We start from the raw sequence: 134,241 nt of genomic DNA on the forward strand, positions 1-134,241 counted from the left end.
GAGCAGGGGAGACGCTGGAGAAAAGTGCGAAACAAGAGGAGATCAATCTAGGGCAAAGCAGGAGGAAAATGAGGAAAATGAGAGGCTGGAGCAGGGGTGAGGAGTGTCTCAGGAGCAGGTACAGCTCTGTGGGGACTGTGGCCCATTGAGGAACATCATCAAAACTTTTGAGTAGGGAAACAAGGAGAAGTGAAAGAAAAGGGAAAACCATACAGTGATCACCTTCTTCTGTGATGTCCACTGTCCCATCAAGGAGCTGAAGTGTGGTGTGTAGAGAGGGGACTCGGAAGAAGAAGCTTTTACAGTTTCCTGGGGCAGGGAAGGAGAGCTTTAACTGAAGGAAATGGTATTTTCCCCCTGTTTAAACCTTATTTATTTCTCAATACCGGAATAAAGACTTAAAAGTTTACATTAATTGCAGTAAAATAAATTCCGTAAAATTGCCCAACACAACTCCTTTTTCCCCTCACAACACTTGGATAACAAAAGAATCAACTGAAACCCTTATTCCACACCTGAAATAACTACCTACAGTTTAGGAAAAATGAGAACCTTTCCCCTCAGCTGTCTTTCTTCATGTTTTCACCATATTTACCCCAGATCCAAATAAGCCTGCATTTTATGAATTGGACAATGCCCAATAACTATGGGAATTAAAAGATAATAATGTGCTAAAACAGTGACTGCCAGATCTAGACAGACACAAGGGACAAGAAGAAATGTTTTTTCCTGACTATCCAGCTGCTTTGAATTCAGCAGAAACACAGACTCTCTCTGAGAAACCCAGAGAAAATGGCTTGCAGTGTGTGAAGCTGACCTGCCTGCTCACTCGGGAGGGACTCAGCCAACCCAGGACATGGAAGAAGTGACATGAGCTTTCTGAGGAGGGGGCCAGACTTCTCCCTGTTCCAAGATATGCTAGGCCCAGGAGAAGGGATGGAACGGGATGGGATGGGATGCTAGTAAGCCTGTGCTGATTCTCGGATGATGCTGGCCCTCGCCCAGCCTCTCTCATCACAGAGTGCTTGAACTTGTGAGCACTGGACAGGGTCCCTGCAGGGCTGGAGCCAGTTAAGTGCCAAGAGAGCGGAGTTTCTCCATCTCCAACTTCATTTCCCTTGGCGTGTTGAGAATTCCCCACTGCCAGACTGGCCAGCCCAAAAGCGACGAGGAGCTTGAGAACGAGTCCTGATTGTTGTTCTGCACTCACAACAGCCAGACAGACCTCAGAGTTTCCCAACTTTTTCATCCTAAATGCAGGAGTACTGCAAAAAAAGAACTGCTGAAGTTGGAGCAAACTCAGATTTTAAGTGCAGCTCCTGCAACTCTTCCCCATTTCTACCAAACAGGTACAAACTTCAGTATTTTGAGGACAGAAGCTGGAAAGAGCCAGAAACTTTGCAGAAAACTTGTATGGATGATTTATGGGCAAACCACTGCTAATTCATCGAGGGTGCTCAATTTTTAAGTATGATTGTCTTTTCAGTCACTCCACAGAGCTTCAGCTAGAACAAGGGTTTGGATTACAACTTTAGGGGATGTATAATCAACCGTCCACAAGGCTGAGGTACTCAGACACTATTTATCTCAATGAAACTCTTTCCACATTATGATGACCTGAATTTAATTACATCAGCTTCATCCATCAGATGACAGGCAGTTGCAGTCTCTCCAGTTAGATTGTCTCCCAGATCATTGAACTTGCAGCATAACCAAGAAGACATCCACCCTTAAATCATCCTCCCTGAAAAATGGAAACACATAAATTCTTTTAGGAAAGAAAATAAATATTTCTTTTTCTTTAGCAGAGCCTCTCTGTTAGGCATGTTGAGTCTGGTATAACCATGTCCTGTAAAACTTTACTGGCTTATTTGTTTTGTGCAAAGTAGCACAACACAGCTGCTCTTTATGGACTGAAACTTTTACCTGGCACTGAAACGATCCTTGGCTTCATTCTATAAAGCTGTGGAAAACCTCAACCTGTGATTATTTTGTTAGCTTTAAAAATGACTTTTGTTTTCACTTGCCTTTAGTACTCTCTAATTGTGTTAGGGAGTTAGCTGCATAATTTCCCCGTGTTGATTCGGAAACTATTCTTTCTGCCATAAGATCCATGTGTGTGTTGCAGCACGGAAAGTTTCAGTTTGTGATTCAAAAGCTGCCATTCAATTAGATATGGACATTTCAACTTCAGTTTGGCAAAAACACTGCACTGATTTCCCAACATCACAGATGCTTTATCTGCACACAAACCCTCCAGATGCTCATGCTGTCACATACATGCTGTTGAAGGCTGTCCAAAAATGCTCCAAGATCCTAAAAGCATTTAGAAAATCAAGCACAACTGCACTCAACAAATCACCAAAATATGAAGAGAGTGCAGGCACTGCAACAAAAGCATTGACCACAATGGGCAGGCACCAGCAGGAGCTGAGCGCCTCTGGAAGATTAACTCAGGATGGAAAGGGATCTCCAGAAGTCCCAGTTGTTTTGTTCTTCATTTTGACAACTGATCTATCATGTTTTTAAAGACAAGCTAGAGCAGGTTCAGACCTTTAGGGCCTGACTCAAAGCTCCCCCTGTAATCAGAAAAAAAATGCCATAGCTATAGGGGTTGGTGGTGTAGGTCTCTGATGTGTCTTTGAGAAAACATCAAATACTAAAACACAATAAATGGCCAAATTTCACGTGGGAAACTCTTTTCTAAAGCTTTGTTTTTCATATTAGTTTTATTTTTGCTTTTAGCCCTCTCTATTTGTTTGAAATTTTGCTGCTTGCATCTGTAACCTTAGAGAATGGAGCATCCAGCACGGACAAGCCCCCAGCCTTGTCCAAATCCATCTCTGTGGTTTTTAGGCCCCTCAGAGAAAGACTGCAGGTTCACCTCATAAGTGAAGAGAGGAAAAGTGCTTGGCATCATGAGAGTTCAGAGAAAGATACTGGGAAGAAAAAAACATCTATGGTCTGAACCCATCAATAGGGAACAGGCAGTTTCTACTGGGACTGCTCTGAAAAGAAAGTCACCATCACCACAGGGATTTCCACTGCAGCAAGAGAAATAACTCTAAACTCTCCCCAATGGCCCTGGATTTCTGATAAAGTCATCTCCCAGAAGAGGACTGGAGCAGCCCATTGCCTCACTCCACAGCAGCTAGAAGGAGAACAGGATTTTCACTCATTACTTTCCAAGTCCTGTTTCTGTCAGGGGAAATGACTCCGGAGCATTTTCTGGCCATCAGTAAAGTTTGCTGTGAAAAGGGAGCGATGAGTAATCAAAGTCAGTCAAATCATGTAAGAACAGTGCTTGGAGGAGTTTTGGGAATTATGAGGGGTTTGTCTCAAAATTCCTTTCAATCTAATGTGTTGTGAGAGAAATATCTGATGGGAACACCAGTTCGGCAAAACATTAAACAGGTACTTAATGTAAAGTTAAATATAAAATAAAAATTAACCCCAGGCAAGTATAATCCACAAAATTCTCAAGAGTCTTTTCGGGTACTTCTTTGCATGAAGTTATTTCTTACTTGATCCAAGAAACCACCATACCAAATCTATTCCCATTTTTCTCTTCTAGGAATGGGCCAAAATAATTTTTTCCCCTCAGAAAATTACATTAGTAAAAAAAAATTTAATAATAATAATAATAATAATAATAATAATAATAATAATAATAATTCCCCCCCTTCCTGCTTCTGAAGAAGATGATGTGGGCTTACACCATGGACTTTAACAGATACTCATAATTATACAAGGGTTTTCCTTCATCAGAGTTTGGAAGAGGAAACAGTATATAGCAGTCAAATCCTAAATACAACCTGCTGAAGTCACTGGAGAAGGCCTGGCACTGCCATGGCTGAATTTGTTTGGGCTTCACATATGTGAAGGGTTTGTTTTAAAAGCACAAGAATGTCAAAAGGACAGAATTAGTATGGTGAGATATATTCTCAGCATCTGAGAATGCTGTGTGCAGGTTCTGCAGTAATGAGTCTGATAAAATCTCTCAGGTTCATCTGTGCCATCCTGTACTCTTTAGCAGCACAGGGAAAATTATCTTCCAGAGCAAGAGTAATAAATTTTGGATGTGAAAAATATTTAGCTCCCAGGACTGTAGCTATGCATGCAGATAGGAAGTAGAAATGAGGAGAATGTTAATCTGATCAGCCTTCTGTCAGCCCAGGAACGGGCTTTTCCTCGCTGAGGGTCAAAGAGACCTTCTAGCCCCATTGCCACTTTCCTTACCTAAAAATGAAAAGAATCCCACAGCACAAAATTTAGTCACAGGTTACAATCAGCCAACAGCAAATTTCTCCCATCCTTGCCCCAGACAAAACTACAAAATGTAAAATTTCCATAGTGGAACACTATAGGTTCCAAAATGCCCCCCACTTAAATAAGCACTGTTCTGTTCATAGCTTTCTTTATGGAATACCGAGTGTAAAGGTTTACTGCAGACACAGAAAATAAAGAAAAAACAGCATTTAAAGACTTAGCACCATATGGATTTCAGAAAGAGGTAAATTTTTTTCCAGTCTTCTCAATGTAATTTATTTGCCTGATTTACAAAATAAAGCACTGCTCCCTCTTCCTTTCTGCTTCACTAGGATGTTATAAAGACCATACATACAGTACACTGGATATGCAAAATAGTATTTAACTGATCTTGCATTCAGCAATCAGAAAAAACATGTTCCTTTAAATTCCATCTAGTTTTATTGGAAAATTATTTGCTTCAGAAAATTTGTTTCTGGCACTTTAAAACTGTACTGTGTGATAACTTGGGTTTATTCTCATCATTTATTGACTTGTTAAGCCATTTCATTTAGTGTTAATGATGCAAACCATCTTGTTTAATGCTTTGATGCTGCCCAACATATTATTGCTTTGGTCTGCAAAATAGGCCACGTTTAATATCTCTCCTTTAAAAAACATTATCATTATTTAATTTTTATTACGTAAGTTTTACAGAAATACCATCTAGAACAAGTAATTTGTAGATTAACTAACACCACAACAGCTTTTAAAAATCGCTCAGTGCTCCAGAGCATTAACCTAAGCCATCATAGCAAGAATTTTATGAGCTCTTGTGCTTGGGACAAGTACTACGATTTATTCACACTACAATGTCCCTTTTCAAGAGCCAGATTCAGCACAGTGCCATGCAGTGTCACTGCAGCATCACTGCACTGGAATGTTGTGTTTATTGACACAAGAATGTTCTGGGCAGAAGCCTTCCAGAGAAAGAGACAGTGTAGTTTTGGGGGCAACCTTTAATTGAACAAAGTTCCTTGTTTCATGTCAAGGGAAAATGATTTTTTCTGATTCTTAGTCAAGGCTGACTGGATGGAGCTAATCTGCTTCAGGGAAATACTGCAAGGGTCTTTTATGACTTAGCATTGCTGATGATATTTCTACCTTATTTCTACTGAATGGAGTTCTTTGGGTTTCATTTATACTTCAAATGGTTTATAAGGAGGTGAATATTTTTAAAGTGCTCCAGGAAAGGATGGTATAGAGATTCAAGAAAAATAAAAAAAAGACACTGAATTCTGCATATGTACAACAGTGTCTCAGATCCAGGATAAGTATACATAAAAATAGGAGAAGGGTCCCCAAAAAAGTTAACTTTCTATCAGCAAGGTTCTTGTTTTCCTAAGTCTTACCGTGGTTTTTGATTTTGTTTGGGTTTACTTGTTTTTTTTTTAAGAAATAGAAAAAGCAAAATTTAATCAGAGCGGTCAATCTATAGCATCTTTTGCCCACTCACAAAGTATGGTTTTTCTGGTTGCTTTCTTTTCTAATCCCTTCCCTCAGTATTCTAGGTTACATTTTCTTTTCCATTCCAATAGTTTCAGAAACCAAATTGTTTACTTCAATGCTCTGTTCCTTCCTGCATGATTCTCAACTTCTGTCATGCCATTATATAAAAGACATTTTTGTTTGACATTTCATAGAGCTTATGAGAACAATACATTTCATGCATCACCTTTGTATTTCATTTCAAGCCACTGAAAGGTAAACTCCATTCAACCCCACTGAGGTTATCTGTCTTATCCCAAGTCCACGCTGGCTTGGAGAGCCCTTTCACACAACTGCTCACACAAAGCCCTGTGTTTTCCATTGCTCAGGCTGCTTCCTCACCCACAGCTCAGAGCCCCTTTGAGCAGTTTCTCTCTTTCACTTTACAAACAGATATTTTTTCTTCTTTTTTTTTTTTTTTAAACACAGGGGACCCTTACAATGGTTGTTTTAAATCTGACAACAGCTCTCCAATAACTCAATGACAGACAGAAAACCTTGAGATGGAAATCAGATGAGCAAGTCTATAATCTGTTTGAGAGACCGCTAAGGAAAGTACCCAAAGGAAGCACCAAAAACATACTTAGAGAAATTGTCAAAAGAGACAAAGAAAAAGCCTTCCTGTAGCTTGCAGTTGAAATGCTGCATCCATCTTTATCTTTCCAAAGGTGTATGCAGCTACAGTGTGGTTTCAAATTCCATAAGGTAAGATGCAATAGGAAAAGGGTCATTTTGTTCTATGGTATATTACCAAAAATATCCTCCTATCTCCCTGAAGTTCCCTTATTGGCCTTTACAGATGTTGACTATTATAATGCCATCCCTTCAGCTCTCAAGCATGCAACGTGCTCCCATAGCAAGTATCAGTAACAAGGGAGACCCAGGAGACAGCACAACTGTGTTTGAGTGGAGCTGGCACTGCCACTAAAGAAAGTGTGATTAACAGGAGAATGGTCAGCATGTTTGTATTTGCCTGTCTCATTTGGAACTCTAATTCAAAGGGCACCGAAAAGAAAATCTGGCTTGAAGCCATGGATACATCATCACTTAATTCAGGTATGAATCTGTACCGGTGCAGAGGTGGGTCCTCCTCCAGCCAGCAGCTCCAGCCTCACTGCTTAGAGCAACATCAAAGTTCCTACAGCCACATCACGACCTGGCTCACAGAGCTGTCATCACTGAGCAGTGACTCTCAACCCGAGTGGTTTTTCAGTAAGCTGAGAGGAGACTCACAGCCCGTGCAACACAGAGGTTTGGGGGACAAACAAAGCTGTGGGAGAATAGGGACACCACCACCACCCCTCTCTCTAAGCTATCAGCTTAGCTCAGCCATCTTCACACTAATGGTTGCAATGATTACCTTCAGAATATAGAACATATCTAAAGCACCTGGACCCTTCAACAGGAGCTTCTATTGAGCTCAGGATGAAGATAACATAAAAGCTTAATGGCAACAAATTATATTTTAAGTCTTAACTACTCCATTGTTAACCGTTTTAGTAGAAACAGCAAGCTAAGGTGTTTATCTGCTGGCAGTGACTTCTCCCCTGGGTGAACTTCAATTAAATCTCTTCAGCCATAGGGGGAAGAATGTAAAATTTAACTCTCTCTCTTTCCCACCACATCCTAAATCTTCTCAAACTGGAAGAAGTGCATTTCCAGAAAGGCTGAGTAGTCACAACAGGATATTAGGTTTGTGGGGCTGCAAAACACAAAAGGTCACAGCAGAGAGGGCTCATTAACCAAAAGTGTAAAAGACCACCTTTGTCCTTCTCAGTTGGAGAAGTGATGAAGGCAAATTTCAGAAGCCAACTCTTAAACCTAATAGCTATGGAGAAAGAGTAAATTAGCTCTACCCTTCACTGAAATGAAGCCAAAAACCCTGCCCTGCTGTCACAGCTGTGTTTTAGTACAGACACAGGTAGTTATTGCTGAGTTTCTGACCTGCTGGAGAGTCACTCCCCCACTTACTGTGTGACAAGTGGCTGACAGGCCTACACCTACAAGCTCAGCCTGGGTTTTGATGTTAATATTAAGCAGTTGTGCCAGAGAAGGGATAATGGTTTTGGTATTGCTCTTGCATCCAGAGAGAAGATAATGCTCTTGCTTTTCTTTTAACTTTTGGATGACTAAGGTACCAGCTTCAGCCTTTAACAAGAATTAGGAACAGAGATACCTCAAGTGTTGTCAGCTAAAGTGTGCTAATCTTCTCACAGTGCAGCTTATGAGGTTTTGCAGATAGTCTGTAAGATTTAGCCTGGCACTACTGAAGGTAAGTTCCCTCATAATAAGCTAATAAATTGCAGTGAATTGCCTTCTTACTGCTTATGAAACCATGTAAGCTCAAACAAGTGGTATAGAATAACTTAAATTCTATGTTGATGTGGAAGGAAACAGCAAATTCCAGTTTCATTCCCAAAAAATTCCTACCAGAAGTTAGCAGTTCCTTATTATGATGTTCCTCCCTTAATGGGAAGGGAGCACCCAAGATTTGTAGATGCTTGGGGTCAAATGGAATGATGTAAGTCAGATTGTACCTACAAAAGCTTACAAAGCTTTTTTAGCAAACTACACACTTGGTATGGAAATCAGTGTGTTGGTCCCAGACCTCCTAGTACAAGCAGTGGGCTTTAGATTAAGGGATAAGGTGAAAGGGAAAAGGGAAAGAGAGAGATGAATCGAAGACGGAGGAAGAAAAGAGAGGACAAGAGATCACCAGTCCTTGCTCCAGCGTTGATCCAGCTGTGGTGTCCAGGGTCCTGGGGTGCAGGTGCAGAGCAAGTGCACTGGGTTTTGTGGGGATATTTGTTTATAGGCAAGTTTTCTCTGCCCTGGAGAGAAGCTTCTAGCTTTCCATGCAAATTAATTATCACTGCCTACTCCTCTAGACCTTTCTGGAAATGAGTCAGAGGTTTAGGGGGTCTTCAGAGGTCTCAATCCCCCCTACAGTCCACACCCGCTTCTCAACATCATTCCTGTGCTTGCACTGTGTTGGGCTTATCTCCAGGAGCCAGAACAAGGGCGTTTGTCCAGAAAAGTGCTGCCCTACCTCCGCAGCCCTTTCTTCAGCCACATCCTACTCTTCCTCACGGAGTTCCTGTCTGTTACTACCAACAACCCTTGGCTGGCTCCACAGCCATTTGGCTGGCTACCAGTGTTTGAGATACACATTACCCCTTCTGACTCAATTTCTGTCAGCCACTCCGCGCACGCTCTTAGCCACTGCTTCCCAGAAAGGGTGGATAGCGGGATAGGACGGGCGGAGGGGACAGCAGATGAAGCGCTCCCAGAATTTGGAGCTTCCTTTAAGTTTCGGTGCGAGGACGCGACACAAAGGCAGCGACGCTGCAGGCGCAGCTTCCACCACGCGATGGTGCCAAAGCGCCCGGGCCTGGGACGCGCGTCCCCGCCTGCCCTCGCTGCCAGCATCACCGGCAGCAGGCGGAGCGAAAGGAACCGCGCGGAACTACCGGGCGTACGCATCGCACACGTGCGGGTTTCTTCCCGCCGTTTCGGGAGTTCTGTCTCGCAGATTTCGTTCCTCGTTAGCGCGACAATGTCAACATAGAGAAGTAGCTTTAATTATATCAATTACGCTTAAAAGCATACTCACACCCAATCTTCAATGACATTAAAATACATTAAAATGCATTTTGATTAAGCAGACTTAACTAAAAAAAAATAGTGTTTAACGTGACTTTGAAACCACTAAAATTAGGTGAATTACAGATTATCACCTTCCTCAAAACTGTTACATCAACGTTTTGGTCTCAGCAGACTGCAGCGCTGTGTTCTAGAACAACATGTAAAACAGATTTCTAAAAATCGGCCGTGATCACTGCAGGCCGAGAGCGGCTGAGAGGGCAGTGCAGACTGAGGTACAGGTCACAGAGAAAGGTTCTCCTTGTCTTCCCACTGACCTGCTGTAGGACCTCAGGTGAATCAGCCACCTCATCAATACTTCTGGTCCAGCCACTGCAAACTCTGCAGGACTGGGACTGCCTGTGCCAACACGTGCACAGGGGCACTCACCTCCAGTGAGCCCAGAGGTGCTGGCAAACTCACAAACAAGGCCATGGAACTGTTAGAAAATACCATAAATCTACTGGAGCTGCATCAGAAGATCACAATTTTGAGGCTGTGACATTTGTACTGATACACAAAAAGAGGCATATAGTTTTCTTTATATGATGTGCAAATAGAACCTAGCAAAAAGAACCCTAAAATGGGCTTCTTGTGCGTATTTGGAGTCTGTAACTGTAGTTCAGCCCTACAGAGGGAAAGCTGGAAATCTTCTTTAAGACAGCTTTTGACTGACAGAAGTAAAAGAGAAAGGTACCCCTCCTTACAAAAAGAAAAAAAAATGGAAGGCAAATGACCTTTTAGAGAGGGCAGAACTCACTTTTTGCTTATTATTTGAGTCCTTAGGAAATCAGCTCTGACACAGTTTGGCTCAGTAACCACAAGTTTGGTATGGGTTTTTATTGGGTTTGTTTTCGGGTTTTTGGGGTTTTTTTTTAGTCCTTTTGAAATTATTTGAGCTGTCTTTGATTTACTTAGCCTTGGTACCCACACTTGCAAAAACAACTATTTCTTACATAGATGTAAGAAATATGCTTACATAGATGGAGTGTGCAAATGGGGATAGGAATGAGATCACAAAGCAATTCAGCAGCAAGGGCCAACAACTTTTCACATGTGACCTGTAAAAATTTCACCCAGTATAAATCACCAAGTTGGGCTAAATTGTCTCATCCCTCACCTCCCAGGATGTCAGCAGTCCCCAAACTAACTGCCCAACACAGCTCCCTTGTCCCACTGTCCCACCACACAAGCACAGAGGTTGCCCAACTAACTGTACTGTTTATTCACATTCAATCAATGTACCAAGGTCAGAAAACATAATAGAAAAAAGAGTTTTGTCTGCTCGGTTTTATTTTAGAATCTTTTGCTTAATCTCTGTGCATAAATTTCCTTTGAGACTGTAAATCCTAGTACCAAAAGGGGCATTGCTCACCCTGTGTGCTTCTGGAGCTGGTAACTCCAAGTGGCACCTGGCACTGGCATTTCATTCTTTCCAGTGGGATACAACTGGCCCAAATTTCATCACAGCAGCCAGAAAAACATTTTCCAGTTAAAGCATCATTTTGGAAATGATTGTTGAGACAATCACTCTGCTAGCAACCGGACTAGATTTAGTGGTAACACGATGAAATCCAGTGATAACACAGCAGTCCAGTTTAGACCAATGGTGGGCTCTTTGACTCAGCCTCTTCCTCTTATTCCCTCTTCTACCACCATTTCACCCATAACGCTGTTGGTACAGACAGCGCTGGAGGCAAAGGCAGCATCCAAGTGCCACGTGAGCAATTCCTACCGAAGATATTTCTGCACAGCACTCTCCTAAAAGAGCCAGGGAGTGCTGGTATTTTGCCTACAGCTGGCACTTTGATTTTGTGACTGCTCCTAGCAGTATATGGCTTTATAAAAATTATTTCTGACCTAATGTGCATGTTGTCTCATTTTTTCACTTGCCCTGAGCAGAAGCTCAAAATGAAATCAGTTTAACAGAATAATTTTACTGCATGTAGATTTTGTCACGAGTATTGCTTACAGGATTACAAAACTCACTCTCTTCAAAGCACAGCTGGGATCTATATTAAGCCCAGAGAAAATAGCTAGGACTCTGCCAGCCTACAAAGTGATGGTATTATTCTCTTATATCTGACATACAGATATACCCAGTGGGCACTAGAAACCAGTACAGAGTTTGTGAGACTTGACTGTTTCATAATAAAATTTATTGCCTCTATTTATTATTTTTCCCAAAGAAGAAACTAAGAAGAGGAAAACATAAGATAGAGAATTCTTCAGAAACCATGTTTGTATTGTGATTTCAAGAAAAACAGCAATTTGAGAAGCAGAGAAATAATATAAGACTCTTCAAATACAGAACTCTGATTTCTCTTCTATTTCTAGAATTACATTATAGTATTCCTAGCACCACAAGTTCAGAAAATGAGAATGAGAATGTTAAAAAACAAAAAATACATTTCCTTCTGCAAATGTGAAAAAAATAACACGATACTCTTTTGTTGTGGTATGACTTTCAGAGTGAATGCTTTATGGAAAACAGTGTCAAGATATTCATAAAAGAATTAAATGGTTGCTTATACAGATAGATATGAAACACAGAGATAGTAACAGTTATAAGGAAATAACTATTTCGAACAGTCTTATTCACTCTGGCACCTTCTTTTCCACATCACATTTGTAAGAAATCCTTATTTTAGATGATGAAACTTCTTCCCTCGTATAGTCCTTTCCCTGTTCTGTGCTTCCCACTACCTCCCCATCTAAGACACAGTCACATCCACCCAATGCCCTCTAGTAGTTTCACAAACTTACTGCTTTGAGTCACTTTCCTTGTCTTATTTCTATGCACATTTTGAGTGTAGACACAATATGAAGGGAAGGGAGGGTAAGGGGAGGACAAATCATACCTGCAGTTCATCTGTACTTCGGACTAAAAGATGCAGGAACCATGTTTTCCTAGATATGCAAAACTTTGTGAAAATATGCTAAGATATACACAGTACATGGCACATTACGCTTGCAAAGTCAAGAGACAGCAAATGCCAAAAATAAGGTAACGCACACAACCTTAATCCAGGACCCATGGGCTTACATGTTGTGGTAGCAATATCAGTTTACAAGACAGAATATTATCTTTTCAAAATCACCATGCCCTGCTCACCACACAAACCAGCTGGGCTCACTGCACAGCAATCATTCAATATCTTTGTTGTTCACTGATCCAGGCCTTCTCTCCCGTGTGTTTTTCTAATCCTGTTCTGAAAGCACAAAAGCCCATCAGGAAACAAGTATTTTGATCATATCTTTTCCGCAGTATTCAAGCAATCTCACCAACATTTATTTGCATTTATTTCACAAAAGCTATTACGCAGTGCAGGTTTTGTGAAGTGCAGTACAGAGTAAGAAATGAGTGGGCATTAATTTGAAGTGCTCATAACTTGCTCAGCTGCTGAGTTTCAGAGTGCCCTATGCATCTGGCACCATTTTCATATTCAAAGTGCACTTTCCACCTGGCAGCAGGAGGAGCAGAAGCTCCTCCTGATTTATGCAAAACAACTCACAGACAAGGGAAGGGTTGTTATTGCCACCTATGAAGAGCTGATTTAAAGTGATTTGCCCATTGTCCCATACTATCATGTGGCAGTGGCAGGGATATATATAGCTTTACTCTCTTAAACACTGTTTGCTGTAAATACACTTTCATTTTGCTACCTGCATTTCCCTGCCCACTCATTCTTCTAGAGAACTTTTTTTTTTTTTTTTTTCAGTGCAGAAATGTTGCTCAGGCATATTTTCAGTGTTTCTATAATTGCCTGGAATTTCTAAATACATAGCAGAATAGCTCTGGCCAAATACTTGTATGGGTAGTAATCCTTGGCATGTTCTGCACATAAATACAGTCTTACCATGTGGATGTGATACAGCTGCTGTCTCCCAACAAAGCAGAGAAAACACTCCCTAGCACTGTTGGATTTCCTGTGAACTCACACACGTTGCTTCCCAAGGAACCCAGAACATAAAAAAAAACAAAACCAGAAAACAACTATTTTGAATCAGATAATCTCCAACATTTCTTTGCATTTATTTTACAAAAGCTATTCTGTGGTGCTGGTTTTGTGATGCACAAAGTGAGGAATGAATGAGTATTGATTGGAAGTGCTTATAGTACACTTACTTAAAATGCACTGGGAGGTCTTAACCTCCCATGCTATATGATAATCCACCCTCAAAACCTGGTTTTCTATGCCTTTACTTGCAGAGAGCTTCATCAAGATCCTGGAGCCTAAAAAAAGTACAAAGACCCCAATAAATGTTTGCAGCTTCACAGAATCACAGAATGGGTCAGGTCAGAATGGAAGAGATCACCATGGGTCATCTTGTCCCTGCTCAAGCAGGGTCATCCCACAGCACATGGCACAGGATTGTGCCCAGATGGGTCTGGAATATCTCCAGTGAGGGAGACTCCACACACTCCCTGGACAATCAGTTCCAGTGCTCGCTCTCTGCACAGGAAACAAATTCTTCCCCAAGTTCAGGTGGAACTTCCTGGCCACCAGCTCCTGCCCGTTCCTCCTGTGCCATTGCTGGGCCCCAGGGAGCAGAGCCTGGTCCATCCCCTGAGCCCTCCCTGCAGACACTGACACACAGGGATGAGATCCCCCTCAGCCTCATCTTTTGGAGGCTGAACAGGCCCAGCTCCCTCAGCCTTTCCTCACTGGGATGTTCCAGTCCCTCCATCATCTTTGTCACCCTCCACTGGATCTGCTCCAGGAGCTCCCTGTCTCTCCTGTCCTGAGGAGCCCCGAACTGGACACAGCACTCCAGCTGATCCTCACCAGGGCTGAGGAGCAGAACCACCTCCCTTGATTGTGATGGTCATGGAACATTACAGGAATATTAAATATACACTGACCAAAGTGCACCACCTGCCTGTTCCTATCGCTGTCAGTGCCAGCTGAAGTGAGATGAGCATGGCTAGGGCAGTCACTGAATCTGTTACTGTGGATGTTCCCAACAAAATTTAAGGAAGAAACCACTGAAGGCGAGGCCATAGACAAGGGGAAGGACGGGGACAACGACAGACACAGACTAACCCCAGACGGCCTCACACCCTCACCACACCGTCGCCCAGAGGGTGGAGCCAGCGCCTCGCTCTCTGAATGGTGCATTTGACTGTCAATCACGGTATTGCTCCGCCCCATGCGGTCAGGCTGACGGGCGTGGGCGGTGCAAACCCCGCCTCCTCGCGTTTCGATTGGCTGAATCAGCTGTCAGTCGGCTCCGCCTCCTCGCCCTGCCTCCTGGTTTACAGTGCGGGGAGGAAAACGGTGCAGAGACCTCTCCAGATCTGATTGGCCAAGCGGGAACGCCACTCAAGCAGAGACTCCGCCCTTAGCGCCACAGCTGACTGCTCAGCCCCGTGACAGCGACGGCACGCCAATTGGTCAGCTCTGCGGAGTCCCGCCCATTCCTCCTGAATTCCGCTCATCGATTGGCTGCGGCTGCTGTCTGTCAGGCGGCGGGCGGGGCGCTCGGTGTGTCTGCCCGCGGCGCGGCCCGGCGGTGGCTCATGGCGGACATGGGGCGGTGCGGCTGGGCCGGCCGGGCCCTGGGGCTGGCGGCGCTGGTGGCAGCGGCCTGTGTCGCCGGTGGGTGAGCGGGGACGGACCGGCTCGGGGGAGCGCCGGGGTAACGGGGAGGGGCGGCCGGCCGCTGCAGGGGGAGACTGCGGGAAAGGCCGCAGTACTGGGGAGGGGGGAAGGTGAGGGGGGCTGGCTGTGGCTGTGGGTGCCGGGTTCAGGACCGAGGGGCAGGAGCGGGGGCTGTCACTGTGCTGCAGCTCCCTGCCCCCATCCCCCATCCACCTCCAGAGACCGTGCTCGAACCCTTTTATCCTGTCCCTTTCAGTCCCAGGGCTGGTTTGTATTCAATTATAAGTTTCTATAATTTCATTGTGTAAATTCGTTATATAAAATTATTTATATAATTTTTATACAAGTATATAACAAAATTATTATATAAATTTAGGTAATGTAACGCATGTGTGTAATTATATGTAGTATGTTACTTTATTAAATTAATTTATATTGTATACAAATTATATTAAAATTCAATTCTATAAACTGAGACAGAGGAATTCAGATCAGATATTAGAAAAAATGTTTTCATTGCCGGGCTGAGGCATTGGAATAGGTTGCCCAGGGAGGTGATGGTGTCACCACCCCTGGAGGTGTTTAGGAGGCGTCAGGATCTGGGTGATCTGCTTTAGGGCTTTAGGGGTTACGGTAGCAGTGCTGGAATGGAGGTTTGGACTTGATGTCTTAGAAGTCTCTTCCAACTCTGATGATTCTGTGACAGACACACATAATTTTGTTATTTTGTACAAATTTTCACGTTTTGCTGAGCTGTTTCTGTGGTCACTGTAGCCTCTCTGTTACCCACTGTGAGTCAGGCTTGTGATGCCACTTCCAGGCCCTGTAAATATTTCTCAGTCAATGTTCCTTAGCTCTCCAAGTTCCCAAAGGCTTCTGAGAACCTGAGGTACAACTTTGGCATTGTAGGAATTCGGTTAACTATTCTGTTGGGAATTAGAGAGAATCTGCTGATGTTCCCAACTTCAAGTTTAGTTTTAATCGCTGTATTCTTCAAGAAGTGAGGGAAATTCAGTTGTGAAGGGTTAATGCTCTGATTTTTAGTCACCTGAGCAATCCTGCCCTAAGTAAGCCCGTTTGTCCTAAATGATGTGACTGTGCAACAGCCTTGTGGAGAGCAGCATCTGAAATCTTATGGATTTGTAGCCATTTTGTAAATTCTTACTTAAAGAAGTTAGTCTGGAAACATTTCTGCCCTTCAAGATATGGGTTGGTCCCCCATTAAAATTGATAGCAGGCCACCCGAGGAACACATCAATTTAAATAAATTATTGAATCTACTCCATGAATATCACTTAGCCTGGCCTCTTTCCTTCCTTTTCCCCCCTCCCAGCCTGCATCTCAGAACTTTGTCCTTTGGTGTGTTTTTCATAACATAGCTCAGATTTACTGTCAACATTTGTATGCGTGATCGTGAGCCAGGCTTTGAACAGCATCTTCAAGGTCACATTAGTTAAATTAACATTAGGGAAGTTTTTAGCTGCACAACACATCACTTTACTATTGCATTGTTTTTGTGAATAGCCTTTAGGTCTGTAGATGCCCTGGAAAACTTGTATATCACTGCTTGGATCGGTAATCAATTTTCAGGGATCATATGAATAAACACTTCTGTTTTCTTTAGACAGACATGTAATTTTGAGGTATGCAATCAGATTCATTGTATAACTAGAACTTGAACATACAGGCCTGCAAATAGTTGTTACTCTATCACTTGACTTTCTTGTATCAAATCAGTTTTCTGGTGGCAACCTATTCACATTGCTCATTGGGGAGCACATGACTGAAGTTTTGCATTGTGCATGTTACTGCTTATATACAGCAAATAAGTTTTTAAAATTATTTAGATAAATTTTGATGTACACAGTATTGCAGCTGTGCCTAAGTGACTTTAAAATATGAAGCCAGGTTAAAACAAGCCCATCTCTTATTTCTGTGGAGTCCTTCCTGACTTTATTATGCAGTAAATTACTGTCATCCTAAAACAGTTTAGAAATATGCCTTTAGTCAACTTTACTGTTCAGGGTACTGGGGAAGAGAGTGAAGGGGGATCCCAGGTGAGTGAAAAGCCAGCGTGGCAGATTGTGGCTCCACACCATCAGCTCAGGTCCAGTGCTGCATCCAAGGAAGACAAACATCTCACGGTGTCATGAGGCAGAGCAGGGACACCAGAGCTGTTCTGCACGAGCCAGGTTGTCCTGGCAGTGCCTGGTTTAAGCCAGCACTGACAATTCCACTGGACTTCCCGGCTCTGGGCTCAGTGGCTCTGGCTGTTGCCTGCATGAACAGAGGTGTTGTGCCAAGCAGTCCCGGAAGCAAACAGAGCTGTGTTGGTGCTTTGTGAGCTTAACAGGATTTTGGAGTCTGCCTGGCTCCATTGAGAGTTCACTTTACCAGCTCTGAACTGTAAGACTGCTTGTAGCTTGTTACACAGAACTGTGCTGTTGTTTGAGTAATAGTCCTGTTTTCATTGATATGGATCTGTTAAATCTTAGTCATTGTTGTATAGAAACCTTATTTTGTATTCCACAGCATTAAAATGATCAGTTCTCATTCCTGGCTTTCCATAAACTGATAGGCATGGGAGGGAGGAAGAAGAAATGAAAGCTCAAATATGGTCTTTTCCCTGTTACATAAAGAAAAAGATTTCAGGAACTCTGACAGCTTTTAATGTCTGTTTTCAGGTGTATGTGGTGGGGAGTTCAGTATCTTACGATCACCTCAGTCGGTTGCTTTCCGAGATGGAAGTTGGCCAATTCCGGGCGAGCGGATCCCAGATGTTGCTGCACTGACCATGGGCTTTTCTGTTGAAGAAGTACGTTCCAGGTCTTGATTGTGCAATGCCTCTAAAGCTACGGACCTGCTCACTCAAGATGCAAATCTTCCTGTCATGTGCTGGAATGTATAAAATATTGCCCTGGTTGTCTTGAGGAATGCGTGACTTGACAGAGGTGGTTTCCAGGACAGAGCTGTGTGGGTCATATGAGCAGCCGGAAGCTGTGCTAGCTGGCTAATTTGAGTCACCAGCTGTAGAGGGAAGCCTGCAGAGGCTTTCCAGTGCTGTTCCTCAGTTCCTCTGAGACCCAGCTGTGTGCTGTATCCCCCCATCCATGGGCACAGACTGAGGATCTGTGGAACCACTGTCACTTCTTGCACACAAGCTCTCTGTCAGGCTCTGCTCCTGGGTAATATGAAGATTGAGAAGTGGCTTGGCAAGGCAGGCATTTTGTCAGGTCAGCAAACCTGTCTGCTGAGCAGAGTTAGAACAAGTATGTTGGTTACTTAGGAAACAATCCAAAACCAACACGATTTGTGGTAGTGCTTCTCCACATTAAGTATTCAAATATAACATTAGCAACATTTAAAGTGGGGCACACGAGCAGGAGCCCTTGGATTGGTTCCATCTTGCCTACTGAATTTTTTTGCTGGGCTTCAGCAGGGATGAGTGGCTGTTGAAGCAGTAGATGGAAGTGTAACAGCCAGATATCTTTGGCAGTGTCTGTGTGCAGCCCGATACTGAAATCTGCAGGCTGAGGCATTCTCCCAGTGCTGGTGAGGTCAGCCAGTTCTCATTTCTTCCATACATCAGCTAGGGAAGAGGTCTGATAAGGCTGGTTTAAATGCGAGGCTGCTTAGCCTCTTTTGGAATTTGAAAATACCTTGTTGTCAATTAATTCTGCTTTTTTTGTCATCAGACTAGTAACAAACTCATATGAGTGGGGAGTAAATTTGGATTATTTTATCAGGAAAAACCAATATATTGAATGGTATTGTGTGTGTTGCACGTTAAGACACCCAGAAAAACAGTGGAGTTTGGCCTATTCTGTCCATTTGGCATCCTGGTCATCCAGAGACATGTCATGGGTATCAAGGGAAAAAGTGTTTCAGTACTCACTCTGTGCCTTTGCCACAGCTTGGGATTCATTTGTTGTGATGGGTCTGTAGCATCCTTTAGAAATAGTTGTTACTAATAATTCAAATCCTCAAATCAGGCAGGGAAGGAAGTATTTGGATGATTATTCAGTTCAGGCCTGGAACCCAGAGTTCCTGAAAGCTGTCCCTAAGGCAGAGATCACTGTGTGGGCAGTGATCCACCTCCCAGCCCTGGGAAGGAGAGTGCTGCAGGGCCCAGGCACTTCTTTTGCAGCTCACATCAAAGCTGTAGTCTAGGAACATAAACTGACAGTGCAGCAAGACCACTGTAGAGAATCTGGAATTCTTAGTGCAATACATTGGGAATTCTCAGAGTCATTCGATGTTCTTCCCTTGTTAAAGGAAAACAGAACCCAGCCCCATTTTTGTCACTGATGATGCTTTAAAGGTTTTTTCCTTTGTTTCTGTGAGGTGATACATATTGTAACGTCAATGACATTTAATTCTAAAATGAATTAAATTGGCTTTCAATTAAAAGGGCAGTTATGTCATTTACACACATGGGAAAATCTGTTTGCCTTTATTCCTGACAAATGAATTTTTATTTTGTGCCTGAATAAACCAGTCAGCCTCCACTGTGCTCTTACTGATCTGTAATTGTAGTAAGCTACTAAGAAATCTTTTTATATTTCTGTGCAAATTTGTACATTTAAGTTTAGTTGCCTGTTGTGATTGACACATCCCTCTCTTTCCCTCCCTTTCCACCCTGTTTCTTTCTTGTGCTGGATATATCAAGATGTTAGTAGGTTTTTTTAAGTTCAACCTTCACTTACTAAATACAGACTAAAGTATTTATAATTTAATTATGGGAAATAACTCCTCATGTATCCATTATATATAATGTTTTCTTAGTGTAGACTTTGCTGTGAAGTTACTGGCAGCTTTTAAACTAACAGTTCCTTCATGGTTGACTGGCATTACTCAGGGTGAAAGCACTGTAGTGTTAACTTACTTCCCCGTGAAATTTCCAATAGGCTGTCCTGCACAGAGGCATTAACAGGATAATAAGTTGTTTTGCTTTAATAGTGGGAAGGACTCTTCTCTTTGCCTGTTAAATACAACTTTTTTTGTTATTTTGTACCAGGACCTCCCCTGGCCTGGGCTGGGTGTGGGTGATCTCTTTCACCGGCCACAAGCCACTGTGCTGGTGACAGTGAAGGGCGTGGACAAGTTGCCTGTCAAAGGGTTTTCTTACCCCATTGAGAATGTGAGTATCCATATTTGGAGCTGTCACGTGATTCCTGGGTCTCTGTGGTCTAATGACAAGTACATGATTCTCTGCTCTAGTCCCTGATGTTCACTTATTTCCTACTTCCCTTGAAGTTTGCATATCCCCTAAACTGATGGCTCAGTAATCTTGTCAGGGTTCTGTACAAGGTAGGAGGCCCTTGGGATCACCCAGGGCTTCCTGTGTTGAGTTCAACATGCTTTGTTTGACCAAAGCATGTTCTTCTTGAAAACCAGTTCATTTTAATCTTTGTACCAATCCACTTCTTCCCACGGTAACTTAATATCTCAAAATCAGCATTGTTAAGTTTTTTGCTTCAGCTGAGTGTGTGATAACATTTTATATGGATTGATTTTTTTGATGTATCACCCTCTAAGTGGTCTTTTGAGTTTTCCACAAGTACTTGACTGTGAAATACAGCACTTAGAGACACCATTCCATTATATTGTATCAAGGAGAAATCAACACACGTTACATTTATCTATCACTGCCTGGTTTTGCTAAGGCTTCTCAGGCTTGTTACAGCAACAGAGAATCCTTTATGTTGGAAGGGAGCTCTGGAAATGGTCTCATCCAATGCCCTGATCAAGCAGGATGAGCCAGAGCAGGCTGACCAGCACTGTGTCCAGTCAGGATATGAGCATCTCCACAAATGGAGACTCCATCACCTCTGGGCAACCTCTGCCAGTATTAGATCAACCTTGGATTAAAAAAATTGGTTGTTGTGTTAAGTTAAAATTTCCTGGATTTAAATCTATGCCGTTGCCTCTTCTGTCATAGGACACTTTAAGTAGTGAATGGAAATGTGCCATTCTACGTCTTTTTTTAATAAAACCCACAAGTAAGTGTTTTAAAAAACAAACAGTTCTATTAGCTTGCCAGTAAAGGCACTATACTGTGCTAGCATTTATTCTATTTTTAGTAGTTTTTTTTTAATATGTCTTTTTTTTGTTTCAGCAGTTGATCTTTCTGTTGGTATATTTTCACCCATCCATTTTTTGTGGTTCATAACTTTCCGTTTGCAGTGAGATTGTTTCCCCTTTTGCATCGCTTCTATATTTATTGGTCTTGTTTTACTGATGAACCAAGGCTATAGTCTAAGCCTAAATAATCCTTTTAATTCACACTCACGGTCCCTTGGAGTTCTTCAAAATATATTGTGTCTGCCACATAAATAAAATGTATGTTCGCAGATCCACAGGTGATGCTTTGTTTTGCACTTAGGTTCCTATTACTTATTATCACTTTGGATGTGTGCATAGCCTTTACTTTTCTATTGTAGTTAAGACCAGTAGCCCCTGTTTAACCCAAAAATCTGACTAGACTTTGTTTTCCAGGCCGTTCCTCTCAGTCTGGACAGAGTTGCAAATGCCATCCATGCTCTGTTTTCTGAGGAGATGCCCGTGGTGTTGCAGCTGGCCCCCAGTGAGGAAGTGAGTATTGCTTCACTCCTGGTTCCACGTATCCCAAATAGGGGAACCTCTTTGCGCTTGTGTGGCTGGAGCAAACCCAGCGGATCACATGAAATTCTGGACTGGAGGTTGCAGACATGATTGGTTTTTGGTGTGTGACTGGAGAAAAGGAGCAGGGGGCTGTGCTGTCAGTAACCAGTGGCTGTTCCTGCAGAGGGTGTACATGGTGGGCAAGGCCAACGCCGTGTTTGAGGATCTCTCGGTCACACTGCGCCAGCTGCGGAACCGCCTGTTCCAGGACAACTCCATCCTCAGCTCCCTCCCTCTCAACTCCCTCAGCAGGAACAACGAGGTAAAAAAACCCATTCATCTGTGGGAAATTCTATGGGTTTTTTTCTAATATTCTTAGTTAGCTTGTGCTTTTCTCCTTTCCTGCTTTTTCTTCCCTCTTTCTTTGCCTAAGAGCCCATTCCTAATTTTTTCTAACTGAGTTAACTAAGTTGAAACATTTTTTCTGAGTAACTTTATTGAAAGACTTATTTCCTCTTAGCATATTCTGATGGTGTAGCAGACAACTGTTATAAAATAATTGCAACAAAACAAGACTTCCCTAACTTGGGTTTCATACCTGTCTCTGCCTCTTCCCTCAGGTTGATTTGCTTTTTCTGTCAGAACTTCAAGTTCTACATGATATTGCAAGCCTGGTAAGGTGTTTTGAAACATTTTCCCCTCCATTGTGTCACAAACTTCAGAGGTCTTTAAAGCTGAGAAGCCATAGCCAGGGTACTTGGCAACCAGTGACAGATATTCTAGTGTGTCATCAGCTGGTTCCATCAGTTTAAATAATGCATTCTATTTGTATCAGCGCCATCACTGCAACTGTGAATGAGAACCTTAATCATCCCTAGTTTTCTTTTGTGTTGTGTTTGGTCAGAACAGGGGGAATTCTGAAATACTCAATGAAGAATTTGCTGGGGCTTTCTTTGGTGTCTAATTTAAGAAGTATAATGGTAGTTAAGAGCATGTTCTTTGCCCTGTCCACCATTTTACTTCAAAATATCACTTTATCTGAAAAGACTGCAGTGGCTTTTGTGTCATGAATAGCGATGGTGGTGGAAATGCTCCAATGGAGGGGTGAGCTTTTAATTCTGAGGATCTTTTTTACTAAGAAGCTGCTGTCTTGTTGCTGTGGTTTAGGGTCTGTTTTAGTGGGGCAGTGGTGTATGGGTCTTTTGTTTCATTTTGCTTTGGTTTTTCCTGTGTGCCCTTTAAGCTGCAGCCTTTAACTACTGAAGTGAAAGACAGAGTTGTGACAACTCAAAAATTCTCATTAGGTGAAGGGCTAGTGGAGAGAAATGGAGCTCTTGAGAAAATGAGGTAGGACAATTTGGTTTTGTTTTGCAGCCTGGAAGTGCTGCAGTTTAAATGGTTGGGAAGATGGGATTAAATTCCTTATTTTCTGAGACTGTTGTCTTGTGCAGGCAAATATCAGTGCTGCATCTTCTCACCTGCAGAAATGCAAGAATATAATTCCTCTCCTTTGAGATAATTTGGATTGTATTGGTTAGATTTTCTGACTGTTGGATGATACATCTCAAACTACTTTTGTATATGGACAGCACAAGGTAGAAGTTGCAACCTACTGAGCTTTGCAAGGGCCAGCTTCAAGCAAGGAGATTATATTATCTAAGTCTTGTAGTTAAGTGTTTTTGTTTTCTCTGAGTTTTATTCTCATGGCAATTACACAACAAAGATTCTGATGTCAATAAGTATTCTATTTCTTTTTAGTACACTCCCTGTTATGTGTATGTAACCTCATGTTAGCAACAGATGCTACATAGTGATCATCTGCTTTATTCAGTAGAATTAAAAAAAGAAACAATTATGGATGTCTTCTAGTTGTTGGCAAGAATTCCATTTCCTAATTATGAAATAGGACTGTAAAAAGTGAGGCTGGATTAGTCGAAGTAAATCGATTTTGTGCAACGTGTTTTTAAAGTAACCGGTGTGTGAATTCATTTCTTTCTGCCCTCAATGTTGTGCCACAGCTGTCTCGACACAAGCACTTAGCCAAAGATCATTCTCCAGACCTTTATTCCCTGGAACTGTCTGGTTTGGAAGAGGTTGGAAAGCGATATGGGGAAGACTCTCAGCAGTTCAAGGATGCTTCTCAAATTCTTGTAGACTCTTTGCAGAAGGTATATTGTCTACCAAATGAACAAAACTTGTGGTAATACTAAGAAAATAACTTTTATTTTAACTACAAAGAAGTGAGATGTAACTTCATTAGTGCTGGCTTGCCTCATGCTTGTTTTTGTTGTTTGGTTTTTAAAATGCTGTTGTTTAGTTATAAAATTGAATGTTACAATTTGCCTCTCTGGAAAGCGTTGGCATGATTCTACAATGTGTTTAGATATTTTGAATAAAGGAGTAGGGGTGTATTGAAACCTTGTATCAACATGACTTGGTGTGTTTGTTTTTCTTAAACACCTTGCATTTGAAAGCAGCAGAATGTCTCACAAAAAGAGGCTCTTGGAAATGTGGAAGTATCTTTATCCCAAGGTGCAGTGGTTAATTTACCCTTGCTCACAAAGCTGTGTAAATGTAAATTGCTAAGACTTTAAAAGAACTGATGTTCATCCATCAGTGTGCTCAAGAAAGTAATTCTTCTGCAGGTCTTACATGATCATTAGTTACATTTTTATTAAGATCAGTCACTTTTGAGAGTTTCCAAAGTGTGGTGAAAAAATGCAAAACCTTCAGTTTGTTAGGCCAAATACTTGTTTTCTCTAAGCATTGCTCTTTGGCCTCTTTGACCTTAAGCAAATATATTTAAATATTAGATATATTAGCATTTGGACCAGATTAAAATATTCAGGTTCATGGTTTCCCAGTGGGAGTTTGAAAACCTAAATATTTTGTTGAAACTGACAGACACACAGTTAGGAAATGATGCGGGGGGTGGGCCTTTTGTAAAAGGGATCCAAGAGTAAGTTTCAGCCCAGAAAGGAGGCATAAGAGAAGAGTGATTGGGGGTTTGAAAGAGGCCTTGTAAACCTCGGGAAGATTGGCACTTAGTGAAATTCTAAAATAGTGTAAACTTTTATGGCTTTCCATAATGGTTCCTGAAGCTGACATCTTTTGTTTTACTACCTCTTGCTAACAAAGCTCTGCTTAATTCCTGGCTGCAGTCTAGACTTTTAATTAAACCGCCTTTTCTTTTCCAGTTTGCAGATGAGATGTTTAATCTGTATGGTGGGAATGCAGTGGTAGAAGTGGTGGCTGTGAAGGAGTTTAACTCTCCCCTCTCAAGGAAGACTCGCTCCATTCTCCAGGCTACACAGGTAGTAGAGCCACATTTTTCTACATCTCATTTATTGAGAGTGATCCAAAGTTTGTCAGTTCACCTGAGTGAACTGATTTTTTTAAGGACTAAAATACTGACTGTGTCCTAGGTGTGGGTGCAGCTTACTTTTGTGTCTTGATCTTCACTTTGTCATTCAGTAACTTCACTTGAGGAAAGCTCTGGAGGTCATCCAGTCCAAAGTACTGCTCAAAGCAGGACTAATTTAGGAGCTAGATCAAGTTGCTCAGGTTCTTGTCCAGCCAAGTTCTTGAGAAGTCCAACCCTGGAAGTCCCACAGCCTCTCTTGCTCCAAAACATTAACCACTTTCATGGTGAAAGCTTTTTCCCTTGTGCCTTGTTAGAATTTGCCTTTGTGTGTTGTCTCCCCAGGCAGCTGTGGGAAGACATGTTTTCCTTGACTGGACTCCAGGCACAGTCCAGGTTCCAGTTGTCCTGTGGTTCCAGAGGCACTGCTGGCTCTTGTTCCCCTTGTCCACCAGGAGCTCCAGTCCCTCTCTGCAGCTGCCCAGCTGCTCAGTCCCCAGCCTTTGCTGTCACCTGGGTTGTTGTGCCCCAGGTTCAGCACTTTGGATTTCATTTTCCTGTCGCCTTCTTCTTTTGGATTCCACTGGTGCCACTCACACAATCACTTTCTTGCATTCTGTGCCCTTGCATCAGGCAAGGCAAAAGTGCATCTCTCTTATTTAGGTTGCTCAGACTTTGGATGTAGTCAAGATGTTTGGTGTGAGAGCTCACTTTAAAGTAATAAATACTTTCTTTATTGCAGAGTGAAAAAGAAAATCCTTATAACCTTGCCTATCCGTATAACTACGACTACTCTGTGATCTTCAACATTGTTCTGTGGATGATGATAGGTCTTGCTTTAGCTGTGATAGTTATCTCCTACAACCTCTGGAACATGGATCCTGGCTATGACAGCATTATTTATAGGATGACAAACCAGAAGATAAGAATGGATTGAACTGCACCGTCTTTCAGCACAGGAAGATGATGAAGAGCAAGGTCTCCTTGAGTCTGTGTGAAAAAGAAATATTCTGACATGGTTAATTGTGGAAATTTTTTCAAGGTGTATTTATTTCTAAGTATTTTTTCCTCCCTTTCAAGACTATTTTAAATGTTAGTAGTAGCACCAGATGGGGTTTAGAAGTTGAAATTTTCTTGTATAAAAAAAGCCAAAACAACACTCCCTGGAGTAATTGTTATTAAAGTGACATCATTCCATTTTTTTTTATCATGTAACATGAGTTTTTGAACTGCCCTGTACTGCCTGTGCAAACTAGATAAATTGAAATTACGATAGCAACATGTTTGAAACTTTTACACTAGAAGGTTAAAAAATATAGCTAAATTGTTGTGTTGTATATTATGAACCAGCTGTAAATGTTTGATGTAAATATTTATGATGATTATATGTAACTTCAGAGAGGAAAGTAAATATTCTTCAGTAAAATACTAAATACGGAAGTATTTCTATCAGCCTAGGACTCTAGTAGCACAAGTGGCATTTTGATCTCATGTTGATGGCTCAGAGGTGAGCTGCACACAGAAGGATCTGCCCAGAACTGTCATGGTTGGGGGTGAGGAACTCTGCTGTGGCTGCTCTATACAGTGCAGTCTGAAAATCCTGAGGCAGCACCAGTCTGGTCATGGTCTAATGGCATGTACAGCTGAAAGTTCCTGTTACGATGCTTCATGTTCCTTCCATTTGTGTTGATGTTATTATTATAAAAAAAATCAGTTCTTTTGGATGATATGTGTGGACCAACACTTGATTTAAGTATACCTGGATTATAGTCCTGTTTCAGCCATTCAATAAAACAAAGAACAGTTGTTCTGGAATGCATTTATTCCTTGTGGCTTTGTAGATGTGGCTACTTCTGTTTAGGATTTGTTCAGCTGACTGGGGCAGGTGTGGCAGCATCTGATGTGTGACAGTGGCCTTAAGCCTGCAGCAGTTTAGTTTTAACTGTCCTTCAGAAGAAAAATTGTCTTGTGGATGTTCCTAAACCATGTAGTGAGTGTAGTTAAAACAAGTGGTTGATCCCTGGCTTGGATTTTTTTTTTTAGAACTACCTCCTTCTTAGAAACTCATTTGCCCTTATGGTAAAAGGAGATCTTCCAGACTTTATAGCAGCATGAATGGAAACTACTTTTTTTATCATCTTGCCCTGGACTCTGACAGTGCTAAACTTTCTCTGCTGTTAGGAGATAATTGTTCCACTTCCAGAAAAGATGTTCTCACTGAATTAGTCTCATTTACTGGGAATGTCTGAATTGGTGGCATTGAAGTTGTTCATGTGTTGGAGATCATGGACAGTGATTCGGGTTGAAATGAGCAAATTTCAGGTTTGCCTGAGTCCAAGAAATGCAGTGTAGTATATGTTACAATCACCTGAAATTACTTTTAATGGCATTTAAAGTAATCTGGATGATTGATACCAGTAGCTGGAAGAGTTGCACTGGCAGTTTCTCTGACAGGAATGTAATTATTGAACATTCTGTAACACACCATGACAGAGTAGACAAGGGAAGGTTCCTGGCCAGGTGTGAGAAGTAGGACACAGTGATTATATCAGTGATTATGAATAGATTTATTGCTAATACAGAATTTAAATATTCCCAGTGCAGTATCTAAATAATAATTCTATCATCTCTAACAGTGGACTCAGAGGTTTGATCAGATCAGATTAGCAGTCCACTTCAGATACTGGTACAGAGTTTTACAGGAGCTGGTTGTTTGAGGGGACTGTGAAATTAATGGTAAGTATTTAATTGTTGTGTTTTAGTCAGGGTGAAGTTGGCAGTGTAGAGTTTGTTTAAATGCAGGACCTGCCATTGAGATGGTCTCTGCCTGTCAGCACTCTCCCAGCTGCTGCTGTAGGCTCTAATTTTACTTTTTAAAGCTGTTCTTAGACTACTTTGAAGGGTGAATTGCAATTCCCACTTCTCCTGTTAGTACCACATTTATTCCTTCTCATGGCTCTAGGCCTCCAGCTGGTACTAAAGGTGCTTTTGAGCACTGTCATGTGCACTGTGTCTTAAATACCAAATGCTTTGTGCAGCACAGGCTGCATTTTGAACACTCCAGAGCGAGCTCCTGCACTTTAGTTTGAGTTAGGAAAGCCAGACACGCTTTATTATACAACAATATTGGTCCATAACTGCTAATCAAGCAGGCAATTACAATTCTGATTGCTGAGCTAGGAATAGCCTTTTCATACTTAGAATTAAGTTAATTAGAATGAACGTGCCATCAACACTACTAGACCTGCTCTTGATTGTTCTCTTTAAATCACCCCAAGAATATAAACTGTAAAAAGATTTATCTGATATGGCAGAAGTCATAGGTTTTATGCACAGAGCTGTGATGAAAGCAGTGAAACTGTCAGGTGAAGCTCTGTGAAGGAAGACAACAGGGAGAAGCCAAGGCAGGAAGGGGATGCAAGGATAATAACAGCTGGTTTTGGGATCCTGTGTGCACAAAGGGAGCAGGGCAGGAGGGTTGTTCTGCAATATTCGGCAGCAGGCAGCTTTCACCGGGCTGGGACAGGCTCCACAGAGTGCTGTCATGGGATTTAGGATGCAATTGCTGCAGCAGTAGTGATGTGATCACCAAAGACTTTATCTTTGGGGAGCTTGGCCTCTGGCACTGTTGAGGGTTAAGTCTCCTGTAGAATTTTTTCCCTCCCCCAAGCTGCTAGGAGACTAAATGCTGAGTACTTAACCTGGACAAAAAGAAGCTGATCACTTAGTTTGGGGGAGGGGAAAAAAGCTCTGGGAGAGAGAGCTGAGGATGGGGGTCGGGTGTCTTTGGTCTTCCGGGGGAGCAGAGATCAGGGGCTGCTGGCTGCTGGAGTCCACAGTTAACGAAGGAGTCTGGTCCTGGGAATTCTATCATCTGTTGGAGTATCCAGGAATTTGGAGTCTCTTCGCTGTCCTGCTGGATTTTGGGTGAGCCCGGGTCCCGCCGCTGCGGCTTCTCCGGCACTGCCCCCTCTGCCTGCCGAGGACACCCCGTGCCTGCGGAGGACAGCCCACCGCGCCCGGCTTCCAGCCATCAGCGCCGGAGCTTCCACCGTTTGTCCTCGGGGTTCTTGGTTCTGTTCTACTATTGTTATAATTGCTGTTGGGTTTTGTCTGTCCTGTTATATTTACTAGTAAAGGACTGTTACTCCTTTTCCCATAGCTCTGACTGAAAAGGGTTTTTTTTTAATCTTCCAAATTATAATAACACGGAGGGAAGGATTCAAATTCCTCATTTCCTAGAGAGGCCTGCCTCTCCATAGCAGACACCTGTCTTTTCAAAACCAAGACAGGCACAAAGGGTGATGTGTATTTGGTTGGGTCTTCTTCAGACGTTGGTCTTATCTTGTCCACTATTTGGCTTGGGATGTACCTAAGCTGTTCTCAAGAAGTGCTGAAATCTCTGAAGAAGGAGAAAATCCAGAGTCAGTATTGAAGACTGTGTTGCTTTTGATACTTAGGTTAAAAAGAGAAAATAAGCCATAAAATAAAGGGTTCTTTGAAGAGAGTCAGTATGCTGCTTTTTCTAGATAATGCCCCAAAGTCTAAACCTGGCAGAGGTAGGTATAATCAGCATTTGTGCCTGCATCAACTTTCCAGACTTCTCTGTGGCAGGCTACTTTCAGAGTTCTTGCAGCTGTAGCAACACATAGACCAAGGAAGCCTAAAGCAGTTTAAAAAGAGGAAGTGAAAATGAAGAAATTACATCGAAATGCAAATGTTGAGCAACCTGGCAAGTGATTGCTGAGATTTATAGGTCACCCTGCATGGATCTAAGAAGCACACTGCCAGAGTCTAGGTAAGGAGATAAGCATCTCTCAAAACAAAACAAAAACCCACCAAAACAATTACATTCTGAATCCTATACTGACATGTTTTTTGGCTATGGTGAAATGGGTGCTTTGAGCTAGAAGTCACAAATGTTCTCTAAAAAAATATATTTTTTTTTTGCTCAAGTGAGGGTTTGGGACTCTCCTGCATTTTTTATCTTCCCCTCTGCAGGTCCTGAACCATATTCTTGGGAGTTTTCATCTTTGTAGAAGTGGGGAGAACATTTCCACACAAGTATTGCAGGACAGAAAAGGAGACAGGTCAAGACACACAGAAGTGAAACGATCAGATTCCAAACCTGCCAGAACAAAAGAAACAAAAGAAAAAAAAGGGGAACCCAGAAGTTTACTTCCTGTCCTGTTGTGCCACTAGTGCAGAGCATTGCTGTGGAGGAACTGAACTGTAAAGGGCTCCTACCACTCGTGGCGTGAAATCACCACCCTGGTGTTTCTGCACAGACTTGTGCAACGTGTCCTTCCTGCCCAGGCTGAGGGACAGGGGACGGAAAGCCCAGGTGGCCACGTTCCTCTCAAATAAACAGAGCAGAAACTGACGGGTGGCACAAAGCCAAACATCCAAGTACTCTGCCCCAGTGCCCTCCCCTGCCTGAACTGCTGGAAAAGCATCTGCTCCAGATGGTATCTGTGTGTGGCAGGCAGGAGATGGGGCTGTCTAAAACCAGGAATGCGCAGGACTTCCAGTGCTCTGTATTCCCCTGGATCCCTGTAACAACTCTCAGGAATTAGTTTCTAGAATAGATCAGAAAGGTATGTACTGCATCTCTGCACTACAGTGGTTGAGGACAGCACCTGGAATATAAATCCCATCCCTAGGTAGGGACTTGCCTTACTAGTGTGCCTTCAGAGCTTGAAGAGATTCCTCTGTTGCTGAAGGATGGATTCACACTAAAGGACACTGGCAATCAAATTTAGTGTTGTTGATGTCACCCAACATCAACAAAAATACATAGCTCAGTTCTTGGCAGGAATATACATCATAAAATATTTAAAATGTTTCATAAGGGGAACAAAACTGATGGTTGCACAAGATTACAAAAGCAGTTGAATTCCACTTAATTATGCTCCAGTGCATGAATTTGTGATGACAGATTTACATGTCCTTAATTTAGTGAACATATGCTTTTCATTAGGCCAGGGATGTAGAAACAGTGGCTAAGATAAATAAATTCAGAGTATTTTAGCTGGTAGCTGATGGCCAGCACTTTAAAGTCACACACTTGAATGACTTCAGCACTGCCAATCTACTCACCTGATCAACCCCTGTATTTTAAATACTTCTTTACAATGGCATGGTCAAAGTACCCAAGCAACTGATGTAAGAAAAAGCCTGCTGCAATACCTAAGTGATCAGGCAGAGCATTTGGAACACTGGAGAGCTAAATGGGAGCTCCAACTGCACCCTACAGCAGGTGAGCAAAACCTTGACTGTGGTACAGCAACAGCTTGGAGAAAAAAAAGCAGCTCTCAACCATTTCTGCCACTTTTAGTCTCTGCTGTAGGAAAGAAAAAAAAAGAAAAAGAAAAAAAAAAGGAAAGAATACATAAAAACAGCCGTACCAATTATTTTACATGGGCCCATCCCAACTTTTCTGCAGGCTGCAGAGCCAAGAGGCAGCCAGATCTGCCAGCTCCAGAGCACCTCTGACTCCTTTGGAGAAAGATGAGTCTGAGCCACCTCCACCCCACCGGTGAATGCTCAGTTCTCCCCTCTGGAAAACTCCAGGGAGCTGTGTCCAAGGCTGTGATGGATTCCTTGGGAGCAGGGAGGCTCTGCTCCATGGCTGAACGGGGTTGTGTTCCCCAGGAAAGCCTGGCAGCAGCTCTGGATAACCTGACAGGAAAACAGGCTAGAAATAGGAAGTGCAATCAGCTGTCAGTCATGCAGAGAAGCAGATGGGGTGAGGAGGCTTAACTGGAAAAAGCACAAACTAAGATAAGCTTTCTCTACATTTGAAATGGTTTTGATCTCCTTCCTGCATGTTTGCGTGCACACACACAGTGTTACATTGGTCTTTACAAATGAAACCTTGGGAGAAGATTCCTCTCCCCATTAAAAACAGTACCCTTAATAAAAAGTGAAAATATTTTTAAGCTCTTTCCATATTTCAAAGGAGATAAAAAAAGGTATGCTCAATATTTTGTAAAAATGAGGATTTATAAACTCAGAAGATGAATAGGAATGCATCCACCTAAAAATAGAAGTCCAGGAAAAACATCTGCAGGAAAACTCTGCCTATACCACTATCATCCCACAGGTGATGCTGACCAGAAGCTGTCTTTGATGTGTGTTACTTCTGGAGAAAAACAAAATAACCAATCAAAAGAAAGCACAAGTGAATTAGGAAAATAAGCAGGACACAAAGGGTACTGTTGGAGTGTACTAGCCTCAGTGCCGACCTGCAGCACAAGGGTCACTTCAATTTCACCTTTGTCCTTTAACTACCGTGTTTTATCCAAGGGAATGGAAAAGTCAGCACTAAAGGGGAGACAGAAGGAGTCAGAGGGGCTGACTCCTCACACCTCCCCAGGACCCAAACAGCAGGGAAAAGCCTGAAATTTTAGAAAGTGATTTCAGGGCGGTGCTCCCTCTAAGTCTGCCTCCCTGGCCATCCCAGGGCAGAGCTGGAGTCTCCTGTGCTCCTGGTGAGGGGATAATGGCCAGAAAAGCCACTCCATCCCGGGAATATCGCTCTGGAAAGCAGTCTCTGACATGTCACAATTGGAATCACGATCTTGTCATGGGACCAGCTTCCTGTCTGGGACAGACTGTCCAGGCTGGGACAGCACAACAACCAGTCTGCAGTTTACTTCCTCTTCTGATCCCTTTTTTTTTTTTTCTTTTTTTTCCCCCCTTCTTCTTCTGGTTTTGTTTTGCTTTGTTTTGTTTGCTTTTATTTTTTATTCTTTTTGGTTTTGTTTTGTTTCTTTGTTTGATTTTTTTTCTGTTAACCCAGAGGTCCCCAGGAATCCATCAGCACAGGAATCACCTTTATTTCTTCTTTCCACTCTGTGTCTGGCCACTTTCACGCCACAGACCTGATTCGTTAAAAATTCCGCAGCTGCTGAAATATTCAGATTGTTGGAAGTGGTGAAACAAGTCCTACTTGCCATCGTTTCCCGCACTGTGTAGGAGTAATTGGTTAGTGTAGCCTAAATTAAATATTTGGCAGAGGGGAAACAATCTAAAAAGCGGAAGTCTTTAAATACTGACAAATTCCCTTACGAATTTCCCTGTAACGTGCAGCTTAATCTTAACTGGAAAATAAACACATTTGCATTCTCAACTCCATTTTTTTTTTTTTTTTCTCCTCAAGCTCTTCCTCTCTGGTCTCTGTTAAAATTTGGCTTTGGTCACGTCCCTGTTTTTCAAAGCATTGTAGTCTCTGCACTCCAATCCTTCAAAAAGTTGTTTATAATCTGCATCTCTTGCAAGCACTGGAGCAGCACAAATGGACAAGACTGTTCTGATGGAATTAAGTATTCCTACATGGGACATTATCCCTCAGGACATCCCACACTCAGGAGGACATGTGAATGAATTCTCCAGGGCTGGCCTGTTCCTGCACAGCTCAGGTGATCTTCATTTCATCAGCCTTAAGCTTCCCTCTGCCACTGAACTAGGCTGAGCCTGCACTGACAACGTGGAACACCCTGGCAAAGATTTGGGATGGGATGGGATGGGATGGGATGGGATGGGATGGGATGGGATGGGATGGGATGGGATGGGATGGGATGGGATGGGGGAGGTTATTTTTATTTATTTATTTATTTGAATGCCTGTGCAATTCAGATGGGGAGGAAAATTTGGGAAAGCAAAGAGAACCAGAGTAAGACTTGGATCTCTTTCCTTAAAAATGAAGATATGGAAAGCACTGAAGGAAAACAATGATGCAGGAAGGATATTCTGGCTCCCTCTCAGTTGCAGGGAGGATGTCCCAGCACCAGGGCTGGGAGAGAGGCCACAAGGAAGGAGGGAAGAAGCAGCCAGGGGCTGTCCCTCTCTCCAGCCCTCTGCAGGACACTGGGCACCTCTGGGCCAGTCCCTGCTGCACTCCTCCCTCTGCTCCCTCCACTCCTCGTTAAGATCAGTCCTTGAAAGAGCTGTGGCTGTGCGGATTTTGCTGTTCTTTGTGCCAAATAAAGAAGCAAGATGCTTCTAAAAATCACAGCTTAAGAGCAGCTGCCAGACTCTGGTCCTGACTTCGCCCTAAGGGACTGAAACAAGATGGGAAAAGGGCAGTTTTTTGCTTGGATTCTTACAAATATCACCTCATGCTCACAGCTTTCTCTGGCTGACTTAATCTCTGTAGTGCACCACAAAGCTCAGAGCTGTGAGGATCTCGATGAGCCACCCACCCTGGGGATATGGGGAAAACTTGGGAGTTTAGGCAAAAGCCTGTAATTAAGACAGAGCCTACCAAGTTTATAAACAGCATGTTACAGCACATTTGTCATGGATCTGAGTTTGGAGACAGAGGAGGGCACTGCCAGTCCTACATTTCTTATGCAATGCAAAGCAGAACCCCTCGTTGTATTTTCCTTTTTACAGCTATTCGAGCAGGGGCACCCTCTGCACCACACACGTCTCCATCCCAAATCCCTCTGGCCATGAGGAAGAAGAAACTCTCATTTCTGAGGAACACTGCAGTTCACTGCTGCCTCCAATCCCCAAGGGAGAAGGGAAGAGCTGCAGCAGTGTCCCTGCAGGGCCATGGCTGCGCTGAGCTCAGCTCTGTCCCTGCTGCCCACAAACAGCCTGCAGGGTGTGGGGCTGTACGGAGCTGTGTGCTGTGAAAGGAAAGAGGGCTCTTGGGAAATACTCTGGTCAGGGTCACCTCTGTGACTTTCTGCTGATGTCTGTAGCCCTAAATTTAAAAGGATGGAGGAGAGCTGCTGTGCTCCACCAAACTGGCCTAAAAACTTTCATCAGCCCACAAGGCAGGTAAATCTGCACAACAAAACCCACACAGCTGATGGGTCACCTCAGCAAACTGTCTGCAGTCATTACCCCACCATGAATGCCACTGGGGTTTGAAATAAATGAAACAACCTGGAATAATCCTCTTCCAGGATGCCCAGGATGTGCTATTTGCATGCTGCAAACAACAGTGTGTTTGAATGAAAGGTTGATTCCTTCAGCATTATCCCTGAAAATCTTCAGAAATCTTTCCCTGTTGGAGCAGCTGACTCTCGGGTGAGAGTTGGACACGGATGGTACCACGCTGTGCCAAGCTGTGCAGCGAGCAAGAGGCAGGAGGTGTGTAGGCAAACTCTGGGTTTTTTAAAGGCACCCATCTGCAACAAAGCAAAGCAGAAAAACAAATGCAAAAGTGTGTCAAGAAAAGCAACTTACAAACCTGATTCCACAGCTACCAAGTGGGTTTTCAAATCTAAAATGAATTCAAGTTGACTATGACCAAGTTGACTATGACCAACTCTGGATGGATCTGGGCACCTAGAGCATAGAAAATAATTTATTTCTAAAGATCACCCTGGTCCCTGTCTGGGAGATACCATGAAAGGAAAGGCAATACCCAGCTTAACTGTTGCCCCTAAGGTAAGTTCCAGCCCACAGAAGTCATAAAGAATTTATTGTTTCCAAGCACCCAGAGCTACGCTGAATGTGCACATTACACCTGGACATTCATTGTGGAGCTTTGTGAAAGGGAGGGACTGTGCCTACCCCACAAAATGAGAGGGACAGGACCCAGTGTGGGACAATCATCCCTGACTGACTCACACCCAAACTCTTCCACACCCACCCTGAGCAGATTCAGCTTGCAGAGATCTCACTGGAGCAGTCCCACACGGAGCCAGGGATCTTGGAGTCCTGCAGCTTCTGCACAGCAAGCCCGAGTCCCCCTGCCTGGCCCACTTTATCTATCAGAGGAAAACACACTCGAACACAGAGCATCCTTTGGAAACTACTGCTGAGCAGAAAACAACAGTGGGATCATTGTGGGTACCAGGAGTTGCCTGGCAGAAGCCAAGGCCTGAGTTTGGGTTCCCATCTGACTCCTCCCTGGCTGCTGGAGCTCTGTGATGGTGGAGAACACAAGACACACAAGAAACAAGGGATTTTTCTCCTCAGCAGCAGCTGCTGGGATGGTGCTGCTGGGAGAGCCACTCAGCAGCTTCTGGGGTGGTGTCCTGACACTTTAACCGAGAGCTGAACTGGAAAACTTGAACTCTGAGAGCAGAGCAGGTGGAAAGGGTAGAGCTGGGTTCAAACACAGGTTAGGTCTCAGCTTGGAGCTGACAGCTCTCCTCTGGGCACTGAGGTGACAGCCAAGCAGGACTGAGCTAGCCTGAACCAGCTGCTTCAGTGTGGGGGGAGGATGTCTCAGTAGTATTTGAAGTTACACTTCACTTCTCACACAGTACTGTTACCAAAATAGCTATTTTCACATAGCTAAATCCCTAGGTATCACTCAGGCTGTTCAAGTATTAAAGCATACACCTATTTTTCCTTTCTGTTTCTTCGTCATTGATGGCACATGTACACAAACACCTCTTTTCTTTGCCTTGTCCTTGTCCCGCTCCTGATGGGAGGACAGAGCACAGATGTAAATAAACAAGATGTATCTGTCCTGCTAGCTGATGTTTACACAGATCAGCAAGTCAGAGTGTTGGCTGTTACTCCACAGCACCAGTGTGTGATAATCCCAGTGTCAAGTTGTGGAGTAGCTTCTGTGGGGGCACATGCACGGTGAACAATGTGGTTTCCCAGCTGGGTGTGGAAACCGTGACAAGCTCCTACAACATCTCAGCACTTCACAAGCAGAGGCCTCGTAAGTACAAGGAGGAGAGGAGTGGCTGGAGGCAGCCCTGCAGAGAGGGATCAGGGCAGGAGTCGGTGTTGCTCCAGCAGCCAGGAGTGCAGAGCCCATCCCGGGGTGCACCAGACACGGCAGAGTGGGGTGCCAGCAGTGATTTTCCCACTGTACTGTGAGCTGGGCCTGTCTGTTTAACAAGGATGTTGAAATCCTTGGATGTGTCCAGAGGAGGGCAACAAAGCTGGTGAAAAGGCTGGGAGGAATGTCCCGGGAGGAGTGGTTGAGGACTCTGGGCGTTTCTGCTTTGGAGAAGAGGAGGCTGAGAGGCGACCTCATTGCTCCCTGCAGCTTCCTGAGGAGGGGAAATGGAGAGGGAGGTGTTGAGCTCTTCTCCCTGGATCCAGGGACAGGGTACGTGGGATTGGTTCAAACCTGCACTGTCAGGAGACATTTAGACTGGGTATCAGGAAGCATTTCTTTACTGAGAGGATGGTCAAACACTGGAACAGGCTTCCTGAAGAGGTGGTCGATGCCCCAAACCTGCCAGTGTTCGAAGAGGCATTTGGATCATGTCCTTAACAATGTGATTAAAATTTTGGTCAGCCCTGAATAGGTCAGGCAGTTGGACTAAAAGATCCTTGTAGGTCTTCTCCAAGTGAAATAGTCCAGTCCTCTCCTCTCCTCGAGCTCCCCAGCAGAGGCACCAGCACAGCTCCCAGCCCTGTGCCCTGCTGCTGGCTCTGTCCCTGCTTTTTGGGATCGACATTGCAGAGATCTATGCCGAAGCACAGCAAGGCCCAGCCTGGCCTGCAGCCCCTCAGCCGCCCCCCCCTCCTTCTGCTGCAAAATCAGCTCCAAAGGACAGGAGTGCTTTTCTCTGTCGCTTTTAAACGCTGCTTTGCCAGCTTTGCCAGCTGCTTTTGACAGCGTACTCGTCATGGAGGAAGCCTCACAAAGACGCAGACAGGAGCGTTGTGCTGCTGGGGGAGCGGGCAGCAGGCAGGGCCCGCAGCGCCAGGCAGGGCCCGCAGCGCCAGGCAGGGCCCGCAGCGCCAGGCAGGACCGCAGCGCCAGGCAGGGCCCGCAGCGCCAGGCAGGGCCCGCAGCACCGGCAGGGCCCGCAGTGCCAGGCAGGGCCCGCAGCGCCGGCAGAGCCCGCAGTGCCAGGCAGGGCCCGCAGTGCCAGGCAGGACCGCAGCGCCAGGCAGGGCCCGCAGCACCGGCAGAGCCCGCAGTGCCAGGCAGGACCGCAGCGCCAGGCAGGGCCCGCAGCGCCAGGCAGGGCCCGCAGTGCCAGGCAGGACCGCAGCGCCAGGCAGGGCCCGCAGCACCGGCAGGGCCCGCAGTGCCAGGCAGGACCGCAGCGCCAGGCAGGGCCCGCAGCGCCAGGCAGGACCGCAGCGCCAGGCAGGCCCGCAGCACCGGCAGGGCCCGCAGCGCCAGGCAGGGACCGCAGCGCCAGGCAGGGCCCGCAGCGCCAGGCAGGACCGCAGCGCCAGGCAGGGCCCGCAGCGCCAGGCAGGGCCCGCAGTGCCAGGCAGGACCGCAGCGCCAGGCAGGGCCCGCAGCACCGGCAGGGCCCGCAGCGCCAGGCAGGGCCCGCAGCGCCAGGCAGGGCCCGCAGCACCGGCAGGGCCCGCAGTGCCAGGCAGGGCCCGCAGCGCCGGCAGAGCCCGCAGCACCAGGCAGGGCCCGCAGTGCCAGGCAGGGCCCGCAGTGCCAGGCAGGGCCCGCAGCGCCGGCAGAGCCCGCAGCGCCAGGCAGGGCCCGCAGTGCCAGGCAGGACCGCAGCGCCAGGCAGGGCCCGCAGCACCGGCAGGGCCCGCAGTGCCAGGCAGGACCGCAGCGCCGGCAGAGCCCGCAGTGCCAGGCAGGGCCCGCAGTGCCAGGCAGGACCGCAGCGCCAGGCAGGGCCCGCAGCGCCAGGCAGGGCCCGCAGCGCCAGGCAGGGCCCGCAGTGCCAGGCAGGACCGCAGCGCCAGGCAGGGCCCGCAGCGCCAGGCAGGGCCCGCAGCACCGGCAGGGCCCGCAGTGCCAGGCAGGGCCCGCAGCGCCGGCAGAGCCCGCAGTGCCAGGCAGGGCCCGCAGTGCCAGGCAGGACCGCAGCGCCAGGCAGGGCCCGCAGCGCCGGCAGGGCCCGCAGTGCCAGGCAGGACCGCAGCGCCAGGCAGGGCCCGCAGCGCCAGGCAGGACCGCAGCGCCAGGCAGGCCCGCAGCACCGGCAGGGCCCGCAGCGCCAGGCAGGGCCCGCAGCACCAGGCAGGACCGCAGCGCCAGGCAGGGCCCGCAGCACCGGCAGGGCCCGCAGTGCCAGGCAGGACCGCAGCGCCGGCAGAGCCCGCAGTGCCAGGCAGGGCCCGCAGTGCCAGGCAGGACCGCAGCGCCAGGCAGGGCCCGCAGCGCCAGGCAGGGCCCGCAGCACCGGCAGGGCCCGCAGTGCCAGGCAGGGCCCGCAGCGCCGGCAGAGCCCGCAGTGCCAGGCAGGGCCCGCAGTGCCAGGCAGGACCGCAGCGCCAGGCAGGGCCCGCAGCACCGGCAGGGCCCGCAGTGCCAGGCAGGACCGCAGCGCCAGGCAGGGCCCGCAGCGCCAGGCAGGACCGCAGCGCCAGGCAGGCCCGCAGCACCGGCAGGGCCCGCAGCGCCAGGCAGGGCCCGCAGCGCCAGGCAGGACCGCAGCGCCAGGCAGGGCCCGCAGCGCCAGGCAGGGCCCGCAGTGCCAGGCAGGACCGCAGCGCCAGGCAGGGCCCGCAGCGCCAGGCAGGGCCCGCAGTGCCAGGCAGGACCGCAGCGCCAGGCAGAGCCCGCAGCACCGGCAGGGCCCGCAGCGCCAGGCAGGGCCCGCAGCGCCAGGCAGGGCCCGCAGCGCCAGGCAGGACCGCAGCGCCAGGCAGGGCCCGCAGCGCCAGGCAGGGTCCGCAGCGCCAGGCAGGGTCCGCAGCGCCAGGCAGGGCCCGCAGCGCCAGGCAGGGCCCGCAGTGCCAGGCAGGGCCCGCAGCACCGGCAGGGCCCGCAGTGCCAGGCAGGGCCCACAGTGCCAGGCAGGGCCCACAGCACCGGCAGGGCCCGCAGTGCCAGGCAGGACCGCAGCGCCAGGCAGGGCCCGCAGCGCCAGGCAGGACCGCAGCGCCAGGCAGGCCCGCAGCACTGGCAGGGCCCGCAGCGCCAGGCAGGGCCCGCAGCACCGGCAGGGCCCGCAGTGCCAGGCAGGACCGCACCGCCGGCAGAGCCCGCAGTGCCAGGCAGGGCCCGCAGTGCCAGGCAGGACCGCAGCGCCAGGCAGGGCCCGCAGCGCCAGGCAGGGCCCGCAGTGCCAGGCAGGACCGCAGCGCCAGGCAGGGCCCGCAGCGCCAGGCAGGGCCCGCAGCACCGGCAGGGCCCGCAGTGCCAGGCAGGGCCCGCAGCGCCGGCAGAGCCCGCAGTGCCAGGCCGGGCCCGCAGTGCCAGGCAGGACCGCAGCGCCAGGCAGGGCCCGCAGCACCGGCAGGGCCCGCAGTGCCAGGCAGGACCGCAGCGCCAGGCAGGGCCCGCAGCGCCAGGCAGGACCGCAGCGCCAGGCAGGCCCGCAGCACCGGCAGGGCCCGCAGCGCCAGGCAGGGCCCGCAGCGCCAGGCAGGACCGCAGCGCCAGGCAGGGCCCGCAGCGCCAGGCAGGGCCCGCAGTGCCAGGCAGGACCGCAGCGCCAGGCAGGGCCCGCAGCGCCAGGCAGGGCCCGCAGTGCCAGGCAGGACCGCAGCGCCAGGCAGGGCCCGCAGCACCGGCAGGGCCCGCAGCGCCAGGCAGGGCCCGCAGCGCCAGGCAGGGCCCGCAGTGCCAGGCAGGACCGCAGCGCCAGGCAGGGCCCGCAGCGCCAGGCAGGACCGCAGCGCCAGGCAGGGTCCGCAGCGCCAGGCAGGGTCCGCAGCGCCAGGCAGGGCCCGCAGCGCCAGGCAGGGTCCGCAGCGCCAGGCAGGGTCCGCAGCGCCAGGCAGGGCCCGCAGCGCCAGGCAGGGCCCGCAGTGCCAGGCAGGGCCCGCAGTGCCAGGCAGGGCCCGCAGCACCGGCAGGGCCCGCAGTGCCAGGCAGGGCCCACAGTGCCAGGCAGGGCCCACAGCACCGGCAGGGCCCGCAGTGCCAGGCAGGACCGCAGCGCCAGGCAGGGCCCGCAGCGCCAGGCAGGACCGCAGCGCCAGGCAGGCCCGCAGCACCGGCAGGGCCCGCAGCGCCAGGCAGGGCCCGCAGCGCCAGGCAGGGCCCACAGCACCGGCAGGGCCCGCAGCGCCAGGCAGGGCCCGCAGCGCCAGGCAGGGCCCGCAGTGCCAGGCAGGGCCCGCAGCGCCAGGCAGGGCCCACAGCACCGGCAGGGCCCGCAGCGCCGGCAGGGCCCGCAGCGCCAGGCAGGGCCGCAGCGCCAGGCAGGGCCCGCAGTGCCAGGCAGGGCCCGCAGCACCGGCAGGGCCCGCAGCGCCAGGCAGGGCCCGCAGCGCCAGGCAGGGCCCACAGCACCGGCAGGGCCCGCAGTGCCAGGCAGGGCCCGCAGCGCCAGGCAGGACCGCAGCGCCAGGCAGGGCCCGCAGCGCCAGGCAGGGCCCGCAGCGCCAGGCAGGGCCCACAGCACCGGCAGGGCCCGCAGTGCCAGGCAGGGCCCGCAGTGCCAGGCAGGGCCCGCAGCGCCAGGCAGGACCGCAGCGCCAGGCAGGGCCCGCAGCGCCAGGCAGGGCCCGCAGCGCCAGGCAGGGCCCGCAGCGCCAGGCAGGACCGCAGCGCCAGGCAGGGCCCGCAGCGCCAGGCAGGGCCCGCAGCGCCAGGCAGGACCGCAGCGCCAGGCAGGGCCCGCAGCGCCAGGCAGGTCCCGCAGCACCGGCAGGGCCCGCAGTGCCAGGCAGGGCCCGCAGCGCCGGCAGAGCCCGCAGCACCAGGCAGGGCCCACAGTGCCAGGCAGGGCCCGCAGCGCCAGGCAGGGCCCGCAGTGCCAGGCAGGGCCCGCAGCACCGGCAGGGCCCGCAGTGCCAGGCAGGGCCCGCAGCGCCAGGCAGGGCCCGCAGTGCCAGGCAGGGCCCACAGCACCGGCAGGGCCCGCAGTGCCAGGCAGGGCCCGCAGCGCCAGCAGGGCCCGCAGCGCCGGCAGGGCCCGCAGCGCCAGGCAGGACCGCAGCGCCAGGCAGGGCCCGCAGCGCCAGGCAGGGCCCGCAGCGCCAGGCAGGACCGCAGCGCCAGGCAGGGCCCGCAGCGCTAGGCAGGGCCCGCAGCGCCAGGCAGGACCGCAGCGCCAGGCAGGGCCCGCAGCACCAGGCAGGGCCCGCAGCGCCAGGCAGGGCCCGCAGCGCCAGGCAGGGCCCGCAGTGCCAGGCAGGACCGCAGCGCCAGGCAGGGCCCGCAGCGCCAGGCAGGGCCCGCAGCGCCGGGCAGGGCCCGCAGCGCCAGGCAGGGCCCGCAGCACCAGCAGGGCCCGCAGCGCCAGGCAGGGCCCGCAGCGCCAGGCAGGGCCCGAAGCTCCAGCAGGGCCCCGGGCAGGCGGGGCTGCTCCCGGCCCGGGGGTCCCAGGGAGAGATGCGGTTCCCTGCCCACACACACCACGTCACGACAATGTGGAGATTCGATTGCTTCACGGCCAAGGGCAGGTTTCCCGAGGGTGGGTAGGACTCCTCGTCTGTTTTTGATCAGCTGCAGTGACCCTGAGAGGGGTTAGACATCCGTGAGGGAGGCACATCCCCAGGTGTGGCAGAGGAGAGGGAGGGGACCCCTTCCTGCCTGACCCCGCTGAGCGCGGGGAGCTGCCTGCCCTAACACAGGGCAAGGAAATCAGCGAACCCCCTCCCAGCCTGGAGCATTCACATCCCCTTTTCTGTAATTTCTGACAAGCTCCTCCTCCAGCCGCTGCTCTCCAAGGGTCCAGGTGCAGGTGAAACTCCCGGTGCTCGGATAGTTGGAGCCTTCCAAAGAGGAGCACGTGTGGAGCTGGGGCACGGCAGGAGGAGTAAAACCAGCCCATGAGCGGCTGAACGCTGCTTTCCCAGCTGTGGGAGCCCTTCCCCGCGCAGTAGGGACACGTTTTCCCGCAGCCCTAGCTGTGAGCAGGAGCTCTCCAGCCAAGTGCGAGGGAGCAGCCCTGCTCCAGGGGCTCTGCCCTTCCAGGGCGGGGATTGAAGCTGCGCGGGCCGAAGCTGCCGGAGCCTCCGTGCTGCTGTGCACAGCCTTTCCTCGCTCAGCATCCCTTATCTCCCGGAGCAGCGGCAGCACGCTTCCTGCCGGACCCTCCACGCGGGGTCATTTCCTAGAAGAATTAATTACTGCTCTGCAGGAACGTGAGGAGCTGGGAGTACGCGGGGAGAGCGGCACGCAGCGAGGGGGCAGCTCAGCACCTGCTTCCCGGGCGTGCGATGCTCCCGGAGCCAAAGTTCAGCCTTAAAAACACTCCCCAAAATGATGATCCACCCGCTGAGCAGCGAACCCCCGGCGGCTGCTGAAGCACCTCCGGAAAAGCGTCGCGTATTTGGAGTCAGCATGATTTAATCTAAATGTGAAAGTCTCAATTACATCGCTATTATGGGGTTACGCGGAGTCACGGCTCGGTAATTACCACCTCGATGTTACATCTGGTTAATACATTTCAATTACAAGTTTAATTTATTGAAATACATTCTTACCTTTAAAACATCTGAAATTCTGTGGTAGATGGAAAATTTGGGCCAGGGGAATGGCTATAACCACTTGAGCTGAAATGGCTGGTGTAGCACAACTTGAGAAGTGACACCTTCGACAGATTAATCATAGATCTGATTAAAATGACCCAAATATTCTCCTAGCAGTCTATTTTTCATACAGAAGATTTTGCTTTAAAATGCTTGCGAACCAGAGTAACTTTCAACTGACATGAAACTGAGCACAAGCCTAAAGACAAACTGCAGATCGTAAAGAAAAACAGCTTCTGGTTTTATGGAGCTTTGTTTTGTCTCAGCAGTTTATCATCAGAGCTTGTTTCCCTGCAGCCTTTGTAAACTCAGTTAAAAAAAACATCTGCAGACTCAAAGGCGACCTGCAGAACACTCAAACCTAGAGAGATAAAAAATTAAAACTTAGTTTCAAATCAAAACCCCCCAGAACCTCACCTTGATTCTGCTCCTTGTCTGAATATCCACAGGGCTCAAAAAAGCTCCTTCCCTATTTTCTGTCTTGAGGAAACCTTTAACAGGATCAGTATCTGTTATCTGGAAAGCCACAAAATCTATGGCTGCCATTGGGAATGGCTTTTTGGACACCTAAAACATCTTTCCATCTGACACTGGCTAACATTTCTAAGCCGGAGCTGTGGATCAGCTCAGAACAGCTATCTTTCCTCTCTATAATTCAATGCCCTTGTCCTTGTCCCACAAGTGGGTTGATCAGAAACTTAGACACCTCAAGAAATACTGAAGGATGTGGAGTCACTGCGGCACTTTCAGTGAAATAAATGGACAAAGAAATCCACCATAAGGAAGAAATCTACAAATAGTCCCAAAGCAGCAGGTGGTCACATCGTCTGGCTGCCAGGAAAAGGGACCGAACACATGGAAAATGAAACTTAAAACTGAAGTTGTAAATACACATGAAAAACAAAACTTAAAACTGCAGTTGTAAATACACAGTCATTGCTTTGAAAGGAACAAATGTCTCTGGTGAGTGGGAAATGCTTCCTTTTACTATATAGTGTTTTCCTTAAGAATTTAATTATTTAGGAGAAATGTTTAAAATGCAGCATATGTTATGAGTGCTGTGCATAACCAAAAACAAAATCCAACCTTACAATCATGTGGGATTTGGAGTGTCAGTCCATAACCATCTGGCCGTAGTTACATGTTTTGTTTTCTCTGCCCTGTGCATAGGCTTCTCCCCTCCCTTTTATTTCCAAGTGCTGAAGTTCTGTCACCACCATTCTTGACATCCCCTGCCCCTTCCCACAACAGGTGCTCCCACCTCAAAACCAGACCAGTGAGCAGAACAACAGCCAGTCTTTTTCAGACACCCTTTTGTCAGCTCTCAATTTTAAAACATCAGTTTAGCTGTAAAAAGGCAGAAATATGGGCTCTTTCCAACTGAGCAGCAGCAGCAGCATTTAAAAACTGCAGGTTTTCACTGCAGGGGATGGGTTTTGTTTTTCAGAAGCAGAAGCTGTATAACCATCTGTTAGATACACACAGGTGAGAGCAGCAGTGACACAGAACCCTCAAACCACAGGTCCAAGGCTGAAATCTGAGGTGAGCACCAACCAAAAAGTGATTTCCAGTGGCAAGAGATTCAAAGGAAGAAGCGCTGTGACAGGCGTAGGGACAATGGGCAGTCTTGAAGACAGCAAGGCAGGCTGGAATATATTCACTAAAAGATACTTAAAATTAGTTGAAAGCATCCTTCAGTTGAGCAGGAAGCTCCCAGAGCTCTACAAAGGCAGGGAGTCAGCACAGCTGAAAGTCACTTATACAAAGTTAGGAAACCAACTTCAACTCCATAAAATTTTGAGAATGCTGATCCAGGAGAACAAATGGTTAAATGACAGAGTAACTCCTCAGGATGGACATTTTATTCAATTACAAGAGCCTTCAGTCATTTCCCACAAAGTTACCTACAAACATCCAATCCAGGAATTTAAGTTTCTTTTTTGTATCAGCCTCTTCAATTTTGTGGTATGGAGGTCCAGCTTCTATCTTACCTGCCTCTGCAATAAGACAAGAATCTGCTATTACAGACTCTATGACAGATGACAAAAGGTTCTTTCTTCCACTAAGCTTTGCTTTTGGGACAGAAAAGATGTAGTTCCTGGTATAAGAAATGAAGCACCATTTTAAGTAGGTACCGGTTATTTTTACAACCAGGAAAATGAACAAACTCTGTCCTACTCTGATTTGGAAAAAACTGAACCCAGAGGGTGAATAAATAAACAAAGATTTATTTGGGTTTTTAAGTTAGCAGCATGTGTGTGTGTGTATAACCACGATCACATACAGAGACAGTGCAGGAAGTGTGAACATAAGAGACCTGAGCAGTGGCTACAGGGGAGAGGAATAAACTTTAAGATGATACAACATCCAGTTTAAGATTTTTTAATCCAGTTTATTAAATATTGCTTTTTGGGGACATGTTTACAACAAGCCCAAATAAATTGTTTAAGGATTCAAAGCAGTCATATTAAAATACAGCTTCAATATAAAGTTTGTCACAGTTTTACAGTATTCAAAAATGACAGACCTGCCTTAAAAAAAGACTATTACACCAAAACATAAGAAAAAACAGAAAAACAAACAAGTTTGGCATTTTCATAATCTTTATAGTATAAAACAGAATATTAAATCTATTACCAGCAAGCTGATACTTCAATCTATTACCTAGTCTGAAGTGTCTCCCATTAAAACACACTATACAACAGCACTATACAAAAGTCGTGGTGATAATCATGTGGTGAAAGTGCATCCCTGAAAGTTTGCCAGTTTATATTTAGCTCTTAGAAAAAAAGGTAAAATTAAAACGTCCTCTTTTAACCGAAGGCTTTATTTTAATTTTTTTTTTAATTTTTTTTTTTTTTTTCTGTTTTGTCTCACTTTCAGCCTTCTTTTAAAAGTGTCTAGGGACGCCCCCCAGGGGGCAGCGTAAGATTAACCATCAAATCACGAACGGCTGCAAATATTGTGCATTCACCTGGAACAGGGAAAAAAGACAGGTTAGCACCGCGCCCCGGACAGCCCTTCCTCACTCTGGAGCAGGGAAAAGAGACAGGTTAGCCCCACACCCCACAGCCCTTCCTCACCGAGCCCCCTGAGCCCCCAGGGCACAGCCCAGGGTGCAGACACACGACTCCCAAAACCCCGGCGACCTCCAGGGATGTTGGGATTTTCCCAGCAGGACTGCTCTTGTTGGTGATGGAATTGCAAGTAGCTCTTAACTTTTAATTGCTTTTGAATGTCAGATTGAAACGATGCTAGAATTGATTGCACATGGACTGTGGTCCGATTTTTTCTGTATGTTATTAATTAAGAGCACCACATCTTACAAAGAAAATAACCCAACTTTTTCAAGTTATATTTCTATTGATTACAAGCAGAAACGAAACATTTTGAAAGACTCAAGTCTGAAACAGCTGGAAGATGTTTTCTTGTCCAAAGCTTAGTTTTGGAAACATTTCCAATTCCAAGACTGAGCAACAGTCAGGATTCTGTTTCTTTCAACCAAATTGCTCTGGCTCTACCCTTGACATCTAAACTGCAAAATAAAATACAGAGCAGGTGGACTTCTGTTTCGACCAGCTGAGATTTAATGCTGAGAGGAAAAAACAGCCACAGCTACCTCAAGTTTTAAATACCAGCACTTGTTGACAAAAATACATACTGAATAGCTTAAAGAAGTTAAAACCAACAGAAGTGAAAGGGTTAAATAAGAACAACAAAAGATGAAGTAACAGGCAGCTGTGATTTTAATCTACTGTTTCCTGCTAAGAGAATGCAATTAATAGCCACTGTTGTACCCTGGTCACTGTGGGCTGAATTTTTCCTGCATATTTCAAGAAATATCAATTAGAAGACATTGAATTTTGCTGCTGAAGGAGCAACAGTGTGAGCGAAGAGATAAGAGCAGAGCCTGCTGGGATGCATTAATCTTAACTGCCAGACTAGGGATTCCCAAGATTATTTTGGGCAAGTCATTATCATATCAAAGCTACAAATCTGGGCTAAATACCATTCACTGCATCACTGAAAATCAGACACTGGAAAATGTTTAGTCGTGAAGTGCTTTAAGAATCATCACGAGTCCCTTGAGCTCCTCTCTGAGGGTCACCTCCAGCATCCACAGGGACTTTAATTTCCTTACCAGATTAGTGTCCACTACATAATGGAGGTTTTGGACTTACAGCTCAAATTTTAACTTATTATTCCAGGGCATTGATTTCCTCTCAGTTCATACAAGTATTTCCCCAAAGTAAATTATTTTCTCCCATGGAGGCATAGGTAAAGTGATATTAGACAACGTGTACTCACAACGAGTCAACATTTTACTGTTAAACACAGCAGAATGTGTTTGCCCACAGATCTGAAAAGAAAACTCTTTCAAAAGAACTTACTTTTCAGGCACTACCATTTTATTAAGAGGAAAATTAAGCCGAATACAAAATACTTTCTCACAAAGAGAGAAAGGTAAAAAAGGTACAGCCAGAACAAGGCAACACTGATTCCAGGTTACAACGACAGTGCCAGTAACATCATCTGTGCACGATGGGAGGCCCTGGTCCTTCCTGACTCAAACAGTGAAAAATTCCCTTAACCAAGCAGATTGCAATTAGTGCAGCAGAGAGCTAACAGGTAGGAAAGTCAGGAAAATCCTGGGTACAGCACAGGAGCAGCAGAAGAGAAAGGAGCATCAGACGAGGAAGGACACACATCTGGGATCTCCCATGTACTGCTGTTTTAAGAGAAGTCTCCCAGCTATCTACTTTCATCTTTTGGCTCTCCTATCACCTTTCAATGGTGAAGAAAAGAAGGTATTCTTTTTCTTTTTGATCAGATATAATAATGTATGTTTTGACAATAAGAACAGAGGAGATTGCATTTCAAGTGTCCTCAGGGAAGATCCTACTTTTGCTGGGTGATGGTGGAAATAAAATCATACAGACACATTCTTTCTTTTGAAAGTCAGAGGAAAGACTACTACAAATTTCCTCTGCTCAGCCGGCTACATTCTCCTTTACCTGGACAAGGTTCTGCTTGTGGCTTCAATGCTTTTCCCTTGCTTTTTTTGCCCCTGTACTGGATTCTGAAACTGCTTCAAAACTTGCATGACAAACAAAAATTGTCCATTCTGATCTACCTAGTGACCACCATAAAACATCTCACCTTGCATCTCCAGAGCAGCTTTGATAGCTACTTGCTCTGCCTGTGCTATTTTGTGGAGGGTTTACTTTAAAATACAACCCAGGACAATAACAAACAGCAAAGCAAGAACCTACCCTTTCCCACACCAGGGGAACTCTGTGGGGAAGCACCTTCCAAAAGCAACACCTGAAGTTTAGTTAATGTATTTTGAAATTAAAGTGCTATACAAACAACAGCTGTTTTCCACATACAGAACTCCTACAGGGAACTCCACATGCCCTCAAGGCTATTTTCTCTTCTATCTACCTACACTATTACTACATGTTAAACAGAAAGTGCATATTCATTTAAATCTCATCACAAGTTTCAGAAATGTATGCATATCCACACCAGTTTATGGTAAACATTGCTCATGTTCTACCAATTGAAATAATCCATCAAGCATAGTTAAAATTACTGCATAACAACGAGATGAATAATTATACAAAAGAGAAGTAAGAGTCAACCTCTGGATTCACAACTTCAATCTATTCACTGGGTTATTGGAAAAAAATTTGTTCTTCATCAGAACTGAAAGTTTTTGTTCTTATTGTGTATTAGGACCTCAAACCACTGCTTACAGACAACATGCTGCCCCAAAGAACCTGCTATTGTTCTTCCACGTTTTAGATACTAAAAAAATCTAAAAGGCATGACAAACAAGAGGGAAAGCAAAGCACAACGCTGCTCACGGTGCACTACCTACAGGCCAATGAACACTCAGAACAACCTAGCTCAAACACTTCACAGCACGTCTGGTGGACAGAACTGTACGCACCTCTGCTAGTGGACACACTGACAAAGGAGTATACAACCACTGCAATTACTTTGAAATCATTCACAGCATGTGGACAAGTTCTGATAACTATTTTAACATCCCTTTATATTCTACTGTTAAGCTGAGTAACTTCATAATTAACCATGAAAACTGACATTCGGCTACAGCGTATTTCTTGTGACTCATTCTAGGCCCATTTGTCAAAAAGGGTGACTCTTACTGAGCAGCAAGAGTTGGGCCAACAAGAGGTGGGTGCATTCTGTCACTTGGGCAGAACAGCAAAACCCAGCCTGAATCATCAGTGCAACCTTCTGCTGTGTTGCCAGTACTTCCTATTAAGTTATGTACTGCCTGTCACATCAGGAATTTTTAAGATAGAAACCAAGAAGAAGTCAGACTTAAGAGAGTTTAGTTTTACACTGGAGATTTGTCACAGATGTCTGGGTGAAGAGAATATATCTACTGGACATGTACAGTACCTGGTCGTGGTGAATTCAGTTCAGCAAACCTCTTTAGAATATTGCTAACCATCATTGGAGCAGCAACAGAAGAGTTCTGCTGCCTGGGAATGTCAGCCTGTTGCGTGGTACCCGAAGCCATATCATAAATAATTGGGACAATAATGCTAACAGCTTCCTGTGGGACTGTTGTTTTCTGTGTTAGCTGAAGCTGTGGGAAAACAACCCAAAAAGTGTGTTAAATTGAATGACCATGTACTTCAGTGCAACTTCTGATATAGTTAAACACTCCAGGCCTACAGACAAGCAGGTACTTCGGCCCCCCTGTTTTCAGACATCAATTCTGTAACAGGGAAATTATCAATCAGGTGGAGACTATTGTCTTCTCAAAAACACCCCACAGTGAGCATTGCCTCTGGCACAACACTAATGTAGATTTGTTCTGAACATCTCATCCCTGCTCTCCTCTCCCAGCACCACTAATGTGCACATCACCCCATCTAGGTGGTTAGTGCCTCAAAGAAGAACTAAACACCCACAAGCTGAGCACTTGAAGATGCAGCCCCAGAGGGAGCTAATCTTTATATATTGTCAACATCTCTCCAAGAACACAAAACACGAGGAGCTGCTGTGCTTTAGTAGGAAGGAGAGCAGGAATACGAACCGAACTCATTACAAAAAGAGATCCAAGCAAATCCAGGATTCCAAAGAGCACAACACTTTTAGCTATTACAGCTGTCAGATACAGTGGGCTTATGTTTTGTTACGAACTCATGATGATCTCAGAGACATGCAGGGTTAGAATTTTAAAACATATAGCTCTACTTACGAAAAACAACATTTTGGATTTCAGCACAACAGCAGGTGTTCCTGGAGGCGCAATTGGTGGAGCGCTGGGAGGGATTGTTAAACAAAACTGCACATTCCATTTCAGCTGACTTGCCTGGTCAGGGAACTGTTCAGACAGAGCAGCACAGAGAAAGAGCAGCAAAGGTCTCATGTCAGTGACATACACAGCTAAGAAACAGGGAAGCACCACAAAGTACAATGTGCCTCTTAAGCTAAACCTGCAGATGTTGCCCGGTTTAGAGAAATCAGAGTAATTCTGAAAGAATTGAGCAGAGTCACACAATCAGAAAGATTCTGGCCAGGCTATGCATGTGCCTTTTGTGCAGTAATGTGTCTGCAGATCCTTAAAATCATAAGTTTAAAGGAGAAATTTTGAGCATTTCCAGGAAAGCTAGCGGTAAAATGAAAACTTGTCCAGTAACACTAAATAACTTACATATAAATTTAGAGTAATTTGTGTGTTTGAAGATAAAGATACAACAGCTTTTTTTTCAAAAATATAACAACCAAAGTTAGGTGAACTAAATAAATAGAAGAGTGGACTTACCAGCTCCAGTTTCATGATGTGTACGCAGTCCCTGAGGATGTGCGTGGGAGCCCCTAGTAACTTTGTGAAGGCTATCAGGGTGTTTGCTTTAAAAGGTGGTCCTGCAACCTAAAGAAAGACACTATTTACTAGTGCCTATCTAGATAATAAATATATCATTTAATATGCAACCAGCATGCACAGACATAAATTTTCTATTTTGCAGCTCTTACACATGCCAGTCAAAGTCAGCAAGACCACTCAAAACAGCATAAGAGATTAAAAGTAATGCACAAAAATGTCAACATTCTTGATTTCACTACATACCCTTGTTTCAAAGAACTTCTCCAAAACCTGTAACTCCTCTGATTTCCACTGTCCTGTATTTTCAGGTGTTACTTTCAGCTGCAAGGTCTGGTTGGTTTTGGGATTGAGAGCAACCCTGCACTTCAGTGCCTCTGTCTTGAACATAATGACACCTGGTTCATTGGAGTTTATTAACTGTAGCTGCATAAAAAGGAGATTCACAGTCAATTTAATTAAATGGCATGAACTCTCACACACACACACACACACACACACACACACACTCTCCCTCCCTTCCCAAAGTGAAGTGATCAACCTTTCTTTCCAGAAAGAAACATGATATTTTAATACTGGTAAAATTGCCTTGAATAAGCTTATGCCAGATTTGGCTTCTTTCTCTGTCACTGAATCCATGGCACAGAAGTGAAGAGGCACATTTGCCTGTCCCAAGCCCTAAAATAACATTCCCGACTGAGTAGTTAACACTAACTAGTAACTCACTTCTCTGGCAACCCTGAGTGGTATCCACAGTAACTCCATGGCTGTTCTAGTAAACTCCCAATGGACATGCTAAACCCAAAGAACCCACAGCATCTGAAACTCTGGTCATAGACTTGCTGTCTTAACAGTTACCAAATTTCACCTGACCAAACAGGTTTTCCACATCTAATATGTGTGGAAAAGAAGCGGAACTAAATGATTTCTCTAAATTTTGACACTTTAGATGGCAAAAATCAGAAGTACAGCACAAGTCTAACAGCAAGCAGTTACTTTATTTGAAGCACTTCAGTTTGTGCCTGATTTGAAAGACACAGGGCAGTCACATACCCACAGGTCCACTCAAACTGAAACCGTACCGTTTCCTGTTGTATGATCCTCTGGAGATGCCTCCTCATAATCACTGATCCAAGGAATCGCTCAAGAGGGGAGCATAGATAGCTGCCAGCTAGTCCTGGCACAAGCCCAGGGGTAGGAGAGGGCAAGAGCAGAATATTCAAGGCACTGTGGGTGAGGATTGTAGGAATGGATGCAGCCCAAGAGCGCTGAGGTAGTTTCCGAGGTGGAGGCATGCTTGTCGGCATGACTTGGGAACCTGTGGGACACAAGGACTTGCAGTAAGGGAGGATTTAAGCTGAAACATAAGATATGTGTTCACTTTAATTGTCACTATTCATCAATAAGTCCTCTAGGCTGAAGCTCAATCCTTCTTATTTAAGAATTTGCCTGCCTTGTGACAGGCATCAGACAGACGAGGAATTAGTTTTGACCCTGAACCCATGCAAAGAGTCTCATTAAAATCCTCCTCCCTTTTCCTCTTTCTGCAGCATGCCAGCAGACAGCAGGTTTGCACAACAAACTCGATGGGATGTAAAGATGGCTAAATCAGTCGTGCAAGAGCAGCATTACAAATCTATTATGTGAAAAGTTAGTATTTGGGTTGGCAAATGTGCCTATCATTGCTTTCACTCTGAAGACTTTTCTCTTAGTCACGGAGTTCAATAGTTTCAGACTGATTTCTGCACTGCAACAAGAGCTATCATCAATCCTGCTGACATTTATGCTGTATGCTTTAGCTCACTTTTCCAATTTGTTATTGAAGATTTGAACTAGGACAGAATAAAGGCTTAATTTCCTTAGACATTTTACTGCACAAGGACAGCAAGGACTATTACTGACACAAGAACTACCAAAAGCAACACAACTAGAAATGTTAAACATGAGTGTTTCACAGTTATAACACTGATAAAGAAGCCTACTTGTTCCAGCTCGTGGGGAATGAGAGGCATCAGGGACAGGTGAATGAAGGGAAGGGTTGGCTGGTGACATTCCAGGCATCCGTGCTGCTGGTGATGGACCAGAGACCTGGGGAGATCCCGGCCAATTCCCTGCACGCTGACTGGGTGACATCATGGTGTATGGTGAGCTTGGGTCTATGGTACCTACAGATGTTACAAGACCATTATTATTTCTTTAAAAAGTAAAAGGCTTTCTAATAGAGAAATCTAGAAGAGGCTTACCAAAATCTGTAAAGCATGAAAGTGCCTGCAAGCTTTTAGACTACTTTTTATAGCCATACAAAACACACGAGTGGGGTAAAAATCAAGATACAGATTTCAAGGGTTTCCAGGTTGCATTTTTAAAACAGCAGAACTGAATGTTAAGGAAAATTTTGATGTTCAACAAGTAATAGGTTCTAAACCAAAAGGTGCTCTTGCCTACAGACTTGGACTTCTACTGCTCCTTAGCAAATGGAAGCCTCAGTCAGACAATTCCTTATTTATCCTATATACTGTTATATATTACTACTGTATCTTACAGTTATTGCTGCAAAGGTAACTCTGCTATACAGACTGATCAGAACCTTAAACCTACTCTGTGGTACATCTCTCTCACTCTGTTCATCTCAACAGTCAAACTGATGCGTGAAAATTACCTGAACTGTTCATTTGCTGTGATCTATAGAACAGTCTCCAATGCACTGTGATTACACAAAGGATTGTTTTGGCAGCTTTCAAAAAAAACCCAACCGAATTAATAAAGGAAACAACCAAAAGGCATGTTGTTCACATACAGATATGTCAAACCAGCCAGACTTTGACAACATCTAACCTGTTCCAGTTATTTTTCCAGGAAATGTAAGCAGTGAAAATCCACTAACTAACCTAACAAAAGAAAAAGCTCATTAAAAGCTGCAGCCACTGCTCTGCTACAAGACAACATTGAATTTCCCCACATTAGTAAGCAGAAAGGAGTAACTGAGAGTCGATTTTTAACATGTTAGGAATGCCTCAACATGCCATGCAGCTACTTTTAAATACTGTTAACAGTTAACACTCACATATATGAAAACAGCTACTTGAACCAATTACAAACCATGCGTTTTTCTCAATTAACTTAGGTCTGCTCTGGAAGACTTAATTTCAAGAAGCAAATCTGCCCTCTCTGTCACCACATATACACCTGCCAGTAAAAAACTCACCATGTGGGCTGGCAAAGTTAGCTGTTTGTCCCATTGTGATTCCAAGAGAGGAAGGTGAAGGAGTTGGACCAAAGGATGCTGGTGATGGTGCTCGTAAAGCCCCGCTAGGTGAGCTTGCAGCATGCAAATTTCCTGATCAAAGACATCACATCACTTGACACACATATTTCCCATCTTTCTGTTCTAATTTTTTCTAGCAACTGCTCCCTCCTTTTTAGGGAGACAGCACACAAGATTCAAGATTTGGTTTTGCACTCAATGGCTTTATTTTGTACATGCATGACTGTTACATTTTTCAGGTTGATTTACCACACAAAGGAAACTTCCCATGATATCTGGCTTGCAGAATAGCATTTCCCCCCCTGCCCAGCCCTTCCCCAAATTTAAGTATTTTCAGCTGTTGTTCTACAACAGCTGGGAGCAGAAAGCAGAGCTTTGGTGATGAAAAGCTTCTCTGAGGAATCAGGCATTGAAAATTAATAGGTTTTTGTCTTAGCAAGTTATAAATTGTAATAATGAAACAGTTCCAAATATTACACAGCTAGAGACGGCAGTTTTACTTAATGGGGTTTTTTTAGCTTCAAAATGTACTTTCCAAAACATGCAAGGCAAGGTCCTGCTTTTTTTCCCCGAAGTGTGAGGTGCATTCTCTTGGCTAATCTGGGGCTAAACACAGCACAAATAATAGAAAAAAAAACATGCATGCACAAAGACCTATTTTTCTAGTACAGGATCAGCTCCCAGCCATCCTACCTGGTGACTGAGTGTGCATCATGGACGGGGAGGGTGTCACTGTGTTGTGGTAGGAGGTGGGTGGTGAGGTGAGAGGATACGCTCCCGAGGCTCCTGCCTGCTTTGCAAACGGCTGAAATTGTCAACACGGCACAATGAAAACTTTGGATCATTTTGTACCAAAACAAAAGTTAAGTATATGCAGGAGAATACTAAAGAGGCTTCGGTCTTACAGGTTCATCCACACAGTTGTTTGATTTTTTAATGCTATCCTGTTCAGCGTTCACTGTTTTTTTCAGTTTCTTCTAAAGACATAATACCTCTGCACCTCTCTCATTTTATCTGCCACCCTGTAACAGCAAAGCCTCCTGACTCTCCCTCCCATCTTTTATCTTAAACAGTTGTTTTCCCTCCCTCAGTCCTTTGCTTCTAGGCAGCAAATCTCATGTGACCTTCCAAAGCTGCTTTTCATATGCTATGGGCTGTTTACACTGGAATGAGAAATGGCAAAATAAATGAATACATTTTGCCCGAAGGGGAATTCTGCAGCAGAGTGGGTTTATAGTCTCCCTTTCCATTTTGTTACTGCTAATCCCTTTAGAACATGAAGTTCTTAGAAATCTGCTGTTGTGGAAGACAATAAACATTAATTTTGCCTGAAGGGTACCTGTTGTTGTGGCTGCTGTGGTGGCTGCTGGGGTTGGAGCTGGGATATCAAAGAATCCATCATGTCCCCTCCGATAGGGGAAGGTGGGTTGTCATCTTCATTTACAGATCGTCTCCGTGCATCCTGATTGCTGTCAACAAACATGTTCAGGAATGTCTGTGGAAAAAGCAGTTTTGTTACCAATTTGCCCATTTAAATTTTACTATACAAATGAAGGCAGTATTTGGTAAGCTTTAAAACTACGTTTGTTAGCTACAGCACATAGGAGACAGGCAGGCCTCTGGAACTAAAATACTAGTGGTCATTCATTCATTGCAGTATAATTAATCTGCAAAATATCTCAATTCATAAACAGAGACGCCTGGCTCTACAACAAGAAATATCTCCAGTATATTGAAATAACGACATTTTTCTTCTCCCCTTAAAGATAAGGAAAAGCCTAAACCTGGAAATACCTGTTCCAGAACAACTCATCAGTATCCAGAACCTACAGGGCTGCTGTGTCACACCTACAACTGACCTGCTTGGTTAAGTACATCTAGGTCACCTGCTCCACAGCATTCTCTTGTACACAGAAGAACCTGCCAACTTGAATTAATTCCTCCTCTACCTTTCCATTTCCATTCTCTTCTACCACTTTACACCGGTGTCTACAATCTCCTATCCATTAGCCTTTCATTTAGCATTTGTTAAAGAAGCAGATGTTCAAGATCAGTTAAATGAAATACCAGAGAATCAATATTCAGTTACAAGTGTCAGAAAAAAAAATTAGCAAATTAACCTGTTTCTCAAGGGGTGCTATTTTCCAATACTTCAGTATAACTAGCAGTGGTACAAACTGCCCTCAGGTATTCTGTCAGTGTGCACACATTCATTCTTCAGGAAGAGTGAACCAGCACTGTATTTAGAAGCAAAACCAAAGGCTCCTGCCACACACTGATGGAAACTGTTTTAAAAGAGAAGTTTCTGTCTAGAATCCTCTGACATGGGAGTACTGTCCCACCTGTAACTTATGAGCACCGTACTGCCACACAACACAGTTTGTGAGGAGCAGCTGCTGCTAATCCTGGAGCACACACCTAGACTAGCCACAAAGCTTCAGCAAGTTTCAACAAAAGGATGCCTGAATACACAGATAAGAAAAATAAAAACCCCAGCACTTGATGTTATTTTCTTAAAAAGGAAACGTGTTAATTCAAACTAATCAACAGATCGACCAACAAATCAAAAACTTCCTCCCACACTCAGAATTTTGGAAGGACCGCAGCTCTCCACCAAGAAAACCTTCGCCAAGCTCTTCGCCTCAGATTCACACTTGCAAGTGAGCAGCTCATTCCTTTACCACCTGGCAGCAAACACAGGGGTGCTCACCTTTAACCCTGGCGCTGGGTAAAAGCCCTCCACGATCTTGCTGTTGTCGAAGAGGCTGTAGGCGCCGTCGCGGATGGCCACCACGCCACGGCTGCGGCAGTAGATGTCGATGCAGTACATGTTCCTGAAGGCCAGCCTGATGTGCGTGGGCGACTGGGGCAGGATGGAGAAGCACTGGTAGGCAGTGTTGGTGCGTTGGGTCAGTCCCAGCATGGGCACGGTGGGGAGTTTGTTGATGGCGTTTAATGGAGCCTGAGTGTCAAACAAAACCTGGGAGAGAGCGGAGACTGAGAGGTCAGGTAGTGTATCCAAAAGGAAAGGTCAGGGAAAACGGGGCAGAGCAGGGAAAATGAGATCCGTAAACAATCCTAACACCCTTGAAGAGTTTCACCCTAGTTCAGCTCCCTAGTGTCTTGCAATTTTCTTGAGAGAAGTTTTTTAGAACATTACCTGTAACAGCTGCACCACGTTTGGCGTTTTATTAAACATCTCCTGGAGCTGGTGCAGAATTGTGTTGTGACAGTTACTGCAACCTGAGTTTGGGCCAACTGTTCCCAGTGAAATGTGGAACTTCTGGAGGATGGAGTTCCACTGAATGCTGATCTGCAATGTCACAAACATAAAATGATCTTAGAAGCTAGAGCAAGTAGGCTGTAATAACGAGGTTATAATAAAAGATTAAAACAAGAAAGTTGGTCAGATTTAATTTTTTTTCCCCCATTTTTCATCAAACCTCAACAGATTCCTAATTCACCTTCCTCAAAAGCTGCTGAGGTTGTGAAGGAAAAAAAAAGCACTTTCAGCTTTAACACCCATTTAGCTGCCTGGATTGTTGGAAACCAAAGAACTGGGCACTCACATCAGCAACTCAACCGAAAACCAAAAGAATCTTTTCTGCCAAAGGTGAGAGAGATAAAATTAAACTCAAAGAGATTCATGGTGTGGAAAACTAATTAGTGAGTTGCTGGAGGTGGACTCGTTTTCTAAAGTTACATTACACAAAAATGAGCACTGGATAATATGTAAAGAAGTTAAATGCAAAGTCCATTCTGCTGCTCTGGCTACTTACACATATATAACACACATACATATACATATATTTATTTTGTATGTAAATATATATTGTATGTAAACGTATATTTACATCTATGTTTACATACAATTCCCAATAAAATGCACACAAAAATACTCTTAAAAGTTCAGCTTAGAAAATGAACACAAAAAAAGTCACAGGAAGCAAATTTCAAGTGTATCAAGCGACTTTGCATCCGATGCACACAAAACTATATTCTTAATCGGAAATAAACATGCCCTTACTTCCTCCTGTACTATGCACTTAACACAAAGGTGTGAGCAAGTACTCAGTTATGTAAATGATTAATAAATTGTAAATTCAAATACTGCAGAGGAAGCTAAGAGCTCTGAACAAGGGAACAGCAGGGCTACAAAATAACCAAGAACACCTCATTGAAAGCACAGCACTACATTTAAAACTTTGTTACACTCCTCTCTTTTAAGGCAGAACTAAGCATTCAGCTTACACATACCCATCCATATATCCCAGTACAGCAGTGACCAGTAACAACACTTACACGAAGTTTTTCAGAAAAAGGCTGCCACACCACTTTCATCATTCAGAAGCGCACAACTGTCCTTCCCACAATATAAAGCATCTAACAGAAATTCTCAAAAATCCTGAACTTCTAGCAACCCAGCAAATCAGCAATGCAGCACCCTCTGTCTTTTCTACATCCATCTATATTCCACTACAAAGAAAAATCCTGCAGCAAAATCCTGAGCAGTCTAAGCCTACCCATTCTGTCTTCAATCATACATTTAAAGTGCATTTAGGAGTTACTCACTGAGCTCCCCTTGGTAGTTCCGTAACAAAGGATGAGTTTTCGGTAGTTGTAGATCCGAACTTCTGAAAAAATGTTTAAGTGGTTGGGGATGTCTGTGAAGAGAGGAGGGAACAGAGTTAGAGAGAGAAAATCACAGCCATCTGTAAGCCCCCCATGTTGCCAAAAAGGAGGTGATTTCTGCACCTGGTAAGGATCGTGCAAACTCCAGGACACACTCGTACAGCCGAGCAATACTGTTCCAGTCATTAAGGAACATCTCGACCACCTTGCGACCTCCAACTGGTTCAGACAACTGGTTTTCATACGTCAGGTAAACGTGACGGGTTGGTCCTGCAGCGTGAGGAGATGGGAAATACTGATCACCCCAGTGGTTCCTGAGCTGTGGCTTACAGACTGTGAGTGAACTGTGGCAAGTGACCAGGAAGCACATTGAAAGAACAAGAATGCATCAACTCAGCAGTCAGAATTTTGATTAAGGCACACTGCGGTTTATTAGAAACCTGAGGAGCAGACAGCTGTCCAGTTACACCAAGACATTAAAACTACTGGAACAGGTAATGTAAACTACAAAGAAACAAAATTTACCAGCATTCCTCAACGAAACTTGCCTTGCTCCCTGGATGAAGTGCTGTTCAGCGGGCAGTTTGCAAACACCAGCTCCGCCACCCACGTGCGATTATTTCTACCTTGTAGTCGGAAAGTGCAATCAAGAAGAGATCGGTCCAGAGCCTTCTGCGTTTCCTCATTTACACCTTTACAGGGAGGAATTCTATACATGACAAAAACAAAATCTCCATTAGACACAGCACAGTTCCACAAGTAACAACGGTGCCTTCTAATATTTCCTGAAGGACTCCCAAGTCTGGACGTGAAAGAATGAACAAATCCACATCAGAGGCAGCTGGACTGCTCAGCGAGATAACCTGCTCCTCTTCAAGGACTGTGTGACAAAGGCACTCTGAGCTAAGACCACTTTTAATATGGAATCAACACCTGCAAATTACAGACTCTTAAATGATCTGCTGAATTGTCCTTACCTCCTGGTGAACTAAGAGCTCACCAATATAAAGTTCTTATACAGAGAAATAAGCCAAAAAAGATGAAAATAACTAAGCTCTGTGGCAATCTGAATTAATTTGCCTTCTAGAACAAGCTTGCTCTATACGCAATGAACAACCTGACAGTTCCCTTAGTACTGACTAATTTATTCTTTTCCCAATGTGTGAATTGAGCTCAGGGGACAGACTAAATAAAGCCTAAGTAAAAACATGCCAAACTCTTTTTCAAATTCCTTGAGGATCTAGCCAGAAATCTCATGTTCCACCCTCAACTTCAGCTCACAAGTTCTCTGCTCATATGCAAAGTTAAAAAGATGCATTGAGAGACTGGTGTCTTTATGTCACTGTACATTTCTGCAGCAGAAAAGGAGTTATGAAGGTTTTACACTAGGAAGTGTCTTGGGGTTTTTGTTTTTTTGCTTTAAACTTCGTTTGTTGCAGGTCCAGTTAGTGGCTGGTTGTGGCTGGCATTCCTCAGGGTTAACAAAAAGGCGGATACTATTGGCCTCCTATTAAGAATTTCAATATAACTACTTCAGTAGTCTATATGACACAGAAGAATAGTAAATTTGCAGATGATGACAAACTGAAGGGAGCACTTAATATGCTGGAGGGTCAGGGCTGCCCTTCAGAGGGATCTCAGATGTCTGGAGGAACAAGTTAACAGGAACCTTATGAAGTTCCATGAACACAAATTCAAAGTCCTGCACTTGGGCCTAAATAACCCATTAAATTATTGTAAGATTCTCAGATATTTCCTCCACAATCTCTTTACCATGCAATTGTCTTTTCTGGGATTCCTGGCATTTTCCTCTGCAGTTTCATGTAATTGTCAAATAACATATGGAGTATGTAGGCCTCTGATCTATCTGGAATTGCATGTTCATGAATCATCACCACATCTTCCTTAGCACTGCCTGGATTTAAGGATTGAGGATTGTCAAACTGTTTTCAGAGCCCCTCAGTTGAGGCCAATGAAGGAAAAAAATTGCAGCTGGCTTTTAGTCAACTCTTATTTTCCCCTTTCTCTAGCACTGCTTCACGTGCAAGTGCAAGACACACCATATTAACACCCTTCCAAAAAAAAGAGGAAAAATAACCCCAAAACAAAATCCTGCCCCTGTCCTGATATTGTTACTCTCCAAACAAGCTTTTTTTCTTCCTCTGAAGTGCATGTATAGTAATAAAATGAAACACAGAGTATCCTCTTACTTTAATAAACGTATTGCATGGCTGAAGCCATCTCCTTCTACTTGTACTCCCTGGTGAGGAATGTCCATATTGGATAACTAGGAGTGAACAAGAAAAATGTTATTCCAAGCAAAAAGTCAAAGCAAAAAACTTGTAACATTTTCAAGGATTTTTTTATTTCCCCCTGAGGATGACAGATGTTTCACATCCTCAAGCACTGCAAAGCCAAAAAACGATCTGTGCAAGTCTGGTATAAAGATGTCTCCCAACCCTTCACACAAGTGCATCTTTCATCCTCGTTTTCCCTTTTCCCTCAACTTTTAAAGCTTTTTGCAGTGCTTTGTACTCAGAGAAGCAGCTCCAACAAGACTAGAGCAACACAGTGCAGAAGACTGAGTCACCCGGGCTCAGCTGGCAGGGGAACTCCAGAGTGAGCACATGACCACAAATTTGCCAAACAGACACATCTAGACACCAGAAGCAGGAGCAGGGGAGGGGAAGAAGGAAACAAAATAGTTTTTAATACCTACCTCTATCCGAAGCCCTATAAAGGGCATATTTGTATCACACATGGCTACAATATGAGCTAGCACTTTATTGAAGGCACACATTTCTCCCGACCGTTTTGGTTTCTTGGGTTCTATGGAACACGGATCTCCAGATAACTAGAATTAAAATAAAGACAAACGTACTTGAATATTTGGAGTAAACACTTTGTCAGAGAGTAACCTCATTCATCTAAGTGTTAAATGAATGACACCCTGAGCACAAACTCCTCAAAGGATTCACTTCAGGCCTGAAGCAATTAAATTAAAGTCTGTCCTTAAAACAGTACTTGTAGATCACTAAGCCATGTCAGCCTGGGCCCAAGAAGTAACTCTTATCAGCCCCTTCAAGTCCTTCAAAATCTACACATGGCCCAAAGTGTATGACCAGATACCAGCCCTCTGCATACACAATACATACACACTCCTCTGCACAGAGCCCTGGCTCGGAGAGCAGCGGAGCAGGCCTGGCATGAATTGAAGAACAACTGTGACAAAACAGTTTCCCAGCATCTCCACAGGGAAGCAGTCCAGAGAACCACTCCAAGTAAGATGTCAGCCATACAAACACTGGAAACATGGCTACTAAAGCTGGAATGGATGCTCAGAACCTGTGTTGAGCTTTCATGCACTGTAACCACCCCAACGGCTTTTGGAACACGTACCTTGCGCTTGACACCACTTTTCATTTGTTTGCCACCTTTTGTGTCCAGCACCAACTCTTCAATGTTTGGTTTGAACTGCTGCAGTAAAAGTGCAGTGGCAGGGCTGTCATCTCCTTCAGCATAGCTCACAGACAGAAAATGGTACTTGTACTCTAGTTCTGTGGGGTTGCCAGGAACATCAAACATTTCTACAACCTATATTTAAACAAAACAAATTGAGAAGATTCTCAAGCTAAGAGTAAGTCTAATTCAGTTCTTATACTTCCCTTTTCAAAGGATGGACATTAATTTTTTTCAATATATTAACCCCGTGGCTAGGAAAGGCATCCAAAAAGAGAAGAAAGACCAAACCTCTCAGGAAACACAGAGAATGGGAAAGTTGCAGAGTAATAAATCTGCTTGTGCCTTCTTCTGTGTGAGCCTGAGTGCTTAACAAACCCACAGGAGAAGGGAGGGACAGGAGTGAATCAGGCATTACATCAATCACTTGGTTGCTAATGTTATTAAGAGTTAACAGTACAACACACTGCCTGGGATACCCATGACAGGGAGCAAAAGGCAGAGGCATTTTTCAGTTACTTACAATGTAGTACTGAGGCAGGCGAGTGAGTTTGATGAACAGTTTGTGTTTGGAAAGGTTTCCCACTGGATGGCTGGCATAATTAGCTAGCTGAAGAGTTTCACTGCTGACTGTAGGCAGATGTTTTATGGACTGTTTGCAGCGCTGCTGTCCAAGCCAGAACCTTACATGGAAATAAAGGTATTAGTACCCTGAGACTGGTTTCATGATTCTAATACACTGCTGTGCAGAGCATTAGGGTCAAATTAAGAGTCAGTCATATTCTAAGCCAACATCTATCACTGCAGCACAAGTTAAATAGAGAAAAATCACATAGGAAATTTCATTGCTTTATTTTTTCTTATCACTATCTTTACATCTTGTCTTCAGCTTAACAGGCAGCTGTTAGTTCAAGAAGAAAAGCCGTGAAATTATTTGCTGAATAAATTTTTATATACTACAATATGAAATTACAATATAAAACATAGAAGGAAAACATTAAGAAAAACATGCAGATTGCAGTTATTTGACAATCTGGAATCTTCAATTACGTTTTGGTACAGAAAGGAAAATCTTTGCTCCTATATGCTCTTAAGCAATACAGTAAAAAAAAAAAGTCACTGAAGCTGGATGTCATTCTGAGTTATAAATAAACTCATTCACCTGACTAAGTTTGGAGATGAAAAGCTACATGCAAGACACCAAATTTATTCTCATGTTTTGAATTAAACTTTGTCCTACTCCAATGGCTTTTGGCTATGGTGGCAAGGCCAAGGAGACTAGCTAAGCTTGAAAGGGGCTCAGAAATGCATGGCTTAGGTATTCAGTCAAACTTCCACTGACAACAGCAGTGGAAAGTGTGGGTGCTCAGCACCTCTCCATCACAACACACATTTATTCTCACAGACACATCTCAGATACAGCTGTCCTAAAAGTCATTCTGTGGACTGCTGAGCTTCCTCAGAAACTGCAGCACTACCCAAGCCATTATCTCAAGTACATTATTCATAACAAAGGGAGGTTGATTAATTTCTCCAGGGTGCCAGGGCTTCATGCATCATCAAGCTTCTTTTAGAAGCAGAATTCCTCAAATAAAGATTTCACCCTGCAATTAACTCAGAGCACTGGGAATTTCCAAAATGACAAAGCAGGTGGAACTCAGTTCTCATGGAGATGAAAACTGTGTTTGTATTATTTGCTACAACCTCTTATGGGAGCCAAATGTATCTCGTGTTTAAATCTCAGGGCTTTATGGAAGGAAGATTAGAGGCTTAAACCAGCAAGGGCTGAAGTGCTAGAAGATAAACAGGTATTATTCAAATCATCCTAGGCCACTTCCTGGTTTTTCCTCTGTATTGTGAGAAGTGAGATCATTCTGGTTGAGAAACAAGCAGAGTGGAATAAAGGACATAGAAGATGAACATGAACAGAAAAACAGACTCTCAGGAAGTAAGTAGTCTGCTACTTAAAAGTGAAAAGACTTCATGCAAAGTATGTATATAGCAATGCATGAGGCTACATGTAAAGGGGAAAATTAAAGCAGGACTAGGGGATCAATTCCAAATAAAACCAGACTTTCCTTCACTGCTTAGAGGAGATGGCAAATACTCAAGGTTGTTTACAACAGTGAGAAAATATAACCCCTACTGTGGTAAAGCACAAAGCCATGCAAGTGCCTTATCCAGAATACAAATATGGTGATTCAATCCATGCAAACTAAGAGAATTGTTCAAGTCACTTACTTGAGCTGCTGAAGCCAAGGAATGATTCGCTTCATATCATCATTAACAGACTTCTCTATGTCATCAAGTGTCAGTTGATCTGCAAGAACATCATGTGGGTGAGTAGTCTTAGCACCAGTCCTTCAAACAAAACTTCAAACTTTCATTGACAGTGTCTCATCTAATTAATCTCATAATCAATATAACAGCCCAGGTTCAGGCTTCAAAGGGGATCTGAAAGATCACCTGGTCTAGCCTTTTGTAGGAAAGGGAACACAGACAACACCATCTAACTGCATCTTGAATATCTCCCAGTGATGCAGACTCTACCAAAACTCTCAGGGGATTGTTCTAAGGACTGTTTGATTTCTCTGTAAAGAACTGCATTCTCATATTGAGATGAAACTTCTGGTGCAACTTGTAATTGCTGTCCCTTGTACCATAATGCATGGAAGACCACAGCAGGATGTTATGAACCAAATAAACTAAAAGAACTTCTTTTCTATTCTAAGCAATGTGAAACCTGAAGTTAAGACTTCACTAGAAGTAACTCAAGATGTATAAGGTCCCATGAAACAATTCTCCCTCAGGTCCATGTGAAATGACCCCGTCCATTAACAGCACAAGCCAGGAATCATTAAGAATATGCACTGCATTGACCCCTCTGTTGTCCTCTTAAAATAATCTTAACTGAACTGTGACACTTAAGCACTAAGATCCTCTTTTCTATTCCTCAAACTCCAGTTCCTAGATGATGACCCAAGTGTGGGGTTCACTTGCTCACAAAACTTTGCAGATCTGACAGAATTCCCACGAAATTACCTCATAGTGCAGATATGAAATACCTCCTGGTTTTGTGCTTACTTACCAACACCATACAGCATCAGCTGGAACATTCCAGAGTGGAGATCAACAAATACATGCAAGCACTCTGATCGACCACATGGTTCCAAAATTGGAATTACAAGAGTTGGGAGAGCCGTCTCAATGAATGCTAAACAAAAAATAGTGTTAATAATTTCACCCAAAATTCAAGCTTATACTAAAACTTAGCCAATTATAATTTAAAAACCCATATGTTTTTAGAGAAACAAACTTCACTTGCACATTATTATGGTGTTGATATAGAGAGAAATCTGAGTGCAAGAATTTATCTGTGAAATCTGTGACAAACCAATGAGAAAAGGCAGACCAAATCTGAAGATTATTAGTCCTTGACTATCTTTTAACTCACTGCTTCACCATCATCAATCTAAATCCCAAAAGTTTCAACAGAAGTTTAAGGAAAGTCTCATCCAAAACTAGCTCAAAACAGTGAAAGATGTGCTTTCAATCCTGAACACAAACAAGTTTTAGAGTAGGTAAATTTTAACCCTTCAAGCCAGACTGCAACGTTCTACCAGCTTCAGTTATTACACTGCATTTAGATGTATGAATATTTTACAATTATCAATGCAGAATAGCTCAAAGCTAAGTTTTGTTAATTTTGAACACATTTCCTTTTTTTTTTCTAATTTAAATTAATGAAAACAAGAAACATCAAGAGAAAAGGAAAGCATCCCTAGACACAAATGGAAATTAACTAGAAAAACTTCAGCAGAAAGCACATACAATTGTCATTAACATTGTAGCTCTTAAGAATGGCTTTCAGCTCCTGGAGTTTTTGATGAGATCTTGCATGGACACTGTCTATTAGGAGTTTTTCTATTGATAGGTGGTCAATCTGTAAAAAAGAAAAACACCTGAGTAAGCTTATATTTGATGTGTAGACTTTCTGCATTAGCACACTGGAACAAAAATACTTAATGAAACAATCACTTCAGAAATAATTCGCTTAGAAATGTGGTGAGCCACATTGACTACTAACTTGAGTATTTGGAGCACTATAAAATATAACAAGCTACCATGAGATTCTGTCTGTGCAGCAGGCAGTGGGAGGACTTTTGAGCTAAGATTAGAACAAGGTGTAAAAGACATTTCACAAATTATGTTGCTACCACTCCCTGTGCAGACCTACTTGTCCTGGATCAAGGTTGGTCCATTTTCAGATGAGCTTTCTTTTCTCAGCCATTCTTTAGCTTAAGCTAAAGAGAAAAGACACCACACACAAAAAACACCCCAAAGCAACACTTCGTTAGGATATGGTTGCCTCTACACAAACACACATGCAGCTGTAACATGAAATCCAACAAGTTTAAATCCTGCTAACAGGGTAACAATGCAGTGACAGACACTGAGAAATGGCCAACCCTACTGAAGACAGAAGTACCATGGGGCTTGCATCTACTTCTGTTGCACTGCCAGTGCTGAAGCTCATGCCACCACTTATATTCAGTGTAACTTACTTGTACAATCTAAATTAAAGCATTTGCATTCACATTCATTCACATTCCAGTCACATTATTTACATATTTCACATAAGCAAAGCTCCAGATTACAGCAAAACCTTTTTTCTACATAACCTCATGTTGCTTTGAAAACTGCTCAAGCTGAATTAAATTCAAATTTTATTCTAGCATAAGAGCTAAATGCAGAAGAGGTTCGTGCACCACAGAATTATATCATATCCTGTGCAAGCTTTTGCATACCAGAATGACCTTCCCCTAAAGAAAAGCTTTCCAAGAGAAGGCCTTAAAAATCAAGTCTTTATCCATCCACTACAGCATTTCACCTCAGCAGCTGCAATGGGTTAAATCTTCCTCTCTAAGAAGTGACTACACATTCTACAGCTCCATCCAATTTTCAGTAGGTTAATGCAGAACAACCTGCTCAGACAAACATGTTTGTTTGTGCCATTGTTTTATACAGTATCTTAAACAAACAGAAACCCAGCGTGCCACCCACGTCATTACAGCTGAGATCATTACTCAAACACGACAACAGCACTGCATTTTACCACCGCTGATAATTTTTTTAAGCTCAGAGCAAATCCTCATAGAGGGGGGCAGCATTAACTTAGATACATCTCAAATTTACAGTGGCCTCATAGCTTAATCTACAGGCTGCACACTTGATTCAGTGAGCTCAGACTGTCAACTCCAGTGGATCTTCAGCAGATGCTGGAGATAAAGAGCATTTTCTTGGATTTACACAAAAATACAGCACCTTTGCTAAATCAACTCTAGTAGCCTAAATATGCTAATTTAGGCTTTTAAATAAGTAAATGTAGTATATATTTACTGTACTAACAGTGGAATTCCTACTCTAGAAGTAAAGTAGAAGGCTCCCATGCTTTACTATGTTTCCCACATCCCTCTGTAGCTGAAACCTTGGTAGTTCACCATACAGACTTGTCTGTCAGCACTGGTAACGTGATGGACCCAGAGGCTGAAATAAAAAGTGTGTACAGGAGGTGGAGGTTACCATCAGCAGCTGTGAGACAGGTGAAGATCTGAGCTAGGGAGCTTTTCCCTGTGGAAAAACCGCACTGGAAGTGTGCAGACTACACCATTCACTCCAGTCCACTAACTCTCCTAAACCCAAACGCTGAAAGAAACAATGACAGACATCCTGATGTATCACAGCCACATTTGCTGAGGGATTTATTACAATACCAAGAATGCAGTTTTTCTTAAATATCTTTAACCAAGTTATAGAATTATCCCTGGTGAAGCACGATCCAGGTAGGTAATTGACTGCAGTTACTTGTTTTGGATCATTGCAACAATCCCACCTTTAAAATACAGGAATTTGAACATTCAAATAAGCCACATGATAAAACCTGGTTAGTGACAATGTAAAACTAAGTTTCACCTAACACTTGTAACAAACAAACCACATGAGCTCTTCAGCACAAGATTTCCAAATCATAATGTAAGATTTTCTAAAGTGGATAGCACTGCTGGGTAGCCAACTCCAGTGACAAGGGAAAGCTGATTTTCAGAGGAGCTCCAAGGAAAGGGAAGCACTGTCTCTCTATAAAGCATTTCAAGCCAAACCCTAATAATAACTGCTGTGTTGCTGTTGTTTCCCCCCAGCCTCAGCATTCTGTCCCACAAGCGGTATAATGCACTGCGAAGCAGGTGCAATTTTTAAGATTAAGTCAAGGCCACTAATTTATAACAATTTGAGGTCCTCACATAAACACTACACAACCTACAGTAACTACTTACTAGAAATCTTAGAAACAGCTCTTTAAACAGAATCAAAGTGGAACAAACTGGCAATGTAAAGCATTTGAGTTTTCAATTCACAAAATTAGATGCCTCCTGCAAAGCAAACCTTTACCTTCATGGCTCTTTCCATCAGCTTGGAATCACAGGCTGGCAGTGGAGGCTCATGAGATATTTGTAAGGGTTTTGAGACATCAGTTTCATCAATTTTTATAGTGACCTTATGGACAGATGCAGTCCCTGTTTTCCTGCCAAGTACCTGTTGACTTAAAATAAACAGAATAATTAAACCATGCAACTGGAAGAACAGAAAATATGTTTTTCAATAGCTAAGCCTTGATTCTGTGTGTTCAGGTTACAAATAACACTGTGTCAGCTGAAGTGAAAAAGGCATTTGTTTTAGATGACATTTTAAAGCAGAACCATTGGTAAACTGTAACTGCATGAAGAATTTTAGATGACTGCAAATTTAACACAAGCAGAAGTGTACCTGGATTTTTAAAATTTTGTCTAATGCAAGTCAAGCAATAAATACAGTAGCAACCGGACAGGGATCAAATCAATTTTTAGATATCTGTGTAAAAGCAAACCCATTTATAACTGCATCCACGGCTCTTTTGTACATTAATGTGCAACCCTTACTTGGCAAAACACACAACACATTTAGGTACTTAATTACAAGAATTTAGGAGTCTCACATCAAGGAGAAAGTACAATTCTGAAAATTACGACCCAAGCTTGGTAAATACAATCCCTCCTGTTATTTGATTTCTTGTTTGTTAACAGTTCTTTTCAAAATGAACTTACTTCCAAACAGAGAGTGAGAGACATTTCCCTGCATGGTACCGCTCCACTTGCACAAGGTCACCCCAGCGCTCTCGGATCAGCATTAGTGTTTGTGAATGCAGGACTTCCAGCTGAAGGGCCAGGCAGAAGGAGTCTAATGCATGCAGCTAAGAAAATACAACACGTCCAGGAAATCTGTACACTACATAAATCTGTTTCTGTATACTACATCAATCCTTTTGTCATTTAAGTCACACAAGTTGCTGTCTGAAAATACACTACTGTACTAATCCAGAGATAAAGACATATCAACAGCACCAAATATTTCTCAAAGGTTTTTTCTTTTTTTTTTTGTAGTTTTCTAAACTCTAAACTAGGACAGGTTGTTAGACAAGAGTCCTGTTTTACAGATTTTTAGTTGTCATCACATTTTACTGAAAAGATGATTACTAACAAAGAAATTCCACTCACCCTATAGTTACCACTAACCTCCATCTCCCTTGGCCACCCTAAAAAAACATGACTCTTTTTGCAGAAAGAGTTCCACTGAAATCCATTTCACATTGTCAAGCAATCTGCCCTTTGCAAATGGAAAATCACTGCACACCCTGTATCTCCTCTCATTATTCACACAGATACAACAGAGTTAACACACCCTCATCAACTGCACTTTACTGCAGTTCTTGGTAGCAAGAACTGCCAGCTCCCACAACTTCCAAGTCAGCTCTGTATTTCATCTCCAAAATTAGCTGCTGCTGCTGCTCCTGCACCGACTTACCACACAACCTGCTGCCTTGAATGCCTCACCTTCACCTTTGCTGATTTAGTGTGTAGTATTAAATTTGACATGCAGACACCTGAGAATTACTGCTTCCAAGGCCATCATTTACTTCAAGGCCACCATAACTTCACGTCCAGACACTTCCCCCAGGCTTAGCAGGGAATCCATCTTTCCTGACTCCCAGCTACCAAGAGCAAGGCTACATTAAACACCTAATTCAGAAGCCCCTTTCGGAAGGATACGCAAGCAGTTGTACATGTCCTGAAGGGGCTTTTCATCAGCAAACAGCCGGGACTGGACCAACTGATGGATGAAGTTGATCTGCATGCTGTGAACCAAGGCTCGACCATCTTCAGCAAACGAAAAAGAAGTCACATTAGCCATCAGGAAAGTAGGCATTTAAAATAATTCAGTAAATTGATAAATTTAAAATAAAAAAGATACAGCTGTACCGAGCAATATCCATACCAGGTTTTATAACAAAACAACAAAATTTTTGGTTTACTCTGGAAATGTCAGTCATTTTACTACACTGTCACCGTATAGCTTTGTTGAGGTATTAAAAGCCTATAAAGCAAGGTCAAAACAGGACAAGTACATACAACTTCATTCTCTTAAGTGGTGATATGCAGAAAACCCAGCACAAACAAGACTTATACAGTATCAGAGACAAATATCATGTTAAAAACAAAGTGTAAAGGTTTGATTTTTTTTCTTTACCACCAGTTTCCTTGTCTTCAACCAAAATTTCCAGCTTGAGAAGGCGCCAGGGGATGTCAGGGTCATCACCCATCACTGTCAAGGTGGCCTCAAACTCACCCTCAACTCGGAACTTCACACGGCCATTGGCTAGGGAAGACAAGAATGTTTTATTTCACTCAGTCTCCTAAGATGCCTAAAAAATAAGTGTGGTAGCTCCTGGCACTCATAATGGATTACTTCCCTATCATTTCTGCTCTATTGCTTATGTTTCTGTGCAATTGTGAACATTTTACAGTCTGCAACAGACCCAGTGTCAAAAGGCAGCACAGAAAGATGTACAAATTGTCCTCAAGTTAACTTGTGAAATCTGATAACTTGTTAACACTTGTGCTTCTGTAATACAGAGTAACACTGAGCTGACTACCAGCTTGACAAACAAAACATCTGGCTGAAATATTCCTATTCTTTGCTACTATCAACAATGAATGCTTTCAGCAATATTCAAATGACATTCAGAACATGGAGCTCAGCCCAGGCTGAAATCTAACCCTGAAAACACATCTCACTGCAAAGCATTTATTTAATATTAGAATATTATAAATCCATTTGCATGTGAGGAATATAATCTTTTGCAGAATTTATATACACACAACAAGCAAAGTTTATGCATGTTATTTAGCTAATTGACATGTACATCCTCACACCTCTGTGAACTATCTGTTTCAAGAATTGGGAGCAAGGACTTTAAAACTATGCAAGCAAGGTCATAAAAAGAATGAGAGGCAGAGCAAACAAGTAAGTACAAGTCCTTACTCTGACGTGCAGGTCAACCTTCTCAATCATTTAACAAACTATGTCATACACCTTTACAATTCAATACATTTAGAAATATTCCCGCAAAAATTTTAACCACTTAACTCAGGAAGTTTCATTTTCAAGAGCACACCAGACACGCTCTTAAAACAAATCACACTCCAAAACAGAAAATAATAGTCATTGAAATGTTTAGCAAACTGAAAACTCTTAAAGAGTTTGGACATATTATTCATATATCATTCATCTATACTTCTGTTAGACAAAAGTACCTCTAATACTAATACTGCAAGCACTCACACAGGGACTAGAGAAAATCAGCACTAAGATTCTTCAGAAACACCTCTGACCTAGGTCTGTGGGGAATGGTTTACAAATGGCTAACCTTGGCTTGGTTAAAGGCATGGACTAGGTCCCTTCCCACCCTATTCTCTGTGAATCTACAATAACCTAGTCCCGTATAAAAGGTTGTCTTAATGTTTACCTCCACTAGGGCTAAATGAAAACGGAGATCTCAAAACAGTTTAAGAGATCTGGCACTGTGGTGAGCCACTGAACAAAAGGCATGCATAAATTCTGTGCCTGAACATGATTATCAAAACAGCTTAAAAAGGCAACATTGAGTGACTTGTTTAAACTCAAGTTCACTAATTTTAAAATAAAATTAAGATGAAGTAGCCCAAAGACTGTTTCACAAAACATTTGCTGAAAGAGCAAGACAATGTCTAAAACTTTTTGGCATTGCCTGCACAGGATTTTTTCTTGAAAATAAATAATATTTCAGAAATTTTATCAGTGCTCTCATTTTGCAATCAGGGAAAAACCCACATATTTTGATGTCATACAGAGACAGGATCCCAGTCTTAACAGATAAAGCATCCTTAATGGTCTCAATTAAGCTATCATTTACCTTTGCTTTAGCATTAAAACAACAATTTTATATCAAAAGGTACCCTTCAAAAAGTAATTCCAGTTCTTACCGACTGTAAGATTTGCCAGCTGTGGAGGGAGATCTGTAGTCACGAGTCGATGGCGAAGGATCTGGTTTAGCTGATGAAGTGTGGTTTGCTTCTCGCTCTTTGTTATTGGGTCAGGAGGGATTATTTTATCCTGTTACAATAAACACAAGCAAGTCTACGTATCTCAAACACGTATAACAGATTGGTAGCAGCAATTGTGAAAACCAACCAGACCAGAAGTCTGAAAATACAAATACTACAGGCCATTGCCCAGTGAAGTTTTTCGTCTTACTCAGATTTGCTTTCTAGCTGATTACGTTTTACCCGAGACTGACCGCTGAATAAAATCACTAAATTTGGCGGAACGAAATAAACGGAGGGAATGCTTTACTGGGAAAGCGTAACTTCAAACAGGAAGTGTTCTGCATGAGAAACTGACACTGCAGAGACTTGGCGCTAGGCCCGTACTGAGCTGCAGTTCCATCTGCACACAGACAATTAACAATTAGTCTGATTACCCGTACAGGGGATTCCCACACGCCCCAGAGACGGCAGAGTTATTTACCCTAATGCAGGTGGGCAGCCGAGGGTAGGATCCAGTTGTCAGAACGTCAATTGCGTACGGGATGGCAAAGCTGGGCAGCCGAGCATGAACCAAAGCATCTCGAGCCAGCGATGCCAGACGATCAGCAGTGTCCACAAACAGGATGGCTTGCTGATCTAAGAAACTTGATATCATCTGTAGAGGACAAGGAGTTAAAAAACAAACAAAAAAAAAGGCAAATTGAAAAAAATGCACAAATCAATGGCCCTTTATATTCAGTTGATCTGTCACTTCCAATTGAAGTAACTGCATTTACAAAACAAAGAAATAATGAATATTCTGGCCACTTCTTACATTCACATGCAAGGCCACTTAAAATCCACATGCCATTCCTGCTGCAGTGGGGGATCTGTACAGCCTCACAGCTCTTTATCTGCTGATTGCTACTGGAATGCAACCATACTTGTTTGTAATCAGCAGGGGCTTGTTTTTCTGCAACATTCTGGACTTTATTCTTATTTTTCCAAGACCAGGATGAAAGTGATAATAAGAACTAACACACTTAGATCGATCGCCATCTTCCCTGTCCTGTTATCTTAACCCAAATCCGTTCCTGAAACCATGTGCAGACGAGCCCTTCATTCTATGCCACTGATGAGTTTTTGGGGCAACACAAACTGTTCAAAACCAAGACAAAACAGTTTCTTAACGAGAATTGGGTTTTTTAAAAATTTCTGTAGTAAAAAGAAGTCAGGGTGCAGCGATATCCCATATCCCTCAGAGCCTCTTTCATGTCAGACTCTGTCTCTAACTTACCGCACACTTTTCCACCTTCCCAGCATTATTAGCCCACTTGACCAAGGCTAACAAACGAACAAACAGCTGACGAGTGCGACTTGCAAACTGCACTATCTCTATTTTTCTGGAAAAGAATAAATGTACATTAACTCAGTGCTCAGATATATAATAAAGCTGTAATTTAACTGTGTGTCAATTAAAAAAGAAAAAAGAGCTGCAATGAAAACTTCTAATGGTGTTAATGCAGGCATCAGTAATATGTGGCTTGCTTGATTAAGAGCATGAGGGGAAAAAAGTCTGCTGTGAATGCCTAACAACATACATGGATTCTAACAAATCATGACTGTCTGGGGAAACAAAAAGCATATTCATAGGAATTAATCACTGAGTGTAAGAGAAACAATTCCATAGTGAGCTTAACTAATTTATCTTTATACCTTTTATAGGATTTCCCCAAGGCTTAAGATTAAGTTTAAAGTAGGCAACATACCCAAGGATTACAGGACCTGACAGTAACATTTACACTTATATTCACAATAAACAAACAAACAAATAAACAAATAAGATATGAAACAAAATATCATTTTAGCATTTTTACAGTATTTTACAATATCTTTACATTGTATGCTACAATATAGAAATAGGATGGTGGTGTGGAAGACCACAAAACCCCCATCCTTTAACTTTGCTTTCCTGCCTTGCAAAGAAATTGAGGTAAGAACTTACTGACTCTCAATATTCATCCCACCATTTTTGTACAAGATTGTCAAAATGATGGAGTGTATGTCTGCATGTCTTCAGAACTAGTCTTTGTAAAAGAGAATGCAATAGGGGCACAGGCAGATTTTCATGCTTTATTACAGATCTACACTGCAGATGCATCAGACGAGACACAAAGATCTATGGTGTAGATCTGTAATACCATACACTGTGAAATACCACTTCATCAACAGTTTATAGAGGTTTTCCTCCCTGTCTATGTGGTTAATTTACTAATTTTACCATGGTTTTCTACTTAGTTTGGAAAAAACCCCAAACCTAAGCTGTTCTCCTGATATGGTTTTCTAAAGTAACAGAAGCGTTTGGACAAAAAGAACATTAATTAGTGCATAAGATATTGGCCTCCACCAAGGAGAAGCTGCATCTCCTTCTGATCCCAATCTGTAAAACACAAACTCATAACACAAAAAGAGCCTGATTCTGCTGAGAGTGCTGGTGTAATGAGGTTAACTCTTTTGTGCAAGTAGAGCATAATCTGCTTGTAGCAGATGAACACGTAAGGCCAGGAGCACAACTAATACCATCTGGTCCTGTTTCTTCCATTACATACCATGAACCTCATCCAAGAACTTGGGCACTAAGCCAGTAATTCCTCTGTGTTCTAGAGCATGTGTTTTGGAATGGCATTCAGCCTGATATTAAGATTTCAAGTGGTAGACAAGCTGCTATACGTACACACTGCTCTAACAGTAACCACACTATGGAAACAAGATGTTGAGAATTTTAAAAGATTCAGGAAAACTTTATGAGATTTGAAAGATGACTACAGTGAGACTTTATAAAGCCAGCAATCTCTCACACAAACTCCATGCAGAAGTTGCTAAAATCCAGTAGTTATGTCAAACATCTATGGTGAAAGCAACATGACAGCAAGAAAAATTCAAATTGATGTTCTGTGACTGAAAATAAATTTAAAAAAACCAGCCCCCCCAAGCACAATTTAATAATGAAAATGATTGACAAATCTAGACAGAGTATTCCGGTAACTGTTCCATTAATACCACTTAAATGAAGTTAGAGAAGACGTGTTACTTCGATTTGACAGAATCCTGCTTCAAGAACTACCACAATCATCCCAGAATTAAAACTGCACTGGGAATCAACTTCCATAATAAAACATAAAGACCTTCAAATTTGCTGCATTGTCTTTCATTATAGGTACATGACCTCATGCTAGGCTACACAAAAATAAATATTCAAGGAAGATGAAACTTCAGGAAAGAGTTTATTTATACAAAACAAGAAACAAAAATTAAAAATATTTCTAATAACCATGTTGCCCAGTGCTTTTTTTACCCTTGGTCTTTACTGCTAAAGGCTCTCAGGTCTAAGATCCTTCAGACTAATGGCTGAGTCTGGGGAGTAAAGCACTAGCAACAGTAGAATTAAATCAAGTTAAGGACCACTTAAGCAAGCTTGACATACAAAAGTCCATTGGAGTAGATGGGTTGTATCCAAGGGTTCTGAGGGAGCTGATCCATGCCACTGTAAAGTTGCTCTCTATCATTTTTAAAACCCACAGTGACCAAAGGTCTTGATGACAGAAGAAAGGCAAATGCCCTGTCCTTCTTCAGTAGTAGGCAAAGGACATCTCGGGACCTATAGGTCACTTGGTCTAAGTTCAGTTAAGAAAAAATTTCAAAGCACAAATCTTTCTCTAAGCTATGTCCTGATAAATACCAAGCATGAAATTAACCTGGAAACAACCATCAGAAATTTGCTAAGGGCAAACCACCCCTGATCAACAAGTTGTCTTCTACAGGATGAACTGCTCTGTGACCAAGGGGAGATTAGAAGATGGATTTACATTCACAGGAAACTTGGAATACAAGGATGAGCTAAGGAAGTTGAATTTGCTCCTGCTTAAGAAGAAAAGGTTGTGGCAAGATCCCACTGACATCTTCAAGTATCTAAAGGGGTATTGCAGGGAAGATGGAAGCAGACACCATTCGGAAGTGCAGGAGGCCAAGGTGAAAACAGCTACAAACTAAACCAGTGAAAAACTAGTTTGACATGAGGGAAACAAAGAAACACAGCGATGGGGTCAAAGACTGAAGCAGGTCACCCAGAAAAAGATAATGACACTGTGCAAAACCCAGTCTCCATTACCAAGAAGAAAGCCTCTGGATTTCCCCTGCAACTCAGCACTATCAATCTTCCACCACAGTACTAACATTTTTTTTAATCCAACCACTTTATTGTAAGAGTTATTTATTCCTACAATTGATAACTAATAAATTACCCTGAAAAAAAGCACTATATTATACTATGATGCAAAATTTCTCATCAGTTGTTCTTATCCCAGCATCTTTTAAACAGGCATTGTAGTACAGAACTTATATTTTATGTGAACTTTATTAGAGGACAACACCATCACATCTTCACCAAAGTATATGTGCCATTTCACCATGCTCTTGCTCCAAGAAACAGAGCTTGAAGCTCAACTGCTGGATCCATTTAGAGTCTCAAAGCTAGAGAAAATACACATAATTAAGCCACATTCCTACTGATGAGCCCCTCCAAGAGCTGGAAATCCATTTCACCAAGAGGAATTGTAAGTCAAAGCTAACAAGGATGTGAACATTTAATTTCATGACAATTTCAGTCGTAGGACATTCCTTGTACATTGAAGGCTTATTTTAATTTCTCTAATCCATTAGGATTTAAGTCGTTGCCTCACACCCATGTGCCCAACAAAGTAGAATCCAACTTTACCTAGAAATGCTTAATATCTAGATGGGAAAAGCCTGTCCATGAGTACAAGCAAGCTCTGGACCAAAGCTGGAAGTAATTTCTTCAGTAAATACTGTGATAATTAAAAACCCAAAGTAAAACAAATCAAAACCCACTCTGTTCCTCTTAATAAAATATTATGCAGAAGGAAAAGGGGTACAAGTAATCATTCCAGGTTATGATTCCATGAAATGGGATTAATTCCACATTTTATGAGTGTTTTGGAAGGTTTGAGACAACAACTAATGATCACCCTGGTACAATATTAAGATTCTTAGAAATATCACAGCTCCTATATCTCTCTAAAGAAATTTAGGTCAATTAATATGTAAATACAAAGGGAACAATATTCTGACAAGTTTCATAACATTTATTAAGAGAGTCAGAAAAGTAAATGGATTTTTTTCATCTCAGCAGGGTGCTGTTCGGGTCCCTTATATTTGCTCTCTAATAATTTTCACACTTCAAAACCACATAGAATAGGAGCAGAAAACAGTGTTCATGATAAGAAAGACCGGGTAACATGGAAAAATGCAGAAATGAAGTTTTTACCTTGTTGTCACTGTTGAACTGTTTCTTCTGAACAAAGCCTTTATCACACTAACTAGAATCTATTTAAATTTTCCAGTACCCTTTCACATCAGATTTACTGTCAATTTATTGCTTCAAGATTCATGAAGAGAAAAACCCTTAATGGAGTTCACCTACTGTAAGAGCATCCAAAAAAAAGCCCAAAAAACTATAAACCCAAAGACCAACAAAACCCAATACTGTCACTGATGCTGAGAAAAATCTTGAAACTATGCGGGGACAGCAAGACAGACAAAGCTTATTTTTTTTTGCATAAAATCTAAAATTACATGAAATTTAACAACAGTATATTAACATCCTAAACAAGTTCTATATTTTAACATGTATTACAGATTCTCTTATCATAACTCACCTTTCCATATCAGTCTTTCTTGGTAATCTATATAAAAGAAGAGAGGGGGGAAAAAAAAGATGCATTATGTCTCATTCCATTACATTCCAGACAACTAGAAATTTTGTTAGCCACCTTCAGTTACAGGAACTTCTGCACAACTACAAAGTATATAAAAAATAATACCATGGGTCACCTGTCACTGCTCTGTACCAGGCAAACTGGAACTGGTCAAATTAACTGAAAAGTTTGATGAAGGCTACTAAGATCAATTACTCCATACATACCATAAACATACAGAAAGGACTTATTGACTGGTATTTTGGGAGTTTTTTCAAAGTAAACTAAAACTCTAAAAGTCCTTGTCCTTTCCAGAGTTTGAGCATTCTTCAACTCACGTCAGGCAAACTTCTGTTTGCACCCTTAGCAGACGTGGTACTGCACAAGAGCTATACCTATCTCTTCCCATTTGTTCTGTATGCCACCTCTTGAAACACACAGCTTCCCCACAAGAACCCCTATGGTTAAACAGAGTAAGAGGGAAATAGGTTTATTCAGAGTCCAAATGCTTCCAGGAAAGTTTTTCTTGGCCCAAAAACCATCCCTTTGTTTTGCCACTTCAAACGCAAGAACATCAGCACACCAGATCATTAAGTAAATGTAAATAACTTATTTACCTAAAGTAATCAAATAGTATTTTAAAAACTACAGAAGTAAGTCAAGGAGTTGCAGCATCTGAGAATATCTCAGTTTCAGACATTCGAATTTCACATATTTTGATCAGTACTAGCATTACAGTTGGGTTTTTTGGCAGCAACTTGGGGGCAAACTTCAGCATTTAAGCAGCCAATCTGCAGCTGCTCCCAAGTTCTCACCGTCATTTTCTCTGTTTATGACAGATCAGTCAGCAGCTTTCGCTGTGCCCCTGGACACAGCCTGATGCAGAGACCAACCTGCCTGCACAGGCATCTCCCCGGGTGGGAGAATGGACAAGGGTATTTACAAGAGCAGGACAACGGGGAATGGGCTCAAATGGGAAAAGTGTAAGTTTAGGTTAGGTATCAACCAAAAAAATTCTTCCCTGTGGGGCTGGTGAGGCGCTGGCACAGGCTGCCCAGAGAAGCTGTGGATGCCCCATCCATGCGAGTATTTAAGGCCAGGTTGGACGGGACTCTCAGCAGGGGGTTAGAAATGGGTGATCTTTATGGTCCCTTCCAACCCAAACCACTTTATGAATGGGAAAGCGCGACCACCTCCCCCCACTCCAGCCCCAGATGAGCGCCGGGACGGATCCCCGGCGAGGCCTCCGCATCCTCCGGGGATGCTGCGAGGCGGCACGGCCAGCCGGGCACGGAGAGATCTGCGGCACTCACAGGTCGGCCAGCACGGTGAGCTCGGCGTAGGTGCGGTGCAGGAGGAACTCGATGAGGGTGCTGAGGCGGTAGCCGGGGCTGGCGGCGGCTGTCACGGCGCCGGGGGCCGGCGGGGCCGGGGCTGACGCGGGGCCGGCCGGCACCAGCTGGGCGCTCTCCAGCTGCACCGGCGCCATGGCGGCGGCGGCGCCTCCGCCCCGGGCAGGAGCGGCGCGGCAGCCCGGGAACGGCTCCCGGCGGCGCCGGCACCGCGCCCGGCTCGCCCCGCACGGACGGAGCGGGGAAGGGGCGGCGGGAGCGGGGCGGCTCCGCAGCGCTCAGAGCCCGCCGGGCGCAGGGGCCGCCGCCATGATGGGGCACGGAACCGGAAGCGAACGGGGAACCTTTCCGGGAAACGCGGGCGGGGCCGGGGCGGCGGGACTGGGGGATGCAGAGAGGGACACCGGGAGGGACACCGGGACACAGGGAGGGACACGGGGAGGGACACAGGGACACAGGGAGGGACACCGGGAGGGACACAGGGACACAGGGAGGGACACAGGGAGGGACACCGGGAGGGACACAGGGACACAGGGAGGGACACGGGGAGGGACACAGGGACACAGGGAGGGACACCGGGACACAGGGAGGGACACGGGGAGGGGTGCAGGGACACAGGGAGGGACACGGGGAGCGACACCGGGAGGGACACCGGGACACAGGGAGGGACACGGGGAGGGATGCAGGGACACAGGGAGGGACACCGGGACACAGGGAGGGACACGGGGAGGGATGCAGGGACACAGGGAGGGACACCGGGAGCGACACAGGGACACAGGGAGGGACACAGGGACACGGGGAGGGACACAGGGACACAGGGAGGGACACGGGGAGGGACACAGGGACGGACACCGGGAGGGACACGGGGAGGGATACAGGGACACAGGGAGGGATGCAGGGACACAGGGAGGGACACCGGGAGGGATGCAGGGACACAGGGAGGGACACCGGGACACAGGGAGGGATACAGGCGGGACAGTAGGACACAGGGACACACACAGGGCACAGAGACACAGGTGGGACACAGGGACACGCGAGGCACAGGGAAACAAGCGGGACACAGGGACACACGGGACGCAGGGACACACACGAGGCACAGGGACACACACGGGACGTGGGGATGGCGCTGCCATTGTCCCTCGCGACCGCCGGATCCCGGGATGGGTCAGGCTGGAAGGGATCACCGTGTGCCATGTGGTCCCATCTCCCTGCTCAAGCAGGGTCATCCCTAGGCACAGGATTGTGTCCAGATGGGTCTGGAATATCTCCAGTGAGGGAGACTCCACGCTCTTTCTGGGCAGTCCGTCCTAATGCTCAATCTCTGCACAGGAAAGAAATTCTCCCTCGCGTTGAGATGGAATTTCTGTGCATCAATCTGCCTTTTTGCCCCTTGTCCCCTCGCCCCGTGGAGCAGAGCCTGGTCCATCCCCTGAGCCCTCCCTGCAGACACTGACACACAGGGATGAGATCCCCCTCAGCCTCATCTTCTGGAGGCTGAACAGGCCCAGCTCCCTCAGCCTTTCCTCATGGGATGTTCCAGTCCCTCTATCATCTTTGTCACCCTCCACTGCATCTGCTCCAGGAGCTCCCTGTCTCTCCTGTCCTGAGGAGCCCCGAACTGGACACAGCACTCCAGGTGATCCTCACCAGGGCTGAGCAGAGGGGCAGGATCCCCTCCCTGTCCCCGTGTCTGCTCACGTCACTGAAATCCAGGGCGAAGGAGAACCAGATTATAGACTTGGAGCCTCAGATGTACCTTTGATGTGGCTCTTGGGGCTGTCAAGGAACAGTGGGCTCTGTTGGACACCAGGCTGGCCAGTCCCTTCCTAATGACTCAGGAAATGCAGGAATTCATGAGGGGTGTCCAGATGAGAAGCACTAGGGGAACATCATCTTTTGAGGTCATTGATAAAGAGAGAAAAGGCAGCCATGAGCAGCCGAGGATCCAGCGGGATTCGGGGATAAACACAAAGCATTGGGAACTTTTTCATATTTGCCTTACAGATCAACTGACACCTCTGAAGGGAAGGAGAGGGGAGGTCTGTAAACAGCTGAAGATTGATGTGTTGTGTACTGGTTACCAAAGAGGACTGTGTAAGGCAGCTATAAATCTTGGGTGTTTTGTGTCACGATTCAGTCAACTGTTAAATCATAAATTCCTGCCTTATGATTACAAAGAAATCCCTGAAATAAACACAATAAATACCCAGACTCCCCCAAGTTTAATAAAAAGGAGAGGTCCTATTCATTTTTTATGAAGTGCAGGCCTTAAAAAAACTCTCCTCTTGCACCTATCTTTCCAGGAAAGTTAAATATTAAAGGAAACATTTTTCAACCTGAGAAGTGTGTAATCAGTTTAATAATAATAACAATAGCAATAACCCATCCAGGTAGGAAGGGCAGTATTGCTGCAGCTGTGAGCCATGCCAGGTTTGTTGCTTGCTTCAGTCACAGTAAGATGAACCTTTGAGCTGGGGGTGGATGATGATTGTTGGCTGGGAATTTTTTACTCCTAAAATCACTAAAATGTGTTTGCACCTTTTTTTTTTTTTTTTTTTTTTTTTTTTTTTTTTTAATTATTATTATTAGTTGAGTGGGTTTATCTTTTTTTTAATACAGATGGAAGAAATACTTGTTCTGTTTATATAAATTAATCTATAAAGGATCTAAAAAGGATAGAATGATAAATACCTCTGGATCATACTGTGATATAAGTTATTGGCTTAATGTATTTTAAATTCTTGCCTGCCCATTTCAAAGATTTTTTTTCCCTCAAATGTATTCATTTATTTTTTTTTCACTCTAGATGCATGTATAAATGCAATATACTCATTTTATGGCCAAGTAAATGCACTAATGAAAAAAGTACTGACTTACATGCACAGGAATCTGCTTAGGCTCTTTGTAAGAACTATACGTTAGGAATACAAGATCTTTGATTGTTTTTCCCCTTTCTTCCCATCTCTTCTGATTTAGTCTGTAGTAAGGTTCCCATTGATTTCAGTGACACAAGCTCAGACTTTGTGGATGAAAAAGTAGGTGGGAAATTCTGATGCAGTTTAACTTTGCTGCTGTTAGAATTCTTCCTCAGAAAACTCTGGTCTAGGTGAATTTTTCAGCACTGGTTGGGGGGTGATATCCTCAGCCTTGTCTGCCTCGCTCCTCTCCTCTCGGAGAGAAGTGAATCAGTGCTGTGGCACAGATTGTGCTGAGCTCTCCTCTCACATGGCTGAATAGGGAAGAAGTTTTTAGGGATACTGTTTTCAAAGAAAAGAGGAGCAGCTACGGAGAAATTTCAGAAGCTCAAGGCTTATGGTTTTGCACCCAGAGTAATTGTGCTGTTGGGAGACTTGGCAAGATCAGTTGTTTTAACCAATGGAGATGAACGTTAGGAGTTCAAAACAATTTGACTGGCCTACATAATAGTCGTGAAAAAGAAATATATAAGTTTCCTGGTTCTTGTTGCCTTTCTGAGGCTGGCATTCTTTGACACAAGTCCTTCTAAGGAAGGATAGGCATTGTGCCTAAATTCAAAACCTCAGCTTGAAGGAACTGGAAGTAGGTTCCAGCAATCTGTTGGGGTGGCAAAAGCAAAACTACATGAGGGAGAAAGCTGGGCCAGGGGCTTGCTGGAAAGAGTAACAAGACTTCTGAGGTAGAGAGGGCTCCTTGCAGAAGCTGCTGTATTTTCATTTGTGTTTATTCTCTTCATTCAACAGGTTTCAACTCCTGCCATTTAAACCTGGTGACAAATGTTCTCATAGCAATGGGAAGAGAACAGGCCTGGTAAGTCTCACTCAAGCACTGGCGGTGATCTCAGGCTTTCCTGCAGACACACAATCCCTCACACAGACACTCAGGGTGACACTGGGGCCCCGTGCAGCCGAGGGACCTGATGTGCAGGCTTGGCTGGCTGTACACACAATCACAGGATGGTTTGGGTTGGAAGGGACCTTAAAGATCTCTTGTTCCAATCCCCCTACCACAGGCAGAGACACCTTCTGCTAGAGCAGGTTGCTCAGAACTCCATCCAGCCTGGTTTTGAACGCTGCCAGGGATGGGGCATCCACACCTTCTCTGGTCACCCTGTGCCAGGGCCTCACACCCTCACGGTGAAGCATCCCTCTTGATGACCAGCTCTACCCGGCTCATCTTGTCATGGAGCATGAACAGGGCCTTAGAGCCATGGGGGAAGCAGGGGATTCCCTGGAAGAGGATGTGGTAGGCACACAGAGGATTGCAGCCAGCGTTTGGATCAGCCTGGCCAGCTCCTGCTGTGTGCAGTGTGCCCCACTGTGTGACATGAGGGTGGAGAAGGGTCTGGAGGTGCAGCCGTGTGAGGAGGGGCTGAGGGCCCTTGGTCTGTCCAGACTGAGGGGAGCCCTCAGTGCAGTTACAGCTTCCTCCTGAGGGGAAGAGCAGGGGCAGGCACCCATCTCCGCTCTTTCATGACCAATGACGGGACCTGGGGAAATGGCCTGAAGTTGTGTCAGGGGAGGTTTAGGTTGAATATTAGGAAAAGGTTCTTCCCTCAGAAGGTGGTTGGACACTGAACATGCTCCTCAAGGCAGTGGTCACAGCACCAAACCTGACAGAGCTCAAGGACTGCTTGGACAATGCTCTCAGGCACACTGTGTGACTCTTGGGGTGTCCTGTGCTGGGCCAGGAGTTGGACTTGATGGTCTTGATGGGTCTCTTCCAACTGAGCTTATTCTATGGTTCCATGATTCTAGTCACTGTACCCTCTGTATGTAAGAAGTCCTACTGGGGAGCCCAGAGGCCTGGCTTCAGGTAGGGATTTGTTGGTTGATCAAAACCTGCTGCTATTAACTGTGGAGCTGACAGCGTTATAGAGCTAATGGGAAGGACAGCAGGTGATTTCTGTTTCCAGGGAAGTTAAACATTTACTGTTCTTGGAACCCTGGGATGAATGTTCAGTGGGAGGGGTCATGTCATGCTCTACGAGGCAGGCTCTGAGCTGTCCTGTGTTTGTGTGGCTCAGAGCTCGGTCATTCCATGTCTCTGTCAGGCTTTTAAATCATAGAAATGTTTAATCACACAAGCACCTCCTGGACTTGACATTTAGGGGTTGTTTTGTTTTGTTTTAATAAAAAAAAAATAATAACACACAAATATAGTTCAAAGATTTATCATTAATCATTTAATTCATAGTGTTGCAACCTTTAGTGATGTTATTTCCAAATGCCTACATAAATTACGAGTAATAAGAGTTTGATATCTTTCATTCTTTTCAGGAGACATGAGACAATCTGATATAGTGTGGGAGAGTTCCCACATATAGTATCAGTAATTGCAGTGCTACATATTATACATTTACAGAGCTTACAATTCAATAAAAGTTAAGGTGTATATATATTTGAATTGTAATGAGATTTCATGTGTCACTATTATATCAAACACATACCAATACTGAAAAAAAAATTAGACTTTCCCATTATAACACTTGCATGAAGGTAAGACTTTTCCTATAATGTTATGCTGAAAGTCTGGTGGAAAAATATCAATGACCTTTTAATCACAAATGATTTTATGTCCTGTATCTTAATTAGCTATTATTTTTTTTAATTAAAAGTACTTTTAAATTAATTCATTTGTTGACAGTCCGGTACTTCAAGCCACAAATCACTGGTTTGTGAATTGTACAGGGCACCTAAATGAATTGCACCTAAAATAAAACATTATTTGCAAAAGTGTGTGTGTGTGTGTGTGTGTGTGTGTGTGTGTGTGTGTGTGTTAAAGGAAGAGGGTTTGTAGCTGGTTACTGCAGGTGCTCTGCTTTTTTTTTCCTGTTTATTAAAAGGGTCACAAAGAGAACCAATTAGAAAAGAAAAAGCCTCCAAATTTATATATATATTTATATATTTATTATAATTTTAAGTCTCCTTTTTGATCTGCTTTGTCTGTGGGATTAAGTTTGACAACTATTTTTTCGAATGATAAGAGACCTATAGTAACAGATTGAGAGCTCTCCATCAGTCACTCTGGTTAGTGGGACAGAGAATCTCTTGTGTGGTGCGTAGTAAAGTACACCCCAGTTCTAATTATATGTTGTGAACAACCTAAGAAAAGCAACATTCTCCAAGTCATAAAATAGAATCTTTGATTTTACTTGAATTTACAAAAGTCCCCTTTCTTATTATAAGGCAAAATGGATTATTTTTTAAATACTGAATATAGCTGTATTACTCTGAGCTTCTTTGGGGGCTTCTTGACTAACAATGTTGATATCCAGTGTAAATTTTAAATTGATTTATCTCTGTCAGACTGGAACTAAAGCCAGCTAAAGGCCTTGCTATCCTCAAAGGACTGTGTTTTCATTATTACTGTGATTAAGTTAATTACCACTCAATTTACTATTTTAACCATAGAAGCTGCATTTTTTTCCCTGTGCATTAAAAAATGCTTTGTTCACAAGTAATTCTGAAATGGGAGCAAAACAGTGACATCCTTTCTGGACCCCACATCTTTGAAAAGCTAACAAAGGAGAAAGAGCCCCTGATCTGGCAATCTGGCACATGGGGGTAAAGTGATGAATTGCGCTGTTCAGTCATGGACTTGAACAATTTGACAATACCTTCCAAACCCTGTGATTTCTCCCTGTCTAACCATCCCTAGGCGTTACTCGGAATTTGAAAAAAACACATGTGTGCTGAAAAATTACAAAGTGAGCCCTTATTTCAACATGAAAGTACTTTTGGGCAAAAAGAATTTATCTGTGCAAACAGCTAAAAGAGATGGAGAGAATATCAGGGAAGTAGATGTGATTAGTCATACCCAGTGGGAGAAGGACTGCAGCTGTGAAGTATTCTGCCCTGACCTTAGAAGTAGACAGCTCGATTGTGTTTAACTGCTGCTGGCTAATACATTCAGACAGTGCAAACTCACATGCTCCTCTAAAGACAAAGGTGGGTACCAGAACATGCTTAATTGCAAATTCTTTGTAGATCTCAGCTGTGGTCAGATGAGGTTTAAGTGCTGGCCCTCTCTCTCAGAAGTGAGGACATGAGGAATTGTGGCTGAACTGACATTTCCTCTCAGACTTTGGATGTGAAGGAAGTTTCTGGGCTAAGATGCTATCCAAAAAACTTCCTTGCACAGCTTCTAGATTGGGATTTTTTTTTTTTTCCCCAGAAGGGATAAACCAGCATTTTTTGTAGTAGTTAGAATTTTATCCAAGCACTGCCTGTGTCACAAAGCTCCCAGATGCCAGCTCTGACAACGGGGAATGCCAGAACAGGTTTGGCTCCAGGCTGAAGAGCTGATCCACGTGTTTAACAGTGTGACTGCAAACTTGGTTGACTTAGTGAACTCCAGCAACTCTTCACTGTTCCTTAAAATGTGAGAGCATGGTAAAAAGGCAAACTCATATCTGTAGCAGTGCAGGAATACTGGTCCTCTAGTACATTATAAGGAATTTTGCTAATGGGCAAGAGGTGCAGGTTGATCTCAGATGCTATAAGGTCTTCCATGCAGGCAGCAATTTTAGCCAGTGCCAGTTTTGGAAGATTAGAAATTGTAGGTTGAGGGTGGAATCGCCTCTCTTCAAGGGTTGTAGTTCACCTGGAAGCACCAACTTCTTACACCTAACTAAATCCAGCCTGTTGTGCCAGAGGGACATGAAATCGTTTACATAGGGCTGGGCAGCACCTGGCTGAGAGTTGTTTAGAGATTTCCACAATTCGTGCAGCTTACAGTTAAGTGTAGAAGATTCCTTGCCCTGCTGGTGGCAGAAGTAATTAATAGCCTGTGGCTAGTTGCAGCACTATGCAAAATGCTAAAAATTGTTACCTTTCTGCACAGCTGTAGAATGCAGAAGACACAGCAGAATCTCAGTAAATCCTAGCAACATTTTATTTTCTGCTGGGGTTCAGCTGTAGCCCCTTCTGTCTTTTGGTTGGTTGGTTTATAGGAAATGACTTGATCATGAACATGGCACTTTTTGTGAAAATGTGCTTTCACCAGGAAGCACAGCACTGCCCAATGGTGCCACAGTGCAAACAAAACGAATTGTGTGGGGAAATGGCTGCGCTTCACCTCAGAACATCACTTATTGGAGCTGATTCCTTCAGGCTTGAGAGCAAGATGGAAAGAAGGGCATCAACAGAGCGATTTCTCTCCCTCTAGTGCCTACAGACCCAGACTTCTCAGAGCATGACAGCTCAAAGGAAGACTGAGAGAGAAGAAAAAAAATATTCGGTCTTTCTACAATGCATTTAGGACAAGCAAAAGCACATTCGCAGCTAATTTTAAGCAGCCTTCAGAATGCAGTACAACACCTTATTAACTCACTTGTACCTAATCCTTGCATTCTGGTATTTTTAGAAGGCATCATGCAATTCAGCAGTAGTTTCACCCCATGGCTCCTTTGTAATGGATGATACCACTGTATTTCTCATTTTAATTAAGAATTAGCTTTCTGACAATAGGCCTTGCTCACATAACACATACTGATTTAACTAAATTAATTTAGAAATTATATTAGACACATGGTCACTCTTCTTCCCCGCCCCCCCCCCATGGTGGCCTTAATTTGGCTGAAGCGAGCCCTAAGACTAGTCTAGTTGGAACTGTTAAAGACCTGCCTCCACCACTTGCCTGTCTCATCCTCTGCAGCAGGAGAACAGTTTGGTCTAATTTCCTATCTGAAACTATAGGAAGGTAAAGTCAACCTTCCATAGACTAAGGGTGCTTTTTTTGTCCAGCATTATAGCACAAGAGCCCCCACAAGTACTGGGCTGCAGCAGTTTGCATGCATGGGTTTTGAGGCTTTTAAAGACAGCACCTCTTCCTTTGGTGGCTTATTATTTTTTGATGGTGTGGGAACTCAGGGTACAGCTGTATCCAGTGTAAACTGTGCTATTTTGTGTGTGCCTGGTTTTATCCTGATCCAGTATCTCCCAGCCAGGAGGCTTAGGTTAGCTCTGGGCTGCCGCTAATGAGCTGCAAATGAAAACAAAGTCCTCCAGCCCATGGTTTCTCTCTGTTATGTGTTATCTAATCAGGACTCTCTGGAACAGGCCTTTGGAAACCTGTTCCCTGAACTAGACTTTCTGTAGCTTGTGTTAAGGCTGCTCTGGAGCAGAGAGAAATATGGAGTGGCTTTTTTGATGATTTTTTTTTTTTTTTTTCATAAAGGTATAATATGTTTTCTTGCAAAGACATACACACACACACAAAAAAAATCCTCCTTCTCTTTATCATCTTGTACAGTGCTAATCAGAGGTACAGTACTTAAAATACCAGTACATCAAGAGATAAGAACTGAACATTTTCTGGAATAAAACAAGGAATGAAAGCTCAAACCAATTCCTAAGTTCCTTTGACTTGCTAGAATGGAGCTAAAAACCCTAACATTTCTAGGAATGGGTTTGTGTACAGGGGAAAGCTGTTGAAAATCAGTGAAATATGTACTTAAAAATACATATAGAAAAAGAAATATGCACTGATTATTCTGCAACTTTCTCTGGATAGATCCTTTCATACTGTACAGTGTCCTTCTGCAGTGTAGCCTAATCTGTTTCTAAAAGGTAAAAAGAGAGCACGTAGTCCAGTAGTGCAAAATGTCTGCTGCCAGAATAACTGGTCAGACCCTTTTCTCCACCCAAAGAAGTTCTATCTTAATTGCAGTTAATCCAGTCAGAAAAGAGAAACAAATCTCTATGCACAAGATCTATTTATCAGTCTAAATTGTGACAGGAAAACAACGACGACTTCCCCAGAGAGTGCTGAGTCTGAGCTCTTATCTGGAGCCATCTCTTCATTTCACCCCAAAGTTTCTCTGTTGAGGACGTTCCCAACTTGAGTTTGTATCGTATCACTTCCTTATTTGCAACATTACATTGCATGAGGAAATTGTGTTGAGGGCTTCACTGTGCTGGCAAATTGCATCCCCACATCTTGGTGAGGGGTGAGAAAGGATGAATGAATGACATGGCAGGCGTTTATCACCTGTATTTTACACGGGAGCACCCGGACTCCTCCCGTGCTCTGAGCTGCATCCAGCCCGGGTGCCCAGAGGGGCAGATGTGACTGGAGCCCCCGTGCACATGCACACACACATCTGTGTTCGCAGCACAGAGCAGCAGGCAGGGATCAGCCTGGCCAGGGCATTAATCTCTCCTGTGATGAGAGCCGTAAATCACAATACTCAGAACACGCAGGAGAAGTGGCAAAGAGCGCTGAAGGTGGGGGATGTCATCCTCCCTGCCCACCCTGAAGCAGAAAATCCTGTCTTATAGCCCACAACAATTTCACCCATTAGTCTGTTTAGTCCTTTCCTTCAGAGCACTGTTTCATTTTCAAACACAAAAACTTTCAAATTGTCTTGAAATAATAATCAATTTAATTTCCTCAAGCAGAGCAACCTGCAAATGTTATTTCTCCACTATCTCAGTATGACAGAAGGCTTTCCCTGGTCTCCTAATTTTTTTAAGGACTCACCTGAGCCCTTTGTCTCAACAACAGATAATCTTCTACTGCCTAAAAATAACTGTTCTTAAAGTGGGTCCATCTCTGAACAGATGCGGTTTCCTTAGTGTGGGTGATGTTGCAACAGGAAACCAACTTGCTGCAGAACCAGAGTCACTATTTACACTAGTCCTGGACCATGGGTAGAAACCTGTCACAAATTTTAATTTGGAAACAAAAAGTTAGTCATAGAGAAAAGAGAGAAAGTTAGAGAAATGAAGGAACTGTCAGAAGCTAGGCTAGTTTCAAACTGAGGCAGGAGAAATGCAATCCATAACTTCTCATGACTGATGGGGATGAAAGCTAACTAGGATGCTGGTTGGACCACTGGAGGGCTCTGATTCAAGGAGTCTCGCAAAAAGACTCCTTAAAAAGAGACTTACAGACTATTGACAGGGCAGGCACACGCCACTTTAATATCCATAGCTCAGACTGGATTTGTCTGCATGTGTTCTGAATGTAAAAAGTGATAATGAAGATAGAGAAATGAAAATATTTCTCCTTAACCCATGAAGAGAGGCTGAGAGCCTTGTTGAAATAAAATATCTTCTGCAGATTTTGCAATCAGAATAAAGATTACATTTTAAGGGCCCTGAAGGTCTCCATGTGGCACATAGCCCTTTGATGCACATTCTGCCTGTGCTTCCATCACAGCCTGAGCAGGAAAGTCTGGGGCATAGCACATTATTTCTTACACCATGGGAGAAGCAGAAGTGGCAAAAGCATTTCCAGAACATTGCTAGGAGAGTGCTGAGATGCCACATGTGCATTCAAAAATTACTTTTCTAAAAACAGAGAGGACACCTGCAATTGCTGTAATTGCTGGTTTGGTGCTCATGTCCACAGATCAAAAGAAAAGGAGCTCTCCTCCTGTTAGATAAGGATTACTAATCCAAAGTGAAGGATGTAGGGAGAATTCCTCTTTGTTTTGGAAGAACAATGGGAATAGGTAGTGCTCATTAACTAAAAAGTCTTGCTTTGGTATGTTTGCCTTTTTTTTTTTTTTTTTTTTTTTTTTTTTTTTTTTTTTAATTTTCCCTTTGCATAATCAGGGCTTTGCAGGTTTATGGAATATGAGATTATTTTCTTTGACCTCCACTGTATCACAGAACCTTCAGTTTCACTGAACTAACAGTGTTGCTGTGCCTAACATGTTATGTCACAGCGTGTCATGAGGAAAGTGCCCAGTCTTGGTCTGAAGGTATCAAAAAAAATGGAGCAGCCAAGGTTTCATTTCACTGTCACAGTTTGGCTTTCACAGTCTGACAACTGTGCTGCTTTTAGCTCCCCTCGTGTGCTTCTCCACTAGACTCCATAACAGGGCAGGGCATAGTTGATACCTGACTGTTTTCAGTGCCTCTTGTATTTGTGAAACATCTGAGAGACAGATTTTCTTAGCAGTGTAGAGATGCTGTGCTTGAAGGGGGTCTCTATAACACTCTCTGGCTATGAATTGTGGTAGAACATGCCAGCTGAGCATAGAAAGGAAAGAAAATGAAATATAAATTCATTACTGCAGAGCCAGAACAGCAAGGATAAATTCTATCTGTTTCCAGGCATCTACTTTATATTCCCACCTAAGGATACCATTAGTGGAGACAAACTGAGCTCTTTTGATCACTTTCTACTGTGAAAAGGGTCAATCTTCCTTGCTCTTCACACTCCCTCCTACATGGTCCTGACTCACCCTTGGGCTGACTTTCATATTCATTGAGCTGATGCAGCTCATTAACCCGTCAGAAAACTGTCCTATTTTTTATTATTTTTTAAAAACTTCTCTGGATTTATTTTCTGTCAGTTCAATGAGCTGAATCTGCTCAGCGAGGGGTCAGGTTAGTGTCAAAAGTAGAGGAAGCATGGGTGGGAAGAAGGTAGAATTAGGGAAGGGAAGAGGAAGAAGACAGGAAAAAGCACACTAGGTGAAGGAACAAGACTGCTTCTTTCAGTGACAGAAAGCCTTAAGATCAGTTTACCATGTCTGATTATATCCTTAGGAAGGTGATTTCCCTGGAGTTCCTATGAGTTCAGTGGAGAAAAGGGAGTTTCTTTAGGGTGGATAAAAAGGAAATAAAGGGAAGCAACCTAATTTAGACACACAGGTTAGGCAATATAAATAAGCCTGTTCTTTACTGCAAAGACCCCTGTGACCAAAGCTTTAAAACACAGTTAATGACTAAATGCCTGGTAAAAGGACACAGTTGTCTCTAAATGCAGAAGCAGCATGCAGAGAGCTCCGAAAGGCCCCAGGTGCAATCAGAAAGACCATGCAAGCCCAGGGAGCAGGGCATGAGCACGGGGGGATTGGTTGTGTGAAGTCAGTGTCGAGCAAAGGCTGGTGAGGCTGATGTCACTTGGAATTTGCTCAGGCTCTGCCTGAGGAGAAAATCGGGAAGAGTCCTCTAGAGTACGTCTTGTTTTCAGCAGAGTAGATTTCCCCCCTGCCGTGCCCTGCGTGCCACCAGCTCGCTCCTTAACTTTGTTTCTGCCTCGCCCTTTTTTCACTTCTGCCGTTATTTGTAAAACTACTGCTGAAAATGACCTACATAAATAAATAAATTGAATGAATAAATCATGAGGGAGAGAATGAACGTGTGAGTGTAGGTGGATGACACAGAGCGGCAGGCTGGTGGGAGCAGCAGGAGCCATCAGCTCATTTGCTATCAGCAGCAGAGCCCCGGGGAGGGTAAGGACATTAAGTACCTGATTGTGCAAGGTGCCCAGTGCCTTCATCTCCTGTCATTTTCGGAGACAATCAAAAGCATTTCCAGACCTTGCCAGTAGAGGCTTCAAGGAAGGATGAAGAAGGCAGAAGACTAAACCTGGGACTTTTATCCTTTGTTTTTTTCCAGTTTTCAGAACCCTAAGGATTTTTTCCCCCCCAATAATGAATCTTTTGATAATTACCTTTCATGGATCCTTCTTAAAACAATCAATTGGACCCTCAAGGGCCTGTGCAACTGAGTTTCTGGCCTTCAGATAATATGAGGCAGGAGAAAATTCCCTTTTGCAAGAGCAAGTCAGGAAGTGTAATTTCACAGTTTGTATTGGTTGTATCCTCTCAGCTATGAGTTCTTCTCCATGGAAGACACTTGCTGAGCCACTGGTCCCATGCCACACCACTGAACCTTGGGACTTTTCTGTATGGGAGCATGAGGTGAACTCTGCAGTTCAGGAAGGACCTTGATGCTCCTTTGAGATTTGCCACATCTCACCCCAGAGATGAAATGTGCCCATTATGCTGACAGATTTGCTCTTCAGAATGAGGCATATACAGCTGGAATCCAACTGATTACAGAAAGGCATATGTATTATTAATTGGACAAATTCTGACAAACCAAAACAAACAAACAAACAAACCCAAAACCCCCCCAACCAAACAAAAAAAGGTTTAATTATCAGTGGTGCTTGCAGTAAGTACTTTGTGCTCCTGACCTTGCAGCAACACTCCCTTTTTGTTTCTGAGGTAGCTCAAACCTTTGTGTGATATGTCCAGAGGATAAGGTTATATTATGGTATGAGTTAGACAGAGCAGCTTTTTAAAAAATGCTTGGAAATATGTATCCATACCTGTGTGTTTTGTGTATGTGCAGTTTCCGCTCACCTTTTAAAAATATGTGGCTCTTTAGCTCTCATCGCAGGACTCCAGGTATCCCTCACAAATGATAAATAGCTGGATTAGAACTAGAGAAATTACCTTGAATTTCCCTTCAAATCAAGTGTGGCTTGTTCCTGTTCTCTTCTAAAAGTTTGCTCTGGCACACTTTATAGTTGACCATTGGAGGTGTTGAGGGAGATCCAAATGACATGCAGTGCAGCCAGCCCTTGGGTGCATTATGCACTCCCCTGAAGAGCACTGGGAAGGAAAAGAGGATTTTTCAATGTCTTTTTCAGCATTCAGGGTAGCAGCAGAGTTGAGAATAGGATCTAGAGGATGAGGTATTGTTGGTTGCAGGCTGTGCTTTTGAGAAGATGTGATGTTCTAAATCCATTCTCTCTTTAAACTTGGCAATTGTATATGCAGGAATAGGGAATTACAATAACAAAGTTTGGAATTCATAAATACACTTACAACTCTGGTCAAGTGCAAATCCCTCAGGTGGTGAGGAAGGGCCTATCAGTCACAGGTAGAACAGTCTCCACAGATTGCTCATAATCAACCATTTATTCAGCTGCAAGATGCTGCTCACATATAAAGTAGGCCAGGATGTCACCTGACTGTGGTTGACAGCTAGTCCACTGACTGAGTCTAGAGCTCATTGCGTATGTGTAAGGCCAAGGTTACTTAAGTTAACTCAAGAAGAAGGAGAAGAATGAAAGGAAAATTTGGGCAGTGTCACCAGAAACCTCATTATTGTGAATCTCCAGATGACTTGTGAACATCTGTAATCATAGAAATGGCCACAACGCTCAGAGTACTTTGGCAGAACTTCAGAAGGCTTCAAGCATCAGTACCTTGTTATCTAAAAGTGTTTCATACCTTTTCTGTGTAGCCTCCAATGAGCTGCTCCACAGAGCTCTGGCTCTTTCTCTCCTTCTTCTACCACCTTGCCTCTGCTTTTCCAGCTCACTGCTTCCTGTCCCTCACACAACCTCCTATCCCTTCCTCCTCAGAGCAGCTCCAGCAGTCTCCAACTAACTCCTCTCCCAGCTAATTCACTCTTTTATCACACCCATAGCTGTAGGGGCAAGGCTGTTCCCACTCTTTGATAATTAACACAGCTGCAATATATGAAAGGCAAGATTGCCTTTAGTACTATTTCTGTCTTCCCACAAACATCCCTGTCAGGTCAAACATTATTGCCCCCCATTCCTCCAAATAATATTGCTTTCTGTAGGACCTGATGAGTCAACATCACTGGCAAACTGCATGAGCTTGCTTTGTGCCAGGGCTCTGCAGGACTTGTGCAGCCCTTCCAAGAGGTTTCGAGCCTGTGACAGCAGGCCATGGCCAGGACTGATGCAGGAGCTGTGCTCCTTGTCACCCTGGAAATGCCACCACCTTTCTGTGTCCTTCCTTGCCTCGGACATCTTCTGTCCATGCTCACAGTGTAAAGTCTTGAAGCAATGGGTGTGGAAGGGAGTTGTGGCCATGGGCTGATATGGGCAGGCAGACAAGTGCTGCCCTGTTAGAGATTCTGTGCCTTATCTTCTATCTGATCTCTTTTTCAGGTGGCTGAAAACAATAGAAATGAAAAGGTATTTACCTGATGCACAAGCCTCCATTCCATCTTCAGAGGGGACTGAGCCATACAAGTACATAGAGCCTCAGTGACAGTCAGTGGGCTGGATCCTGCAGAATGGAAAGTGGAAGACAAAACACCACATTTGGTGGGATTTTCAGGAGGATTTCGTTACTTGAGGTTCACACTGATTTAAGAGCAGGTGCCTAACTACATAAGCACATTTATAAACCTATCAAGTGTGCATAGTTGTCTAAATATTTACTTTTGTACAGCACTTAGTAACTCTGAAATAAGTTTTCCTGTCCAGCTCCAGTGCAACAGCCTGAACAGTCATGCAAACATGGCCCTGCCTCTCAGCAGGGGATATTAAGTCTGGCACTACATCGATTTAATTTAGACATTTGGCTTCTCAAGCAGAACTGCACTTGAATTCTTTTTAAAATGCTCTCTTACTTAGCTAGAATAAAAGAATTGGTATTAGCACCACCCTGTCAGTGCCCTCCACTCCTTTAGGTAAGGATTGTCCCTGTGTTGAAGACAGCATCCATGGAAACTACAGAGGTGGCTGTTTTCCACTCTTTTCCAGACATACCACTGTCAGCTTCCTCATATGTTTTTCAACATTTGAATCTAAAAAAGCTATTAAAAAATCTTAAAAGGATCAGAGATAACATTTACTTGCTATTTACACACCTATTCCAAGTCAAATAACACACAGCGCCTCAGCCACCTTGCCTGATAATCAGGACTGTGTATGGAATAGTATGTGCTTCTCTCTTTCACCTCCACTCTCTCCATCACTGCTGCAATCCAGTACCCAGAGCACTGTCCTGAATACAGATTTCCTTCTTCCTGCTCTGCTTATTTCCTTTAAGGCATTTTCCTCCCTCTTGTGGATTGACAGACTTATCAACACCAGCTAAGATTCATTTAATATGCCCAACATAAGCCAAACAGGATCCTGGCCTGCTGCTCCATATTCTTTTCTCACACAGAAATGCTTTTATCTGCAATTATTTGCATTGTCTGCTTAAATATTTAGCAAATGCAATAGTTTGGTAGTCAGGTGTTGCTGTAACCTATCCGGAATGTTAAGCCTATAAGCCAATTCTGCAGATGCCTGCACGGATTTTTGTTTTGTTTTTCTTCCTGGCTGTGATGAGACAATATCCCCAGGAAGCAGGGACACAGCAGCACCTTGGGCTGGAGGCTGCCCTCCTGATCTCTCTGTTGGAGGTGTGGAGGGGCACCCACAAACAGCAAGCCTGCAGAATAAATCCCAGATGCCAAACGTGGAGATCACCATCACGCGGCAAAGCTTTGAATTTCTCATTTTTCATTCATTAAAAGGCAGTCAAAAAGAAAAAAGCTTCATTCTCATCCTCCTGGGTGCTGTCACACTCATATGCACACATACTCTGCTGCCTTTCCAGTGAATACCAAGGGATGTAATGCCACAGTAAGCAGAGAACTGTACTAGATTTCCATGGATTATGAAGTATATTTTTATGAATCCAGTTGCAAAAGGATCATTGTTACTTTTTGGAGGTTTTAGCATTTTGCAAAAATATTTCTTTGTTTTCTCCTCTCTGTCCAATTTAAAATCTCCTCTGGCATTGGGCAAAATGTTTATCTTATTTATCCCCATCAGTACAGTCCTCCTGACTTTCCCCCCCAAATCATCATGTTCTCTTATTCCAAATGTACTTATTTACCTGTAGGAATTCTCTCCTCAGCTACCACAACCTTCCTGCAGGCACAGAGCATCTATCCATGGGCAGCAGTGTGCACAGGCACTCAGAGTCATCCATTTAATCTGAGGTTACAGGCCACTGTCAAGTGCTGGTGGACAGAGTGCAGGCCAGACTGTCAGAGGTGGCAGCTGAATGCAGAGCAGTCACATGGATATCACCTCTTGGTGATAACAGCAGAAAAAAAATAAAGCCTTTATTCACTGTAAAGAGCGTGGCAATGCGTGCCCAACTCACCCACAGTCCTGGAATTGGATGGAGAAAAGAAAAGACTTGCATCTCTCTCTCCTTGTTTGTAAACCTGTCTGTAACACACTCCAGGGCTCCACGTCCCATTTCTGATAGATGTGCAAAAGCCTGCAGATGGTAACTTTGTCCAGCTTCCAAGCTAACACAGGGCCATATCTGGGACATCCTGGGTGTTGTGCTCTTGATGCTGGCACATCAGAGTATGTGACATCAGAGGATTTCCTGCCTGCAGCTTCCCAAAATTACTGGAAAGGCTTTTACGGAAGAATTTACCTTTTTACAGAGTGTGTCATTGATGGACAGCGGTGATGTTGTCACTCTTAGGGAAGTGGCAGTGTTCCTGCCTCAACTGCACATTCACCTTGGTGTGTGTGGTCTGATTTAAGAGTTTAAAAAGACATCTTAAAAAAATTCTCTCAGTGTGTAACTGATATTGCCACATCAAGGACACAATTATCACTCTGCTCACATGGAAGGGAAATGTTAAAAGATAACCCTTCAGCATCTATCATTCACCAAATGTACAGTTTTTAAATTGTAATACTCCCCTAAGATTTTTCTAAAGCATTGAGTTTCGGGTTTTTTCTCCATTATCCCTCTCTCTGTCATCAGGCAAATGGCTTGGGAAAATCCCCACAAATCACTTGGGTGCACTTGTTGAACATTTGGAGTTACAGAGCAGCATTCACCTTTGGCAAGAGCTGTCTCTGATCTTCAGGACAGCATGGGAAAGTGAATACAGGGCATTCTAGTGCTTGCAGGCAGATATTTACCCCTGCAGAAAAAAGTATCTTTATGGCACAGGAAATCTGTCCCAGGAATCTTAGAACAGGCAAGCCCTTGAGCTATAGACTTGGAGAAAAAGTGACATGAGGGAAAATACTTGTCCTCTACTCCCAAACTCTTCTAGGCATCTGGGTTTGGCCATTATTGGGAAAAGAGTTGTTGAACTAGATAGATTACAGGTCTAACCAAGTGGGATATTTGTTATTAGAAGTGGTGATATTTGTTATTTTGGGATATTTTTTATTAGAAGTGGTTAATACCTGGAAGAACCAGCTGACCAGGAAACCATTTTTTCATGCAGTTTTTGCACCTCTATTGGCTTCAGCCACAGTGATGGGTCCCTGATGAGTATCATGCCAGTGGCTGAGAAGTGTTTTTTCAGTACGAGCAAGAAAATTTTCTGTTCTGTTCAATTTGGTTGGGTCCACTGAACAGCCTCTGTAATCTATTTCAGCACTAAGAAGCAAGTGTGAGCCACATCTTGGGGATGACATGTTCTGTCATGGTCAAAGGGCAGCAGATGGAAATGAAAGCTGGTGAAGTAAACAGTTAGGAGAAGGTGCCTGTCATATAACAAACAAAAGTGACTCATGCAATGTCCCCTTCCCCCTCCAGTTGTTACATGAATCACATCACCTGTGTCCAAGGAAAGGTCAAACCAATTTCTCAGTTCCTGGAAGAGTTTTCAATATAAAGTACTGCAGGATCATAACATTATTTAGTGTGAAGAGTTGTATGAGCTGTGATTCAGTTTAACATGGGATTACAGTGCAGTTCTATTAGAACTGTCTTGATTACACAGTGTGATAGAAGTACATCTTGACTAGCTCTAACTGCCAATGCAGATTGTCCTTTTCCAAACTCCTTCGGAGCTCTCTCTTGCACTTCCTTGTTACTTTTAATTGTTTGGCTTAGAAATAAAAAGTGAGGAGATGGAGGAAACGACACTTTTGCTGGAGGTAGAAGCCTATACTCATTTTAAGAGGGTGAGGAATTGGGATTAAAAAATAATTACTCTTCATGGTTTCAACTGCAAACCCATCCCAGTTAGGCTAAGGGGGACATTCACTCTTTTTTGCTTCTCCATCACGTTTGGGCTCTACTGGCCGCTTCTCTGTGTTATTCAGAACCTAAAGGGAGAATTAGTGCTGCTCTGGAAAATTTCAGCTTGTCAGAAGTGTTGGTAGCAGGAAGGGCTCTTTCATACCATCGCCTGGCTTTTCCATGACTCCCCTCCTGCTCCCAGCCCCATTTTTTTCCATATTACATGCTTGTTACCAGGAAGAATACAGGAAGAAATTAATCCTACTATGGATTTCCTTCAAGGCACATTTCTCTCATTTCCATTTTGGCTTGATCTTCTGTTAACTGTCGTAAGATAAAATCAGGCAGATTGACATTTTTATTTTGTTCTCCACACAACAGGTTGGGTTAACCTATGTGGGATTCCCATATGTAATTTACCCAGCTAATTTATGTGGAAAATACCAGCTCTGTTGCCCTAACTTGGATTTGAGCTTGACTGAGTTTCCTCAGCATAAAAGCAAGCCTCATTTCCGAATGAAGACGTGTTTTTTCCCCTTCTGAAGTGGTTTGTCTTCCTGCATAGATGTGATATAAAGGAGCATATATATCCTTCCACTGTTTCATTTTCCTCTTTTCAATAGTACACTCAAAAAGCAGGGGGGGAATGGAAAGGATATGTCCTGGAAAATCTGGTCACTGCCATTACCATACATGTCAAATTAATTAGGGGGCAATGAACCTTTTAAAATAAGACATTTAGATTCTGTACATGGGATCATGCTTGATTTTTTTAACAAAATCCACCTATATCTATCTGCATCTCAAGCAAGACTGCGCCCATCCTGGAAATATCAATTGAAGAGTTTCTGTGTTATGAAATGTAGGCACTTATTTTTTTAATTATTGCACTCAGCTTAAGGCTATGCTTCTCTCTGACTGGCTAACCTGGATCTGTTATAACTCCATTATGACTCAAAATTCAACACCATAAGCAGTTTTCATCACACAAAATTGTTATTGGAAACGCTCGTGCTGAGTCTGACTCCAAATATAACTAAAGCAACTAAAATGTTAGTTCTTCCTATGGATTATTTAGCCTGAATACAAATTAATAAGGATGCAATCCTCCATCTTTATGATTTGAAATAATTTATTTGCTTGTTTGTAGGAGCCAGAAAGTAAGTTGAGGTGAATGAAACGGAAAGAGCATTTTTGCTCAGTGAACTATAGGTTTGAGATTGAACAAAATCATTGACAGTTTTACCAGAGAGGGTTTGCAGATGCCCATCAAAATGTCTGCACACAGACTGGCCCTGCAGCATGGGAGCAGCAGAATGCACTGCCACGGGGGAGATCTGTCTGGGTATTTATACCATGCTCATTGCCATGGTAACAGAAACTCTTATGAAATGCAGACATTACGTACAGAGGTGTTTGTGCTTTCCTGCCTCTCTCACACTCACTCTTTCCTTCCCTCCAACCCTGAGGCTTTTATGGATGGTTTAATAGCGAGGAGGCCCAGTGTCAGCCAACAGCTTGAACGGACTCCCAAAACCTTGGGATCCCTGGGCCAGACTGGTCCAGTGCCCGCTGGAGCGTGCCTTCAGCACTGGATCCTCCAGTCCTGCAGTCACAGGTGCTCCCGAGCCCCTCAGAGTGCCTGGCCACGGCAGGGAGCGGTGGGAAGTCCTTCAGCAACATCTGAAGGTCACAGCTGTGGAGAAGGATCACCAAGATTTAACTCAGAGCGTGCCTCCTGCCTCCCCAGGGATGCAGAGAGTTACAGCCGTGGGGTGGGAGGTCCTGAGCTCAGTTTTGGGGGTGGGCTGTCTGCCAGGAGCTGAGAGGGGTTTCCAGGCTCTGGACCAGCACACACCGTGGATCCCCTGCTTCTTTACATAAAACATTTCCTCTTTAAGCAGCCACATGCCAGGATCATTCAAGATGGGAACTCTTCCTCCCGTGGTCACATCTGGCACTGACTGTGAGAGCTTTAGGTAGGTATTAATCATGCTTTTGCACCTCCATCCCTCACTGGCTTGTTGAGCCACTTTTTTTCATTAATATCACTGTAATGTACCTGGGAGCTTATCAAATGAAGCCAATAGCAATAAAAGTATCCTAGCTGACTTAAAAAATAAATCAGTATTTTTCTGCTTCTGTCTACAAAAGAGATCTACTCTAAGAGCTGGGTAATTGGTAAGCTCTGGCCCTCTTAGCCCACATCTATATAATTTGCAAAGCTAGGTTAACCTGATGCTTCAAGTTCATATGCTGACACAATCCAATTTTCTAAAGAAAAAGGCTGACTACAGATCTTCAGAAACTCTTTAAAATGTTCTGCTTAGTCTTATGGCAGTATGTTGTACTAGCCAAGAAAAATGCTAGACCAGGTTTTGGGTGTTTTGGAGCAGTTAAGAGTCAGGAGTGCTGTGGAAGGAAAGGGAAGTTACCTCTTGGTTCCTGTGAACATCTTCTCCATGCTATAAGATATTGCTCACTCTCCTTGGCCAGATAAGGAATTTATAAAGCAGGAAAATCAAGATTCCAGGAGACTCTGGAACTGGGAATTTTGATGTCTAAAGCAAATGAAATGGTGCATTTCAATTACAGTATATTGTTGTTTTTATGCATTTGTTAGTCTTTTGATTTAGAAAAGGTTGTATTGTTAACGTAGTACTTCTTTTGCTGTAGCTATGCACTTAAGTAGGCATGGTACAATGCCCAAAATTTCTACCTAGAGATACAGTATTTTGTACACAGTATGATTTCTAATTGCTTGAATAATACTACACAATGGAATAATTTCTTATGCAGTGAGAGCTGTTTCTCACTGTTTGAGATATAATAACCTCTTGGGAAGTCACGGAGCTGCAAACTGTAATGATCTATGTAGAGCATTTTTGCTCAGTCTCTACTCTTAAAATGCTCAGCATTCACTAAAAAAATGAATCAGGGGAAACTGGTAAAATAAGTTGCAGAAACAGAATGAGATGGCTCTTCAGACTTATATATAGAAGGCTTTTTAGACACCCACATCCCCTATATTAAAAACAGTGATTCAGAAAATCAGCCAGCAGCTTCCTGAACCAAAGTATTGTGTGTGATGTTTGCAGCCCACATTTAAAGAGATGCATTGTTTACAAGAATTAAATGGGTATTACAAGGCGCTTTTGCAGTACAGCTGTCTTGTAGCATAATCTCTTTACTTGGATGATATGATGCTAGTTTTAATTTACCAGTTTAATTTGCTGTATGCATCAATGCATTTATAAAAACAAATTTTCTTCTCAGAAATATATACGAAACAATTAACCCAGAAATGTACATGGTAATATGAAATAACCAAAACAGAGTGAGCCTGAAAAGAGTAGCAAAGTCACACATCTGACGCCTACAGCAAAGAACTGGAGTTGGGAAGATACTGTGGCTAAACCTACCTGCAAGTTAAGTATTTGCCATCCAAATCCAGAATCTGTTTTCAAAGGAGCTGACTGCAGACCAAACCCCCTACATCACTCTTCCAATCCTCCTTAAAGGTGAGGGGCCACTGGAAACCTTTTGGTTTGTCGGTCAAACCACAGTGGCAGATGTTAGTTAAACTCCCTGTCACAACCTGTGGAACTGAGATAAGGGGGAGGTTCCCAAAATGATGCATGGGATGTCCCAGAGAGGTGCCTTGGGACCTCGGTGCCGAGGACTCAGCTGGCATCAGGACCGGGTACAGGGGCATCAGCTGCCCTGGACCCACCTCCCAGCAAGGTTTAGGATGCAGTCCAGAGTAGGAGGTGCAGCATTATTTAGAAACCTGCAGCTTTCCTTATGAAGGCATTCTCAGTTCTTGCCAAGCAGTGAGACAGATCAGTGCAAGTCTCCTGCTGCAATACACAGAAAACCATAATGGACAGGAGCCTCATCAGGGGAGACTCACAGAGACGGTGCAGGGGCTGAACTGCCACTGCTTTTTGCATAAGGAACCCAGGGAATCATGTGCTCTTTCCCTTCCTTCTTCCTCATTCACAGCAGGGTAAGAGCTGCTGGTCCAGTACAAGTAACACTGATGGTGTTTTAAAAGCACTTCCATAGACTGGAAATTCCAATTGCAAGCTGATACACAGTGAACGATCACGTGTCCTCAAACAATTTTATAGTGGTGGGTATTGATGAACCTAGGTCTAATTTTTAATAAAGTTCTCAGTGTTATTGACCCAACTATGCGGGAGTGTGAGCCCAAACTGCAAAACTCCAAGCAGATTGACACTTGGCACCAAGGGTAGGGATGCTGCTTTCCCAGATGGAGAAGCTGCTGCGCAAGAGCTGCCACCCCTGACAGCAGCTGCCCAGGGGGAGGTGAGAATGCCCCAGATGGACGGCTCCTTACTCAAACCCTGCTCAGAAGACATGGAAGAAAGGAACCACATACTGCAGAAAGCCTCCTTCCCCACCAGAGAAAATAGCACATGACCTTCTTGAATGCCCTTGTCCAGCTGAGTGTTGGATTTTTGTCCTGAATTAGATTCTAGACTCGGTATGGAACAGGACTGATGGTGACCATGCATGTTATATAGGCATGTGAGCAGACTGAAAAGCTGAGTAGTAATTCTGAAAAAGATAAGCCCTAAGGACTTTTTAGGCATTATAGGTACCTAGTGGGACTGAAGAACTTTTCCTATATATTCCCTTCCTGGCTCCTCTGCTAGAAGAACAGCAGAGGAACTTTCTAAAATATCAGCCACTGCCATCTATGATCTTTTCCTGGACAGAATAAATACTGGGAAGGGCTTTTCTGGATGGAAATTAAGAACAGGTCTAGTAGTTCAGAGAAACAACGAGCCTTTATTTCCCTTCCAGTGTTAGCAAGGAAGAGAGGTTTGCTGTATAGGGCATGACATAACTAAAAGTAGCTGTCATATAGGATGAAAGTTAAGAATAAGGTACATATTCACAGTACATTTGTGTGCTTTTTCAGACTAGAAATCAGTGCTGGGCCATCTTCTGTGCTGATGTGGATACCAGGCTTTTCTGGATGCTAATACAAAGGGAGATACTGTAGGACAAGGGCAATTACTGGCAGAGTTCCCATGGATGTTAAGGAAAGGCAGGACTCACACCAAAGGAATTTGAAGCAGTCGGTTTCATTTTGAGTGTGGCCTCTTGTGTGTTGTTTCTCCACCACTTTTCAAAACTAAGCTGGTGATCGCTGAAAGGATTGTCCTGCATGCCTTCATTCCAGAGGAATTTATTCCAGAATAAAGTCACCCCCCCTTGCATTTGCAAGACAAGGCTTCCTGCTCAGTCCCCTTTAGCCTGTCAGGCCTGTGCTGGAGCAGCCTGACTTTAAAGGAAGTGTGAGACCCAGCCAGGGACCGAGCTCTGCAAGGAACTGCCAGCAAATGGAAGAGCAGCTCAGCCAACGTGGCCCCGTGGAAACAGCTCAGGCAGGATCTGAGATGCTTGTTTGTATATGAGCAGTCCAGGGCGACTTCAGGGAGCAAGGGGCTAAGTCCACACTGGTGACAAAGATGGTGAGTTTTGTTCTATTGCTGTCCCTTGGGGAATTGGAGCCCTCGGAGGTGGCACCAGGAAGAAATGAAGCGTCAGCCCTCAAAGAAAGCTGTGTTTGAGGCAAAGGAGATTCCCCTAATAAATCCCTCACTCTCTCTCTCAGATTGTGACAGCCTGTCGCAAGTCTGCGATGCTTTTCTCTGAAACTCCACGTAACCGAGAGCTAGAAAAACAGCACTTGCACAAAATGCAGGAGACCCTGCAAGTGCTGGTTGCCTGATGCATCCTGCAGGGAATACACCAGGGGGATCCTGCTGTGTGGGATGTGTGGGAAGGGGTGCCTTTAACACTGGGCTCTGGCTGTGGGAGCTGCCTGCTGTGGGGCATTGTGCAGGGTTGTACAATCCGGATGAAAGGTCTTATTGTGATGGGTGCTGCTTATGGCATAGGAAATTGTTGTGAGATTTTCAGGCTGAAGTCTCCTGTTAACTATCCCAGCACTGTGCTATTTGTGCAGAGATTGTGCTGTGCTCTCATAAAGAGCTTTGGGAAGACAATCCAAGTGAAAGATGAGTATGCTGGAAAGGAAAAAAGAGAAGAAAACCAGTGTATGGGTTGCAGAAGCAGAAGTATTCTGGAAACCCCTCCATCTTCTACTCCAGCCTTTCTACAGTGAAACATTACATCCATTGAGCATTGCATTTTTTTTTCTTACCCTGCAGTTTTAATGCATATTTAAATTAGGATAAAACCACAAAGTTGATAAAGCCCAATGTGGGCAGACTCTAGCATTAGAGAAGAATCCAGGAGACTAAACATAAAAGATCAAAACATGAGTAGGACTAAAAATTGTTTAAACCTATGTCTGGACTACCAAAATATCAACTGTCATGTTAGATCACTTTTCAGATATTTGGAAGCCATACAAAGTTTCCTCTGTTAGTTAATTACTCCCTTAACTGTCCACTACAGAGTTTCTTTCATTTCCTCTCCCAAACATCTGGCAGTAGATACTGCAGAAGCCCACAGTCAGCAGGATACGCAAGCAGGGGGCTAACTTTAGTTCATGAGTCATCTCCGTGGCTCCAGCGGGACAGTTCAGGTGGTTAAAGTTAAGCATGTACTTAAGCACTTTGCAGAAATGAAATGGATCTGTGCCAGAGGGAGGTTGCTGCCTAGGTAGGAACCGGTCGTTCGCCTGCCCTTAACCATTTATAAAAGGGATTCGTATAAAATATAATTAAAAGACACCCCTCTGCCGTGAGAGCAATGATTCTTGATTTTTAAAAGTGGGCCCCTGTCAGCCTTTCCAGCCTCTCTCAGCCCCCCTGTTATGATCAAGCCATTAGTTGGAAATACTTTGGTCAGGTTCAGCAGAGCAGGGAGTGATCGCTCACCCTCACCTTAGCCAGCTCAGTGAGCCTGCAGGGCAGGGAGACACCCCCTGCTCCAGGGTACCTGCTCTGTTACACAGGTTCTGCTTTCCTGGTAGCCACAGTTCAGCTGCTGCCCTGGAGCTGTGTTTGCAGGCAAAACTCTCACTCTGTGGAGTCACCCTCTGTGAGCAGCCCTTCCCACCGCAGAGGCACGGAACCAGAGCGCTTCCTCTCCTTCATCCAAATATTCACAGAGCTTAAAAAAAAATCCTTATTTTTTAAAATTCCATTTGGAGCTCTCTTACTCACCCTGTGGTTAGCACATTCTCTGGAGCCTTGATCACCACAGGGCCTGCAATTAGTTCTGCTGGGGCTGTGGTCCTGTCTCCACCACGCCCCGAGTGTTTGCCTTGCCCTGGCTCCAGCGCCACAACCCCGACCACAGGTAACCAGCTGGTGGATCAGCTGACCTTTGGGCTTCATGGCAGTAGAGCTGCAAGGCTTGTATTATTGTACCTATACCTATATATGTTGAGTCCGAATAATCCTTTTAATAAAATCAGATAGTGATTTGTAGCTGTGAAAGAATGGGTTCAAAACTCTCTAAGACTACCTGTGTCACCAGTAATTCCTGTCTTTTTCTGAACATAAAAGATGAAAATCAACTTTTGCCAAATAGAGAGCAATTTTTCCTAAGCCCTAATATCTGCAAAGTATTTCTCCTTGCACATTTTCCCCAACTTGTCAGAATCATAAGACTGAAAATTATAAAGCCAGCAGCTTTGCTAGAAAATGTCAGGGAGCCACACATTTTTCAGAAGAACAGAGTCTACTTTATGCTGTGTAGCATTGTTTGAAATTGAGTTTTCAAAGTGCACAATTTTTCATTTCCAAGTCAAGGCTAATGGAAAAATTTCACTTCCAAAGGTAAGATATGGGGAAAACTGAAAACAGGGATTTAGAAAAGAACTGCCATCTCAGCAATCATTTTGAGCATTAGGATCATTTGACATTTTAAAACTGGTGGCAGTGATTCACTTCTCTGAGGGACTTAACTAGGATTTGTTTATTTGTCTTTCAAATATTAAGTGTAAATCATCAGTCTTCCCTGCCTCTGTTTTCTCCTCTGCAGGGTTCCTCTAAGCTCCCAGAGTTTCCCTCACCCATTGAATCATCATGTGAAATGGAGTTTAATATTTACTCCCCATCCAGCATTAAGCAAACTTTTCCTTCCTTCAGTAGTTTTAGTCTGTGGCTGTGGAGCATGGGGGCAGCTTCCTGGGATGGAGGAGCCAAGCTCATGCCCCATGAAGGAGTCTCTATTCCTGCTTTCCTCAGCCTCAGAGACCAAGATGGTTCACATCAGAGGCAGATTGTTGCAAATTAATTAAGAAAGTGACTATGAAAGTGAGTAACAGCATTATAGGAAACTACAGAGGAAAGGTTTGGGTTGACATGTTTAAGAGGAGTCAACTCAGGGGACTTTTCTTTCATACCGTGCATGGGAAGGTTGCTTTGGACAGATCTCAGGGAATGGATGCAGGGCAGAATTGTCACACACTAATGCCCTCCTGCTGCTAAGCAAATATCACGGCCTTTATTTAAATACATATGCATAATAAATCTTTGGCAAACAACCCGTGAAAACTACCAGCAGTTTCCTTGAAATGAAGAATATTCAAGTGTTTCTCCATTGCAAGAAATTATTGGTGCAATGCCTCTGTTCTAGATGAAAAGTCCTGCCACACAATTAATTCCCACCTTCCACTGAAATTCCTGTTAGAAAAAAATGAGTGGCAGACGGCTGTCCTGAACCAGGGTTCTGTCTGATTTAATTTCAAGGCAGGCAGAGGAAAAAATGTGGGAGAGGAGCAGCACTGAAAGGGCACATGGGAATGACCTACCATGGCAAAGGAGAGTGGTGGAGTCAAGAAACGAGGCCATCTTCTCCACAGGATCATCATCTGCACCATTTAAATGCACATGTAGTCCTTGCACATGTTTCCTGCTTGTTTTCACTAGAGGAAATAAGGTAGCAGGGAATACAAAAGCGTCAGGCAAAAGGATTTATGTCAAATTTCAGCTTGTACAGCTGTCCCTGGAGCTAGGTTAAGCTGCCCAAAGTAGACTACAGAGGAGAAACAGTTAATATAGTAGAAGAAACCCTTTTTCTGCTCCTCACATCCCTTTTCCCTTCCCACACCTTTCCCCAGACTCTTCTGCCCTGCTTTTATTCCTTATAGTAACCTAAAAAAAGTTCTGGTAGCTTGACATTAATCTTGTCACCATTTCTTGTGCAACCGAGTAGAGAGTACAGCCTGAGCAAGAAGGAGGAGCATGGTACAGCAGAGTTTGGAATTAGCCTTGTACACCCTGGGCCTTCCCTTCTTCCCACCTTGTCCCCATTTAGGTGCTTCATACTGAATTTATCTACAGCCTGGTCTCACATGCTGCTGTCAATGAGCTTTTCTTTTAGCAGTCATTTTTCTGTGATGCAACAGGCTCGTAGATTTCATACAACTTCTTTAAATAAGCATTTTACTTTGCATTATCAGTGATTGTTTGATAGCAGCCAAGATATATTCTCTTGAAATGCATACGGGACCTTGCACATCTATTGTGTCTGCCACTTACAGAATCACAAGAGTCTGCTGGATTACTGGGCTCTAAACATGGAGTTTATCACTCCAAACACTTGAAAATGCTTCTAGAGGGCAAAGGCTTTTATCCAGGCCAATTACTTAGCTAGTGCAAAATTTTCCGAGGAGCACTTTCATTTAGAGAAGAGGTCAAGAAAAGAAAACCTGCTCAAAAAATTCATTTTAAATTGCTTTATGTGAAAGGAATGCAAGTGTTTGATGCAGCAGTCATGTGCTTGGTAACTCTGTCTGGAACAGGAAAGGAATACAAACAAATTATTTCATACAGTGTAGTTCTCTCTGTCTGAGAGGAAGTGAAACTGCAGTGACACCATTTAACCCTTACAGGATCAGATATTTGCAGCCTGGTTTAAATGACAGTATTGTTTTTCATGTTTTCTCATCCCAAGCAGAAGCAGAGGCAAAGGGATATGCATTCTTCTTAAAGAGAAAGGACCTGCCTCCTTTCAAAGACGTTACAGGAAGGCAGGGTTTTCACAAAAACAAGTAAATGTTGTTATTCAGTGGCCACTTGTGACCCCTCATTTAAATAAAACAGCAAACGAAGCCAAAATTTAAGGAGGGAGAAGAACTTGTTAAACATCTATTTTACACTTTCATGAGCATCTCAGGCATATTATGAATAGCTGTAATTTGAATACATGCACATTATTTAGTAAGATAACGCAAGGGAAGTTTAGCAATCTGTGATGAAGAGTGACTCGATGAGGAACGTTTATTCCCATTAATATGCTAAACAGCCCATCACCAGCAGCCCCACAATCAGTGAGTGGAAATCAGCAGTCAAAACCTTTTGCTGAAAGATATAAAACGCACAGACATCAAGGTCAAGCACGACAGGTACCTCTTCTGCTGCACAGAAGTCCAGCTGTGCACTCCACCGACAAAACCTCCCTGCTGCAGGTGAATGGACCAACCTTTGTTCCTCGCTGCCACGGCGGAGATGCAGCCCCTGGAGGGAAGGAGTGCTGCCAGGGTTGGCAGCGTGACTGTGTCTGCACAAGGGGTTTCTTCTGGCAGCAGAAAGGCAGCTCTGCCTCTTTATACCCCCAGGACATGGAGGTGTGTTGGCAGCTCCTCACAGCTGGCAAAACTCTGTAAGAGTTTGTACTGAAGAGTTCAGTCTATTTCTGAGCAATCATTGCCTTGAGGGTCTACACAGCCCTAAAGGTAGATTGATGTCGAGGAAAAAATTCTAGTAGCATCTACCTTTGGCTTTAGAGGGAGCCAAATAATGTTTTGCCAGACAAAAGAATGCATCTGAGGATGCTAGTGGCAAAAGAAACCAAAACAGATTTTGTTACAGGTGTCAAGGCATAGCTTCAAAGGGGCAGCTGTGTGGTCTGCATCACACTGCATAGAAATATCTGCCCCAGTCCAGAAGGAAGCTGAATTTGTGGCACATTTCTTCTTCTTCTTTCAAAAGCTTTTTGGTTTTCAGAGAATGGAATACAGTTCCTACTTTCATCGCTACCTTTCCCTTGGAGTCTGATGCAATTTTTAGTTATTGCTTTGCAAGGAAAATTGCTTATGATTCTGCAAACATGGAGAAATATGTTACTCACATTTCCTCATCCTTCAGGTCCGGGGAGAGGAACGGTGGGATTCCTCTGGCCAAGTGTGCACTCCTGCAAGCCACCAGAGGATCTCTGCTGCGTCATGTGGAACAAACCAGGCCCTCACAGGGCATGACTCTCTCATTTCAAAATACTTGTCTGTGGGGAACTTAGCCTTTTTCAAATATCAGAGACATATTTATCACCTTTAGCTGTGTGTATCTACACCAGGATGGGATGAACTGCATCCTGCAAGGGCTTGCTCCCCCTCAGTTGACTCCAAAGGGAGCCCTGCCAGCCATGCCAGTGCAGGTGTCTATACTGCAGAGGCCTAAAGTTCATAGAGACCAGTTTTGTCCCAGAATGTCCTTCCACATCAGCCTTTTCAGTCACAGCACTGCACAGGTATTACCCTCAGTGTGTGCTTCGTATTTCATTACGCTCGGTGTGCGCCTCACGTTTCTGTAATTCTCATCTGACATCCCAGGCTGTGTTTGACGAGAACCCGCGTGCTGTCTGTCCAGCACACGGAGGTCTCAGCTCTTCAGGGCCACCCCTGCAGCTAATGGGGCTCACCTGGTAAGTGAACACTTCCTTTAAGGCTGCAGGGAATGCCGGCCTTGGATGGGAAGGCCATTGGTCTCACAGTGTGACAATAAAGTGGAGCAATGGCAGAAGGCCGTGTCACCCGTCCCACGCGCGCACAGCGCCCGGCTCTGAGCTGGTGTAACCCCAGGTGTGGTTTGACATTACAGCAAAAAGCCTGTCTAACCACTCTAGCAGCTGAAAACTCCCCCTCTGCTGTGCCCAGCACCTGTTCCCACCCTTCCTCCTCCTCTTCCTCCTCCTCACTGGCACGGGGATTTCTCCTGGGAGCTAGTTAAACTCACCGTTCAGAAAAAAGGATTTTCTTTCCCTCCTTTTGTCTCCCTGGTCTGGCTCCCATCAGTACCTAAGGAGTGCTGATGGGGAGGGCAGGAGAGCAAAGATGAGGCCACAAGGATGGGAAAGGGCAGGGACTGCCCTGGTGGAACCTTCAGGGAGAAGTTTTCTGTCAAGGCTCAATACCTTTCAGTTGAAGTTTGCTCAGAACAAGTTACCTTACCTTGGGTGATGAGAAGTAACACATTCAACTCCAGGAACTTTATATTTACCTTGAACTTGTGCTTCCCAGCTCCTAAAACATGAGAGCATTTCATTTGAAATGCTGCTTGCCAATGAGCTAGGTGTGCTTCCATCAAGCGTGGGTAGCCTTCTCCTCTAAGGCAGAGATAACTGGCAGAGTTCAAAACCTTGAGACTGTTACCTGCTCATCTACTGCCTCTTCTGCTTCAGAGCCTGCACTGACAGAAGACAGATGCCTTCAAACCTTGCCTAGGCTGTCACTTCAAAGTCCACCTGCCTCAAAAAAGGCAACAGAGTAGAGCCAGCAGGTGAGCAATGAAGCAGCAGTGATCACCAGAACTTTCTTCAACCAAAATGGATTGTGGTTTTCTTAGTGTCCTTAACAATAATTTATGATTAATCCATAATCTTTTCAAGTAACTGTGTCTTTACCACCATCTTCTAATTCTTGGCATTACAAAAAGAGATTAATTTGATTTTTTCCTGTAATTTGAAGTTGTCACCAGTCTGCGGCCTCTCTTCATCTGTTTCTTGTTTCTTGAACAATGGACCAGCACAGCAGCTCATGAGAAAACTACCTTCAAGAGCCAGAGCTTAGTTAAGTCAAGCCTAAGTCATATCCAGGAGTTCTCAAATAAGGCTTCAACAAAAAGGCAAGTGTGGGAACAAAGACCATGCTGGGTTAGAAAAGCTTCTTTTGTCATGATCATTTTCATGACCACCACGACTTCTCTTCCCTGATCCAGAGAGACCAACACAAGGCCAGGGCTGGGTCCTTCATCTTGCTAAATTAGATGTTCCAATTTATTTCACATCTGTGATAAAGACAGCTTGAAAGAGCTTTAACCAAAGTCATTTGCCAGCGCTCGGTTCTCCGGTAGCCCTGAGGAAAAGAGCACTTCTCCCTGCTCTGCCTTCCTGGGGCTGCTCTCTGCAGTGGTGGGAGGCCTCACAAGTCTCACCTCCCTCTGGAAGATGAGGTGATCTAGGTCCTGCTCCTCATCCCAGGAGGTTCCTCTCAGGTCCCTCGTTGCCTGGCAGTAGCTTCTGATCACTCCTGAGCAACACATCCACATCCTTCTCAGGAGCAGTTGCCATCCTCAAATCCTCCAAGCTGTCCTGATTTTCCTATACCACTTGTTAATGTTCATAATTGCAAAATAATTGGGCCTGCTGAGTTTGTAATGAAGGCACAATTTTAAATGCTGTAATCAAAGAACTTTCAATTGGATTAAGACTTGAGTGTCCTAGTGGTTTAATTACACGCCCAGGTAAGCACAAATAATCTTTGGGTTTACCCCTGTCTTTCAGACAGGCCACAGCAAAGCCTTTGTGCCCACTTGGTATCACTGAATATCTGACAGTACTTGAAGGTCGAACCCCAGTACTCAGGACTCCTCCGTGGCATCCCAGGCAGTGAGAGACAGCCCCAGACACTCACAGCTCCTAGGGTGAGACACCACTGGATTTACTTAGTCAACATGACAAATATCACTGAGGAATTCCTTAGGAGGAGGCATCCTGTGAAATGAAAGGCTGAACTGAAGGGTGTGCAGCTTGACAAATGCTCCAAATCAGCACAGCCACTGAAAGGAAGGTGTCCTTCTCTCCCCTTGCTCCCAGCCATCTTTCTCAGCTATGCTGCCTCCTCCTCTCCCTGGCAAAATTGGTTCTATATTCACATGGAAAAGCTGATATGCTTAAAGCCAGTTCTTTCTTTCTTTCTTTCTTTCTTTCTTTCTTTCTTTCTTTCTTTCTTCTTTCTTTCTTGTTCTTCTTTCTTCTTTCTTTCTTTATTTCTTTCTTTCTTTCTTTCTTTCTTTCTTTCTTTCTTCTTTCTTTCTTTCTTTCTTTCTTTCTTTCTTTCTTTGCATTCTTTCCTTCTTTCCTTCTTCCTTCTGACGCTCTTCCTTCTTTCCTTCTTCCTTCGTACGCTCTTCCTTCTTTCCTTCTTCTTTCTTTCTTTCTTTCTTCTTCTTTCTTTCTTCTTCTTTCTTCTTTCTTTCCTTTCTTCTTTCTTTCTTTCTTTCTTCCTTCTTTCCTTCTTTCCTTCTTTCCTTCTTTCTTTCCTTCTATCCTTCTATCCTACTTTCCTTCTTTCCTACTTTCTTTCCTTCTTTCTTTACTTCTTACTTTCCTTTCTTCTTTCCTTCTTTCATTCCTTCCTTCTTTCCTTCTTTCATTTTTTTGCCTTGAGGAACTGCACAAATATTTACAATAGCATGGTGAAACAGGAAGCCCAGGGACAGGGACAAGATGCTGGTGGTGAGAGGAACCCCTTAAGAGTGATGGGAGCATCAGAACCTGTACGCATAAATGTTGGTCAAATTGAATCCTAAGGAGAAAGGTAAGAATGACAAAGCATGAAGGGGGTTATTAAGCTTGAGTCCTTTAAGGACAAATAATCATTTCTGCCCTGCACCTCTGGAAAGGGCAATGTATTTCAACAGCATTAGAAAATGTGCTCTATCAAACAGGTTTCAGACAGTTCCCGGTGACAAACCTCCTAATGTGGGGCACGGGGAGATGTCGCACTGCAGGGGAGGTCTGAGCAACAAGGAAAACACGTTGGGACTTCAGTTTCAGTTCTGCTTTGGCTCGTTTGCAGCCCGGTCCTTTTCTACTTGCAGTCTTTGAACTCCTCCCAAGCACACTCAGGGACTGGTTGGTAGGCAGTGTGTCCTGCAGCTGCCAGAGAAGTTAATTGGAAGAGAAATGTAGATCAACACATCAGCAGCACACACACACACACACACACACACACACACACACACACACACACACACGCTCAGGTATCAATTTAACTACTCTAATTTAGAAAAGATTGAGATAAATTGGTACAATCTTCTTTCTGGACAAGGTTAGAATGTAGATGTTTTCAGCTTGTCAGGTGCAAAAGCAGACGAGCTACAGCACCACCAGGAAAGGGAGAATACATCTGTGGGTCTATACCAGTTATAAAAGTGCTATAACCAAATAAGCATGAAAATAGGTAGGGGCTGCCCATATTTTTGCAAAAACTACATCTACATACATCATACTAAGTTTAATTGTAGTTGATGGCATTTTTCTAGTAGCACAGTGGTTGTTTTATTTTACTGTGAGGTGTTTTTTCTTCGTCTCTCTGGGATGTGTCTGCTTTGATGCTCTATTGAAGCCACTAAAAAGCTGTGAATTATTTTGGGATCACCAGGAGTTCACATTAAATGATAAACCTCAACGCAAAAAGAATTTAACAAATGCAAATCTGTAGTAATTGAATTTTGACTGTTATGTAATTCCTGAAGTTTTGTGGACATCCATATTATATTTACTCAGTTTAGAAGTCAGAGGTACAAGCAGAAATTTATTATTTCAAAGAGAAAAAAACCCAACAAATTGCCTTGACTAGGCTGAAGCATCCATGAAAGTATCTAAATACATTTTCCTTCATTATAAAGATTCAGCATTTAGCTGCTGATCATACTTAGAAATTATTCCAGCTCCATTGTCACATATTAATAATAATGATACTAAATTATATTTTATAAGTATAACCATTATATTGTATTTGTGCAAATTTTATTTAACAGATTAAAATTATAATCTGATTTTATAAGCAAATCATCATCTTTGATCTATCTTTGAAGGGGGCAAATGGAATAAAAGCTACAAGGTGTGAGATTCACCTGTCCAAAGGTAAATGCATTTCCTTTTCAGAGAGAGGCCCTTTGGCTGCCTTTAGGCAGCACAGATGTGGATGCTACGGGAATGAAGTCTCTCAGTCTACAGCAGCCCAAACCAAACAATTTTGCCACTTCTTACACTCCTAAATGTACACAGGACACCACCTGATGTTTTATTCACTCAGTAAATTTGAGCAGACATCAGACATTGGCCTTTCCGAGGGGAGAGAAAAGCCACAGTTTTGTCAAATGTGACAGCAAATGGGAAATGATGGGGGAAACAGCTGCTCTGCCTGACGTCTGTAAGGGCTGCACAGGATCCATGAACACATTTAGGGAGAAAGGGAAAAGCAGTGTTTGCTAAATTGATTTATTTGTGTCAGCTGTAATATAAACACCCCAGCAGCTATTCCCAGATTATTTCTCTTAACAGGGTGATGAGAGTTGAACCTCCCCTGTGGTCCTGAACCAAACCCATCACCTTCATCCAGGAGCCCCTGAGGGGACTTGGGGATGTTTCAAACCCCTCTACAGCAGCTGAAGGGGAAGTTTCAATAAACTGTGTGCTTCCTCAGCACTAAATCCTCCTGCTCCTGAGTTGCTTGCCGACAAAGTGAAGTGGATTTTTCTTGAAGTTAATGTCACTTTAAGGATTCATGCAAATCCTTCATGGGTTTTGCTTTCATTTTCAGTATGACTGAATTTTGTGGTCTAATCATATCATCTCTTCCACTTTGAATTCAGTATGGCACCAAGGGATGGTTTCTATCGTTACGTCTATAGTCAGTAAAAACAAGGCTTTGGCCTCTGAGCTGCACAAAGACCAGCTAAAACACTTTACAGACTGTTTTCCTTTTCACGGTATTTAGTTCCTCAGACAATAAGCAAATACTTCACTCTTCTAGAGACGAATTTCATTTCCTTCTTATGTACATTACCTCAGGAGTGATTAAACTTTGGACTTAGCTTGCAGCATGCAATTTCTGCTTCATCCAGCAGCACTTGGCAGGTGGTTTTTGGGATTATGTGGTAGGCAGTCAGTGCTGGCAGCACTGCCCATCCATGAGGATACCCCTGACACATCCCAAAGGGTGTGAGGAAGAAATGCCCCTTTTTGCCTTTCTCAGAAGGTTGTGGCGGCAAAGAGGGAGCTCAGAGCCACGCTCTTTGGAAGAGCAAAAAAGACATCAGCTGCTCCCTGAAGTCTCCCTGGGAAACGCACAGCTCATAGGAGCTCTGGATCTTGTGGTTCCTCTCCATGAATGTTGCCTAAAAATAGAGCTGAAATGTGACTGTTCAAGATATAGCCTTGTGGTAAACAAGGAAATTGAGCACATAGCCACAAAAGTTTTGCTTATTTTTCTATCGTGGTCTGTAAACTGTTAAAATCTATTGACTGTAGCTTTTCATTTTAGGATCAGTTGCCAATAAGCTTAAGAAAACCTTCTGTTGTTCCACTAGTCCAGCTTGGTGCAGATCTCATGGGCTTCTTGCTTGTTTCCGAGCTTTTTTTCCAGTAGGCTCTTTGATTCGGTTGGCTTACAATGGCAATGTTATTTGTAGATGCATGCCAAGTAGTAGACATTTACATTATGATTGCCTGAAACTGGCCATTATAACTTAATTTTCAGTTGCCTATTGCTTGGGTAGACATTTTCCAGAATTTACATTCGCTTGAAAGTAGCAGCCATTTGCGTGGGCATGCTGGACTCGTTCAGAGCCACAGGGAACATCACACCCTGCCCTTGCCACGGTGGACTGAACCTCTCAAGGAAGACATAGACAAAGCTGATGGTACCTTTCCAGGCTTGCTTTGTCAAGGACAGTCACAGTGCTGAAATTGCCAAATTCTCGAGCATCCTGAAGGACCCTTTAGCGCAGGTGGCATCACCTGGTGTGTTTCCATGCATGCCCATAGCTTTTCTTCCATATCTCAAGCCTTCCCAAGACATCTTGGAGAAAGGCTGCTCGGGAGGTGCCGCTGCTCAAGGCAGATTCTGGAGGGTCTGGCAATAGGGAATCTAATGATCAACCTCCCTCCTTTCCCAGGTCCCTCTGGAGGAGCTCAGCTCTGTCTTTCTCAGGATGCAGGAGTGGGAGGAGGGGTGAGACAAGGATGTGTGAGACAGCTGAAATCAGCTACCAAAAAAGCTGCTGCCCTCCCTTGTTCAGGGATGTGCACGAGCTGAACTTGCAAGCCTTGCTTTAGTGATGACCCCATATCCACTCTAAGCTGCCTTCCCACTTATCCATTGTGTACTGTGGGGGTGGAATAGGCTCAAATGGAGCTGAAGCCTCTTCAGAACTCTTTACATCTGTTGTACAATCCTCCTTAGGCTCTGCTTCTTGGGAGGTGGGATGTTTTATTTTATTCTATGTGGTCTTTAACGCCACAACTCACCTGGGCTCTGCCAAGCTCTTGCAGGCAGATGGTCAGGAGGCCATGCAGAGATTCTCAAGAGTGCATGGAACAAAGGCTCCAGAAAACTCATTTTTCGTCACACCACTATGGTTGTTCACCATTATTGTGCCAGAAATGGCATCTCTGACTATTGACAGGACAACCTGTCAGCACTGGTAGAGGAGTAAGGATGTTGGGCAGCAATACTGCAAGGTAGAACCCATAAACTGGGCTGCTTTCCTCCTCTAACACCAAAGCATCAAAGACAGCCCAGAAAAGACAGAAAGAATGCAAAAGCAAGAGCATGGATACTTGAACAATGAGGATTCAGCAAGGTCTATGTTAAAGGCCTGTAAAAGGTCATGTAAGCCTTTAGAGACCAACTTACACAAGATTTTTAGGGGGCCTGCATCCCATGTTTTGCTGTCCTGTCTCCTCTCAGCATGCCTGACACGCTTCCCATCTTTTGGTTCCCTCACCACCACGCCCTTTATGGGTATCTACCACTAGCCTAGTTCCTTTCCTAAAGGAGGAGTTAATTTCCTAAATCCTTCCATTGTGAACTTGGCTTCATCTGGTTTCTCCCACTTTTTTTTTTGTATCTCCTTCCAGCTTGGGAGGATGATGCCTGCATATTTGTCATGCAGCAGGAATGTCATCCAGTCCATGAATGTAGCCAGGAGGGCAAACTTCATGGCTCTTTTTTTCCCTCTGCAGCTGACTGACTCTTCCTGTCAGCAGTTTATCATGCTTTCATCTAGCTCTGAAAAATCCTGTTAGAGTGTTACAATAGGGCACCACGCCAGTCTGAGATGCCACTTCTCTTCCTTTCAGAAATTTCATGGGCATTTTCCTTCGGTGTCTCACCTGGAAAAGGATCAAGAAGCATAACCCTGAAATAAAGCCCTGCTAGCTACCCCCTGAAACTTGATACGGACAACCAGCTTTACATTACATTTTATAAAAACCGTGGCGCTGGATGCTGTAATGCTTACAGATGTATTTTTATTAAATTTACACCTACAGTTTTTGTGCAGTCAATCTCACAAGTGACAAAAACAGGCCTACTAATAAGTCAGCTGAGAACTGCACAGAGGAACCAGGCTGGGATGGAAAGGATTTTGTTGTTGTTAAGGATGGCACGAACAAGGGGAAGCAATGAATGCATCATCTTTCATTGCCTTGGCAGGATAAGAGCTCTGAAGGAGCCCAGGCATGCCCAGTCCATCAGAAGAGAGAGAAAAAAAAAGAGGGCTGCAGATAACATTCTCTTTAGCATGCAAAAGAGGAACAGAAACTATAAGAAGACGTTACAAGGAAGGCAGAAGTAAACACAAAGACAGCTGGAGAGTTTCTGGAACAGAGGAGGAGCGGGAAGGCGTGAGGCTGAGAATTGACTGAATGCTCTGTGCAGGCATTCTGGTCACAGTTTCTCCTCTCCTCATCCTGGGGTGGACAAGCAGGAAACTGGGTTATGCTCCCTCAACTTCTGGCTGTATGTGCATATGCCCAGGGAGAGACTGCAGCTAGGCCAGCAGAAAACATATGGGATGACACAATGTGGATAAATGGAAATTTTGCCGAGTTCAAACTGTCAGGACAGAAGACAAGGTAGGAGCATGCAATGGGGTTAGAGGTACTCCTGACTCTATACAATACACATGCTTCAAATACCTCAGTCCTGAAAACACAGCCTTCTGAAAGCAAACTGTCCCTTGTCCTCTCAAACAGGCAACATCTTTCCAGTACTGTCCCTCTCTTGGCACAGGGGGACAGAAGAACATCAGAAACTAAAGGTCCAGGGCAGCTGGAGGGAAGAAAGGGAATCCAAAGAGAGAAAAGGCACCTCCCAGGGAACCACATGGAGTAGAGGCAGTAGGATGCAAGGTCAGGGGCAAGGGGAAGAACGGGAGATAAAGTTATGATGAATGGTATGGGAGAGGTAATTGTGTCATTGAAGGTCAGAGAAGAAAAGGGCAAGTGCAAAGAGAAGCCAGCAGGACTGGAGGAAGAGGAGAATATGCAGGAAGGATTGGACAATGAGTTCTCCTTGGAAAGACGAGTGGTGCTGGGGTAACGGGAGAGATTCACAGCTCCATGACCTGCACTCACATCCAGTGGCTGATGCTGCCTTGGAAGTACAAACCTACGTGTCCCAAGCAGTGACTATTTCTTCTGGGCAACAAAGAAGCTCAGAAGCTGTTGCTGCTCCTGCTGAGGGGTTTGGCACTGGCAGGAGCTGTTGTCATGTCCATTTATACAAAGGTCTCACCTCCAGCAGTCACCGAGCACCCCAGGAACTCGACCGAGCCGAGGCAGCCAGGTGCACACCTGCCTAGAGCGTGTGATGTTCACTGCTAACAATTTTGTAGCTCATTTGAGCCAGCCCCTGCCTGCTGTGCTGTACACTCTGTGCTGAGGGGAAAGCTCCCAGCACACCCATTTAATTCACATTAGTAACGGGAGATTATAATTTTCAAATATTTGTCAAGAATTATCAAGAGCCACGCCAGAGATTATTTGTACGTCAGAGGCACTTACAAAGTGCAGGAGAATGCCTGGAGAAGCTGAGGTTTATGTTGCAAACACTGTGGCATCATGACAGCTTTTCACTGAGAGTTGCAGCACGTGCGTTTGCACTTCTATTATAAAACCTTATTCAGCTGCTGAAGGGGCTAAAGCCATTCTTAGGCTCCCTAAAAGATCTTTTTAATTCTCAGCTCTCCCTGTGGGAGGCTGGAGGCCAGCTATTCTTTCCACTTGAAGAGTAGGTACCTACAATTCTTGACAGGCAAAGTTCTTAGTAGGCAGACAAAAGTAGGCTAAAAGCAAAGATGCCTGTTAGGAGTTTTTCACCACATACAGAAACTGAGAATTGGTGGTTCTCATCCTAGCTTGTCACCCCATTTCTAACATATACTAAAGATGGATATTCTTGAAGAAAAGACCTTTATCATAAACAAAAAAAAAATCATATTTATATTGCTCATAACAGGGCATATAAAATGTCACTAATAAAACTATTCAGCAAAGGCCAATAATGTGTTTAAATGTTCACCTATGACAGTTTTAAATATCCACACGTTTATGTGTCAGTAACCCCTCTAGAACACGTTTGCAACAATCTTCTCCCAGTTTTGTGTCAATGCTGATCTCAGGTATGTCCTGGATGTGGCTGGTAGATTTGATGGGGAGCATGGTCCTGATGCAGACCCCAAACCTTTGTCCTCCAGATCGTCACATCTGACAGAACAAAGCAGCTGAACTCCTGAAGAGCCAGGGACTTAGCTCAGCCATCACTGCAGTGCTAAGCTTCCTACAAAAACAACTGAAATGTCCAGCCTCCGAACGGAATAAAAATATTCAATAAAGCATCAAAACTACCATTCTATGCCTTCAATACAAACACTATGATGCTTTTAAATACAACTGATTTTGTTTTTGTAGGCAGAATTTTTTCCTCAGTGCTTAATTTTATCTTGGGAGACTCAGTTGTCTAAATCAATATTTACTGCAGTGATTCAGTAAAACCATCTTGTTATAGAATCACAGCATCTTAATATTGTATTTCAAAAGACATCGGTTCTAAGAACTGGGATGTATGAAATGTAACCCTGGAATTATCCACCCCAATTTTTGTGCACTAAGTAAAGTTTATTTCCACAGATGATTGCCTGTAAAGCAAGACACTCTTTTTATCGTCCCTTTAAATCATGTTAGATTAACAGATTAGGAATCATTCACCAGGTGCCAACTAATAATATGGTGTTTATGTTACAATTAAAAGAGGATTAATAGCACCGACATTATCCACATGATATATTCCTTATTCCACCAGCTCTCTACTACCTAGGACAGCCTGAGCCTGACACCACAGACAGGAAAACCCAGTGGCAGAACTATTGCAGACTCAAGAGTCACTCTGGCATCCCTGTAGCACATTCCAGTTTTTGCAAATGCTCATGAGTCGAGCTGGCTCCTCACAGATAAGATATGAAAACACTGACACAGTCTACTCATGGCTGAATAATCTTCCCATGGGCTTTGGGACTGAATGATCTTAGCAGTCAGACTTTCAGAAACTCTGTTTTCTAGGTCTTAAGCAATGTCTTTATACCATATCCTCCTTGTCAACAGAAAAGAAAGAAACGAACCCTTTCTTTTCTAGTACTTTTTCTTTATTTAGCAGCTTTTTCCAGTGTGACATCTTAAACTGGGCTTTATGAATGAGAAAAACCTTCATGTTTAAAACAGCCTTCCTAGAGGCAATTCATGAATCCAGAGATTGATTTTTTTAAAAAATGGTAGCTATTATTTGAGTTTGATTTCACCATCTGTTTGTTACATGTTTGTTGAAGACCATTTGGATTTTTGTTTAAACTGGAATGCACCCCTAACACGGCATAAAATATTAAATGTTTATATTTTCATAATACTATTCCCCTTTCCAAGCCAGTTCCCATCTGTTGAGACAGCTTCTTAGATCTTTCAAATGTTCATCCACTTTCAAATATTCTCAGTCCTGCTCCAGCATGTAGAGGCATGCTCTGTTTTGTTTTTTTGTTTGTTTGTTCTTCAGTTCCTTCCTAGTATGCAACATTTTGAGTTTTTACGTTTTAAGAGAGGCCATTTTGTCATCTGCAAGTCCATCACATTCTGCTTTTTTGATGCTTTTGGTAATAAAAAGGCAAAACCTGGTGCATTTCCTTTTATGATCTTGGAATGAATTTTCCAGGATAAAGAAAAATGAAACAAACCTTCTTGCTGGTGGCATTAGAGATGTTTACCCTTGGCATTTGTTACTTATTATGAGCTTTTCTCCTGCATTATCTCATTTCTTATTGGGAAGGTGAAATCTTCATGATACATACTGTTCTCATAAGTTTCACCACTGACAAAAATACAGCAGGAGTGAAGGTGGTGGTTTTAAGCAAACTGCTTTGTTTTACTTTCACTCCCTTTAAAGTAGTAAGTTTTATTTTAAAGAGACACTCAGTGTGAGGAGTTCCTGTTGGTGATACACTTTCGACTGTTGCATACCTTGCCTGCTAATCTATGCAGAAAATCATTAAGTTCTAGCATTCCACAGAGGAGGAGCTTTTACTTGGAAAGATGGACAGAACTCTCCATCCTTGCCTTCAAACTATTCTTGAGTCCCACCAAGTGTGTGAGCAGAAAATTCTGAGTCTAAAGTAAACCAGTCACATCCAGACTGCATCCAGTCAAACAATGTGAAACTCAGCCCCTCCTGCCCATCACTGCTGCAGAGGAAATACCAGCCACAGCAGAATAATCTTGGATCCCATCCCTGAGTGTCCAAGAATGTGATATGTTTCCTGGAGTGCATGACTGCAAGAAGGTCAAGTAAATAACCATTGTGACTCAGGAAGAATTCACACCAAATGCCCATAGGGGAAGAAACACCTACTTGGCAGTCAGTGTTTCTGAAGAGTCATTTCATCCTAATCCTTCAGTCTGGACCCTCAGGGGAAACCTCCTGAAGATGAGCCTGGTAACTATGGACTCATAACTCTGCACAATCCCTGAAATAAGAGGCTTTGCAGAGATATATTTTTGACATTTTATAAACTCTCTTGTCCACTGCTAACCTCTCTGTGCTGTACAGGTTACAGAGTACAAGTCTCTCTATTCTTTTGTCTCAGAGGGGGCAAGGCTGAAATTTCTCCATCTCTCATGCATCCTCCTCTCTCCTGCAGTGAGGAGCCCCATCTTCACAGGGACTCATCACCTTCACTATAAAACACCATAACTAACCCAAGTAATCAAACTGGTACACACCCAGCTAAGCCCTGAGCCATCATCCTCCATTCACCTGTATCTTACAGACTCATAGAATCATGGAATGATTTGTGTTGGAAGGGACTTTTAAAGATCACCAGGTCCAAATCCCAGATCTTTGAAATCTGCTGCTTTTATTTCAGAACAATGGCTTTGTGTATCTGAGATCTTTTCCGAATTCTTCAACTATGATGGCTGGCATGTTAGAAAATTATTTCCTCTCCCTACATGTCTCATAGCAGCAGCAAAATAACCCACGTGACCTTTATCTGATGTTCCATGGCCAATACATCTATGCCTTGCTAAGGTGCTAGAAAAGCCATACTATTCTTTACAGTTATTTCTTAGTTTTTAATTAGGCATGCACATTACGTCCGTCATTTAACAATACACTGCATACACGTGTATGACAGGGAGGGACCGAAGACTGTGTGGGTTTTTTCACATTTATTCCGACGTGAACAGCTGTGTAGCTGCACCACTGCATTAAACACTTCTATTTATTTGTTTAATACTTCCAATAAAATTGACACTACTAGCCCATATTTTGATTACCATAGGATAGATCTTTTAACTTTACCTTGCCTGTGTTGAACACAGAACCCATTTCTGCTGCACAAAAGGACAGAATTAAAGATTATTTCATCTTGCAGTGCTAAGGATGTCTATGAAGTCAAAGGTCTCTGCATACATGGAAGGAATAGCAAGTCAAAGCTAATTAGTGCAGTCAGAATCTGGGAGGAGAAGTTGCTTCCTGTCTTTGAGTTTTTCTACATCTTGGGTGAGCAGCTCATGCAGTGAGTGCTTCGTGACAAGCTGCAAGGCTGATTATACACTTTCATTTGCTATGTGTTTTAAATGATATTTCCACACTAATATGCAATTGTTTCCTAAGTGAATATATGGTGTTTACTTAGGCAAGAAAAATACTCTTTTTTTTGTGTGTGTACAAGACAGTTGGCTTCAAAATTTTGCATTCATAGAAGCTGAGTAATGCACTTAATGTAATGTAATTTTTTCCCTTTACTCCCCAGTAGGTTTTAGTGAGAGAAAATGTCCTTAAGAGATGTGTCAGAAGAGAGGAAAATATGCTGGTGTATTACAGCTATGTGGGAAACCGTTAGGTAGGTAATTGTAATATTTATTAAGCTTCAGATTTTATATAAGCTACAACTTTTAGCTTGTATTTTTCTTTCATCAGATAAAGAAATCAGGGATTTAGCAGGAATAACAGAGCTTTCCAGCATGTTCAAAATTCAGCATGTCATGTCCTGGTGTATGAAATTGGAGATATTCCAAACAATGTTAATTGAAAACCTAAAAAATTGTTAATTGAAAAACTTTTTCTTACTTTACATTTTCATATCCAGCCAATATGAGCGTAAATATTATTAATCAGAAATTTAGATGGTCTTTCATGAACACAAGAAAGGGAAATGAGGGAGGCAACAATATCTGTCTTCTTGTTTCTCTGCTTCTGTTGCTGTCTGTATAATATGAAGCCTGTAAACGTGCTCCAAGTTAACTTCAGTAGTGTCAATAGCAATCTTCAATTTTTCATCTCCCTCTTTTTTTTTGCCTTTCACTATGAGATTAAATAGTTAGGGAACAATATTCCTTCCAGAAGATAAAGAAAGAGAGTTTGAGAAAACTCTTTTCCAGAGGGTTTTGAATTAATCAAGTACTTATCCCAGAGAGTAAGATATACTGGCATGACTTAAGATACTTGACACTTAATTTTGCCATGGAGGGCATCTGTATAACTTTAAAGGATGACCTCTGCACATCATTAAATGTAGGCAAAAACTGATCAGCCACACATAGAAATGGAAAAAAAAAACAGGTATGATCTTGATGAATTGTTCACATGTATGAGATGGTGCCAATCCATAATTTATTTGTTCTTGCAAGCACCATTAGCATCTAAATTCAGCATTCTAAGGGCAACTCCAAGATTCTACACCTGAAAAATGAGTGCAGTGTGTTAAACCCTGCATTCCCAGAGCCCACGTGAAAAATTAAAAGAATAATTGTGTGTGGCTCCCACAATTGTCCAAACAATTTGGACACAAAATTTTCAATCTACACATGAAGATTTCTGGTAATTTCTACTCTTTAGTAAAATGAATCAAGCCTTTTAAGGAGGGAAATGAACAACAGTGAAGTCAAGCAGTAAAGATCTTCATGTGCAGGACAGACACTCACTTAGAAGATCAGCCAGAAGAACAGCTGACCAAAGCTGGAATCACACCAATGTCCACAAACACTAAGCAAAGGGCATAAATGTGGTTCAATCAAACAGCTGTTTGCTATTAGAATGAGGGTTTCCAAGTACTATGTAGGTAATACTTGGACAGCGTAGCCCATTGTTTAGGGTAAGTTAAAGAAACCATTCCTGGAAAGAATAGTTTGTGGCCAGACTCTCATTATCACATCTCTTTTCTCACCCCATTTTTCTCTCTCATTGGCTGCTGTGGCACCTCGTCCAGGTCTGCTAGAACAGATAAGTGGTAGTTTGGAAGCCCACTGCAGGCAGCAGTCATTACATCTGCTCCCTGAGCGCTTCTGATACAAAGGGCAGCACTTTTCTCTTCCCGTGGCCGGGGCAGGCTGTGTGACATTTGCTGTCTGTGTGCAGCCTGAGGGAAACCGTGGAGGGCTGACCCTGGCCGGGTGCCAGGTGCCCACCAAAGCCACTCTGTCACTCTCCTCCTCAGCTGGGCAGGGCAGAGAAAACACACCTGGAAGTTCATGTGTGAGATGAGGACAGGGAGAGATCACTTGCCAGTTACTGTCACAGGCAAAACAGGCTCAACTTCAGGAAATTAATTTGTCACCAATGAAATCAGAGTAGGGTAATGAGAAATAAACCCAAAATTAAAAAGCACTTTCTTCCCAACCCACCCTTCTTCCTAGGCTCAGCTTCATTCCTGATCTTCTCTACCTCCTCCCCTAAGCAGCACAGAGGGACACAAGAAATGGGGACTGCAGTCAGTTCACTGCACATTTTCTCTACCACTTCCTCCTCCTTAGAGGGAGAACTTCTCAAACTCTTCCCTGCTCCAACAGGGGTTCTTCCCATGGGCTGCAGCTCCTCATGAATGGCTCCAGTGTGAGACCCTCCCTCGGGGTGCAGTCCTTTGAGAACAGTCTGCTCCAACATGAGTCCCCCACGGGGTCACAAGTCCTGCCAGCAAACGCGCTCCAGCACGGACACCTCTCTCCATGGGTCACAGCTCCTGGCAGGAGCCTGCTCCAGTGCACCTTCCCATGGGGTCTCAGCCTCACCTGGGTATCCAGCTGTTCCAGCATGGGTTCTGTTCTCTGATCTGCAGGTGATTACCCTGTTCTCCATGGGCTGCAGGTGGATCATCTCAGCTCCAACACCTGGAGCAGCTCCTGCCCCTCCTTCTTCACTGCCCTCGGTGTCTGCAGGCTGTTGCTCTCACATCTCCTCATTCCTGTCTTTGGCTGCTGTAGAACAACGGGCTTTTTCCCCTCTCTTAAGGAAGTTATCCCACCACTGCTGTTGGGCTCAGCCCTGGACAGTTGGTTTGTCTCAGAGCTGCCTGGTTTTGACTCCACAGGACACAGGGGAAGCTTCCAACAGCTTCTCACAGAAGCCACCCCTGTAGCCCCTTGGGACCAAAACCTGGCCCTGCAAACCTGTCACCGAGACACACAAAGCAATCACACGCAGACAAGAGATTTTCGCAGGGGTCCTTCCGATCCCAGCTCACAGCTGAGAGAGCAGAGAGAAGAGAGCCCCTTTGTTTATTTCTTACTTTTTATACATTTGTGGGTCTAGCAGATGATTGGCTTTTTGGGGTTTCCACCCATCAGCCTCAGTGGCCAGACCAATTGTCAGTTACAATTGTTTTCAGGTTAGAAATATGCAAACAAAGGACAGAGAATGAAAAACAAAGGATTTGTTTATGTTACATCTGTGGGAAAGGTAGAAAACTGCTCTTAATATTGTACAATAACTAAAAAGATCTGACTCCATTTAAGAAAATCAAAAGGCTCAGAAAAACCAGGGTAACACCAACCCAACACAGGGTTCTTCCCGGCTAAGTGGGCGATTGCTCTTCTTGCTTGCAGCTGCAAAACACACTTCTGGGCAGACACCCCACCCGCTGAGAACCCAAATTTCATTTCACCCAACATTGCCAGGCTGAAAGTTACGTGGCCATTCACTTTTTCTCTGCAGCTGGAGAAAGGAAAGCAGCTCTGGAGGGCAAAGGTGGAATGGGGCAAGCTGTGCTCAGGGAGTGCTGCCTTTCCCCATGGTCTGCCCGGAGATGCCGTGGAGCCACCTCTGCCAAGATGCCCCATTTGTCGGTGGTTACAACCCAGCGAGATGGATACAGCTGAAATGAGTATTATTTACCATGTTAGGAGCCTCACTCTCCTTTGAAATAGAGACAGACTTATGATGGATTTAGCCCACTAAGCAGAGGCTGGAGCTGCGCAGTCGGCCACAGTCTTTCAGACATATGGTTTTGATATTCATGACATTCCTCGAATTAAGGTTCAAGGAAAACTTCAAAGTCTACTATTACTTGGTGAAATTAATACTATTAGTGGCATTAATTTGTGGACTTCAGCTGGATTCTCCACCTGAGAAGAATAAGGAATTAGTCTTTTGTAATGATGTGCAGTTACAAATTAAAATCCTTAAGAAGTGTTGGCAATTTGGTCCATCTTATTCAGAGGGAAAAAAAAAAAAAGAACAAAAACCATGAATGGCTTTAGATTTTTTCCTGTCATTTCAGAAATAAAAGAATATTTACCTTGTCTCTGGGAAGTTAAAATGCATTATTTTGTCCAGTTTTGTTTTGTTTTATATTTCTGTTAAAGATGTTAAGATTTTCTGTTATAGATTTAAAAAATCAGAAGTATGTCTAACCATGTTTTATTACATGTGCATCTAAAAGTACAAACACAAGGAAAAAGCAAATAATTAAAGGGATGTTATGATATGAAATTTGATTCTCATTTTAACCTAGGAAATAACCAGCAATAAGTTTAAAAGCAGAAGAACTCCAGAACTATAGTAGTTTAGATTTCAAAAAGAAAATGAACTCATAGATATCAGATTTGTCCATTTGGTCTCAATTTGTAACTGAGAGCAGTGCAAAACTACAGGAGTAGTGACAAGTCAATTGAACTGCTGAAGAGCATTTTGCTTGATATTCAAAAAAGTCAAACCACAGAAATAATGCTCTGTTTACAGCATAAACTTTAGCTCTTGACTGTTGATGTTATTTCAACATATTTAGATTCTGAATTATATTTACCTTCCCAAAATAATGGTATAGAAAAAATAAATAGAAAAGAACTAGCGGGCTGAAAAAAAGCAGATTGCCTCTGGATGATAAAGGATCTACTTAAATATTGTTTCAATAGACCAACTGATATGTCTAGTAAAAACAGACAAGCTTTGATGCATACAAGCCTGTTTTCAGATCTAATAAAAGATATTGCCCCTCTTTACAAGTTCTGGCTTGCTTACTGCCTTATACCATTCTGGCTACAAAGGCACAGCTATTGCTCAAACATTATTGCTACTGTGAACCTTCCAGCCAAAATAACACTACTGCTGCAAAAGTCCTAGTATGAGTTACTTCGCATTTATCCAGCATATTTTAATGTAATCTCTCAGAAAGGCTACAGGGCTACATAAAATACAGCATGGCATGCAGTTAATCTGCATTATGTTCTGAAGTGACCTGTCACAGAGACAGAATGGAGCAGCAATAGCAGTTATAAAAATTCAGTCTTTCCAAATCATCCATGTAAACTGACATTTGCTTACTGTATCATTTCATCAAAGGAGAAATAATGGGTTTTTTTTGGACAAAGGGAATTATTTTTGCAGGTTACTGGCAATAAAATATAGATAGTTGAGAAAAACTTCTGGACAAAGTGAAAAAGGAAAGAGTGGAGTGCAAACACATAACTAAAGATGCCAAAATCCTACTAGTATGCATGCTACTCTAGGAAATGTCTCTTTAGACTCAAATCTTCAGTCACATGGGAAAAAAAAACCAAAAACCCTTAGCTTTACAAAATTTCAAACTTCCTTCCTGTAAATATTTTTAGATTTAAGCCTTTCTTAGAAGCTATTTTTATAAAGCTCACATAAACCCATTGATACAAGATGTTAAATGGATCTGGGTTTCTGTTCAAAGCATGCCAGCATGTTTATTTCAAAATCTGTAGTTTACTCTTAAATAATATTTTCCTATTGTTTCTGATCACACTTTTTTTTTTTTTTTTTCCTATTCCAAAAGTGTAGTGGCAACCCTTCTCTTTCAGACTACCCTGTTTTGAAGTTTTGAAACTTCTCATGGTTTCTTAGTGAGACTGGTTTCACATGATCCCATTGTCTGGCTCTGCCTCGGCCTTTGATTCTTTCATTCATTTCATTCCTAATTCAGCCCATTTCAGTAAACCCCAAATGAGGAAAAAGGGCTTTCAAAGAGATATTAATTCTTACAAAATTTTAGGAAGACTGCTAACAAGAGGAGGAAGAAATGCCAGAGAAATGCCCATTGCTGGAAAGGGAAGTACAACCCAGTTATTATTCCTCCTGCTTGCTATTAGCTAATTGAACTCCTGACCAGCCCAGCATATCCAACATAAAGCAGGCACTCCAGCACATGAGGGATGGAACTTGGGGTTGGAGGGAGATCAGGGCTGGAAGGGTGTAGGATGCTCAGCCCATGGAAAACAAGTTGCTTCCGTCCTTCTGCGCCCGTAGCAACGCTGGTGTTTACAAACCTTACTGAGCAGAAAATGGCCATCGCATGACGTGTCATGGATGGGGCTTGTGAGCAACAGGCCCCCTCAAATCCTGCCTGTGAGCAGAGAGGCATGCAGGAAAGCTGAGGAAATTGCAGGGGTTCACAAATCTGCAGAATTTCTCACTGTATTCTTTTGAACAATGTCCTCATTTAGCACATTTAGGAACATTATTGACAAGTTTTAAGAGCAGTTTCCCTTCTTCCTTCACTCTGCTCTCAAGGCTGGAAGGAAGTCAAACTTCTTCAGGGTTCTTGTGGATGAAGAGGACCATATGGTTGTCAAATCAATTTTTTGAATTCTGTCCAAGTCCTACGAGACGGATGCTTTTCACATGGACACCACATGGCTTATCTGAGGACAGTTCAGCTAGGAATGAATTGGACAGGAAAAGTGCTTTTAATTGTTCCCTCTCCAAAGATAGGCGAGATACTCTTTTAGGCCTATAAACTCATTTTTGACAAATGGTCTCTGCAGCATCTTCTGAGCATTTGGTAGGCACACTGAGAATTTCTGTTTATGCTGTTCATTTAACCCATACATGCACAACTAAATGAATAACATGAAAATGCCACACCACGTTTCTCTCAGCACAAGAATTGTTCCTAACCAGATAACATCCTTTCCTCAAAATGAGAGACCACAGGTCCCTACAATATATTTTTCTTATAAAATTTCCATGATTTCTGCCTAAGTAACCATTCTTTCGTACCTGTAGTGGGGAGCACAAACTGGATTTATCTTTTCAGAGTGACATTATGCCCATTCCTACATCACTGCTAATATCTCTTACAATCAGAAAACAGAAGTTGAAAGATGGAAAGCTACCATCAAGAAGAGAAGTCTTACACTGATGTGAGGAATGGTAATTAAAGCAGTCACCTCAGGAGAAACTAAAATGAAATGTCTATACTTGACCTTTATTTGCAACAGAAAAGAGATAGAGCATCACTCCAGGAGAGTTTTTACAACTTTTTGATACATCATTATCACGGGAAATTTTTTCCCTAATTTTGAATGTTAATTTATATGTATAGAGTAAGAACTGCCACACAACCTGTTGTTTTCTGAGCATTGGTGGACAGTGTGTGATGTAGCATCCAAGGAGCTGAACCAGGAGAAAAAGATCTTTTGTCAGTCTGTGGAAAAATTCTGCTTTCTCCCATCTGCTATTCCTCCTTTTGCCACCCCACTGCAAAGCTCCACAGCTTTTTAATGCAGCTCAGCAGCATTTTAAGTTTCATTTTTGTCTACTCATGGAGCAGTGCAGCATCAACCAGAGTTTAAGAAGTGGGGATAAACACACCCATTAACATAGAGGTTTTCTAATTTCTGAGTAATTCCCTCACCAGAATGTTTTGTTTTTCATTTTCTGCTAGTTCACAACTGGTTTCACTTTTTGTTTGATGGGCTAGCTGCAGTGCTGGAGCAGGAAAGCCTTCAGGGAAATGTTTCCCTTCCCCACATTTTCACACTGAATTAAAGATGTCAGAAGAGCATTTCTAATCATACCAACAATTTCTAATCACACCAACAGTTGTGTACAGTGGGGAATTAACCAGAATTCTGTCACACTTCTCTGTGTGGTTGCTTACTTAGGAACATTTAGTCAGATTTGTGAATGCCTGCTGACTTCTGTCTTCATCTCATGGGTATTCTTTAATCAGCAATTTATCTCGCTTGTATACTTTTGTGTCCACAGCTGCTGCACAAAGACAAACTGGTAACATTTATTTGCAGTGTTGGGGTGTGTGAACCTTTTCAGGCAGAGGAGTGTAGCACAAGGTGAGCCACAGCAATGCCCTCAGAAGCCTGAGCAGAGGGGCAGGCATAGCTTCTTGCTTGGGGGAACAGGAAGAATTCCCCAGCCAGAAGTCCATGTGCAGTTTGCTGGTTCAGGAACCACACAGGGTCATTGCAGACCCAATAGCTTCTTTTATTTGGTGCCATAAATAGCTGTGTGCTTCGGCCCGTTGTGACCTTTGATTAGCATGGCTTCAAGCAATTGCTGGTCTGTCATGCAAGTGCAAGATTCCTCTAGTATTGCTGTGCTTCTAAAAATTGTACATAAAGTAGAATCTAAAACCTGTAAAGTACCACCAAAGGTCCCGGGGAGTTGAAGAGGAATCGGTTCTTCATCTGTTCCAAGCCTAAGGTTTCAATTAAAATAATCAAAGCTTCCACTCTCTCTTGGCTGAAGGAGGGAATGCTTGCTACAAGTCGCACTATCATTGTTTCCACAACTACTGTTTGTATTTTTTTGGTGTTGTTGTTCACTTTTATGTGAACTGACAGGCAATTTCTTGGTGGACAATTGTCCAATTATAAAAATCCAGCGATGTGTCACTCTTTGGCTCTGCCAAAAAAAGCCATGGTAGTCAGAAGGAACACAATATTTGGCTTGTCATTAAAAAAAGAGATCTACTTAACAATAAAAAGAAATGACCATCAACAAACACAGCAGTTTATTTATAAAGATAAGTGTCAAAATGTAAGCAACTACAATTGTTTGAGGCATCACCGTGCCTCTGTAAGTTATAAACAGTGAAGGGCTTGAGGGAGAATACTGTGGTAGCAAGGGAAGGAACAAGCATTAATAGGTGGAAAACAAAGCGGATAAATGGGAAATAGGAGGAAAAGCTGAAAGTAGTTGATAAGGGAATAAAAGGAGTCCACAATACCATGCCCAGAAGCATGAAAATCCCACAGATGAAAGGGCTGTTTTGATGTGATTACATGTATTTCTAACCCACATATGAAAGACTTATCCTTGCACACTTTCCACCATGGTTATGGCTTGTTTTTATTGTTGAAGAAAATGCACATAAAGCTATTCCTTCAGCAAACAAACTGTTGCACCTGTACAGTGATGAAGCAGCTGCATCCCTTGTCTTGTTTACTGAGTGGCTAACACAGCAACATACTTCAGATTTCCATCCCAAATAATACCATCTAATGATCAGCAAAAAAACCCTAATAACTCTGCTAAATTAGGAAATCTCAGAACTTATCAGCACTTGGTTTTGAACTCCAGCTTTTTACTGTAAAACACCCACCCAATGTTGTTCCAACTCCTGCAATGAGCAACTGGCTTTTTAGTCTTTCGTCACTATGTGGTCCAAAAGATAAAACATTTTGCACAAGAGCTAAGGTTGTTGGCCTGAGCCTCTCCAGCAAATTCCAACCTGTGGAGCCTAAATTCCTCTTGAGTTTTCAGCTCAGTACCGTCTCTTTCACTTCCTGCTCCGAAATTCTTGAATGATGCTGTTAAAATGAGACTTTGATCTTGGAATACAGAATAAAAAAGACTTCAAGCACCGCTTCAGGTACACCTGAAGTCCGAATTCCCCGTATCTGCCAAACTTCTGTCCTGCCACAAGGCATCCTTTCCCGTTTTTATCAGGTTTTAAATCCAGGCTTGAAGTCTTCCCGGTCGCTATATAAAGCACGTACATTGACTGGGGTTCTACCCATCTCATACTGTGGCCATGTACATGCAGACGTATCAAAGAAAGGAAAAAGAACCAAAGAATCACAGAATATTCAGAGCTGGAAGGGACCCATGGAGATCATCGATTCCAGCTCCTTGCCCTGCGCAGGACATCCCAAGAGCCAAACCATGTGCCCAGAGCGCATCCTGAGCTCTGCCAGGCTCGGCGCTGCGACCGCTGCCCTGGGGAGCCTGCGAGAGGATCAGAAGGTCCGTCTCGCTTTTAAAAAGCGCCGGCGTCCCCGGACCGGACGCCGGTTCCGCGGGCGGTGAGGGTCGGAGCC

General features: G+C 43.9%; 2 protein-coding genes and 1 long non-coding RNA gene across 3 annotated transcripts; 1 reads left to right on the forward strand and 2 right to left on the reverse strand.

Moving 5' to 3' along the window:
- Positions 1–14,915: 14,915 nt before the first annotated feature.
- Positions 14,916–26,823, forward strand: ATP6AP2 (ATPase H+ transporting accessory protein 2). Its single transcript, XM_040056238.2, has 9 exons — positions 14,916–15,041; positions 17,729–17,859; positions 20,062–20,184; positions 21,543–21,638; positions 21,832–21,969; positions 22,268–22,321; positions 23,666–23,815; positions 24,845–24,961; positions 25,751–26,823. The coding sequence occupies exons 1-9, from the start codon at positions 14,963–14,965 to the stop codon at positions 25,943–25,945; spliced, it is 1,083 nt and encodes a 360-aa protein (XP_039912172.1). The 5' UTR covers positions 14,916–14,962; the 3' UTR covers positions 25,946–26,823.
- An 18,845-nt stretch (positions 26,824–45,668) lies between these two features.
- MED14 (mediator complex subunit 14) lies at positions 45,669–80,227 on the reverse strand. The gene is made up of 31 exons (XM_040054856.1): positions 80,052–80,227; positions 78,700–78,726; positions 74,262–74,367; positions 73,467–73,640; positions 72,923–73,052; positions 71,148–71,276; positions 70,670–70,777; positions 69,668–69,800; positions 68,976–69,126; positions 66,360–66,471; positions 65,617–65,742; positions 64,770–64,848; positions 63,052–63,211; positions 62,469–62,663; positions 61,789–61,923; positions 61,280–61,356; positions 59,618–59,778; positions 59,193–59,339; positions 59,010–59,101; positions 57,598–57,750; positions 57,148–57,417; positions 55,777–55,932; positions 55,131–55,242; positions 54,378–54,509; positions 53,155–53,337; positions 52,255–52,490; positions 51,419–51,598; positions 51,113–51,220; positions 50,546–50,671; positions 49,738–49,927; positions 45,669–46,276 (listed from the first exon to the last, which is right to left on the reverse strand). The coding sequence occupies exons 1-31, from the start codon at positions 80,225–80,227 to the stop codon at positions 46,203–46,205; spliced, it is 4,338 nt and encodes a 1,445-aa protein (XP_039910790.1). The 3' UTR covers positions 45,669–46,202.
- Positions 80,228–93,529: 13,302 nt separating this feature from the next.
- Positions 93,530–95,192, reverse strand: LOC120748492 (uncharacterized). The gene is made up of 3 exons (XR_005699368.2): positions 95,056–95,192; positions 94,273–94,431; positions 93,530–93,863 (listed from the first exon to the last, which is right to left on the reverse strand). It is a non-coding gene; the product is annotated as an uncharacterized LOC120748492 (long non-coding RNA).
- Positions 95,193–134,241: the final 39,049 nt, after the last annotated feature.

Source organism: Hirundo rustica, chromosome 2 (assembly GCF_015227805.2).
Source record: "Hirundo rustica isolate bHirRus1 chromosome 2, bHirRus1.pri.v3, whole genome shotgun sequence".
Lineage (NCBI taxonomy): Eukaryota > Metazoa > Chordata > Aves > Passeriformes > Hirundinidae > Hirundo > Hirundo rustica.

What these genes read in the sequence shown, in the direction of transcription:
- ATP6AP2 (XM_040056238.2), top strand. Translation starts at nt 14,963, where the DNA reads ATGGCGGACATGGGGCGGTGCGGCTGGGCCGGCCGGGCCCTGGGGCTG. An exon ending in TGGGCTTTTCTGTTGAAGAA is followed by an intron (nt 17,860 to 20,061) that starts GTACGTTCCAGG and finishes ATTTTGTACCAG; the next exon opens with GACCTCCCCTGGCCTGGGCT. An exon ending in TACATGATATTGCAAGCCTG is followed by an intron (nt 22,322 to 23,665) that starts GTAAGGTGTTTT and finishes GTTGTGCCACAG; the next exon opens with CTGTCTCGACACAAGCACTT.
- MED14 (XM_040054856.1), bottom strand. Translation starts at nt 80,227, where the DNA reads ATGGCGCCGGTGCAGCTGGAGAGCGCCCAGCTGGTGCCGGCCGGCCCC. An exon ending in GGACATGTACAACTGCTTGC is followed by an intron (nt 69,801 to 70,669) that starts GTATCCTTCCGA and finishes TGCATGCATTAG; the next exon opens with ACTCCTTCTGCCTGGCCCTT. An exon ending in CTACAATGTTAATGACAATT is followed by an intron (nt 65,743 to 66,359) that starts GTATGTGCTTTC and finishes TTTTTTGTTTAG; the next exon opens with CATTCATTGAGACGGCTCTC.